At 44.8% G+C, this 143,175-nt stretch overlaps 4 protein-coding genes and 1 pseudogene across 8 annotated transcripts in view; 2 read left to right on the plus strand and 3 right to left on the minus strand.

The window, feature by feature from the left end:
• The window catches only part of UPP1 (uridine phosphorylase 1), a 22,014-nt gene extending 14,433 nt beyond the window's left edge, over positions 1-7,581 (minus strand). Inside the window, exons 1-2 of one of the 2 annotated variants that reach the window (XM_082632406.1) lie at positions 7,463-7,581; positions 5,999-6,386 (exon numbers count right to left, since the gene is read on the minus strand). The gene's annotated coding sequence lies outside the window, so the exon portion shown is untranslated. The remainder of the gene's footprint in view (positions 1-5,998; positions 6,387-7,462) is intronic. The other variant, XM_082632405.1, reaches the window with a different exon arrangement.
• A 6,962-nt stretch (positions 7,582-14,543) lies between these two features.
• Positions 14,544-27,819, minus strand: LOC309810663 (uncharacterized protein C7orf57 homolog). 2 transcript variants are annotated; one of them, XM_082632835.1, is made up of 7 exons: positions 27,712-27,819; positions 27,323-27,491; positions 20,052-20,237; positions 18,280-18,388; positions 17,628-17,784; positions 16,489-16,586; positions 14,544-14,978 (listed from the first exon to the last, which is right to left on the minus strand). In XM_082632835.1, the coding sequence occupies exons 2-7, from the start codon at positions 27,375-27,377 to the stop codon at positions 14,801-14,803; spliced, it is 783 nt and encodes a 260-aa protein (XP_082488961.1). In that variant the 5' UTR covers positions 27,378-27,491; positions 27,712-27,819; the 3' UTR covers positions 14,544-14,800. The 2 variants fall into 2 exon arrangements, with proteins under 2 accessions (XP_082488961.1, XP_082488960.1); XM_082632834.1 differs by having other exon boundaries at positions 14,544-15,026.
• A 21,500-nt stretch (positions 27,820-49,319) lies between these two features.
• Positions 49,320-72,684, plus strand: SUN3 (Sad1 and UNC84 domain containing 3; the record flags this gene model as incomplete). Its single annotated transcript, XM_082632594.1, has 7 exons — positions 49,320-49,360; positions 50,381-50,552; positions 51,852-51,936; positions 59,707-59,822; positions 60,888-61,055; positions 71,472-71,564; positions 72,565-72,684. The coding sequence occupies exons 1-7, from the start codon at positions 49,332-49,334 to the stop codon at positions 72,682-72,684; spliced, it is 783 nt and encodes a 260-aa protein (XP_082488720.1). The 5' UTR covers positions 49,320-49,331.
• Positions 72,685-78,263: 5,579 nt separating this feature from the next.
• Positions 78,264-109,910, plus strand: HUS1 (HUS1 checkpoint clamp component). Of its 2 annotated transcripts, XM_082632639.1 has the most exons (8): positions 78,265-78,463; positions 79,106-79,233; positions 79,340-79,516; positions 88,269-88,376; positions 89,373-89,447; positions 93,376-93,475; positions 108,235-108,354; positions 109,524-109,910. In XM_082632639.1, exons 1-8 carry the CDS (start codon positions 78,412-78,414, stop codon positions 109,604-109,606), a joined length of 843 nt encoding a protein of 280 aa, XP_082488765.1. In that variant the 5' UTR covers positions 78,265-78,411; the 3' UTR covers positions 109,607-109,910. The 2 variants fall into 2 exon arrangements, with proteins under 2 accessions (XP_082488766.1, XP_082488765.1); XM_082632640.1 differs by lacking the exons at positions 88,269-88,376; positions 89,373-89,447 and having other exon boundaries at positions 78,264-78,463.
• Positions 109,911-117,000: 7,090 nt separating this feature from the next.
• Positions 117,001-118,495, minus strand: LOC309810446 (katanin p60 ATPase-containing subunit A-like 1; annotated as a pseudogene). Its single transcript has one exon. The product of its transcript is annotated as a katanin p60 ATPase-containing subunit A-like 1 (transcript).
• Positions 118,496-143,175: the final 24,680 nt, after the last annotated feature.

Here is a 143,175-nt window from a genome sequence, read left to right on the forward strand (position 1 = left end):
GTCCACTGAGATGAAGCAGGGCTTGGGGTCACCTCCGCCTGCAATCCGTCCCCTCCTGGCTGCTGGCTCTTCCTCTGGGGGTAGGGGATGGGGAGCTCAGAAAGAGGAAGAGTTAGAGGCGCCTTCCCACAGGGCAGCAGCTGAATCAGAGGTGCACAGTGCACCCCAGAAGGTCCCCAACCCTTATTTTCCAGGAAAGGAAGCTCAGCCGCAGAGAAGACATCCTGTCTGGCCTTGCAGAGAAAGTGTTGCTCTCTAGGCCGGGTGGCTTCTCCTGCCCCTGAACCAGAGAACCCGTTTCCCCTGCCTCGGCCTTGCCCTCTGCTGCCCCAGACCTGGGCTCCTTCCTGAGTCGGCTCGGGGTCTGCTTGCCCTTGTCCTCCCAGTGCTGGAGGAGTGCTCCCCGCCAGGCTGCGACCCCGCCCTCCCCCCCACCCCCAAGGCAACTCCTCCTTAGGCCTGGGCCTGATCCTGCGGGCAGCAAGGCTTTACTGAACCAACTCTGTGCAGAGAAAACCGCAGACTTTTGCAATGTTCTAACTGGAAATTTCCCCACTAAATATCTTATGACACTTATAGGTGGAGTGAGCACACAGGCGGGTTCACCTGGGAGTCACGGTAAAATCACCAGAGCCACATTTTGCTCTCAGAAGGACCTGGGTGCGGAGGATCAACGATATGGCCACCACCACCCACCACCCACCCCCGCCCACTGAAACAGGTCAAAGGTGGGGAGGAGGTGGACCTCTCAATTTACTTCCCCTGAGACCAGTGAGAGCAGAAGGGGGAGCCCAAGGGACACTCTCCTCTCACTGGCAGGCTGGTTGCTCACCCAGACTCCCCCTTATTCCATTCCAGAGGCCACTAGCGAGGGGAGCGGGCCCCACTGTTGTGAAAGGAGACCCTGGTGATGATTAAGAAGGGAGCGCTAACCATGCAGGGGCACAGGGCGATGGTGGCGTCTCAGAAGAAATTTTCAAGTTAAAAGAAAAAGTGCATGAACTTGCAGGCAAACACATGGCACCAGTCATTCCTGTAAATGGGGAATGTTACCTCCATCAGCCACCACAGCAGCCCCCATGGTGTACCCCGAGGGGACTCAGGATGGAAAAAAGCAGGACACTGGCCCCAGGTAGTGAAGATGCACATCAAAGGACTGATTTCCATGAGCTCAGACTCTTGCATCTTACCATACACAGAAAAGCCCTGAAATCATTGAGATGCCTGCTTTTCCGATTAATAGTAATCTTTTAATTACATGTTTGTTTGTTTTTCAGCAAAACCCCCTCTACATCCTGGCTCCCCCCTTACCTCTTCAGAGCAGTCCCTCAGAGCTTTCTGAGAGGCTGTGGGCTGGGCTAGACCTCAGTAAGGCCACAGCATAGAACATACTTACCAAATTTTAGGTTGTGCATTTTTTTTCAGTCAACTAGCTGCATTATTTTTTCTAACCATCAAAGGAATCAGGAAACAGGCCCAGGGAATGCTGCAGTCCCTTTACCAACGAGGCCAAAGTTTGGTCCACTGGGGTTTAACATGGAGAGGAAGAGTCCCCCAGGGTCCACTGCAGTCTGTTCAACCCCGGGTCACAACTTAAGGCCTGGACAAACGCTCGTGGGGGGATGCCCCACCGTCTGCTCTGCACGCAGAGGCCCAGGGCGGGCACTGTCCAGCACTGCCCTTGTGCAGTGCAACTAGGCACGGTCCTTCATAGGTGAGCTCATTCAGAGAATGTAGGGAATGTTTCCGACAACCGCTTTTTCAATTGTTTTCCTGAATTAATGTTATCATGCACCTGGACCTGCTTCCTCCAACAGATAGTATGTATGTGCATTTCCTAAGGACACACACTTGACATCATACAGCGGACTTCCAGCCTGGACATCATCCCAGGTCGAAACGTGTGGAGCATCCACTTCGTTTCCTCCGTGGCTGAGAAAATCCAGCTTGCCAAACCCCATCATTGAATTAGCGCCACAGCGCTGTCCAACCAGGAAAGACTCAGCGTGGTTGGTGTGTCTGCCCTGCCTCAGCCCCTATGGCTGTGGATGGAGCTGCAACATCAGGGGGTATTCGGGCACTTGCCTGGTACTTGTAGTTCACCTTTTTAGTAACTTAATGCCTCTCTAATTAAGTATCATCTGTAAGATAGCAGGAAGTGCTAAGCATTGCACACGTTAGTCATCCAATGTGTAAAATCACCAACAGGTAGCTGTCCTGGCTCCTCAAGGTGTACTTATTCAGGTTAGAACCCGCACCCGCTGTGGTGTGTGTGATCTGAAGGGAGATGAGAAAGACCCAGGGCTCCGAGAAGCTGGAGTCCACTGCAGCAAACATGAGTGACCATGAGCTGCAATGCAGGTCGGCTGATGGAGAGCCCGGGAAAGGTGCGAACAGCGCCCGGAGGTCTATCTAGTTCAGCGTGAGGAATGTTTCTTAGTGGTCCCTGACTAGGAATAGCCAGGAAAAGATGCGGCATAGAGAGGACAGGACTAACGGTATTTACAACAAGGAGACGTGAAACCCCATGAGATGTGTGGAGGGCGCAGAACAAACAGCTCAGCCAGCTCAGCATGGGGAGATAGGATCGGGGCGCTGGTTAGGGGCCAGGTGCCCAGACAGCCGCGTGTCACCACCAACAACCGTCCTGGGGGTGACCGGGGGACTCGGAAAACCTGGAAGCAGGGAATGACGGTCAGAGGTTTGTATATTGGATCCACACGAAGGGCTCCAGAATAAGCCACTGTCACATAACAACTATTCTGAGCTAAAGACTTTGAGTTCCTGAAAGCCCGTACCTGCCTGAACCTAGAGACTTCCAGACATGTCACGACCCCTCCTAGGAAAAAACTCTTTTCTCTGAAAAAAACCCAAACAGATATTGTCCTATCTTATATCTCATCTCTTTTCCTAAGGGACCATTTGTCTCTCTGAAGTCCTCTGTGTTTCCCTAAGTGCCCTTTCTTTGCGGTACGCGGGCCTCTCACTGTTGTGGTCTCTCCCGCTGCGGAGCACAGGCTCCAGACGCGCAGGCTCAGCGGTCATGGCTCACGGGTCCAGCCGCTCCACAGCATGTGGGATCTTCCTGGACCGGGGCACGAACCCGCGTCCCTTGCATCGGCAGGCGGACTCTCAACCACTGCACCACCAGGGAAGCCCTCCCCACCCCCTTTTAAGATGGTATATAAGCCCCAAATTCCAACTACCTCCTGAAACCACATTTTCTCTGAACTCTCCCATACACACGTAAATAAAAATCTGTCTTTTCTCTTGCTAATCTGTCTTTCATCTTTTTAATCTGCAGTCCCCCAAGAACTGAATCTAAGAGGATAGAAGCTTTTCCTCCCTGCCGTTGGATTTGAGAGGCACACAGCGTGAGCAGAGATGCAATCAGAACAGGAAATTGTGGCACCTTCTGCATCCAGGAGGCGAATCCAAAGGGCTGGAAGGTGGTATCAGGGTGAGGCTGCCAGGGATGCCTGTGTCAAGTGGGAGGATAGGGAAAGAAGGCCACAGTGTGATGTTCCAAGCAAGGGGTGAGGTTGGACCTTTCATCAGAGGCACTGGGCTCCTGCACAAGGTGCCTGCAGCCATCACCTGAGGCAGAAATGCCGGGGGATACAGGGCCGGTAGGAACTAGGCGCCTGGGGCCGAGTCCAGTACTAGAGAAGCATGGACTTTCCACTCTGTCTTTCAGGGGGCAGCAGGGTCCCAGGTGAGCCCTGGTCCAGACACAGGGCTTCCAGGAGAGCTGACGGCTTTCCCACAGCCCAGCCGACCAGTGGCGGGAGACCCCGCTCCTGAGGACGCCGCCGACCTGGAGCTGTCTCAGCAAGCATTCCTTCTAACAAACACTGTCCCAAGGGCCGCGGGTGTCCTCAAGTTGTCTCCTCTCACCTTCCAGGACCCCATGTTCTCTAAACAGGAGGGTTTCACTAGATTCTGGCCGGGAGGTGCCACCTCCCAGAGAACTCTGATCCTGGCTCTGGGGTCTCAGGTTCCTCGACTGTTAGGGGACCCGATGGGCCCACTGCCTGGGGCGCTGAGCCAATAAACACACCAGGTGCTTCTGATTAAAGCAGGAGCCTTTACTGCTGGTAACAAGTAAGGAGACAGGGAGCTAGCCATCCAAGCACTGTCTCCCCAGCAGCAGGATGGGGACGCTTTAAGCCAAGGGCACATGCGTACTCATGAAAGGGCACACGTGACCTTCCGTGTAGATTGGAGTTCTGGACGCCCTTGCCCAGTGGACAACATGCTCCAACACACAGTGCATGTGCAAACATGGCGGCAATCCCACCCTTGGGGCAGAGACTTTAGCGTTAAGAAGAGGCAAAGGTCACTCTAGGTTGACAAAATCCAGGCACCTGATTGAGTAAGTCACGTGGGTCCCAGAGGTCAGCAGGTCAGCGTCACCATCCCTTAGGCACCAGTTAATCTGGTGGTTGGGCGCTTAAAGGGGTTTGGATCCTGCAAAACAGCTCAAGAATGTGCTTCAGGCCGATCTTTACCTTTGAAACAGAACTGGGAGTCTTTATGACTGATTTCTTGTCTTTGCTATGGTGACTTCTCTTGCCTGAGAACAGCTGGTGGTTCCTGAACTATCTGTTCTTTTTTAAATCATTAATTACGGAGAACTACTCTCTGTTTCCACCTGAGCCACAGGAGGCCATCGCTCACCTTCCGCCCAGCCACCACTGAAGGGAGCACAGTGCGAACGAAATTCGCACTCTAGCTCTCAACGTGGGCCTGTCGGCGCACGTTACAATTTCCCTGTTGCCTGCTCTACTTCCATGAGATGCGACATTATCTGGTTTGACCCCGCCCCTTCCTCACGTAAGACTGTCTCAGCAATACTACCTGTGCAGAGTCAAAACGCCCTCCAGTTGGCTTCGGTTTTCTTGTTTTGCTTTTGTTGTTGTTCTGTTTTATTTTAGTTTTAACCCACTAAACCAAATTCAGATAGGTGGGTTACTTTGGCATATAGCTAAGTGTGTAAACGTTTATAACTTTTTTTTTGGGGGGGGGGTACGCGGGCCTCTCACCATCGTGGCCACTCCCGCCGCGGAGCACAGGCTCCGGACGCGCAGGCTCAGCGGCCATGGCTCACGGGCCCAGCTGCTCCGCAGCATGTGGGATCCTCCCGGACCGGGGCACGAACCCGTGTCCCCTGCATCGGCAGGCGGACTCTCAACCACTGCGCCACCAGGGAAGCCCATAACATTTTTTTTTTTTAATGAATGTATTTCAAAAGTGAATCTGTGTGCGTGTATATGGGAGAAAGGGAGAGAGAGAAGGGGGCAGGGAGGAAGGGAAAGAAATGTTCAGGGTTTACCTTTAAGAAGTGGGAAAAGCTGGAAGTTTCACTTTCTGATATATGTTAGTTTTGGTTCTTTTTTTTTTTAACAGTGAGTTTGTATTAATGTTATGATTGACGAAAAAGTCCACTTGGACAAAAGCCGATGTAAAGAAAAACTACTTTGTCTGTTTCAACTGAAGTGTTACTTCAGTGCCCACCAGGGCTGAAAGTCCTAGAAAAGAATATAATTCATGCCTGATAAACCTGGGTGAATTAAGGAGTCTACTAGAGAGATAACTAGAATGTCAGTTTGGCCTCTGAAAAGGGAAAAAAGTCATGGAAGACTGGCTGAGAAGTGGGAGAGCGGAGCCCAGTGCTGAGAGCCTGGCAGAGTGAAAGCAGACAGGATGGGAGGGGTTGGCAGGGTGGGAAAGTCAGGTGGAGGCAATCTTTCTATTCAGGGAAATCGAAAGTCTTTTAAAAGCCAAGGTCACAGCCAACGAGTAGAACCAAAGGTCTCTTTGACCCGGAAAACAGAATAAGTGGGTAAAGATGGGCCAAAGTGAGGCCAGGCTAGTCAGGGCAAGGTGGCGGAGAGGCAGACGGAAGGACGCAAAGCAGCCCAGGGGAGTGCGGAGCGCAGGGTCGCCACGCCTGGAGCCGGCCTCGCAGGCCTTCCAGGAGATGGCCCGTTCTAACGTGGATTTCAGACGGGGTTTCTCTGCAATTCACCATCGGCGGGGAGCCGCCCAGGGCAGGGCTGACCTCTGGCGAGGAGGGCCAAAGACCGCCAGTCCTGGATGGGGGGGCGGTGGGGCAGGGAGGCTGCGGGCCGGTGACCTTGAGTCCCCGAGTCACGCCCCGACCCCGGAGCCGGCGAGGCTGCCCCAGGTGCCAGTCTTAAGAACAGCCTGCTGCGTACAAGAGCTGCAGATGGACCCGCTCCCCGGTGCAAATCGTATTTGTGTCAGATACTCTGTGATTGAAGTTTCTCTTTTGACCTGCCGGACACCTCGACGCCAGTATTTTACGCTGTGACACTTTGTTGTCTGTTGGCTCAAGGCGCTCACCTGAGTCTATTTGAACTCTGCAAGTACGGTAACACTCATTCTCCAAAACGTAATTTCCCCTGTCCCCCCACAAGAAGGGGACGTTCCAAGTGCTCCCGATTCCCTTCACGCTCAATTTGGACTGAGGAAGACCTGCCCAGCTCCGCCACGCGCGAATCGCCTCCGCCAGCTGTACCCAGCATCCAGACGGCGCCCTCCGCGCAGTCTTCCCCGCGCGCCCTCCGCGTACAGCCTCCCCGCGCGCCCTCCGCGCACATCCTCCCCGCGCCCCCTCCGCGCACAGCCTCCCCGCGCCCCCTCCACGCACAGCCTCCCCGCGCGCCTTCCCGGCACATCCTACCCGCGCGCCCTCCGCGCACAGCCTCCCCGCGCGTCCTCCGCGCACAGCCTCCACGCATATCCTCCCCGCGCGCCCTCCGCGCACAGCCTCCCCGCGACCCCTCCCCGCGCGCCCTCCCCTCACATCCTCCCCGCGCGCCCTCCCCGCACATCCTCCCCGCGCGCCCTCCGCGCACAGCCTCCCCGCACATCCTCCCCGCGCCCCCTCCCCGCGCGCCCTCCCGGCACATCCTCCCCGCGCCCCCTCCGCGCACAGCCTCTCCGCGCCCCCTCCGCGCACAGCCTCCCCGCGCCCCCTCCGCGCACAGCCTCCCCGCGCCCCCTCCGCGCACAGCCTCCCCGCGCGCCTTCCCGGCACATCCTCCCCGCGCGCCCTCCGCGCACAGCCTCCCCGCGCGCCCTCCGCGCACAGCCTCCCCGCACATCCTCCCCGCGCGCCCTCCGCGCAGCCTCCCCGCGCCCCCTCCCCGCGCCCCCTCCCCGCGCGCCCTCCCGGCACATCCTCCCCGCGCCCCCTCCGCGCACAGCCTCTCCGCGCCCCCTCCGCGCACAGCCTCCCCGCACATCCTCCCCGCGCGCCCTCCGCACACAGCCTCCCCGCGCCCCCTCCGCGCACAGCCTCCCCGCGCGCCCTCCCATCACCTCCTCCCCGCGCCCCCTCCCCGCGCGCCCTCCCCGCACATCCTCCCCGCGCCCCCTCCACGCACAGCCTCCCCGCAGATGGCCCCGCGTCCGCGAGCCCGAGTCGTCTCACCGGCAGGTCGGTGATCCCCGAAAGCAGGACGCCGGCCGCAGACACTTCGCGCGCAGGGATCGCCACGGGTTGCGTCCGACGCGTGCCAAGAGCTACCGGCGAGTGAGTGGAGTAGGGCTGCCCGGGGGTCCCCGCCCTCCCGCCAGCCCCTCCTCCCTTCCCGGGGCCCCTCCCCTCCCGGCGCCCCCGCCCCACCCACGCCTGGTTTCTTGTTCCGCAGCGGGCAGCGGCGGGTGACCAACAGGTTACTCTTGAAACCGGTTGCCCCGCCCATGACACCTCCCTGCGGCTTCCTCCCCGCCTGACAGCAGAGACCTGGGGGACAGAGGTGACTACCCGAGGTCACCGCTCATGCCAGAGCCCGGGTGTCCGCGGGGCCCACCCCGAGCGCGAGCCGGGGGGCCGGGGGAGAGTGGCAGAGAGGGTGAGGATGGGGAGCCCTGGGCCCCGGGGTAGGAGCGGGGCCGGGCAGACCAGCGCAGCCCGCTGGGTTTCTATTTGGGACCGTCCTGGTCCTGGGAGCACCCGGCACCCAGGAGGGCCCGGGAGGAAATGACTCATTCATTACCACCAGCTGAGGCGGCGGAACTGCCTCCGGGTCTCCTGCCAGCGCCGCCTGTCCCGTCACGTACCCGGGCGGGGGGGTGCGGGGAACCCTGTTCTTTGGGGCGGCGGATGGCACTGGCCTCCTACCCCTGGGGGATGAAGGCCTCCTTATCCTTCCTTTCCAACAGGCTGCACACGAGCCAGAAAACCAAATACCAAAGACTTACCTATTTGTTAAGTTACACCTGGTAAATGTGACACCTGGAAACAAGTTGTGTCCAGTCTTCTCTAAACCACACAGGTGAACCCAGCCCAGCCCCTGCCAGCTCCAGCGCGGCTCCCTCAGCTAGCAAAGCCAAGGACACCCCGCCGTCACCGCCCCAGGCCAGCCCAACCCACCAGAGAACTCCAAAGGCTTCTGCAGAACTGGTTGCCCTGCACCAAGTGGTGACACCCATTCAGTCGGGCTCACCCAAACCCCAGAGTGATTCCAAGGTCGGATTCTCCCAAAGCTGAGAGTATTTCAGAGATAGTGAGGCTTACTGCTGCTTCCCACTGGGCAAGTCCCTCTGCAGCCCAGGGCGGCCCTACTTCCTGGATGCCTCTCAGAGCCACGGTGGAAACCCTGAAGAAACCCATCAGGAGGCCATGAACCAACATCACGGGGCAGAGCCAGCATTTGATCCTTAATGAGACAGGATGGAGGAGAAAAGCACCCCTCCTGGCGCACGTGGGGGGGGTAAGGTACCTCCGTGTCACACAGGGTGTTCTCAGGCCGCCCACCCAAACATTCAGGAGTGCCCCCAGGCACCTGATGGATGCCGCCTGCTGACAGGCTGGCGCCCACTGGGCCTTCACCTGCAGGAGTGCTGCGGGCAGATGCACAGGAAAGGGCAGCTCCCCCACCCCCCAGTGTCCCCTCTGGGGACAGGGGCACATGAGGGCCCAGCGTTATCCACATGGCTCTGCCTGCAGGCCGTTTTCCACGAGCTTTCTGCCCCATTGCTTTCACTCTAAACCATTAACTGGTGCTGTCTGTAGTGAATTTTCCCTCATGTGAAATTACCCTGGTGCCCTTGGCCACGCTGCGTGCTGGCCGGTGACTTGCTGAACTCATCCCTCAGATGGGAACGATGCCCATTGCTGCAGGGGTCGACGAGGGTCAGATGAGATACAAAAGCCTGTTATGATTTTTTTTATGTATTTATTTTTGGCTGCGTTGGGTCTTCATTGCTGCCCGCGGGCTTTCTCTAGTTGCTGCAAGCCGGGGCAGCTCTTCATTGTGGTGCAGGGGCTTCTCATTGCGGTGGCTTCTCTTGTTGTGGAGCATGGGCTTTAGGCGCACAGCCTTCAGTAGTTGCGGCACATGGGCTCAGTAGTTGTGGCTCGCGGGCTGTAGAGTACAGTCTCAGTAGTTGTGGAGCACGGGCTTAGTTGCCCCGCGGCATGTGGGATCTTCCTGGACCAGGGCTTGAACCCTTGTCCTTTGCATTGTCAAGCAGATTCTTAACCACCGAGCCACCAGGAAGCTCCTCTGCTGCTTTTTAACGTACAATCTGGCCAATTTTTGAAGATGTTTCCTGGGCTCGAGTTAAGCCCTTTGTAGGGTGCGAAGTACCTCATTCTCTTCCATCATCATATCTGCTCTAATTCCTGACATTTCTTTCCATGCCGCCTTACCTGTTATGGCACTGCTCTGCATTCTCCTCCTTGAAGCTATTCTCTCTTGTCTTTCCTCTCTTCCACTAACTTCTACTTTGCTTTTCATAGAGCGTGACCTCTGGGCCCATTTCAGGCAGATCTCAGGCTCTGTACCAAATCAGTTAACAGAGGTTAGAATCCCAGCTTTCTCCAGGGATGCTGGCTTTCCTACGTGTATCTGGGACTCCCTTCATGGGCAAGCTGACCACCAAATTGAACATTAGATTTCTGAAAGCTGAGAGAATGATTGAGTACAGTGTCAGATATTGTGGCAGGAACCTTGTTGAAACTTAAAATAAGTTAAAATAAGATTAATCTTCATGACAGCCCTTGGATAGGAAGTATCTCCTTTTTATTTATGTATTTATGTATGTATTTAGTGGCTGCGCTACATGGCTTGTGGGATGGCCCGTTGGGGCTGGAATCCATACCCCCTGAATTGGAAGCGCAGAGTCTTAACCACTGGACTGCCAGGGAAGTCCCAGAGGTATCTCCTTTTGATAAAGGAGGAAACCAAGGCTCAGAGCTAAGCTCTGTGAGCTGGGCTGTGTTGAGCTGAGGTTGCCAGGTGCCTGTCAGAAAAACATCACGACACTGGAAGGGTGTGTGTGAGTGTGCATGCACGCACATACGTGTGAAAGTACTATTTCATTAAACACTTTTTTTGCTGGTTTTAACTGACAATTTATATTTAGTATGATCTAGCTATATTTTTGATCTTTTGGCAAAAGTGCTTTACTTCAGAACAATTAGATGGAATGTGCAAATCTTCTGTTTTCATAACATTTGTTTTCTATGACCAAGCAGAAAGTTAACGGCACGACTGGCCTTTTCAATAACAGACCCCAGGTGCCCTGCTTGGAGCCCCAGGACCTGGTCACAGGTCCCTGCCCCAAACCCCGTCCTCTCCCTAAAGCCACGGCTTTCTGCTACTCTAATATCCTCAAAATGGATCGAAGGGTCTTAAGCTACTGATAGCTGTTCCTGATGATTTTTTCTTGGGGGGAGCGGGTTGAGAATGAGGTAGGGATTGAAGTAGACGAAGGAAGGGGGAGGGGAGAAACCGGGGACAGTCGGCACCTTCCTCTAGAGCAGATTCTCCCTTCACCGCACGCGCCACTCACGGCCTCTGAGCTGTGTAGTTACCCGACCACACGCATCCATGCGTTCAATTCAGTATATCGTTTAAAGAATTAATTGAAAACGTTTAGAATTTACATGAGCAAATGCATAAGTTTATTCTGGGAAAGAAGCTAAAACATCTCTGAGCTTACTTGGCGCTCTGAAAATCTTCCAGCAGGATATTATTATTTTATGAGTGAATTAAATGTACAAAATATAAAACTACATTTTTATGCTAATTACTTACATATAAATAGTAATGAAATTTATAAACTGAGAGAATTGTCTGAGTAGTAAAACATTTTTGTTAAGACTACTAAATTAAATATTTAAATTAAACATATTTTACTTAATACAAAATAATAAATGTTCACTATTATGGATTTCAGTTTATGGCAAAAATATTTTCAAACATTTAAAACTAGCAAGTGCTACAATGTTTTCATACTAAATGTTTAAAATTTCAAGACATAATAAATTAATCTGTTTCTTAATATAAACTATTGCACAATATTCTGGAATTAAATACTTTTTTGTAACAGAAAAATTATTCCTACAAAGATTACAGGACCAAATAGTGAAAAAGCTTTTGGGTGAGTTATTTCCAGTTAAGTGTCTAAACCGTAGATTTCAACAGAAGTGGTGCCAGTAGAGGCTCACACGGCAGGTGGTGACGTCGGCCGAGGGTGGGAAGGAAGTGGCCCGTTCCGAGACCCTGGGGCTTCCCAGGCCAGCGAGGCGCAGCGGCGCAAAGGCCACGCGTCCGGCGTCCCAGAAGGATGCAAGAAACAAAACCCAACACTGGCACCATCTACGCAGCAGTGACGTCCAATCTGTTCTAAGATGGATCATTTCGTGAGAATCTATGTTAACAAACTGTAACAGGAGCCTTTTAACTATAGCTGTTACGTAGGTCCTAGCTGCACATCACAGCGGGGTTTATCTGCGCTCCGCGGGCGCTGAGGCGGATGGAGGTGCTACTGGACCTGCAGCGCAAAATAAAGATAAGACTTTAAGGGCAAAGAGACAAAAGCTGGCGCGTTTTATAAATTTAAAAATTGCACCTATTAATTTTAACTAAAAGAAAACGTGTACCTCTGCATCTATTTATAAGGATAGTTACTTAAATCTACACAAAAATCTACTGCACGGTCCTACCCGCAGCCACAAATCGCACGTCGGAAACATCAGCCTCCAACTTGCAGGCGGCTGGTGATCGCTGAGTCTTCAAGCCCGCACGTGCCGAGAAGGTTCTGCTGACACAGGAGGGCGGAGCTGAACGCGCAGTGGAGCGCGGCCTGGGCAGGGGAGCGGCTCAGCTCCACCGGGCTGTTGCGGCCCCAGGGGATGCTGCCCGGCCCCCACCGTGCACCCCGACACTGCACCCTGCGCACCTGCGTTAACGGTGCCACTCATCTAAAAGGCCAGCTAGCTATCTGGCGTGTCAGAAACACCTCGAGAGGCTGCAAAAATTGCAGTGAAAAAATGATAATCCTGGGACAGGTGGAGGGAAAACACACCAAAGCAGCCTTGATGAGGTCCAGACAGTTGCAGCGGCCGGCTCGGGGCGGGGTTCCGTGTAAGGAAAAGGCAAGCTCCGGTGGGCGATTGCTGTTCATCACGTTAAAAGCCAGGATGGACAAGAAGAGGAGGAGGAACGGGAGACAGAGGGTAGCGAGTGGCCGAGGTCAGCCCCAGCGCGCCGCGCGGCCGGATCTGAAGTTCTGGGGAGGGCGGTGCGGCACCCGGGCAGCGACACCTGGGCGACCCGGAGAATGCGCAGAGGCAGGTCTGCTCAGCCAAACGGTGATTCTTCCCGGTTACAGGGGCTTTACCAAGCCTACCTGGTCTTCCACTAATTTTGAACTGTTAAGAATTTCCTCTGAGATTAAGAGGGTCTTGCTGCTAATTTAAACACGTGGATTATATAGCACTGCAATGATTTATTTCCCAGCAGGAAGTGTATCACCTTAACGTCCAACGACAGTTCCTTGACCAGATCAGATATTTTGGTGGTGGTGAGGTAAATTCTATCTACTTAAGACCATGCAGAAAAACAATACTAAAACCCCTCAGAGACCCTGTGCAGGTGGGCCTTTGTGCCTGGGGCATCTGTGTTTTTTTCTTTTTTAACATCTTTATTGGAGTATAATTGCTTTACAATGGTGTGTTAGTTTCTGCTTTACAACAAAGTGAATCAGCCATACATATACAAATATCCGCATATCCTCTCCCTCTTGCGTCTCCCTCCCTCCCACCCTCCCTATCCCACCCCTCTAGGTGGTCACAAAGCACCGAGCTGATCTCCCTTTGCTATGTGGCTGCTTCCCGCTAACCATCTATTTTACATTTGGTAGTGTATATAGGGGCATCTGTATTTAGAGGCCTCTCCTGGCCTTTCACTTCTTTACCATTATTTAAACCCACATTTCTCACATAGTGTCTAATAAAATGTATGCTTCTGAAGTAAACTGGAATATGCTTTACCTTGTGTGATATGCATAAAAGAATAATTCTGTTGTAATAATGTAAGTGGTCCTTCTTTTGCTGTCCCCAAACTGTGTTTCTAGAAGTCTTTTTTTTCGTTTTCTTTTTCTTTTTTTTGGGGGGGCCCCTCTGCGCAGCATGCAGGATCTTAGTTCCCTGACCAGGGATGGAACTCGCGCCCCCTGCAATGGAAGCGCGGAGTCCTAACCACTGGACTGCCAGGGAAGTCCTAGAACTCTGACTTTTTAAAGACATAGATGTCACCAGCTTTTGTAGTTAGAACATGGGTAGTTTGGAGAGGGACCTCACAGCCTTCTGAGATGCATCATCTTCAGATTGAAGAACTATGTCCATCAATTGTTTTTGTGTCTGAGACACTTTCTATACTTGGATGCAGGTCAGTTTCTCTATAAATACTCACTTGGAGGAGAAGACGCTGTAATAAAGGACGAGTGCATTAGTTGTTCAATTTAATAAAAGGCGAATTTTAAAAGAATTACTCTCAATAATTCCTTAAAAATCAGTAAAAGTTTGTATGACTTAAAATGGCATCATGATGACAATGGAGAGAGAGTATCATTGACACTGGCCAGGCCAGCGTGGTGCCCACCGGACTGGAAGACGGGCAGAGCTCACGTTTACAAAACATCACATAAAACACTTGAGGTGCTTGAAGAGACACAACACAGCTCCTTCCTCCTTAATCAGAGAAATGAAGCCTCAGAGTGAAAGTAAGTTTCCTAAAGGCAAATGGTCAGTAAGTTCTAGAGCTACAGAAACTAAACATCATACTCGATAGACCTTAAGATGGACATGGCCCAAAATAAGACTAATTGTCCCTGTGACAGTGATTGTTAAAAATCAAACTAATAAACTGTTTTGAACAGCAAATTTCAGGGAAATGTCTAAGCTATTCAAAGTTTAATGACAGAGTTTAAGAAATGCTGATAATGGAACAAATTCAAGCTTGAACTGTGAGTTCTTTTCAAGAACTGGGGCTTTATCTGAAGCTGACTCAGAGAGGACCAAGCATTGCAGGGGTCAGAATCTTTTGGACACAGGAGACTAAAACTGATATTGTGTGTGTGGTACAACACATAAAGCATCAGAATTTTTTTTTACAACTTTATTGGAGTATAATTGCTTCACAATGGTGTATTAGTTTCTGCTTTATAACAAAGTGAATTAGTTATACATATACATATGTTCCCATATCCCTTCCCTCTTGCATCTCCCTCCCTCCCACCCCTCCAGGCAGTCACAAAGCACCGAGCTGATCTCCCTGTAAAGCATCAGAATTTTTGACAACTAAAAGAAAATGTAAAGCCACAGAAATAATGACTTTTGCTATTCATCTGAATAAAGAGGAAGGAAGCACAATATATATTATCCTCATGTGTAACTGTACCCTCAATAACTCTGTAGGTGTTTTATGCGGTGTTTAGATCACTCATTATGATGTAGGTAATGACACAAGGGGTCTCAGGGGCCGTGCACTTCACCTGGGCCTTCCTTGGCACCTTCCAGAGCCTCTGGGTCTGGGGGCGGCTCGGTGTCCCACGGAGACTGGGATGGAGACAAAGCAGAGGCCCTGGATGTCTGCGGGGTCCTCTTGTCTGGGTCTGCTTGCTGCTGTAACCACTCAGCGTTATATCCATTGCTAATAAGTTTGGAAAAGTTTGTGGGTGAACTGGTTTTTTGACCAGGCCTCAAAAAGAGAAAAATTAAGTACATAATTACAAAGGTGAAGGAGAATCCAGAAGCGTTCTCAGCGAACATACTGATGGTAAATTATATGCGTTACGCCCCTGAAGACACGACAGAGACGCTTCTCCCTCTCTCCCTCTATCTCTCTTTCTCAATCTCTCTCCACTTTGAAGCATAAGGAAGTAACCTCCAAGCATCCTTGTACACAGTGAGTGCATACTTAGTTCAGTTTCCAAAACCTTTCTTCAGAACAGCCAATGAGAAGAAGAAGAATTCCAGCATTTCCCAGGGATGCCTTCTTCTGAAAGAACCGCCCCTTCCCTGGGGAGGGATGAGTGACTCAGACTCTACCACTTTCAAACAAATTGTTCCTTTCTTAATTAGTTCTTCCCTGTGCACGTTAAAGATTAGCTGCTGCTTCTTTACACACTTCTGTCTTCTCTCTGTCATTTACATCTTTGCAGACCTTATCATAACCTCCATTAGGAGAGGCGGGGGAGATGGGATGTAAAACACGTGATATGCGTCACGTGACGCATATCACCTGTGCCCTCCCAGCCTCGGGTTTCTTACTTGTAAATCACTCTGTTGTCAAGAGTCTTCCTAATGGCTCTGGTGGGCTCTCTCTCTCTCTATATATATATATAGATAGACAGATAGATAGATAAGGAGATAGAGAGATAGGTAGATATAAAAATATAGATAGATATAGATAGATAGAAAGACATAGAGGTATACAGAGATAGATAGATAGATAGATAGTTAGATGGATGATAGATAGATATCATTTTTTTGCCCTCGCAGGCTGAGTGTGGTGCTTTCACGGCATTTGTCACACAATGTAACTGATGGATCGCTCCTCCCCGAGCCCCACTAGAGTAGAGGAGAAGAAATTGTAAGAAGTAGTCAGACAATTAATGCCATTAATTCTAGCACTGCAGTGGGATTCTGGGAAAGGGGAGAGAAACAGAAGGCCTCAGGGACCCCCTCTCCAGCTGGGCGGGTCATGAAGTGTCAGGGCGCCCGACAGAGGTTCCAGCTGAACACAGAGCCGAGGGCTCACTAGGCGCAGACACCGGGGTCCAGGCCTTGGGGACAGAGACTGTCAGCACTGAGTAGCACACACATGGGGCCCCAAGTTTATAGGGCGAGCTTGGGTGACACAGGATGACAAGAGGACAGAGCTCAGCTCAGCGCTCAGGGTGGGGGAGGGTGGGGTCCACAGGGGCCCGGCGGGGCATCCGGAGGGAAGGGAAAATGGAAGAGGAGGCCAGTAGACAGGGCCAGGCCATGGGAAGTTGTGCCATTGAAGTCACATCACCACAACCTGCTGCTGGGAAGCGAATACCGTTAGGCTGGCATCAGCATCGTGTACTGGAGTCATGGTTGTCACTGTGGTCCCTTGGACCAAAGACCAAACCCAAACCAAATCCAGACCACGCTGGTGCAGCCCGTGCACTTACATGGCGGGAAAGGACAGTTTGCTTCCTGCAGGGTCTTTGGGGCCAAGCGGGGTCCCGGCTTTGCTCGGATACATGGACTTGATGGCTGGTAGCCTCACCTGTACAGAGAAACACACAAAACCCTGACTTAGAAGTGTTTGCTCCCTGCACTTTCTCAGCCCCTGCACGGCTCTGTCAATGGTTTGGCGGCAGTACAGCGTCCAGCCTTGTATAGGGCACGGGCACCGTGACCCTGGTTAGCACCCGAAGCCTCTGTTTACTGCTGGGAAGCGTCGCCAGGAGCAGCCCGCTCACTGAACACGCCAACCCCCCAGAGCCAGGCTCAGGGCTGGGACCGGGTGTCTTGAGGACAGACAGCCGGGCTGCTGCACGCAGCTGACGCTGTGCACGGTGCTCAATTCTGTGAGCCCCGGAATAAACGTCCAGGGTTTCTCTTCCAAGCAGACACTGTGAAGCGGGCTGGGGTCAGGCAAGGAACCTGCCAGCCAGCGAGGCCGCTCCCCTGTTGTGCGGGGGGAGGGCGGCCAGCCTTGCTCATCGTCAGGACTCACTGCCGGTTTTAACGTGAATGTCACCAGTTCACCCACAGACCCCCACGTCCCAGGAGCCACGCCAGCCCCGTGAACCGAGACGCTGCCACCAGGAAGCCACTGACCCGAGATGGCCTCTACAGGGTGCCTTTGAAACAGAAATGCCTTGAAAGTGTGTTGCCCTGCAGTCGGTGCTCCTTCAAGGTCAAATACAAATACCCAGGGTTTGCACAGAAGAGAAGCAGCGTCTCCTCTTCCCTTCTTGTCCGTACAGAGTATTTCGGGGAATGTTAAACTCGTAAACAGAACGGGCTTGTTCAGAACCTGGTGAATGTCCTTTCTATCCGGGCAGATGAGAAGTGACGGCCAACTTTCCCGGAGACGAGCGTCAGCTCGTTAAAACTCGCTCAGTGAAAGGCAATCTTACCTCAAGGGGTGAATTCATAAGGACAAGAAGGAAGCTAATTTCCCGTGGCCTCTGGCCTTTGAGCAGATCGAATTTACAGTGCAGACCCCGGGGCCACGAGACACACCCTGCCGACAAGCACATCGCGGGGGCGTGCTCCGGGCGGCAAGCAAAGCCATGCCGTCTAGTGGGGCTCCAGTCACCTTTTTTTCCTCCGTTTCCAGTTCCTCGGCCTCTCTTTGCCAAACCGTCTTCATGTCGAAGTCGAAGGGCCCCCTTCTGTACTCGTAGTTGCCACTGGCGTGACCGGGGTGAGAGTCTTCATGAACCATGTAATCCGGTATGGACACAGCGGGGACCCTGCAGGAACGGACGGAAGGGCCCCGGCCCGCGGCTTAGGGCCACCTCCTGACCTCCCCTCCCTGCCTCCCCCCTTCCCCTTCCCCCGCCCCAGCACCCAGCTCTGACCTTCTCCGGTCCCCGCCCACCCACAGCCCCCTCATTTTCTGGGCTCCTGGTTCTGCTAGGATAAAGTCCAGGCCGGTAGCAGAGGGGGGGGAGGAGAGGGAGGGGAGGGGAGGAGGGGAGGGAGGGGAGGGAGAGGGAGGGGAGGGGAGAGGGAGGGGAGGGGAGGGGAGGAGAGGGGAGGGAGAGGGAGGGGCCCTCCGGGATGCAGTGCCAGGGAGAAGCTGGGCAACCAGCGGACCTCCAGCAAGGACGGGACGGAAGGGGGCGCCCAGCCTCCCGGAGACAGTGGGCTGCAGGGAGGCGGCGGGCGGAGAGGCCGGGCGCGGAGGTCAGAGGCTGGGGACGCAGGCCTGGGCGGGGCCGCAACGCGGGGGTCAGGATACTCACTGCCTCCGGTTGGCCGTCGGCGGCTGGCTGTGGTGGCCGTACCAGTCTGGCACGGAGTAGGCCACGGGGGAGCCCTTCCTGGTCCCGGAGGCAAAGTGCTTCAACAGATCTCGAGGCCAAAAAGACACGGCTGTAAGCGGCCTGCGCATTACCAGCGGGCAGGTCGAAGCGACCAGGGGACCGGCTCTCCTCCTGGGCCCCACTGGGCCGGGGGGCAGCACGCCGGGGTGTCCGCGGTCCTCACCCGCCAGTGCTCGTGCTGCCTGGTGCCCAGAGGACATCCCTCCTGCACCCCTGCCCCGCCGCCGGCCACCTCCTCCCTGTCTCTGGGGGGAGGGGAGGGGTCCTTGCTCCAGGGCGGTATCTGCGGGGACACAACTCCTCGGGCCCCCCGGGGGGCTGCGCCCTGGCTCCTCTCTCTGCCCAGGACAGTCTGTTCTCCACCCCCCACGCGGCAGTTCTGGGGTGAGCCGCCCCCTCCAGGTTTCCGGTGGGAAGCGGGGCACCGGCCCCTCTAAATCCTGGGGGCAGGGGGAGTGTTAACCGGTGCCCCGCTTGGAGCCAGGCTGAGAGGGTCAGAGACGCGCTCGGGCTCCAGTTCCCGATTCCCCCACTTGCTGCCAGGTCTTCGTCCCCTCCCCCGGCTTGAGGGCTTTTCCCAGGCAGGGGTCAGTCAGGCGGGGAAGCGGGCGCCACGGCCAGCATCGACTGTTCTTACTATTAGCGAGACGTGTTTAACTGTTTTCTTTTTCGAACTTTCCATTTTTAAATGTTTCAGACTTAGACAAAAGGTCCAAACAATGGTATGAATTGCCCTAAACCGTTCACCCAGACTCCTCAAATGTTGGGTTTCGTTTCCCATTCGCTTTATTGCTCTTCCTCTCTCTCCCCCTCCCCCAACCATTAGTACTGCCACTGTCATTGCTGTTTGGGGGACTGCTTGGGAGGCTTTCAGAGACAGTTATGACATAATCACAGTGTAGGGATCAAAATCAGGAAATCAGTGTGATGCAATCCTTTTATCCAGCTTACACGTCTTGTTCAGATTCTGCCAGCGGTCCCACTAATGTCCTTTTAACAGGTGGCTGGGGAGTGGGGAGGTGGCGCACCTTCTGTGCTTTACACGCAGTGAATCACATGGTCAGTTCCGGGCTTCTGACCATTAAAGCCAGGTACTGCCCTCTGCCATGTCGCCCACTCTCCCCGTGACAATCTCCACAGCAGGAACAGGGGTCAGAAAGAGAGAGAGAAAGGTCCGCGTTTCTCAGGCTCGTTCACCACAAAGGCCAGCCAGAAGGTGTGCTAGATAGATGTGACTCCTAACTTGACCAGCAACTTTAATTAGCACAGCTGAGCAGGCCTTTCTCAGTTACATCATGGATAAAAGTGTGATGTTCATCAACATCACCATGGCCACTCCTCCCTGGCCTCCATTACCAAGAAGATATTAATACACAGGATGAGGGACGGTGACACAGAGCAACAGGAACACAGATGCTTTACAGGCGACTGGGGAAGGGGTGGCCCTGAGCTGGGCGACTGCAGTTAGACAGGGAGGTGGGCACGGGAGTCACTGCAGGGGTGTCACTCAGAAGGAAAATCCCAATTCGGTGAACTCACAGCCTAGTGGGTCTTTCCCATAAACGGCAGCACGCCCGGACTTCCTACGGCCTTGGACAAAGCTCATACACTTCACATATTTTTACAGGGAAGACACAATGACCAGACGACCGTGTCACTCCCGCCACAAAGCACAAGCCTGCGGTGCTCACCGGGCTGGCCGCCTTGCTTCGATAGCTTCACGTACTCTGAGTCCGTTTCCTTCACCAAGTACCTTCGTTCCCCGGGCGTGTACCCACGGGGGGCTTCCCTCTGGTCACTGAGGCCTGGGATCTGGGACGCTGGCGGGGCATCCACAGCTTTCTCAGGCTGCTTCGCAGGAAGTTGGTAATACCAATCTAGGGAAGAGGAGGCCAAGGGTCAGGTCATTACTTAAGGAATCCAGGCTGGTTTGGTCCACTGCCCAGAAGACAACTACACCAGGGAGGGCGTCACACCCTCCCAGGACACCAGTAGAGGACATCAACATGGGGCACCGGCACAGGTGAAACTGCCCTCTTGTAAACACCTGTTACCTGAGGCATAACCCTGCCGGTCGTGCAGTTAACAGTCCCTAAAGGCCACGGGCAGCAGCCACAGTGCCCAGCAGATGACGAGCACCTTCTAGGAGGCCTGCTGGCCTGTCTTCTACTGGCTGCCCCTCTGTCCCAAAGCAGTGAGAGCAGAGCCCTTCCCTGGGGTTTTTAGCCTCCCAGTGAGGTATCCAAATCCCCTACGTGTGCAGCTGTCTCTCTCTTCTCCTTCAATCCTCCATGAATTGGGACTAAACTGCATTTCCGGGAGTACACATTCCTGAAAGATCGCAAAGCACTTAAAATGTGGGCAAGCCTCTGGACTATGTGACCAAATGTTAGCCAAGATTTGATCAACTTAGAACTTTATAAACACTGAGATATCATGATAAAAACTCTTACCAAAGTGGGCACAGAGGGATCATATCTCAACATAATAAAAGCTATTTATGACAAACCCACAGCCAGCATAATACTCAATGGTAAAAAGCTGAAAGCCTTCCCACTAAAATCTGGAGCAAGACAAGGATGCCCATTCTCACCACTTCTATTCAACATAGTATTAGAAGTCCTAGCCACAGCAATCAGACAAGAAAAAGAAGTTAAAAGTTTTCAAATTGGTAGGGAAGAGGTAAAATTGTCATTATATGCAGATGACATGATACTACATATAGAAAACCCTAAAGACTCCACACAAAAACTACTAGAACTGATAAATGAATTCAACCAGGTAGCAGGATACAAGATTACAGAAATCTGTTGCATTTCTTTACAGTAACAATGAAATATCAGAAAGGGAAAGTAAAAAAAAAAATCCCTTTTAAAATCACATCAAAAAGAAAAAAAAACAACCTAGGAATAAACCTGACCAAGGAGGCAAAAGACTTATATGCTGAGAACTATAAAACATTGATAAAGGAAACTGAAGATGATTCAAAGAAATGGAAAGATATCCCATGCTCTTGGGTTGGAAGAATTAATACAGTAAGTTCCCTACATACGAACCTTTAAGTTGCAAACTTTCAAAGATGTGAACATGCATCTGGTTCCAGCAAGGAACCAAAACCTGTGCCATCAACATCAGGCGTGAGTGAAATTGCAGCTCACCCTCCGTCTCCTATTGCTGTGGATCCTTCAGCTCTACCATCTCCCACCTCCTCTCCATCCTCCAGTCAGTAACTCTTCTTGCCTGTTCACTGGATGCCAGCCCCTGGATGCCAGCTGTTGTACTGTACTTTTCAAGGCACTGTACTGTATGATTAAAAATATTTTCTTTATTTTTTGTTTGTTTTTTATGTATTATTTGTGTGAGAAGTATTATAAACCTATTATAATACAGTACTATATAGCCGATTGTATTATTTGGTTACGTAGGCGAAATTTTTTTGACTTATGAACAAATTGGACTTACGAATGCACTCTCAGAATGGAACTTGTTTGTATGTAGGGGACTTACTGTATTGTTAAAATGGCCATACTACCCAAAGCAATCTACAGCTTTAACATGATGCCTATCAAATTACCCGTGACATTTTTCACAGAACTAGAACAAATAATCCTAAAATTTATATGGGACCACAAAAGACCCAGAATTGCCAAAGCAATCCTGAGGAAAAAGAAAAAGCTGGAGACATAACTGTTCCAGACTTCAGACAAAACTACAAAGCTACAGTAATCAAAACAGTGTGGTATCGGCACAAAAACAGACCTACAGATCAGTGGAACAGAATAAAGAGCCCAGAAATAAACCCAGACACCTAGGGTCAATTAATCTGTGACAAAGGAGGCAAGAATATACGATGAGGAAAAGACAGTCTCTTTAGCAAGTGGTGTTGGGAAAGTTGGACAGCCACATGTAAATCAATGAAATTAGAACACTCCCTCTCTCACACACAAAAATAAACTCAAAATGGCTTAAAGACTGAAATATAAGACATGACGCCATAAAACTTCTAGAAGAGAACATAGGCAAAACATTCTCTGACATAAATTGTAGCAACATTTTCTTAGGTCAGTCTCCCAAGGCAATAGAAATAAAAGCAAAAATAAACAAGCGGGACCTAATCAAACGTATAAGCTTTTGCATAGAAAAGGAAATCTAAGCAAAACGAAAAGACAACCTATGGACTGGGAGAAAATATTTGCAAACTATGTGATGGACAAGGGCTTAATGTCCAAAATATACAAACAGCTCGTACAACTCAATAACAAAAAACTAAACAATCCAATCAAAAAATGGGCAGAAAACCTAAATAAACATTTAGGTTTAATAAACATTTAGAAGACATACAGGTGGCCAATAGGCAAATGAAAAGATGCTCAACATCACTAATTATTAGAGAAGTGCAAATCAAAACTACAATGAGTTATCACCTCACAACAGTCAGAATAGCCATCATCAAAAAGTCTACAAATAATAAATGCTGGGACTGCCCTTATGGTGCAGTGGTTAAGAATCCACCTGCCAGTGCAGGGTACACGGGTTCGAGCCCTGGTCCAGGAAGATCCCACAACTAAGCCCATGTGCCACAACTATTGAGCCTGTGCTCTAGAGCCCGCAAGCCACAACTACTGAGCCCTCGTGCCACAACTACTGAAGCCGTGCTCCGCAACAAGAGAAGCCACTGCAATGAGAAGCCCGCGCACCACAACGAAGAGTAGCCTCTGCTCACTGCAACTAGAGAAAGCCCACACACAGCAACAAAGACCCAACACAGCCAAAAATTAATTAATTAATTAATTTTAAAAATAATAAATGCTGGAGAGGGTGTGGAGAAAAGGGAACCCATCTACACTGTTGGTGGGAATGTATATTGGTGTAGCCACTATGGAGAACACTATGGAGTTTCCTTAAAAGAATTAAAATAGAGCTACCATATGATCCTGCAATCCCACTCTTGGGCATGTATCCAGAAAAGATGAAAACTCTAATTCAAAAAGATACAGGCACCCCTATGTTCATAAGCAGCACTATTTACAATAGCCAGGACATGGAAGCAACCTAAATGTCCCCTGACAGATGAATGGATAAAGAAGATGTGCTACATATATACAATGGAATATTACTCAGCCATAAAAAAGAATGAAATAATGCCATTTGCAGCAACATGGATGGACCTAGAGATTATCATACTAAGTGAAGTAAGTCAGAGTCAGACAGAGAAAGACAAATTCCACATATATCACTTATATGTGGAATCTAAAAAAAATGATACAAATGAGCTTATTTACAAAACAGAAACAGACTCACAAACATAGAAAACAAACTTATGGTTACCAAAGAGGAAAGGTGGGTGGGAGGGATAAATTAGGAGGTTGAGATTCACATATGTACATTACTATAAATAAAACAGATAATCTATAATGACCTACTGTATAGCACAGGGAACTCTACTCAATATCTACCTATAATGGAAAAGAATATGAAAAAGAATAGATATATATGTATAAGTGAATCACTTTGCTGTACACCTGAAACGAACACAATATTGTGGATCAACTAGACTCCAATTGGAAAAACAAACAAACAAACACTGAGAAAGAAGTAAGGGCCTAACCGAACAGGTTTGCTAATTCGACAGGAGCAGAAAGATGCAGGGCTGCGTGCCGCCATCAGGGAGGCTTCATGGCAAACAGTGTCATCTGAACCCCACCCAGCTTTTCTTTTGCTTGAGGCCAAAGCGGGACATCCGAGTCGTCCTCAGACAGCAAAGGGGAGCAGCACTCAGGAGGGTGGCTGAACGGGGCGGGGCGGCGGGGCGGGGGGCTTTGTCCCGGGCTTCCTCATGCTGTGGGAAGCATCTCGGGCCGCAGATTGGCAGGGGTGGGCTGCGTGTGGCTTCCATGGAAACATCAAGTCTGGTCCCACAAGGGTGAAGTGTGGTGAGTGTAGATAAAGGTGTGGGATTTCTAGGGAAGAGGGTCTCGTGAAGCGGAGGGTGGGAGGACCAACAGGGGTGGTGAATGCAGGCCAGCTTACTCCCTGCCCTCCCTCCCCATCGATCTGAACCCCCCGCCCCACCCAGAGTGGCCACGGCGGGGGGGCGGTGAGCTGAACTGGCCTTGTCAGAGCCCTGAGGCCCCCTCAGTGGGCACCCAAGTCACAGCCCTGCAGGCTGCTTTGTGACCACCTGTGAGGGTCCCTGGCAGGAGCGAGAGCTGTGGGCAGAAGCCCAGGGACCTGTAGTGATCAGGCCCACTTATGGCTCCACAGAGAGAAGACCCTGGGACACTCGGGCTCTTGGTGTTCTGGTGACTCTTTGCATCAGAAACTGATTAACCACATGTCCAATATCACAGCTGATTGAAAACTTTGGACACAAAATCCAGGAGGGTGAAATAAGAAAGATGCCATTATCGTAGCTCAAGTAACTCTTGCATTTAAGAGCTTACTGGAACCAGCTGTCAAAAATGCATGGTGTTCAGGGAACTCCCTGGCAGTCCCGTGGTTAGGACTCTGAACTCTCATTGACGAGGGCCCAGGTTCAATCCCTGGTCGGGGAACTAAAATCCCACAAGCTGTGCGTCGTGGCCAAAAAAAAAAAAAAAAAAAGCATGGCGTTCAGGTTCTAACATAGGACTGGCTTCTGGCAGGTGTGATGGGTAATTTTACGTGTCGCCTTAGCTAGGCCAGAGTTCCCAGATGTTTAGTCTGGCATGTTACTGTGAAGGTGCTTTTTAGAGGAGATTAACAGTCAAATCAATGGACTCTGACTAAAGCAGATAAGTCTCCCTAACGTCGGTGGGCCTTATGCCATCAGTTCAAGGATTTAGGAGAAAAGACTGAGGTCTCCTGAGGAGGAAGGAATTCAGCCCCCAGACAGCCTTTGGACTCAGGACTGCAGCATCAGCCCTCCCCTAGGTCTCCGGCCTACAGATCTTGGACCTGCCTGCTACACAACTTGGTGAGTCAGTTCCTTAAAATAAATCAATCTTCCGGTCAATCTCCCTCCCTCTCTCTCTCTCTCTCTTTCTCTCCACACACACACACACACACACACACACACACACACACATATCGTTAGGCTACAGAGAACCCTGACTGGTACAGCAGGAGCACAGGAAAACGGTGCTGAATAGATCCCTTTACACAAGCACACATGGATCCCAGGAACAAGAAGTCACCATCCTCTGAAGCTAAAAGTTAGCCACCCAATCTGTACTTGGAACTAAAGCTAGTTCATTGCATAAAAATGAATGTTCATGGGAAATCTTTTAAATATCTAAAGAACAGTAATTAGATGAACAGTATAATGGAAAAACTATAGTTTTGAAAAGGAGAAACTCCCCCACCCTGCCCCGGAAAGCTTTAAAGAAGTGTGCCCAAGCTCACAGAGAATTAATTCAAGAGCTAGGAGGATGGGTAGGACCATCTTATCTGATTGTATTCAGCTCAAATATTTTCTTTTAGAGGGAAGGCATTCGGTTCCAGCTTTATTTTTCCTCTCTGTGTTTTGATTACTAATTAATCAACAGAGAACAGAGTAGCGTCTACTTCTCATTACTGGAAGCTTTGGGCGGGCACTGAGCTCTAAATTAGTTGGCTGTTTATCACTGCGTGCCCTGCTCAGAGAACCAGCACACGAGTCACTGTGAACCAACTGTCACCACACACACACACACACACACACACACACACACACACACACACACAGGGTTAAAGGAACGAGAATTGTCTTGTCCTCAAACATTATCAGTACTTGTATGGCACCAGATCACTTAAGTACCATGTAGATTTCTTTACGAGCTCCCTTGCCCCCTTGCATGCTTGCTTTATCCATAGGAGCCAGGCTCAGAGAGACCGCAAGGTGACTCAGCCCCACAGCTCTCTGGCGTCTGAGGGCACATCCCACGGGGCTCTGGAGCCCTGCCTTTGGGCCGCCGCGGCCTTGGAGAACAGGGCAGCCTCCTGAAACTCTGAGCCTCGGCTTCCTCACCTATAAACCAGGGCTAAGGACCCCTCAGCAGGTTGTTCTGAAGTTCAGTGTTAGTGTGACCGCGTTTAGCAAAGCACCTGGCAAGTGTTGCCGTCTCCTGCGCTGCTCACACGGGGAGGCCACACACTAAGGCACTGAGACGTCAGACCCAGGCTGAGAGCCCACCGTGGAGACGGGGACCCAGGCCTCCTGTCCCCTGCCCCATTCCCAGCACAGCCACGGACCCACCCACAGTGGCCACAGCAGAGCTCCAGGCAAGAAGCACGTTGAGACTGTGAAGAAGGCCACGCTTGGTCCCACTGCCCGCAGCCCCCCTGCCCGCCCTCACCCTGCCTTTCCCGGCAGAGCTCTGGGGCTCTCTTCTCCTCCCGCCTTCTCCAGCCCTTCTCGAGATGGGGCAGCGTAAAAACCAAGGCAAAACCAGCCTCCAGCACCCAGGTCTTCCTCCTTGCCTTCTGCCAGCTTCACAGTGAGAAGCCCACTGCCGTGGGAGCCTCCACCAGAGGCTTGTTTCCTGTGTCCCAGTGCTTAAAGCAGGAGACATAGCTACCCTGGTTGGGGTCTAAATTAGGAGCAAGAGATAGGTGATCAATGAAATACATGGGGATGCAGCTGAAAATGAAAGGGCCCAAGCCAACATACAGGGAGAGCCCTGTGAGACTTACACAGGGTTGCTGTTACAGAGAAATTTTCAGAGATGCTATCGCCCCCACAACTGAGAAGCTCCAACAGCAGTGGGTAGCCTGGCTTTCTTTTGTTGGATATAGGGGAAAAACTAACAAGCAAACTAACAAGCCTAGTTTCCCCCCATGCTGCCCTTTAAGCCTTGCTTCCACACCGGGGCATAGGGGCAGTGTGCAGCTTTCTCTGAGGGTACCCTGTGTTGTCCTGTCCCCTCCCGGCCGCCCCCGCTGGTGTGAGCCAGTCCAGCCAGCCGCAGAGCAAACGCGGGGTTCCTCTCCCCGGGCTACTCACCGCAGGGAGCATAGCGGCTCGCGGCGCCGTGCAGCTCCTTGCTCGTGCTCCTCATGCCGGGAGACACGCTGGACCGGCTGTTCTCTGTTCTCGGGGGAACCAGGAACCGACGCGGGGGTTGAGCTGCAGAGGCCGGGTCCCCGTTCCTGCTCTGTCTGTCCTCCTCCACCTGACAGGTATGCAGGCGTTACTACTCGGGACATGCGGTCAAGTCCAGGCAGGGTATACAGCAGGGGCACATCCACACGGGTATACAGCAGGGGCACACACACACACGCCGAGTAGACAGCAGGGGACAGCAGGTCCCGAGGTACCCCACCCCCGGCCCGGGTGACGGGTGGCCCCCTCCCTGCCCAGACCCCACTGGCCGTCTGACCCCGCTCGCTCACCTGCCGGCCTAGGGTCTGGGTGGTTGTCACCTGCAGCGTCCGAGGTCACTCTGTTCCAGCGGGCGGCTGGGATCAACCCCAAACTCCCAGCGCGGCGCGGAAACACAGCACCCGCGTCGCCGGGGCAACGGCCTGGGCCAACCGGCGGTCGCAGCGGAAGCAGCGGCAGCCAATCGGGGCAGTGTGAGGGGCCGCAGCTGGCCAATCAGCTCCAGGGGCAGAGCGCGGGCTCCTACTATCAACTGCCCGGCGCCAGTGCGTGGCCTAGGGGCTGGCCTGGGCGTGGCCGCGCTGCTGGCCAGGCGAGGCCTCAGGACGTGGCGGGGGCGTGACTGCGCTGCTGACAGGGACGTTGCCTCGGTGCTGGCCTGGGCGTGGCCGCGCTGAGGGCCGGGCGAGGCCTCAGGGCGTGTTGGGGGCGTGACTGCGCTGCTGACAGGGGCGTTGCCTCGGTGCTGGCCTGGGCGAGGCCGCGCTGATGGCGGGGCGAGGCATGGGGCGTGCTGGGGGTGAGGCCGGCCTCAGAGTTCTGGTGCGCCCTCGCCTCCCTGCTGTCCAAGAAATTCGACAGGGATTTTCTTGGAAATCTCTTATTCATTTAATGCATTAAAAAAAGAGGACAGGGCTTCCCTGGTGGCGCAGTGGTTAAGAAGCCATCTGCCAATGCAGGGGACACGGGTTCGAGCCCTGGTCCGGGAAGATCCCACATGCCGCGGAGCAACTAAGCCTGTGCGTCACAACTACTGAGCCTGCGCGCTAGAGCCCGCGAGCCACAACTACTGACGTCCGCATGCCTAGAGCCCGTGGTCCACAGCAAGAGAAGCCACTGCAATGAGAAGCCCATGCACCCCCAACGAAGAGTAGCCCTGCTCTCTGCAACTAGAGAAAGCCCACGCTGCAACTAGAAAAAGCCCATGCACAGCAACGAAAACCCAACGCAGCCAAAAATAAATATTAATTAATTAATTAATTTTAAAAAAGGACAAATAAGTACCTGGGAAAACTCAGCACACAGCCATTCCTGCCAATTGTGTATCAGTAGTAAAATTACCATGTAAACGCCTTCCACACGCTTTATTTTTTCAGTATTTCTGGTTTGGAAATTGAGAGATCCTTTAAAAAAAAAAGTCTTTGGCGGTGTTTCCTCGGAACAGTGTTCAGAGTCCCAACGCTTGACTTCAGTGCGAACTTTTGTCCCGCCTGGATTCGGTCTCTATTGTGAGTCGTGCTCCCCACTGTGCTCCGTGAGCCCAGAGGCCGCAGCAGGGGCCACGACGTGGTCATCCGGACAGAATGAGGGGGAGGACTAGCCGCCGGAGACCCTGTGGTTCCCACCACCCGGGCGGTAGAATGGAGCTAAGGTTTTCTTCTGCAGAAAAAAGAAAAATCAAGATGTCTTTAAAGGTGGTCATTTGGCAACTTTAATTAAACAAGGTGCTGCGTCTGCTACACAAGTAAAGCCCTAGACATCTAGCAGAAGACAGGTGATGTACGAATTGGGTAACGAGAGGATAACTCCTGTGATGGGAATGAACCCTAACTGAGGTTTATCCAGCCCTCATATAATATTTTCAGGATCCTCAGCTGGCCCAGTCTTGAAAGTAATCAAGACTTCATTTTTCAATGTCAAATGTTGTTCCACTGCAGGTAGAGGCACGTAGACTGTCACTAAGAATAATAGGGCTTCCTTTTGCATAAGTCACAGCATTGTTTGCCCGGGCGGTAGAATGGAGCTAAGGTTTTCTTCTGCAGAAAAAAGAAAAATCAAGATGTCTTTAAAGGTGGTCATTTGGCAACTTTAATTAAACAAGGTGCTGTGTCTGCTACACAAGTAAAGCCCTAGACATCTAGCAGAAGACAGGTGATGTACGAATTGGGTAACGAGAGGATAACTCCTGTGATGGGAATGAACCCTAACTGAGGTTTATCCAGCCCTCATATAATATTTTCAGGATCCTCAGCTGGCCCAGTCTTGAAAGTAATCAAGACTTCATTTTTCAATGTCAAATGTTGTTCCACTGCAGGTAGAGGCACGTAGACTGTCACTAAGAATAATAGGGCTTCCTTTTGCATAAGTCACAGCATTGTTTGCCCAGGGATTAGGGTTAGTGAGGGGATGGCGTCTGGGAACCAGGAGTAGGTTCTCACCAGACCTGCTGTAGCCTCCAGAACTGGGAGAAATACATTCCTGTTGTTTATAAGTCACCCAGTCTGTGGGCTCCCTCATGGACTAAGACAAAGGCTTTGTGTCATGTTTAGGATGGCGTCTGGGAACCAGGAGCAGGTTCTCACCAGACCTGCTGTAGCCTCCAGAACTGGGAGAAGTACATTCCTGTTGTTTATAAGTCACCCAGTCTGTGGGCTCCCTCATGGACTAAGACAAAGGCTTTGCATCATGTTTAGGATTTCAGGAGGAACTGGCTTTTAGAACTATGTTTGGATCATTCATCAGAACCAGAAGTTCCCGTATCTTTCACAGCTTTGAAACCCTTGCACCTGGAAACTAACAGTTAAGACTGCTTGGATAAGTGGTCCCGCACACCTTCTTTACTTGCCTTCCAAGACCTGGGACTCTGCTGTTTTCACTCTAACTCGCAAGCTAATCCTGCAAACTAGTCTTCATCGCTGGATCCTCCATTTCTTCCTGGCATCTATATTTTGGAGTGCCATAGACCTCAGTCTTTGGACATCTATCTCTGTGTGCTATCCATACTCACTGGTTATTCAATCTCCTCCAAACACCACACCCCCACCCCCGAGACGACTCCCAAATTTTTACTTCCAGCTGCAACACTCCCCAACTTTTGGCAGGGATGGCATATTTCTCTTGCTCCTTGCTTAGCTGGGAACAGCTAGTAACTGGGCTGGGAAGGTCCTGCAAAGAAAGGGTCTCAGAGGGCACAGCCAAGCAGGGCTGGGGAAGAGAGATGTTAATATAGATTATGGCCAATCAGAATTCCTTCTGAACCAAAGAAACTGTAATCTTAAATAAAATAATTGACAAATTATAAAAGCAGTGTTGAGTTTATTTGGGAATAGCAGAGGAATTGCAATCTGGGACAAACAAGATTGTCAACTGGAAAAAAAAAAGAAAAAGCACAACCTAAAAGCCGAAATTTATGTTTTATTCAGTGGACTTGCTGAGGACTTAAGCCAAGAAGACAGCCTCTCAGCTCGCTCAGAAGGACTGCTCCCCAAAAGGTAAGGGGGTGGCCAGAATATGTAGGAGTTTTTGCAACAAAGACCAGGTAGTCAGAACATCGAAAGATTACTGTTAACTAAAGAAAACCAGGTATCTCAGGTTAATGAATTTAGCGCTTTTGTATGTATGGGAGGATACAAGACTCTGGGCTCCCTGAACTCATTCCTTTGATGTTCACCTCAGCTGTCTAGGGCCAGTGTCCAGGTTTTCTCCGTTCTGGGTCCCCTCAGGGTACACAGTCCATGAGACTGCAGTGGCTGATGGCTTTTGAGGGCCACATGTCCTGTTTACTAACATGGCAGGACACATTCTTTGTCCACACTGTGGTGAACCATAGGCAAGTCCAAAGAGACAAAGGGAAGGTCAGTTTTTATTAGGTTTGGGGAGGAAATTGGGGAGGGTTGTTTTGAATAAAAGTTCATTAGAAAAGAACAAGAGTTCCAGGTTGTGGCAGTTTCTTGTTGGCTGCAAGTTGTGGTTAGTGCATTGTTCCTGGGGTGGGGAGGGATCTTCCTTCCCTTAAAATCAGGAGAAGAAATTCCCATGTTGAAGAATGCCCTCCTTGTGCCAGAAGAAAAGTAACATTCTTATTATCATGGATAAGAAGTTGAGACCAAGACGATTCTACACTAACAGACCTTATTACAGCAATTCTTACCTCCCTCTTTCCTCCCGGCATCTTCATGAGAGCTCCCCCTTCAGGAGCTTTCTGATTCCATTTAAAATGAGGTGTTCCTGGTCTGTTTTCACAGAAGAAAGGAAACCCAGTTGCATGTAGGAGGCTGAAACGTCTGTGTCACAACACTGCTTTTAAAAATATGTTGGGGGGCTTCCCTGGTGACGCAGTGGTTGAGAGTCCGCCTGCCGATGCAGGGGACACGGGTTCGTGCCCGGGTCTGGGAGGATCCCACATGCCGTGGAGCGGCTGGGCCCATGAGCCATGGCCGCTGAGCCTGTGCTCCGCAACGGGAGAGGCCACAACAGTGAGAGGCCCACGTACCGCAAAAAAAAAAAAAAAAAAAAAAAAAAAAAATATATATATATATATATATATATATATATGTATATATATATATATATATATGTTGGGGTCTTCTGAAAAATATCAGATTTGGGGTTGTGGTCTCAAGTACCTCCTTATTCCAAATTCATAACAACAATAGACAAAATACAAATAGAAAAAATTTAACAAGTCTGGAAGTCATGGGGTGCCAATAAACACGGAAGATCAGAGATGGGAGTGAAACTAGGAAACTCCCCACTCAAAATAAGTCTGCCATCCAAAACTCTAAGTCACTGAGGAAACAGGCCATGGAAAGATGGTGACTCATCAGGAAATGAATGATCTCCAGACAGATTTTGTTTTTAATCCAGTTGTTTGAAAAGGGTTTTAAAATGAGTATACACTTAAAGAAATAAGTATACACTTAAAGACATAAATGAAAGAATGATAATGATTTTAAAAATAAATTTCCAAGCAAAAGAAACAAAGCAAAAACAGCTCAACAAAACAACAACAAAAAGAGCAGAACCCAAGAGAATTTGGGTCTTAATCATGTGGGAAAAAGAAAGCTCAAACTCACTCATCAGAATGCAAAAGGAAACTATCCTGAGGTACAGTTTTTTTAAAAGCTATTCAACTGGCAAAGATAAAAAGGTTGATAAAACACCATGTTGGTGAATAGAAGCAAATCTCATAAATTCCTAGTGGAAACTTAACTGGTAGAGTCTCCGCAGAGGACAAAGGCAACATTTATCAAAATTACAAACACACAGAGACTTTGACCTAGCAGTTCTTCCTCTGGCTGTGCATTCTTGCAGATGTACTCATACACTCAGAATAACTTCAGCATGTGGTTATTTATTGAACACTGTTTTCAGTATAAAGATGATCATCAGGGTAAACTGTTCAGTGCACATTCATACAATGAAATCCTAGGCAGACATGAAAGAATGAGGAAGATCATCTCAAAGTGAGTCAGAAAAACTTCCAAGGTATATTTTTTCCTAGTATGAATTAATTTATTATACTTGGCAGATTTTAGAATACATTTTTAAAAGATTAAAGACTCTTTGGAAATTTCATAAACCATTTACTGAGAGAGAAAAGGTACTACCCTAAAATCAAAGCTATTATTTACGTTTCTTCTTTTTCATCACCACCACCACTATCACGGTCACCAAGATATATTTTTACGTGAAAAAAGCAAGATGCAGAGCATGGTTCCTAGCAAGCTACCATTTACTTTCAACAAAGTGAAGAGATGAATAAACAGATAGATGGAGAGAGATAGATACACACATATATACACACATAAATTTGTACATAAGTATATGTATTTTACATATATATTTGTACATGAATATCATATCTTTGAAAGAAAATAAAAGAAAATGGTCCCATGGATGCAAGGATGGTGGAGAACTGATAACTACAAGGCAGAAGTGGGTTAAATAAGGCAACACTTTGCCATGTATCGTTTTGTATCTTTTGAATTTGGGACCATTAGGTAAAAAATCAGGAATCTTGGGATTTCTTGGGATAGGTCTATACTTCACAGAGTTAAAAAGAAAATTAGTGGGACTTCCCTGGTGGTCCAGTGGTAAAGACTTTGCCTTCCAAGGCAGAGGGTGCAGGTTCAATCCCTGGTGCAGGAGCTAAGATCCCACGTGCCTCATGGCCAAAAAAACCAAAAAACATTTTAAAAAGTAGCAATATTGTAGCAAATTCAATAAAGACTAAAAATAGTCCACATCAAAAAAATTAAACAAACAAAAAAGAAAATCAGTGAATTCTATACTAGCATTTACAAATTTACCCTGAAATCAGCATAGCAAAGACAGAAAAACAAAAAAAGAGAAAAGAAATCAAAAACAAATATGAAGGGACAGTTGAGCGCTATGGAGAATAAAACAATAGGAAGTCACAAATGTCAGCAGGTGGGCCATCATAAGAAAAGAGCCACGGAGGAGGAGCTTCAAGATGGCGGAAGAGGGCTTCCCTGGTGGCTCAGTGGCTGAGAGTCCGCCTGCCGGTGCAGGGGACACGGGTTCGTGCCCCGGTCCGGGAAGATCCCACATGCCGTGGAGCGGCTGGGTCCGTGAGCCATGGCCGCTGAGCCTGCGCGTCCGGAGCCTGTGCTCCGCAACGGGAGAGGCCACAACAGTGAGAGGCCCGCGTACCGCAAAAAAAAAAAAAAAAAAAAAAAAGATGGCGGCAGCACCGTCAAACAGGGGCACCCCCTGCGCGGGGCTGGGCCATTGTGATGCGTCACAGAAGGTGATGCAACAGAAGAGCCCGAGGCATCTCAGGGTTGGTTCATTCGGTTTCCTCGTCGAAGGACAACCACCTGAGAAGTAAGAAGACAAAACCCAAACCAACCCAAAGCGCGTTAAAGCAGCAAAGAGACAGCGGACGGTATTCCATCTACCAGCAATTTGTTCCTCTTGAGGAAAATGAGTGGAAGACCCATGTCGAGGTGGGGTGCCAGGCTCTTCAGGGCTCCTTCTGAGGAGGCCAGCAGCGGCTCGAGCAGGAGCGCTGTGTTCGCCGAGCAGGAAGTCCCTGACGGCAGCGGGTACGTACGTGCAGGGGGATTCCGTAAGATCCGGTGGTATACGTGTCATGTGTCCTATGTGCTCTGTTCACCTGGAAAATAACCCTCCTTTATAGAGAAAGCCTCTGAAGATTTCTCTGAATCCGAATACTTTCTGTGACCTGCTGTCTTCTTTCTATGGCAGGGTTTTTAGGTTAATTACAGCAAGCGGGGGACAAGGGTTATAAAAGAGAAGACATTCTTTTTTAATGTCACTTTGGCAGCAGTGTGAAATTGTGTGATTGTAACCTTCAGTGTCTCGGGTCATTCGTCAGTGGCCTCTTGCCCGGTCTCTGCCGTGTGCAGGGTCCAGCGTGGAGCTTTACGACTGTGGACACAGAGGGCATTTGTTACATCCTTGGGTGAGAATTGACTACACAGGCTGTGAGTGGGTACACATTTGGAGCTAATACCTGTCTCCTCTAGTTAGAGCACGTGAGGAGATAGCAGAAAAGCTCCGGCCACTTGGGTGGCCCAAAGACCCAAGACCCTTCACCTGCCCCCTTGGCACTGCCTGCTGGGAAAACAAAACAAAGAGTAATGAAGTAACCGTCCCCATGGTAACAGCTAAGGTTTAATCAAAAAGGTTAGTTAACCTTTGGTTAATGGGGTATGTGGTAAGTTTCATTAAGCCAGTCCCTCGGGAGGGGTCCATGACCTTTGAGGAACTCTCTTTAGACAGTGGATCCCCCAGGTGACCAGTGAGATTTCAGGGGGTATGGTGGTTTTCAGAATGCACGTCCCTCCGGGGAAGAAGGCTGGGAAGACTTTCTTCTCTGTTGCTCTCAGCACATTCTCACCACCCTGGATGGACAATAGACATGATTGCTTTTTGTAGATAGATAAGCCACTTAAAGATTCTATATGGGGGGAATTAGGTGGCTCATTCTGTAGAGGAACAAAATTTGCCCCCCTCCCATAAAATCTGTCTTTTTGGCATGAGGGTTAATTTAGGCCGATTATTTTGAAGAAACAGAAGTCTCGGGTGGTTCTTTTTACCTCCCCCTTAGCTGCGTAAAGAACTGAGGTAAAGGGACTGTCCCTGGAACAGAGCTATCAGCAGGGAGGGATGTCTGCAAAGAACTGGGGCACGGGGTGGGGACCGGCAGGGCCCAGACATCAGAGTCCACTCTGTGTCCCACTGTCTCTGCTTTTATGTACCAGACACTTGCTTTTCCATCCCCATGTGAACTGCCTTCCTCCCCTCTGAAGTCCCAACCCTGACCTCCTCTTCTGCCTTTAACTGAAGATGGTATTTGAGGAGAGGGTCTCAGTCATCTGGGTGAGCGACTCCGTTTTCCTGGCCTCCCTCACACGTACCTGTTATATAACTTGTGTTTGCCTAATCTGTCTCAGGTCCATTTAATTCTTAGACCAGCCAGAGGAGCCTAGGAGGGGAGAGGAAAGTGTTTTCCTCCGGGACAGTCCTGCGTCTATACTCCCCGTGGGGTTTGAGCTGCTTCCGGAGCTGTCAGGTTACAAGCCCAATGGTCAGTACAGCTCAAGAGCAGATCCCTGAGGGAGTAAATCTGTCCATTGGGTCGACTAGCTCAAACGAATTCAGGAAATCTGTTTCCTGTCTCCTTCGTATCATGTTAAACAGCAGTGTTACTTTCTGTGGCCTGGGGTTTTAGGTTAATTACAGCAACTGGGGGACAAGGGTTATGAAAGAGAAGACATCCTCTTTTAAAGAATGCACTTCGGGGCTTCCCTGGTGGCGCAGTGGTTGAGTGTCCCCCTGCCGATGCAGGGGACAAGGGTTCGTGCCCCGGTCCGGGAAGATCCCACATGCCGCGGAGCGGCTGGGCCCGTGAGCCATGGCCGCTGAGCCTGCGCGTCCGGAGCCTGTGCTCTGCAATGGGAGAGGCCACAACAGTGAGAGGCCCGCGTACCGCAAAAAAAAAAAAAAGAATGCACTTCGGCAGCAGTGTGAAATTATGACAGTAAACTGTAGCCTCTCGGGTCATTCATTTGTCAGTGGTCTCTTGCCTGGCTTCTGTCGTGTGCAGGGTCCAGCACTATGAATGAAGCAGCTTCCAGCCTTGAGGTCCCTTGCTCAGCCGTTCTTCATTCGCCTGGAGCAGGGACTTCTGCCTTTCTGTTGATGGAAACTAACTCATAACAGGTCAAAACCCCAAACCCAAACTGCTCAAGGGACTTGCTGAAGCTCAGGCCCAGCAGTGTCATGGGGCGGGGCGGGCAGCGGGCCATTATCGCCAGACTGCGGGCACACGTCTGTCTCCAAGGGTCCGAGGGACCCAGTCCCCATTTGCGTGGCCTGAGGAGGCTGAGGGCCGGCTGGGTGCTGGGCACCTGGCTCCCTCAGTGATGATGGCTGGGCAAGTCTGGGGACCTGGCCCTGAGGGCACTGCCAGCTGAGATTCCTCAGCGGGGCCTGGGCACTGGCAGGGAGACCCAGACTGTGTTCTGGATGAGCGCTCCCCGGCAGGGTGACCGGCCCGCACAGGGACCCTCATCCCCTCAGCCATGGCCTGGACCTCGGAGGGCGAAAGTCGAGACTTGGGATAGGTCTATACTTGGGACCTGAACAAGTAAGATGTGGGGTGATGATGCCGCAAGGACGCATGGAGAAGGAATTTAATGCCGGTCTTTCTGTTTCTGTCTACGACCTTTAATAGCATTACACCTTTAGATAACAACTTGCAGGACAGAAGATAACATTGGTTTTGATGGAGGTTTACAAGAACATCATAACCTGATCTTCCCGGACAGCTGCGAGAACAAAGGCTCTGACACCAAGAAGCCTGCAGCAACCAACCACGCCCGTCCCTCACCTTTCCTATGAAAGGGCTTTGCTGAAAGGCTTCAGGGAGTTCGGGGGTTTTAAGGCGTGAGCCACCCGTCTCCTGAAATAAAACTTTCTCTGCTCCACACTCCAACGTTTCTGTTTTGTCTGCCCTCACTGTGCATCGGGCACACAGACTTGCGTTCAATAACAACGCCCCGTTTCCTAAGTTGTGACCCAGTGCTTCTCCTGCTACATCAAGGTGCCATCTGTAATTAATGAGTGATTCATCTTTACGTAGTTTTTCAGACGTTTTAAATAGAAATTTCAGTCTGCCGCCTTAGAGTACTTTGTCCCAAAGCTCCTAGCCTTCTGTCTTAACGTGATTAGCCTATTTTAGCCATTTTCTTTTTTTTTCTTTTTAAACAATCTTTAAAGTTGGATGTGAAAAGGTTATACCTGGGATCACATTGTAAAACTCTTTGGAAAAATCTACTGAGGCTGAATATGCACAGACCCTACCACCCAGCAGTTCCTCTCTTGGGAGTTCACCTAAATGAAATCCACACGGTGTGTTCATCAAGAGCCATGGACAAGAACGCTCACAGCAGCATCGTTTGTAAGACTGCAACGGTGGTGTGCATCACGGCCCCTAATGCCCACCAGCATTAGGATGGTACCCGTGTGTGTACTCACACAGTGGGGTACTCTGCAGTGATAAGAATGAAGGGTCTCCAGCCACGCAGCGTGAGGCTATGGGTGGCTTGCAGACATTCAGAGGAGCAGCCACACATATGTTCCGTTTACCATGCTTCCCAACCAGGAAGCCTACTCAGTGGGCACAGAGCCTGGGAGAGAGGTGCCCTTCAGGGTCAGGAAATGCAGGGTCTGATGGGGGCCCAGAGGGGCTGCTGACCAGCCGCCGTGCTCTTTCCTGGTTCTAGGTGAAGTTACACGGATACGTTCATTTTGTGAAGGTCCACTGAGCTGTGTGATGGTTTGCACTCTTTTCTGTATGTATGTTGTACTTCATTAAAAAGTGGGAAAAAAGGTTAGGATTGCTTTCAAGAATTTTACCAGATAGTTGCTCATTGTCGTAGTTCCTTAGCTTAATACCAAATTTCCACAAAATCAGACTCTGACTTTTCTTTTTTCTCTTTGGCTCACGCTACATTGCAGACCTCTAGGATAACCTCCTTTGTTTTCTTCTTTATAAGCATTTATAGGCATAAAAACATGCAACAGCATGACAGTAATGTGTGAAAGAGGGGTATGTATGTATGTGTGAATATGTATATACACCAGCCTGAATACTGTTTTCCCTCAATTTCACAGATAGTGGATTAGGAATTAAATTAACTCACATACTCAGCCTAGTCATGTTTCTTGACTTGGCTGTAGAGGTTAAAGTTCAAATTAAAGGTTAAGGGTGATGTGTTGTTAAATTCTTTTTGCTGTTATTTTTCTTCTTTTTAGGTTAACTCGACCACGGAAGCCTGTCACGAGTATGGTGTTTATACTGACTTTTCTTCTTCTAGGTGAGTCTTCCTAAATAATGATCCTTGAAGCCATTTCACAGGATGTGTGTGGTGAGAGACATCACAGTGGAATGAGTCACATTTGTAATAAATTCCACAGGAGCCTGGAAGTAACTGCACGCTCTTGAACCATTTTTTTTGTCTTTTATTTCTGATTGTAAAAGTAACATGGGCATCTTTGTGAAAACTTAGCAAGTACTTTATTTCTCTTAGAATCACAGTTTAAAATGAAAGAAGTTGCTTTGAAGTTAAGAATCCTTTATATTTTTATTGAGAACACATACAATTGACCTTTTCTAAATCTGGGTGACTCATCTTATGGGATTTTGACAACCAAAAACTCTGGCTTATCATGGGATTCTTGAAGAAATGATGGAACATGCCGTTTGCAGTTTTCTGACTGTAAATATCACCCATCACAAACCCTAGCACACCAGAAAACGGCTCTGTGGTATGCGGACAGCCTGAAGGGTAGGCTGCCCATGAAAGAGGTCCACGCAGTTTCACCACAAAATGCTGTTTTACATGGCAGTGGGGGCTATTTCGTTGGGACTGCATGCAGATACATGGACCGAGGGCTCTCTGAAGCCTGCACCAGACTTCCTTTAGCTGCATCTTAGTGCCCTGAGCACCCACCCCATCTCAGCAGACCTCTAGACTCTGCCTTGAATGTTCCAGTTCCTACCGAGAACTGCACGCTGCCTGGCTCTGCTGCTTCCAGCTGTCTGGTCTTCATCTCTGCTGATTTCAGACTGTGAACCTCAGGAGGCCGCACCCGCCCCCCCCGACCCCTCGCTGCTGCCTGCCCCTGACTTGTGGACCCTTTGTGATGAGATTTCCCACAGCTCTACCCTAGCGCCGTGTACAGTGATCCACGCCTGCTCTTCTTAGGCTCCACCTCCCTGCCTGTGTCAGGAACACACCACGTGAACCGTAGAATTATTTGTGCTCAGGATTTTCCTTGTTTTGGAAATGAATACCCTATATTCCTTTGATGTCTTTTAAGTTACAACTTCACAGTGCATGCAAACTTCTTCTTTGTCTTTCCCCACTGTAAGCTTGCCCACTTGCCCACAAAGGGGCCAAATCCATTTCAGACACCACTGATGTGTCAATGATTTCAGTGGAATTAAACTGGACTCAGATCCTTTTTTTTTTAATTTATTTTCCTCTGCATTGGGTCTTCGTTGCTGTGCGCGGGCTTTCTCTAGTTGCGGCAAGCTGGGGCTACTCTTTGTTGCGGCGCGCAGGCTTCTCATTGCAGTGGCTTCTCTTGTTGTGGAGCACAGGCTCTAGAGTGCAGACTCAGTAGTTGTGGCACACGGGCTCAGTAGTTGTGGTTCATGGACTCTAGAGTATAGGCTCAGTAGCTGTGGCACACTGGCTTAGGTGCTCCACGGCATGTGGGATCTTCCCGGACCAGGGCTGGAACCCGTGTCCCCTGCATTGGCAGGCAGATTCTTAACCACTGCGCCACTAGGGAAACCCCTCAGATCCTTTTTTTATCTACTTGGGTGAAATGCACATAATATAAAATAAACCATTTAGACGTGAACAATTTAGTGACATTGAGTGCATTCGCAATGTTGTACAACTACCACTTCTAATTCCAAAACATTTTCATCAACCCCAAAAGAAACCCCACACCCATTAGTCAGTCACTCCCCTATCCCCTGGCAACCACCAATCTGCTTTCTGTTTCTAAGGATTGACATGTTCTGAATGTGTCATATAAACGGAATCATACAATGTATGACCATTTTTGTCTGCCTTCTTTCACTAAGCATCATGTTTTTGAGGCTCATCCATGTTGTAGACGAATAAGTGCTTCATTCCTTCTTGTGGATGAATAATATTCCATTGTATCAATAGACCACAACTTGTTTATCCATTCAACTATGTATGGGCATCCAGTGCTTCCACCTTTGGCTGTTGTGAATAGTGCTGCTGTGAACATGTGTGTACATGTACTTGTTTGAATATGGTAAGTCCCCTACATACCAACCTTCACGTTGCGAACTTTCAAAGATGCGAACGTGCGTTCACATGTCCAGTCACGTAAGTTAGTTCACGTGTCTGGCGTACATTGTCACGTGCATGCATCCTCCACAAGTGGCTGTGCTTTTGTGTACTTTACTGTACAGGACTGTATAGAGTACAGTAGTACAGTACCTTTATTTCTTGCCTGTTCACTTGATGCCAGCCCCTGTATGCCAGCTTGTACTGTACTACTGTACTTTTCAAGGTACTGTGCTGTAGAATTTAAAATGTTTTCTTTATTTTTTGTGTTTGTTTGTTTTTTATGTATTATTTGTGTGAAAAGTATTATAAGTATTTGGACTTATGAACAAATTGGACTTATGAACTGGCTCTCAGAACAGAACTCGTTCACATGTAGTGGACTTACTGTACCTGTTTTCAGTTCTTTGTGTTATATTCCTACTAGTAAATTGCTAGCGAGGAATTGCCAAACTCTTTTCCAGAGAAGCTGCACCATTTCACTTTCCCACCAGCAATGTATGATGGTCCCCGCTTCCACACATCCTCACCAGCACTTGTTACTCTCCGTTTTGTAGGGTTGTAGCCATCCTGGTGGATGTGACGTGCTGTCTCATTGTGGCTTTGATTTGCATTTCCCTAATGATTGATATTGACTAATAGTGAACCACTTTTTATGTGCTTGTTTGACATTTATATATCTTCCTTGGAGAAAGTCTCTTCTAGTCCTTTGCCCATTTGATTGGGTTTTTGTCTTTTTGTAGTTGACTTGTAAGAGACCTTTATGTTAATATATTCTGAATATTAGACCCTTCTCAGATATATAATTTGCAGATGTTTTCTTTCATTCAGTAGGTTGCCCTTTCACTTTTTGAGTAATGTCCTTTGATGCACAAAATGTTTTAGTTTTAATGGTGTCATATCTAAGAACCCATTACTAAATTTTAGGTCGTGACAATTTACTTCTATGTCTTTTCTGAGAGTTGTTTGATTTTCACTCTTATATTTAGCTCACTGATCCATTTTGAGTTAATTTTTGTATATAGCCTGAGGTAGGGATCCAACTTCATTTTTTAGCAAGTGGACATCCAGTTGTCTCAGCATCATTTGTTGAAAAGACTATTTTCCCCATTGAATGGTCTTGTCACCCTTGTCAAAAAATTCAATCAGCCATAGATGTATGGGCTTATTTCTGGATTTGCAATTCTATCCCATTGGTCTATATGTCTGTCTTTATGCCTGGACCACATTGTTGGAATTTGACAGGGATTGCCTGGAATCTATAGACAGTTTCAGGTAGTATTGTCATCTTAACAATAGTAAGCATCCTGATCTATTTAGATCTTTAAAAAATACCTTTCAGCATTGGTTTATAGTTTTCAGTTTGGGTTGTAAAATGCATCTCCTGTAGGCAACATACAGTTGGATCATGTTTCTTTAATCCATTCTGGCAATCTTTATTTTGATTGGAGAGTTTAATCCATTTGCATGTAAAGTAATTACTGATAAGAAAATAATTCCGCCATTTTCCTTATTGTTTTCTCTGTCTTATACCTTGTTTGGTCCTCATTTTACTCATTATTGCCTTTTGTGTTGAATTGTTTTTCGGGTTTTTTTTTCTTGGCTTTGCCACACAGCATGTGGGATCTTCGTTCCCTGATCAGGGATCGAACCTGTGCCCCATGCAATGGAAGCACAGAGTCTACTGGACCACCAGGGAGGTCCCTGTAGTGTACTGTTTTGATCTCTTCTCATTTTGTGTATATTGTTTAGAAGTTTCTTGGTGACTACCACGGAGATTACAACTAACTCTCTGAATTCATAAAATACAGCTTGAATTGGTACCAACATAACGTCAACAGCATGTAAGTTCTCTGCTCCTATACAGCTCTGTCCCTCCCTCCTTTACGCTGTTGTTGTCAAAAATTACACTTTTATATGTTGTGTATCCATTAACCTAGATCTATAGTTATTTTGATGCATTTGTCTTTTTTTTTTTTTTTTTGCGGTACGCGGGCCTCTCACTGTTGTGGCCTCTCCCATTGCGGAGCACAGGCTCCAGACGCGCGGGCTCAGCGGCCATAGCTCACGGGCCCAGCCGCTCCACAGCATGTGGGATCTTCCCGGACCGGGGCACGAACCCATGTCCCCTGCGTCGGCAGGCAGACTCTCAACCACTGCGCCACCAGGGAAGCCCGCATTTGTCTTTTTAATCATGCAGAAATAAAAAGAGTTATAAAGCAAAAATACAATAATACTGGCTTTTATATTTACTTATTAAAACTTATAGTTACCTTTACTGGAGATATTGATTTTCCCCAGATGACATTGACTCTCTAGTGCCCTTTCACTTCAGCCTGAAGGAGTCCCTTTAGCATTTACTGTAGGGCAGGTATTCTGGCAATAATTTCTTCAGTTTTTTTTTTCTGGGAATGTCTTAATTTCCTCTTCATTTTGAAAGATAATGTGGGTGGATATAGAATTCTTGGTTGGCATGTTTGGGTTTTTTTTCCTTTCAGCATGTTAAATATGTCATCCCACCACCTTCTGGCTTCCATAGTTTCTGATAATATTCAGAGATCTGATAAAATTCTTATTAAGGATTCCTTGTACATGACAAGTAGTATTTCTCTTGCTGTTTTCAAGATTCTGTGTCTTTGGACTTGAGGACACAGTGGGGAAGGGGAAGCTGGGATGAAGTGAGAGAGTAGCAATGACATATATACACTACCAAGGGTGGGAGGGAGGCTCAAGAGGGAGGGGATATGGGGATATAGGTATACATATAGCTGATTTACTTTGTTGTACAGTAGAAACTAACACAACATTATAAAGCAATTATACTCCAATGAAGATGTAAAAAAAAAAAGATTCTCTGTCTTTGGCTTTTGACTGATTGATTATAGTGTGTCTTAGTATAAGTCTCCTTAAGTTTATCCTAGTTAGAGTTTGTTGAGCTTCTTGGATGTGTAGATTTATGCTTTTCATCAAATTGGGAAGTTTTCAGCTATTATTTCTTCAAATATTCTTTCTGCCCTTTGCTCTGTCTTCTTCTGGGACTCCCATAAGTGTACATTGATAAGTTTGATGCTGTTCTGCAGGTCTCTCAAACCCTGTGTACTTTCTTTATTCTTTCTCCTCCTCATTGATCATTTCAATTGTTCTATCTCTGAATTCATTGATTCTCTCTTTTGCCTACTCTCATCTGCTGTTGAGCCCTTTTAGTGAATTTTTTAATTTCAGTTATTGTACTTTTTGGCTCCAGAATTTGTATTTGGTTCCTTTTATAATTTTTCTATTGATATTCTCACTTTATTCATACTTCATTTCTTTGGTTTTCTTTAGTTCTTTGTCCATGGTTTCCTTTAGTTTTTGAGCATAATTAAGAGAGATGGTTTATAAAGTTTTTGTCTAGTTAGTCCAATGTTTGGGCTTCCTCAGAGATGTCATGGCTAGTTTATGTCTTGAAATCTTTCAACAGACATTGCAGCCTCCCAGAAAACTGTTCTAGCCCAAGGGAGTGGGTAGAAACAAAGGTCAGCCTCTGCACCAGCTAATCAGGGGAACACTAGGCAGGTCAAAACTCAGAGTCACACTAATTGAAGAACAATGTCTGTATTAGACCCCTGGCACAACATCTGCACCAGAAACATTGGCTGCCATCCGCACAGCCACTGCCACCATTCTGGGGAGTGGGAGATGTTAGGGCAGGTGAGCAATAATGCTGCACTGCTCTCTTTCCAAAACTAATCTGCTCTTTTCTTCAGTCCTCTGGTTGCTGTAAGTTTGCGATTAGATTTCAGAATTCCGATAAAGTTGGTCCTGTTAGTCTTTGCAAGCTTATGATTGTTTCAATGGAGGAACAATTTTTTGAGCCCCTTATGCTGCCATTGAAAATTATTGTCACCCAAGAATCTGATATAGCTTCCCTGCTTAGAGGAATTTCTATTAGTATATGTTGTCCACAAAAATGCAATTAACAATCAGGTTAAGAAGAAAAAAGAGGAATTTTATTCAAGCCAAACTGAGGATTATATCTCAGGAGACAGACTCTCAGTAGTTCTGAGGACTGTTCCACCTGTTAGAAGTCGAAGGCACATATACATTTTTGAGACAAAAGCTCATACGTCAAAATGACATGCTGATATTTTTATAAAGTTCACTCCTGTCTTTGAGGAGCTCTGGTTAATGTGTAATGCAGATGTACACTACATATTAGGGAGGAAGGGAGGAGGCCCAAATGGACACAGAGAAAGAACTTTAATTTTTTTTGTCCTGCCTGAAAATATAAATTTTGTTTCATCAATGTAAAATATCTTATAACTGTTTCCAGATAAACTATTTAATCAAAGTCAATCTTTTCCTTAACAGGATTTAGAAATCACATGAGGCTTAAAGAAAATGAGTTTCTTCACAAATCCAGACAATTTTATGCTGTAATTGCAGAATATGGTTCACAGCTTTACAATTACCAGGTGATGTTTTGTTAAATCACTTTGTATGTCACTCATTTAAAATCTAATACACTAGATTTGTGATTCATTACCCTTTCCTTCTTCCCTGTTTCTCCCTTTTGCAATGGGAATGTCTATCCTATGCTGCTATGTTTGAAAGCAGATAATGTGTTTGATTTCACAGCTTCATAGCTAGAGGGGAGTTTGCTTCAGGATGAATGGTACCTGGCGTCTCATCCATATCTGAATTGGATGATATTTAGTTGAGGCTTTGGACTTTAGACTTTTAAGTTGATGCTGGAATGAACAAAGACTTTTGAGCTGTTGGGATAAAATGGATGTATTTTGCATGCAAGAAGGACATTAATTTGGGGGGCCAGGGTTAGAATGTCATAGGCTGAATATTTATGACCCCCCAAATTCATATGTTGAAACCTAACCCCAGGTATTAGGAGGTGGGGCCTTTGAGAAGTGATTAAGTCATGAGGGTGGAACCCCCATGATTGGGATTAGTGCCTGTTATAAAAAAGATAGCCCAGGGACTTCCCTGGCAGTCCAGTGGTTAAGACTCCACAGTTAGTTCCACTGCAGGGTGTGCGGGTTTGATCCCTGGTCGGGAAACTAAGATCCTGCATGTCACATGGTGTGGCCAAAAAATAAAAATAAAAAAGAAAGAAGATACCCCAGAGGGCTCCCTGCCCTCTCTCTGCCATGTGAGGACACAGTGAGGAGACACTGTCTATGAACCAGGAAGTGGTTCTCACCAGATACCAAATCTGCTGGTGCCTTGATCTTGAACTTCTGTCTCCACAACTGTGAAAAATAAACTGTTATTTATAAGCCAACCAGTCTCTGGTATTCTGGAGCAGCCTGAACAAACTAAGCCAGCACCCCAAGGGAAGCTTCAGCACATGGAAAATGGCAACTAACACTTCAGTTAACCACTGCCTGGAGCTGTGGACAGAATGGCCTCCCATCTGTCCTGAAGCTAGTTAGAGCAAAAGGGACTTAGCTCGAGACCAGACACTGGTGTCCTCTCTCTGGTGCACCCCAGCACTCCAGATGTTACCTTGTCTATCCTATGCTTTGGCCTCTGAAGATGAGAGAAGGGAGGAAGGACAGGAGCTTTGGTCAAGTCAACCACTGCTCCACAGAAAGAAGCAACAGACCAATGAACTGCATCCAGTCAGTGACCTTGGACCTGCGTTGGTGCCCTCTTCCCTGGAAGTTATAAGGTTTAAAATTAGATAACTTGTGGCCGTTTTGTTATTAAAAAAAAAAAAGTACTGGCCACGTGAGGCATTTGTGAACACTTGTGTCCAATTTGTCACAGCTCGAAGTATTGGAGCCACATTCTAAGGCGTAAAGCTTTGGGTCTCAGTCGACATTACCTGTAAACACAAAACAGTGCTCACCTAGGCAGCGTACATACAAAAAGTGGAACAGTACAGAGAAGATCAGCACGGCCCCTGAGCAAGGATGACTAGCAGATTCATGAAGGCTTCCATATTTTTAAGAGTAAAATAGTTAACAATGACAAACAAGGCTGTGGCCCTGCCCACAGCTGTTTCTCTGCCTTTTCTACTCAGCCCTGTCATTTCTCAGGAGGCTGTTGATTCCACACCTGTCCAGTTGACTGCAGATGCCAACTGGTCCTCCTTCAGTGGGCATGTTTTGGGTCAGGCAGCAGGTATTTCATCAGGAGCTTTGTTGGAGTTGCTGTGCAGTCCTACTGAAGGCTCTGGACATCTGTCCTAACCTTCCATGGGGCTTTGTACACCTTCCCGGAAGGAAGCTCCAGAAAGGTTCTTAGGAGCCCCAGCACTATTCTTATCACAGGACCCTCGTGGAAAGGATGGATCACCAGCTGTACCCAAAGCAGCCTTTGCTGCATCTTTGAGGTTTTCTTTTTTCCCTGTGGATGGCAACCCATCTTTCACGTGTTATCTTCCTTTCCCAGTCCTTCTTTTCGCTTCACTTTCATTTCCTCACTTTTTTTTGGTCTGATGGCTTTTTTTTTTAATTTATTACTTTATTTATTTTTAGCTGTGTTGGGTCTTTGTTGCTGTGCACGGGCTCTCTCTAATTGCGGCAAGTGGGGGCTACTCTTCGGTCCAGTGTTCAGGCTTCTCATTGTGTTCACTTCTCTTGTTGTGGAGCACGGGCTCTAGAGCGCAGGCTCAGTAGTTGTGGCACACGGGCTTAGTAGTTATGGCTCATGGGCTCTAGAGTGTAGGCTCAGTAGCCGTGGCACACAGGCTTAGTTGCTCCGCGGCATGTGGGATCTTCCCGGACCAGGGCTGGAGCCCATGTCCCCTGCATTGGCAGGCAGATTCTTAACCACTGTGCCACCAGGGAAGCCCTGGTCTGATGGCTTTTTATACTATATTTGCTCCTGTAGTGGAAGCCACCTAAAATCCTTTTGGAAATGAGGCAAATAAAAATGCTTTTAAAAATCTGGAAAATGTTAGCTTTCAAAGAACTCTCAAATTCATTTATCAGCAAATTAATGAAGGCATATTTTCTGTACGTTCTTTTAAGGTTAGAACAGAAAAAAAATTAACAGAAGTGCAAAACACTGCCCCTACCGACAGGAAACCTATTCAAACAGAAACTGAAAAACTAGAAAGAAGAATTTCTCCCTACCAAAAATAAGCTCGCACATCCACATCCCCATCAAAAGAAAAATGTTGAGGAGAACCTATAAGAAATTAAATTGCCCACTAATGAGAACCTACCATTTAGCACAGGAAACTCTACTCAGTGCTCTGTGGTGACCTAAATGGGAAGGAAATCCAAAAGAGAGGGGATGTATGTATATGTATAATTTGATTCACTTTGCTGCACAGCAGAAACTAACATAACATTGTAAAACAACAATACTCCAATAAAATTTTTTTTTAATTAAATTGCTCAGCAGAAAAACAAAAGCGAGGTAATTGTTTACTGTGTGGCATGCTGTGTTCCATTCCACTCCATTGTCACACAACAGTGTGGATGAGATGTCCCTCCTGCCTTGCACCATTTTGGCAGAGCAAACTGATGGGAAGTCAGAGTCTTTGAAACAAAAAAGCAAACTTGTCCGCTGAGAAGGATGGGACATTATTTCCCAGATAACTCATGGATGGTCACTGCAGTGGGTTGAAAGTGACCCCCAAGAAGCTCTTTCATGGCCTGACCCCCAGAACCTGTGCATGGAACCTTTATTTGGAAAAAGAGTCTGTGCAGATGTAATTAGGGCTCCTGAGATGAAGTAATCCTGGATTTCCCAGATGGGCCCTAAACCCATTGACACGTGTCACACAGATAAGACACACACAGAGGAGAAGCACCTAGGGGAGAAAGGCGTGTGGGGACCGTGCAGCCACAGCGAGCCTGGGAGCCTCCAGAAGGTGCAAGAAGCAAGAAATGGAATCTCGAGCCTCAGAGGAAAGTGCGGCCCTGCTGACACCCTGATCTCGGACTTCTGGCCTCCAGGGCTGTAAGAGAATCCACTTCTGTCATTTTAAGCTGCTGGGTTTGCAGCAATTGGTGGGGGAGCCTAGAACCCACGAGGTACATGGAGCTTCGCACACAGAGGAGCTGGCGGAAGGAAGCTGGGTGAGCAGGGGCTGCAGCCTGGGAGCAGGCCCTCTGTCTGCTGTCCCGTGTGGACCTCCTCTGCCACGCCCTATGTGCATCCTAAACAGCAGCAACGTCGTCAGCCTGGCTGGGCACCCCTTGTTCAAACATGACCTGGTCCTGTTGAGACACCCTGCCGGCATTAGGTAAAGGCCTGCAATTTGTTTAATGGCATGCTAATGGAATCCAGCCATTGGCTTCCTTACAGAGAAAGGGGATGCCTGTCACTGTTTACAGGAACAAACCTCAGGTCTGGATGCTTCCGCATCTCCTCTAAAAATAACTATTTGCAGGAAGATGCAGGTGTCTTAGAGGCTCTGGGTCCCACTTGCCACACGTCTCTATCGAGGGTGGCAGTGTGATTTCCTTCCCCTTTACAAATAGGAAAAAATAACTCCACCTGAGTAGGCAGGATTTGGAATGATTTTGTTTTGTTTGTTTTGTTTTTTTCAGGCCAGGCTTCGAATGCCAAAAGAGCACCTGGAACTTTTAAAGTGAGTGAGATGTTCTCGTGTGTGTAACTTTCTGGTGTGGGTCCAAACACTGAAATGCTTTTGTAAAATTATAAAACTAATTTCTACTTCTGAGGATCATTCTTTGAGGAAATATACACTGAGAGGTGCTTTCAATATTATTTATTATTTTTTTAAAAAAGGAAACAACCAAGATGAGAAAAACAGGTCAAAGGTTAATCATGTGGAATGGAGGATTATGGAGCCATTAAAATAATTCTAAAACATATTCACTGATCTGGGAAGTGCAGTGGGACACAAAATTATTTTGTAACAATGTTTCTGCATGGAATAAAAACTGTTACAAGCTCACCAAAATTTAACAGTTTTTATTTCTTCAAAATTTTATATTGTTTCACAAATTGGGAGAAAATACTAGATAAGTGGTGCTTCCATTTTTTCAGCATAAAGAAATACCCATTGGCTTGACATTTTCTTATTCTTTCTAATAACTTTCAAACTGTACAAGTAGCAGAGCCCATACTTGGAAAGTAAAATCTTGCACCCTGGAGCTGGTGAAAGGCAGCTGCCCCCCACCTCCACCCCTGGCTGGATCCTCCAGCTCCCCGCTCGCCCGCCCGAGGCTGGTCCCCAGAGCCTCAGGGCTTGGTTGGGAATCTCCAGCTCCGTACCCCACTCAAAATACAAGGTGTTCCCCATCCTAAGGAGGTGAGAGGGGGCTTTAAGATCCACACTGTGAGATCACCCAGCTCAGGTCAGGGTGGCTGCACTCCCCAAGGGAGGGATGGGACGTGCCTACACAGAGCACACCCCAAGCCCTGGGATGCCCTCAGGACAGCTTCCCTGAAAGTCTTTGCTTTTCACATGTAGTGAGGGGCAATTCTTTAGACGAAGGGGCGTCTCCTGAGCACCCCTTACTTGGGGTTTCTCTCTTCTGCAACATAAAGCACCTCTTCGTTTTGCTGGCCCTGAAGCCCAGCCCTGGGAGGCGGCAGAGAGCCCACCGCTTCCTCCTTTCACAGTGAGGGTCTCCATTCACAGGAAGGAAAGCCAGACTTTGGAAAACAACTTCCGTGAAATTCTATTTTTAATTGAAGAAATAGATGTTCTGAAGGCCTTACTTAGAGATATACGGGATGGTCAGCACAGTTACAGCTGGACTGCAGACAGAGACCCCGCTGAAGGCTGGGACCACACTGAAGCTGTGGACGAGGTGATGTGGGCATTGGCAGGGAGGCGGGGCTCGTCCGACCTTCAGTTGTCACATCCACGGCTTACGTGAGTGGGGAATGGGGCGACAGCTGGGGTGTGGTCTGTGTCCTCTTGAAAATTCTTCCCCGGCAGTAGCTTACATTCACTAAAGCTTGCCCCTGGAAACACACTTTTTCATAATTGCTGTGTCACAGGGAAGATTTTGTATTGCAAGCAAACTGACTTCCCACCCAAATAAGTAACTGATTCTGCCTTATTTTGCAGTTAAAAAAACAAAAGAAGACAAACAAAAGCTCATTCAAAAATGACAGTCTCTGAAAGTCCATACATAAATACTTAAATAGTAAAATATTTTTATTCAGGGACCTAAAGCTCGTGTATTTGACCTACTTAGCACCAGGTCGGGCAACATTATGATGTAGACCAATGAGCTTGGTTTTGCCTCTTCTTCCCCCTTATTAGCACTAGCTTCTTTCCTTTCCTTAGGTTGTGCTTTTTGAAAGGCACAGAAAGCTGGCACTGACCACCACTGCCTCCAGGCCCCCACTGCCACGGCCCCGGGACAAAGTGCTTCCTCAGTTAGAACACAGACTGTTATGTTCTCTCAGGACACTTGCTTTTTTAGACTCAGAACATCCTCAAGAACCCAATATTAATTCAAATGATGAATAATTTCTAACACAAGCAATCATGTACTCTATGTAAACTTCCTTGATCCCCAAATACCTAAAGGGAGTTCCCTGGTGGTCCAGTGGTTAGGAATCTGCCTTCCACTGCAGGGGGCACAGGTTCGATCCTGGGTTGGGGGACTAAGATCCCACAAGCTGCAAAAAAAAAAAAAAAAAAAAAAAAAAAAAAAATATATATATATATATATATATATACACACACACATTTAACCAAATATTTACAGAACATTCAAGTCTTTATTACTAAGCAGAGACACCCGGCAGGTCACACGCATCCTCATTTGACTGTCCCACTGTGACAGCATGCTGGAGTGGTTGTCAGGCCTTCAGAAGGGGCTTGAGTCCAGCCTTGCTCTGTAGCCTTGGTGAACGGCCGAACATCGCAGGTTGCATAACTCAGCTGCCTGAGAAACACCGAGCCCACTGACCTGGGAAGGTGATATTAAGAATCTGTATGCAGTGCCGGGTTCTATCTGCAGCTTGGTCAATGTTCAGTGTTGTTATCATTTTGCAGATTAGGAAATTTGGGTCCAAATCAACAAAGTAAATTGTCAAAACTCAAGCAGCTGACAGAGATTGTTAACAGGAAACTCTTTTTAAAATTTGTACAGGAAATGTCAAACTTGGTAAATTATGTACTTAAAAAGTTGAGAGAAGATCAAGTCCAGATGGCCGATTACGCCCTTAAGTCAGCAGGTGAGTAAGGAAGTGACAGGCCAGTATAAAAAGTCGATGCTTCAAAAGCATCTATGTCCTCTGTGTTTCTTTATCTGGTGTTTATCTATCTGGTAACTGGAGAGGGAGGAAAAGCTAACAAACCTAGACAATAAAGAGGAGAATAGAAATGGTTGTAGGCGAGTGCAGACGTGTAGGTAGGAGCACCACAGAGGAAGTGCGCCTGCCACAGGGAGGCTGGGGACGCATCACAAACATTACAACATTTGATCCTCTATACACTAAAGCGACTACTAATGACTCATCTAAATGCATTATTAGTGATTAAGTGATAGTGTCTCAAGACTGTATATAATGTTCTTAGTATCTTCCAAAAATATATCCTTAAGTGCTTAGACTGTGAATCGTTAACCTTAATATTGCCTAGAAGCCCCTGCCTGTGGCAGTGTATGACCATGTGCTCAGTGAAGCATGGGGCAGGGGGGCGGCGCAGGAGGAAGAAAGGATTCAAGGGAAAGAGGGGGGAATACGAAGCACACAGAGGAGCGCTAATTTTTATCAAGTGACAAAAGCCAAACTAATATTGCAGAAATAAATTTGTGTCCTGCATGGAGCAGAGAACATTTGAACCAGCATGATTATTAGTCATGTGTGTGTGTGTTGAGAGACAGAACAAGAAGATAGACGTCTGACTTTGAATTCCTTGAAGCCTGAGAGGCATGAGCTTAAATAAGGTGGGACGGTAACTCACAGAATGCTTTTTTTGTTTGTTTGCTTGGGCATAAATTTATTTATTTATTTTTGGCTGCATTGGGTCTTCGTTGCTGTGCACAGGTTTTCTCTAGTTGCGGTGAGCGGGGTCTACTCTTCGTTGCGGTGTGCGGGCTTCTCATTGCGGTGGCTTCTCTTGTTGCGGAGCATGGGCTCTAGGTGCACGGGCTTCAGTAGTTGTGGCACGTGGGCTCAGTAGTTGTGGCTCATGGGCTGTAGAGCGCAGGCTCAGTAGTTATGGTGCATGAGCTTAGTTGTTCCACGGCATGTGGGATCCTCCTGGACCAGGGCTCAAATCTGTGGCCTCTGTGTTGGCAGGTGGATTCTTAACCACTGCACCACCAGGGAAGTCCAAGTCTTGGCATTCTGATACAGCCTTTTGATGTCTTCTTCCTATTCTGTTGAATATATTTACAACTTCCATTTGGAAAAACCATAATGACAAAGGTCTGTAGATACCCTGTGTAGAACAAGGAATAGCAGAAAACATTATGGCTTCTGAATAAATGTTAGCATGATGCACAGCCAGCTTCTGGTTAGGATGAGATGGAGAAAAGCCCAGGTCAGCCTTTCTTCCCTGCTGATGACATAAAACTAAAAGAGTTGGACAAAATATAAAAAGCAGCTACCTGAGTATGATGAAAAGTAAACAAAAGGAGGAAGATTGTGGAGGGAAGTAAAAGACTGGAAATGTGGCCCATGTGGGGGTGAGTTTACTGTTTTTCTTTTCTCTCAAAGCTTGAGCTGAGGCTTGAGCTGCAGTGACAGAGCCGCAAGGTGGTGACAGTGTGGTGGGTGACTAAAATTGTGAGAGAAACTGCACCGTTCTAGAAAGAACCAGAACAAGATAGTCCTGTCGGCCAGAGAGTGTAGGAGGAAGGCTTGTGAAGGCCGGACAGGAGAGCAGACGCCCTGACCTCATGTGTGTGGCCTGCTGCCGGCTTGCCTCGTAGCTTCTCTTTCATGGAGATGGACCCACGGCAGCACAGCAGCAGCTCTGAGATTTTTTTTTTTTTTTTTTTGCAGTACGCTGGCCTCTCACTGCTGTGGCCTCTCCCGTCGCAGAGCACAGGCTCCGGACGCGCAGGCCCAGCGGCCATGGCTCACGGGCCCAGCCGCTCCGTGGCATGTGGGATCCTCCTGGACCAGGGCACGAACCCGTGTCCCATGCATCGGCAGGCAGACTCTCAACCACTGTGCCACCAGGGAAGCCCCGCTCTGAGATTTTGACAAAGATTTAGCCACAGCTCGGGTCTTAGACTATCCACTGAGGGGCACATGGGCAGAACATGCCTATTGTAAAGGCTCTGAAAATGGAACTGAGATTGTTACCGCCTCCCATAGAAAAGGAGGGGCATTTATGGTCTGAACATTTCTAGTTGATTGTCTGATGAAACAAACAAAAGCACCCAGAGTCTCACAATATAATATTCAGTATGTCTAGGATACAGTTCAAAATTAGTCTACATACCAAGACCTAGGCAAATGTGATCAATTTGCAAGGGGAAAGAGAACCAGCAGATGCCAACCCACTCCATCAGGACACAGATGTTGGATTATCACAGAGAGACTCTGAAGGCAGGTAGTGTAACTAGGCTTCAAGTGGTAAAGGTAAGTACAGCTGAAATGAATGAAAAGATATGATCTCTCAGCCAAGACAGAGAAACTATAGAAAAGAACCAGATGAAAATTTGAGAAATGAAAAATACAACATCTGAAAAAAATTCATGATATGGGTTTAATAATAGGACAAGGACAAGAGAAAAGAATTAGTGAAACTGAAGATCAGTAGAAATTATCCAATCTGAAGAAGTGGGAGAAAATGGAAACAATTTTGAGAAAAATGCAAAAGCTTCAGAAACCTATGGGACATATATGAAAAGGTCTAACATTCTCATCCTTGTAGTCTCAGAGGCAGATAAGAGATAAATGCAGAAAAATAATTTATTTGAAGAAATAATAGCTGAAAACATCCCAAATTTTGTTAAAAATGTAAATTTATTAGAGTCAAGAAACTGAGGAAATCAGAAACAAGATAAAGTCAAGGAAAACTATATCCAGATATATCATAAATTTCACAAAACCAAAGATGAGGAAGTCTTGAAAGCAGCTAGAGGAACAAAACATACACATTAATGTGGGAGAATAATGATACAAATGACTGCAGATTTCTTATCAAAAACCAAGGAGACCAGAAGAGAAGGGAACTACACTGTAAAGCACTGAAATAAAGGAAATGCCAATTCAGATCCAGTAAAAATATCCTTTAAGAATGAGGGTGAGGGACTTCCCTGGTAGCGCAGTGGTTAAGACTCCATGCTCCTGATTCAGGGGGCCCAGTTTCAATCCCTGGTCAGGGAACTAGATCCCACATGCATGCTGCAACTAAGAGTTGACATGCCACAACTAAGGAGCCAGTGTGCCGCAACTAAGGAGCCCACCTGCCACAACCAAGACCCAGTGCAACCAAATTAAAAACAACAAAAAGAGGGCTTCCCTGGTGGCCCAGTGGTTGAGAGTCTGCCTGCCGATGCAGGGGACACGGGTTCGTGCCCCGGTCCGGGAAGATCTGACATGCCAGGGAGCGGCTAGGCCCGTGAGCCATGGCCGCTGAGCCTGCGCATCCGGAGCCTGTGCTCCGCAATGGGAGAGGCCACAACAGTGAGCGGCCTGCGTACTGCAAAAAACAAAACAAAACTAAACAAAAAAAACCAAAAAGGGAATGAGGGTGAAATGAAGTCATTCTTTGATGAAGGGAAACCAAGGGACTTCTTTGTCAACAGATCTGCTAAAGGAAGTTCATTAGGGCTAAGGGAAATGACACCAAAAGGAAACTTGGAACTTCAGGAAAGAAGAAAGAACAACAGATAAGACAAATATCTATAACTATGAGACAATTTTCTTAAGTTCTTTAAAATAGGTATGACTGTTGAAAAGAAAAATTATAACATTAGGTGATGGGGTTTTAATATATGTAGATGGACAACTCTTAAGGAAAGGTCAATGGGTGAAGTTAAAGGGACCTCTTGGTAAAATATTAACTCTAAATTGACTTTGAAAGTTAGTTATGTGTATTAAGATTGCCAGAGCAACCACTAAAAAAATACAGAGACAAAGTATGTACAGAGGGAGCACACCCCAACATAATAAAGCCATATATGACAAACCCAGAGCTAACATCATACTCAACAGTGAAAAGCTGAGTGCTTTCCTATAAGATCAGGATCTGGACACGGATGCCTACTCTCACCACTTTTGTTCAATGTAGTATTGGAAGTCCCAGCCACAGCAATCAGAGAAGAAAAAGAAGTAAAAGGCATCCAAATGGGAGAAAAAGAAATAAAACTGTCACTATTTGCAGATGACATGATACCATATACAGAGAACCATAAAGACTCTATCAAAAAACTATTACAACCAATAAATGAATTCAGTAAAGTTGCAGGATACAAAATTAATACATAAAAATCTGCTGCATTTCTATACACTGATAACAAATTATCAGAAATAGAAATAAAGAAAACAACTCCATTTACAATTGCACCAGAAAGAATAAAATGCCTAGGAATAAATTTAACTAAGGAGATGAAAGACCTATACTCTGTCCTAGTCAACACTGTACTAGAATTCCTAACAGTAAAGTAAGACAAGAATCAGAGAGAGAAGGGGAGGGAAGAGTGGGGGTGGGGAGGGGAAGAGAGGGAAAGAAGAAAAGCAAGCAAATTGGAAAGGAAGAAATAAAAATCTCTGTATTCACAGACACCATGATGATTTATGTAGAGAATCATCAAAAAATCTTCTAGAACTAATAAGTGAAGTTAGTAAGTTCAACTGTATATATATAATTTTTAGATGCTAGTAATAAGAAATTGGAAAAATAAATTTTAAAAACAGTATTATTCACAACAGCAGTGAAAAACATGAAGAACATGCTAAAAGCGAAAAAAAAAAACCCACTAATGAAAGAAATAACAGAAGACCTAAATAAGTGGACAGATCTGCCAAGTTTGTGTATTAGAAGCATCAATATTGGTAAGATGGCAATTCTTCCTAACCAGTCTATTGATTCAACACAATCCCAGTCAAAATCCCAGCATGATTGTTTGTAGAAATCTACAAGCTCTTTCTAAAATAGCCAAAACGGTTTTGAAAGGAAGAACAAATTTGGAGGACTCACACTGATTTGAAAGCCTACTATAAAGTTACAGTAATGAGAGAATGTGATGTTGATGAAATTAATGAAACAATAAAAAGTCCAGAAATAGTCCCACACTAATTAACTTTTGACAAAGGAGAAAAAGCCAGTTGATGGTGCTGGAAGAGTTGGACAATCATATGCAAAAATAAACCTTGACTCACAGCTCACACCTTACAAAAATTAACTCAGAATGTGTTAAATGTAAAAAGTATGATCTAAATATAAAGCTTAAAGCTATAAAACTTCTAGAAGAAAAAATAAGAGAAAGTTTTTGTGACTTTGAGTTGGGAAAAGATTTCTTAGACAAAATACCCAAAATGTGATCCGTTAAAAGAAAAGAATGGATAATTTGGACTTCATCTAAATTTAAAACTTCTGCTTGGAAAAAGCCATTGAAGAGAATGAAAAGACAAGTCACAGGCTGGGAGACAGGATTGCAAATCAAATACTTAACAAAGGACTTATATCCACAATTTATAAACACTCTCAAATTTCAATGGTAAGAAAACAGCCAATCCAATAAAAAGTGGACACACGATTTGAAAGCCACCTCATCAAAGAAGATATGTACATGTCAAAAAAGCACATGAAAAAATGCTCATCATTAGTATCCATTAGTGAAATGTAGATATATCCATTAGAACAGCAAACAAACAAACAAAACCTGACACGTGAAATGGCGGCAGCAATGGAAAGCAAGCAGAACTCTCACACGTGGCTGGTGAGAATGTAATGGTGGTACAGCCATTTTGGAAAACCATTTGCCAATTTCTTTCTTTTTTTTTTAATTGAAATATAGTTGATTTACAATGTTGCATTAGTTTCAGGTGTACAACACAGTCATTCAATATTTTTATAGCTTATACTCCATTTAAAGTCATTACATATAAAATATTGGTTATATTCCCAGTGCTGTGCATTATATCCTTGTATCTTATTTATTTTATACCTAGTAGTTTGCACATCTTAATCCCCTTCCCCTATCTTGCCCCTCCCCCCAGCCCTCTCCCCTTTGGTAACCACTAGTTTGCTCTTTTGTATCAATGAGTCTGTTTCTGTTTTGTTATATTCACTCACTTGTTTTATTATTTAGATTCCACATATAAGTGAAAACATACAATAATTGTCTTTCTCTGTCTGACTTACTTCACTAGGGTATGACATTTGACAATTTCTTATGAAGTTAAACATAACACATATGACCCAGCAATTCCACCTCTATGTATCAGTATTTACCTAAGAGAAGTTTAAACTTATGTTCACAATAAAACGCGTCTGAGAATGTCTACAGCAACTTTATTCATTGTCAGCAAAACTGGAAATAGATGAAGGAATAGCTAGTTGTGATGTATCCACACAGTGGAATGTTACTCAGCAATAAGAAGGAACACATTCATTATACCTGCCAGGAAGCTCAAATGTATCAGTTGTGCTAAGTGAAAGCAGCCATATTCAAAAGGCTACTACTGTGGTTGACTACAAAGAAACAGCAAGAGAGAAGGTCCAGAATAGGCAAATGTGGATAGCAAGTAGGTCAGTGATTGCCGAGGGATGGGGTGGGGTTCGGGGGAGTGGGGAGTGACCGCTGAGTGCAATAGGGTTTCTTTGGGGGCTGATTGAAAGTGTTCTAATGTTGATTGCGGTCATGGCTGTGCAACTCTGTGAATATGCTGAAAACCACTGAATTGTACACTTTAAATGAGTAAATTGGGTAGTATGTATATCTCAATAAAGCTGAGTAGAAACTTAAAAAATGAGAATGAGAAAAGTGAATTTGAATTACTTAAAAACCCTACCTGCCACAATTAGCGTTTTCTGAACTAGATTATGGCTGGGGTGGGGTCAGTCCTCACATCAGTATGTGGAAGTTTAATTCCCGTCCAACCAGTCAGTCCAGCAGGAAAATTCATTGACCGAGCAGACCATATCAGCACTCAAAAACAAGGTACCCACAGGGTTGCCAGGTAAAATAAAGGATGCTCAGTGAAATTTGAGTTTCAGGCAAACAGCAAACAATTTTTTAGTATATGTCCCAGATATTGTATGGGACGTAACTGTACTAAAAAATTATTCATCGTTTATGTAAAATTAAAATTTAACTGGGAATCTTGTGTTTCTGGTTGCTAAGTCCTGCAACCCTGGGTACATTCACTATTTCAAATCCTACCATCTTAGAAAAGGCACTGGTGATCTGATATTCATCACATATGCGTCTTTTTAATGTTGTATTGTGATATCCAGATGGAATTTAAGGAAGTAATTTGCATTTTCTTCATTTCTTATGTATCAGATACATTTTGCTTCTAAAATGAAGTAACCTGAAGGGATAATATTTGATGAGTATATTTTATATTTCTTTGATTAAAATGAAAGCTCAATAAATCTGCAGAATGGCTGTTATGAATACAACTTGTTAGTACATTTATGACATTGCTGGTCATTCTGCTTTTGTTTTTGAGTGAATTGGGCTTATTTATCACATGACTTGTTGAAGTATGGGGATCCATATGTCTCCTTAGCTAATAAACACAGTACACATAATATTTCCATGTCTAAATCAATTCCTCCAGATTTCAATTTTTTATTGTAATATCAGTTCCAGAAATTTTGTGAAACCACACAGAGCAAGAATGGTTTTCTCAAAGTGACAAAATTTCAGTGGTAGTGAAAGCTGAAAGTCATACTTTTCTTATCAGTTTCCTGGTATGAATTTTACCTTATTTGTATGTTGCCCAGTAATAGTTTCCCAACAACATTAAAATATAAATGGTGTTTTGAATTGTGTGATTTTTTTAATTTTAAAAATTATTCTATAATTTCAGGAGCCTCTGTTCTTGAAGCTGGGACCTCAGAAAGTTACAAAAATAATAAAGCAAAACTCTACTGGCATGGGATTGGGTTCTTAAATTATGAAATGCCTCCAGATATCATTCTCCAGGTACAAGCTAGATTTAAAATAACCTGTTTATATTTTAGGATTCTGTTCCTATCACTTATCAGGAAAAATGTTAATGTCTGAAGTGGAAACAACTCTGAACTTGTCAGGGAGACTGAAACTGTCCTCTTAGATTTTTACAGTCATAAAACTACGTGAAATATTTCCTTCTTATGGGCAATGAACTATGATTGATTAATTAATTAATTAATAATTATTTATTATTCTAAGATCAGTGAACTACAGTATGTACTTCTCAAATAAAACATACACATTCCGTGTTTTTTCTTTAAGTTGATTCTGTGGTCTTCCTTTTCCGCTGAAAACTTCAGTCACTCAACAAACACTTGTTGAAGATGCATGACCCCTAAGTGCAAGTACTCACTGTGCTATGTGCTGTTCAGGCCAACACATTTTTATAAAGTCCAATTATAATAGGAGAAATTTCCAAGCAAGATTTTCACTATCATTTCAGTTCAATTCAAAAGGCACTAGACACCAACTGACAGTACAGCTCTTCTTAACTATAACTACACACCTGAATTTATTTCCAGTTTAGGAATACCTTCAGGGGCAAATGTATAGATCTCACTGCAGAGTACAGTCTAGATCTAGAAAATGGTAGACATCATCTGTCTTCCTTACCATCAGTATAGCCAGCTTCGCTATCACCACCATTACCATCACCACTACCACCATCACCACCACCATCACCATCATCACCTGCCATCATTGTCCACAGTGACAGCCACCACCCTCTTCATTACCACCACCAGCACTGTCTTCACCAGTGCCTTCACCGCTCATACCAACTAGCTGCCTGTAGCGGCTTACAGTCTAGTTAGAGCAATAAAAAAAAAAATACTCGTGCAATAAAAGGCTCTGATTGACATCAGCACAACCAAAACTATGGGTATGATGGAAGCTTTCCTGTTTGATACATCCCACACAGTGCCTTCATATTATAGGCCTAAGTAAGTTCTTTGGTCAATAGTGATTAGCTGGCCAACATTGTAGGAGTAGATTTATATAAGCAGATAAAAGATTAATGCAGTGCTTTCTTTCCAGCCGGATGTCCACCCTGGGAAGTGCTGGGCCTTTCCAGGTTCCCAGGGTCATGCCCTAATCAAGCTTGCCAGGAAGATCATACCAACTGCTGTTACCATGGAGCACATCTCAGAGAAGGTGTCTCCCTCAGGAAACATCTCCAGCGCACCCAAGGAATTTTCTGTCTATGTGAGAAGCTGCCTAAATCTTCATTCAGAAGGGGTTATAGTAGGTGATTGGCTAGGAACTGGGAGCTAGGATATCATCTGAACTGTGTAGCTAATCATTTGTATCACTGTGAGAAAATCACTTACTTCCTGGATCTCTGTTTTGTCATCTACAAAGTAAGAGGGTTGGACCAGATGATTACTACTATTTAATTCTATTTTTTACTTTTATCAAAGTTATACATGTATAATTTAAAAAGAAACATTTCCATGTTTATAAGGAAACATGATTTTCCCTTGTCCCACTTCTCCCACCCCAATTTTTACTCTCTGGAAGCTGCCACTTGCAACAGTTTTAGCTGCTTATGTCATTAACTGCCTTCATTATTGCTTTTACTGTTGTTCCTTGATTTTTCAGTTTTGATTATTATCTACTGACTTCCTCTAATGGAAAATGGATATTAGTTCTCTTCCATGCCTCTCCCATTCTCCCAAAATGTTTATGTCTTAACTTAAAAAAAACCAAACAGGTTTATTGAGATACAATTCACACTCTGGCGATTCAGTCATGTAAAGTGTACACTTAGTAGCTTTTGGTATATTCACAGAGTTGTGTAACCATCAACATGATCAATTTTAGAATATTTTTACTATTGTCCAAAGAAAGCCTGCACCCCTTAGCTGTTACTTCCCATCCCCCATCTCACTCCCCCAGCCGCTGACAACCACTAATCTACTTTGTACCTGTAGGTTTCCCTATTTTGTATAAAATGGAATCATATAATACATGGTCTTTTGTTTTTTAAAATTTATTTGTTTATTTATTTTTGGCTGCTTTGGGTCTCCATTGCTGCGCGCAGGCTTTCTCTAGTTACAACGATTGGTGGCTTCTCTTTGTTGCAGGGTGTGGGCTCTAGGCATGCAGGCCTCAGTAGTTGTGGCTCGTGGGCTCTAGAGCGCAGGCTCAGTAGTTGTGGCACACAGGCCCAGTTGCTCCGTGGCATGTGGGATCTTCCCGGAGCAGGGCTCGAACCCGTGTCCCCTGAGCTGGCAGGAGGATTCCTAACCACTGCGCCACCAGGGAAGTCCTGGTCTTTTGTGAATGGCTTCTTTCACTCAGCATAATGTTTCCAAGGTTCATGTATGTTATAATGTGTCGGTACTTCATATTTTTAATTGCTGGATAATATTTTCTTATATGGATAGACCCCTTTTATTGATCCGTTCATAGTTGCTGGACATTTGAATGGTTCCCACCCATTTGACTATTATGAATAAAGCTGCTGTGAGGAGCTGTGTACAAGGTTTTCTGTGGACCTCAGTCTTCATTTCTCTTGGGTTTGTTCCGAACAGCCGAATTGCTAGATCACATGATGAATCTGTGTTTCATGTGTGAGACACTGCCAGACGGTTTATCTCAGTTACAATCCATAGCCAACATTTTCATTGTGACTCTGTGAACAATATTGTTTTAGTTGAGTCATACAATGCACTGGAATACTATTTTCTTTACATGAAAAGTTTGATGTTCTTGAGGATAATTGCCTCATTTTAATTTAATTTGCTTAGTTATCTATATTTTTATCATGAAGACATTCCCAGCCTCTTCTTCAGATGTGTAAATGTCCTCCCATTCTACCCATTCATGTCAGATACTTTTTTTTTTTTTTTTTTTTTCCGGTACGCAGTCCTCTCACTGTTGTGGCCTCTTCTGCTGCGGAGCACAGGCTCCGGACGCACAGGCTCAGCGGCCATGGCTCACGGGCCCAGCCGCTCTGCGGCATGTGGGATCTTCCCGGACCGGGGCACGAACCCGTGTTCCCTGCATCAGCAGGCGGGCTCTCAACCACTGTGCCACCAGGGAAGCCCATGTCAGATACTTTATAAATAATTTCTTTTTTACTTTTTAAAGACATCCTCCGGAGCACTGCTCATGTCCTCCAACCTGATTGCTGGCCAGGCCTAATGCACAACTGTTGTCAGGAGGTTTCATGTCCACATCCTGGGGATTTGACTTATCATCTATTTTTTTAAACATCTTTATTGGAGTATAATTGCTTTACAATGGTGTGTTAGTTTCTGCTTCATAACAAAGTGAATCAGTTATACATATGTCCCCATATCTCTTCCCTCTTGTGTCTCCCTCCTTCCCACCCTCCCTATCCCACCCTTCTAGGTGGTCACAAAGCACCGAGCTGATCTCCCTGTGCTATGAGACTGCTTCCCACTAGCTATCTATTTTACATTTGGTAGTGTATATATGTCCATGCCACTCTCTCATTTTGTCCCAGCTTACCCTTCCCCCTCCCCGTATCCTCAAGTCCATTCTCTAGTAGGTCTGTGTCTTTATTCCCGTCTTGCCCCTAGGTTCTTCATGACTATTTTTTTTTTAGATTCCATATATATGCGTTAGCATACAGTATTTGTTTTTCTCTTTCTGACTTACTTCACTCTGTATGACAGTCTCTAGGTCCATCCACCTCACTACAAATAACTCAATTTCGTTTCTTTTTATGGCTGAGTAATATTCCATTGTATTTATGTGCCACATCCTCTTTATCCATTCATCTGTGAATGGACACGTAGGTTGTTTCCATGTCCTGGCTATTGTAAATAGAGCTGCAATGAACATTGTGGTACATGACTCTTTTTGAATTATGGTTTTCTCGGGGTATATGCCCAGTAGTGGGATTGCTGGGTCATATGGTAGTTCTATTTTTAGTTTTTAAGGAACCTCCATACTGTTCTCCATACTGGCTGTATCAATTTACGTTCCCATCAACAGTGCAAGAGGGTTCCCTTTTCTCCACACCCTCTCCAGCATTTATTGTTTGTAGATTTTTTGATGATGGACATTCTGACTGGTGTGAGGTGATACCTCATTGTAGTTTTGTCTAATCTATTATTTTAAAAATCTTTTCTATCTTATTTTTCTTCTTTGTTTTCTGTTCCACCTTCTAGAATATTTTATCAATTTATATTTTAAACCCTATGCTAAATTTTTCATTTCTGCTGGCATGATTATTCTAAGACTCTTTTTCTATAAATACTCCTTTTTCTAGAGTCTATATGTTTTCCTATATTACTGGATGCAATTACAGTTTTGTTCCATATTTTTAGCTCCCTCACATCTTTACTCCCAAGTACCCCCTTTCCTATTTGTTAACAGGGGCTCCATGTTTCTTGTTAGTTGCTTTCCACATGTATCTGGTGGCTGGCTTTTCCTGCACACATGAGAGGCAAGTCAACAGTGAGCTTCACGGCTAGATGGTCTGGTTGGAGACCACAGAGTGTGGTATCCAGAAGTTTGAACCCGGGAATCCTGCAACTTTGTGCCCAGGGGGTTTCAGCTTGGCCTGTGTGCTGGGTGTGGAGGTGCACAGCCCACCATTCATGCATGCAGAGGTTATACCTCCACCTCTTATTTTTGCAGGGAGCTCCTGAGGTCAGCTGTCCTAGAGCTGGGGGGAAAAAGATAATCCTTTTCTGCACAAGGGCAGGGGTGATGACCAGGATCTAACTGCTTCTTAAAAAGACAGTTAGCCTACTCTCAGATGTGGGGACCGTGGTGATGACCAGGGTCTAACTGCTTCTTAAAGAGACAGCCAACTCTCAGATGTGGGGACCCCTCAGCCTCATGCTGGGCCCCATGGCACGGCCCCAGATCTGGCCCTTTCTGGGCCCTTGCAGTAAACATCAGCCCCAGCATGCTGCTGATTCCCCCTACAGCCAGGGTAGCGTGCGTTTTCTCCAGGCCACTACACCAGTCACCATTTGGCCATCTCCAGATGTTGTTCTCTCAGTGTCTGCTCCCATGTTTTCCTCAGCGGTTTATGCCTTACGTCAATCCCTTCGTGTTCCTATCCAGAGGAGGGCTCAGAGTTAAACAAGGGTGCTCAGCCTGACTTGTGTGTCATTCAAACTCCTTTAAATGCCATGGTCCTGGACTTATAAAACACAGAGACTACTGTCCTTTAATGCAAGCCTGATGCCATCCACAGTCAGTGTCTGCAGACACCGATAGTTGAGCTATGTTGGATTTGAGCAGATCAAACCCTGTCTCACAAAAGTGTGCACAGTTGCTCATTACAGAGGGATTTTATGGATGAATCCTTCAGGCAAGAATCCTTTAGTAAGAAAAATTACCTCTCATTGTTTTTCTCTAATATTAGTGAATTTATGAACCAAGTGAAATTAAAATAGAATGATAAAGAAGGTGGAAATAAAACTAGCATACCTCTCAACAGGCTAAAGGAAGTATATGAGACTTTATATCTATCTATCTATCTATCTATATATATATATATATATATATATATCTCAAATGTGAAATAGGTACATTGATATGTCAGTATATAGATGAATGTATATATTGTATATAATATATATAATTGAATATATTATATATAATTGAATATAATATATATTATAAATAATTGAATATGTAATATAGATTATATAAAATTGTGAGTGCATTATTTAGTCATGATGTATCCAATTCTTTTAATAAATTAATTTATAAATAGTTAAAATGTTGATATTACGATTTTCATTATATTGAATAAAATGACTGAACTCATGAAAACTTTATTTTGTTGTGTTACTATGATTCAAGTAACCTAACAATAAACTTTAGATTTACAAGGTAAATTAATTTCCAACAGTGAGCTCTCCTCTCAAAAATCTTCAATTTTAAAGGGTAGAGAGAAGCAAGAAGAACTACAATCCTGCAACCTGTGGAACAAGAACCACATTCACAGAAAAATAGAAAAGATGAAAAGGCAGAGGGCTATGTACCAGATGAAGGAACAAGATAAAACCCCAGAAAAACAACTAAATGAAGTGGAGGTAGGCAACCTTCCAGAAAAAGAATTCAGAATAATGATAGTGAAGATGATCCAGAACCTCGGAAAAAGAATGGAGGCAAAGATTGAGAAGATGCAAGAAATGTTTAACAAAGACCTAGAAGAATTAAAGAACAAACAGAGATGAATAATACAATAACTGAAATGAAAAATACACTAGAAGGAACCAATAGCAGAATAACTGAGGCAGAAGAATGGATAAGGGACCTGGAAGACAGAATGGTGGGTACACTGCTGTGGAACAGAATAAAGAAAAAAAGAATGAAAAGAAATGAAGACAGCCTAAGAGACCTCTGGGACAACATTAAGCACAACGACACTCGCATTATAGGGGTCCCAGAAGGAGAAGAGAGCAAGAAAGGACCAGAGAAGATATTTGAAGAGATTATAACCGAAAACTTCCCTAACATGGGAAAGGAAATAGCCAACCAAGTACAGGAAGCGCAGCGAGTCCCATACAGGATAAACTCAAGGATAAACACGCTGAGACACATAGTAATCAAACTGGCAAAAAATAAAGACAAAGAAAACTTATTGAAAGCAGCAAGGAAAAATGACAAATAACACACAAGCAAACTCCCATAAGGTTAAGAGCTGATTTCTCAGCAGAAACTCTACAAGCCAGAAGGGAGTGGCATGATATACTTAAAGTGATGAAAGGGAAGAACCTGCAAACAAGATTACTCTACCCGGCAAGGATCTCATTCAAATTCGATGGAGAAATCAAAATCTTTACAGACAAGCAAAAACTAAGAGAATTCAGCACCACCAAACCAGCTCTACAACAAATGCTAAAGGAACTTCTCTAAGTGGGAAACACAAGAGAAGAAAAGGACCTACAAAAACAAACCCAAAACAATTAAGAAAATGGTCACAGGAACATACATATCGATAATTACCTTAAACGTGAATGAATTAAATGATCCAACCAAAAGACACAGGCTTGCTGAATGGATACAAAAACAAGACCCAAATATATGCTGTCTACAAGAGACCCACTTCAGACCTAGGGACACATACAGACTGAAAGTGAGGGGATGGAAAAAGATATTCCATGCAAATGGAAATCAAAAGAAAGCTGGAGTAGCAATACTCATATCAGATAAAATAGACTTTAAAATAAAGAATGTTACAAGAGACAAGGAAGGACACTACATAATGATCAAGGTATTCATCCAAGAAGAAGATATGACAATTAAAAATATATATGCACCCAACATAGGAGCACCTCAATACATAAGGCAACTGCTAACAGCTAAAAAAGAGGAAATTGACAGTAACACAATCATAGTGGGGGACTTTTAACACCTCACTTACACCAATGGACAGATCATCCAAAATGAAAATAAATAAGGAAACAGAAGGTTTAAATGACACAATAGACCAGATAGATTTAATTTATATTTATAGGACATTCCATCCCAAAACAGCAGATCACACTTTCTTCTCAAGTGCACATGGAACATTCTCCAGGATAGATCACATCTTGGGTCACAAATCAAGCCTCAGTAAATTTAAGAAAATTGAAGTCATATCAAGCATCTTTTCTGTCCACAATGTTATGAGATTAGAAATGAATTACAGGGAAAAAAATGTAAAAAATACAAACACATGGAGGCTGAACAATACATTACTAAATAACCAAGAGATCACTGAAGAAATCAAAGAGGAAATAAAAAAATACCTAGAGACAAATGACAATGAAAACATGATGATCCAAAGCCTATGGGATGCAGCAAAAGCAGTTCTAAGAGGGAAGTTTATAGCTATACAAGCCGACCTCAAGAAACAAGAAAAATCTCAAACAATCTAACGTTACACCTAAAGGAACTAGAGAAAGAAGAACAAACAAAACCCAAAGTTAGCAGAAGGAAATAAATCATAAAAATCAAAGCAGAAATAAATGAAATAGAAACAAAGAAAACAATAGCAAAGATCAATAAAACTAAAAGCTGGTTCTTTGAGATGATAAACCATTAGCCAGACTCATCAAGAAAAAGAGGGAGAGGACCCAAGTCAATAAAATTATAAATGAAAAAGGGGAAGTTACAAATGACACCACAGAAACACAAAGCATCCTAAGAGACTACTACAAGCAACTCTATGCCAATAAAATGGACAACCTGTAAGAAATGGACAAATTCTTAGAAAGGTATAACCTTCCAAGCTGAACCAGGAAGAAGTAGAATATATGAACAGACCAATCACAAGTAATGAAATTGAAACTGTGATTGAAAATCTTCCAACAAACAGAAGTCCAGGACCAGATGGCTTCACAGGTGAATTCTATCAAACATTTAGAGAAGAGCTAACACCCATCCTTCTCAAACTCTTCCAAAAATTTGCAGAGGAAGTAACACTCCCAAACTCATTCTATGAAGCCACCATCACCCTGATACCAAAACCAGACAAAGATACTACAAAAAAAGAAAATTACAGACCAATAACACTGACGAATATAGATGCAAAAATTCTCAATAAAATACTAGTAAACAGAATCCAACAACATATTAAAAAGACCATACACCATGATCAAGTAGAATTTATCCCAGAGATGCAAGGATTCTTCAATATATGCAAATCAATGTGATACACCATATTAACAAACTGAAGAATAAAAACCATATGATCATCTCAACAGATGCAGAAAAAGCTTCTGACAAAATTCAACACCCATTTATGATAAAAACTCTCCAGAAAGTGGGCATAGAGGGAAGCTACTTCAACATAATAAAGGCCATATATGACAAACCCACAGCAAACATCATTCTCAATGGTGAAGAACTGAAATCATTTCCTCTAAGATCAGGAACAAGGCAAGGATGTCCCCTCTCACCAATATTATTCAACATAGTTTTGGTAGTCCTATCCATAGCAATCAGAGAAGAAAAAGAAATAAAAGGAATACAAATTGGAAAAGAAGAAGTAAAACTGTCACTGTTTGCAGATGACATGATACTATACATAGAGAATCCTAAAGATGCCACCAGAAAACTACTAGAGCTAATCAGTGAATTCGGTATTGCTGCAGGATACAAAATTAATGCACAGAAATCTCTTGCATTCCTATATACTAAGATGAAAAACCTGAAAGAGAAATTAAGGAAACTCTCCAATTTACCATTGCAACAAAAAGAATAAAATACCTAGGAATAAACCTACTTAAGGAGACAAAAAACCTGTATGCAGAAAACTATAAGACACTGGTGAAAGAAATTAAAGATGATACCAAGAGATGGAGAGATATACCATGTTCTTGGGTTGGAAGGATCAATATTGTGAAAATGACTATACTACCCAAAGAAATCTACAGATTCAATGCAATCCTTATCAAATTACCCATGGCATTTTTTACAGAACTGGAACAAAATATCTTAAAATTTGTATGGAGACACAAAAGACCCTGAATAGCCAAAGCAGTCTTGAAGGAAAAAAATGGAGCTGGAGGAATCAGACTCCCTGACTTCAGACTATACTACAAAGCTACAGTAATCCAGACAATATGGTACTGGCACAAAAACAGAAATATAGATCAATGGAACAGGATAGAAAGCCCAGAGATAAACCCACGCACCTATGGTCAACTAATCTATGACAAAAGAGGCAAGGATATACAATGGAGAAAAGACAGTCTTTCCAATAAATTGTGCTGGGAAAACTGAACAGCTACATGTAAAAGAATGAAATTAGAACACTCCCAGACACCATACACAAAAATAAACTCAAAATGTATTAGAGAGCTAAATGTAAGAGCAGACAACATAAAACTCTTAGAGGAAAACATGGGAAGAACACTTTTTTTTTTTTTTTTTTGGTATGTGGACCTCTCACTGTTGTGGCCTCTCCCATTGTGGAGCACAGGCTCCGGACGTGCAGGCTCAGTGGCCATGGCTCACGGGCCCAGCTGCTCTGCAGCATGTGGGATCCTCCCGGACGGGGGCACGAACCCGTGTCCCCTGCGTTGGCAGGCAGACTCTCAGCCACTGCACCACCAGGGAAGCCCGGAAGAACACTCTTTGAGGTAAATCACAGCAAGATATTTTTTGATCCACCTCCTAGAGTAATGGAAATAAAAACAGAAATAAACAAATGGGACCTAATGAAACTTCAAATCTTTTGCACAGCAAAAGAAACCATAAACAAGACAAAAAGACAATCCTCAGAATGGGAGAAAATATTTGCAAATGAATCATCGGACAAAGGATTAATCTCCAAAATATATAAACAGGTCATGTGGCTCAATATTAAAAAAAAAACACAACCCATTCCAAAAATGGGCAGAGGACCTAATAGACATTTCTCCAAAGAAGACATACAGATGGCCAGGAAGCACATGAAAAGCTGCTCAACATCACTAATTATTAGAGCAATGCAAATCAAAACTACAATGAGGTATCACCTCACACCAGTTAGAATGGGCAGCATCAGAAAATCTAGAAGCAACAAATGCTGGAGAAGGTGTGAAAAAAGGGAACCCTCTTGCACTGTTGGTGGGAATGTAAATTGATACAGCCACTATGGAGAACAGTATGGAGGTTTCTTAAAGAACTAAAAATAGAATTACTATATGACCCAGCAATCCCACTACTGGGCATATACCCTGAGAAAACCATAATTCAAAAAGACACATGCACCACAATGTTCATTGCAGCACTATTTACAATAGCCAGGTCATGGAATCAACCTAAATGCCCATTGACAGACGAATGGATAAAGAAGCTGTGGTACTTATATACAATGGAATATTACTCAGCCATAAAAAGGAACGAAATTGGGTCATTTGTAGAGATGTGGATGGATCTGGAGACTGTCATACAGAGTGAAGTATGTCAGAAAGAGAAAAACAAATATCGTATATTAACGCATTTATGTGGAACCTAGAAATGGTACAGATGAACCAGTTTGCCAAGCAGAAATTGAGACACAGAAGTAGAGGAAAAACATATGGACACCAAGCGGGGAAAGCGTTGGGGGGTGGGTGTGGTGGTGTGATGAATTGGGCAATTGGGATTGACATGTATACACTGATGTGTATTAAATGGATGACTAATAAGAAAAAAATATTTGTGGAAATATTAGTGGAAATAAATAAAGTTTAGAGAAAGAAGGTCAAAAGCACAAAGGAAATTGCATACACAAATCAACAAAAGCTTACTTTTTGGATGGAGCTATTTGTGTGATCAAAGTTTTGCAAACTGGTTAAGTTTCACGCATATTGGGTCAATATGGGGACTCATTTGGTTTTTATTTTATTCAAAGTATAGCAAATACATTTATGAGCCCAAAGTCAATGCTGGAATTTGCTCTGTCATCTCTCTTTCTCACCTCTCTGTTTATCTCTCTATCTGAATCTATTCAGCCCCTTGATTAGACTGTTTCTTGCCTAAGGGCTCCCCCACCAGAGTTAAACACCTTGTTTATAAGGCAGTACTGGCAGCTAGCATAGCGCTGTGCCCCGGGGGACACCCAGTGATGTCTAGAGAATAGTTGCTACTTGAACAGACACTTGCCTCCATTTACTGTAACTGAACACCCATTCATTACAACCTCTGTGTCTGTTGCTTTCTTTACAGGGCGTCTCAAAACAATGTGAAGGAGAAGAAATTTTCCTAGGTCAGTTTATATATAATAAAACAGGAACCACCGTTCAAACATTTGCGCTCCAGGTAAGAGACCCTTGGGAAAAGACGCCATCAGTGACGCCATCCCAGGGTGGGATTTGTGGGGATTGCTTGATGCAAAGTGGTGTGTGTGAGAGTAATTATGACAAAAGTGTGCAATAAGCAAGGCTTGTCTGAATTTCAATTCTTAGCTCCAATCATGTACATAAGTTTTAATACAAAAAATAGGCAAATGTAAAAGTTGTTTCTAAGCCAAATTCTTCATCATTTGCTATCACTTATATATATATATATATATATATATATATATATATATATATATTCTCTTTCTCATCCTTATCTTACTTATTAGATTCCCTTGATAAGATTAGGTGTGATAGTCACTATCATCTTCTTCCGTAAAAGGGATGGGGCTGATGATGGTACAAAATGATATGGTTGGGGGCAGAGAGGAACTCGGAGAGAATAAATATTTAATACCAGATAATATAAGTAACCCTTCTCACCCTAACTCAATGGGGAAAGAATACCAACTGGTAACTTAGAAACCCTTGAAAGTCATTAAGGCATATGAAATATATTTCATCATTTCTCATTAGTCACAGGAAGTAATGAAGAGATGTAGAAGGCATCTTAAACCATGTAAAAACAAGTGTGTTACTACAATTCTTGGCCAATGGTGAGAAAATCTAAGCTGAAAGCAGTATATGTGTCAGAAATGAATGTACTTGTAGAGTTTCACATTCAGTTGTATACCCACATCCCTCCCTGGGGCAGCCAACAAGGAGCACCACGGAGGCGGGACAAGGCAGTGAGAGGGCTCAGCGTATAGACCACCATGTTATCTCCCTCCCCTGTATTTGCCTTTTTATGAGCTCTTTACTTACAGTAGCTCATTACATCATCCATTAGACTGGTACTTGAAAGTACTTGACTTAAGAAGGAAAGACAGTGTTTTAATTTTTTATTACATCAGCATGACTCAGGGTCCTTTGAGAAGGTTTATTTTATAAGACATTAATTTCAATCTTTTCTGTATTTTCAGCATGAAGTTTCTGAATTCTTATTATGTATGAAACTTAAAATCCTTAGCAATTGGGGACACCCGAAGTATACTTGTTTATATAGATTCAGGGTTCATGGCACCCCAAGAGACGACACCTAGAAGAACTGGTGCAGAAGGCCATGACCACATGTCCAAAATATTCAAGTGATTCCCTTAGATTACACCACACCTATAGGAATCAAAAATCAGAAGTGAGAAAGAAACCTCCAAGTGGTTCCTACCTGCCAGTAAAAAGTGAAAGAATTTTACTAATAAAAAATATGAAAGTAAATTCAATCTCTCTGTGTTACTGTGCTTTTTTTTTTTAATTTTTAGCCACAGGGCACGTGGGATCTTGGTTCCCCAATCAGGGATCAAACCCACACCCCCTGCAGAGGAAACGCAGAGTCTTAACCACTGGACTGCCAGGGAAGTCCCATGTTAGTGTAGCTTCTGAGGATGAATCATGTTGTTGAAGCACTGAAAAATTAGCTTGCATTTAGAAGAAGATGGTATTTTTCAACAGTCTTTCACATAATAGCATCTTTGCCTTCATTTGTTATTCATCCATATCAGGAATGGATGTTTGCTATTACCACTGTTATTTAACACTGATCTGGATACACTGTCAGTGCAATTAGAGAAGCTAATAAAATTAGAGGCAAAAATTAGTGAGGAAATCTGACCATGACTAATTTGCAGATGACTTGATGAATTCCTTGAAATGCAATAAATTCGATTAAAAAATACATTAAACACAGATGGAGACAAAATTATCATATATAAATCAAAATCATTCATAAATGCAAACCACAACCAGTAAGAGGATATAATTTACAAAAGCCACAACAAAGATTTAAAAAAATCAAATGAAAGAATTAAACTGTATGAAAAGCCAATGAAAGAGAAGTGGATAATGAAAAACTGACTTCAATAAATGGAAAGACATAACTCATCTGTGGATACAAAAACTTCACTGTCAAGAAGTCAGTTCTCTCTAAATTGATCTACAAATTCAATTTGATCTCAATTAAAAGCCAGAAAAAAAATTACGGTATTTATGAGACAATTATGGAATATTAAGGAATTGTTTTTAAAAACAATATTTAGGTTATTACAGTATTATGATTTTGTTACAACAAAGAATTCTTATCACTTAGACTTATAATATATATTTTAAAATTTACAAATCAAATGATATACCTGGGATATGTTTCAACATAATATAGGAGGAAATGGGTGGGAGGATCAATGAAAAAGATTGGTCGTGAAATGATCATTGAAGTCAGGTGTTGGTCCAGAAGGTTTCACTTAATACTATTCTGTCTACATTTATATATGTTTGACATTTTCAGTTTTAGAAAGGTTTAAAAATATTAAAACACATATGCATAAGAAACCAAAGGGTTGTGTTTTCAACCAACTGACTCTAAAGTTTCCATGGAAATATAAACTTAGCGAGAAGCTAGGAAACCCCTGAAATAAAGACAATCAACAAAGGGAAATAGCTCTAAGACTGTTATACTGTGATTTACAGTAAGAAATATACATTTGTTTTTCTCCCCAGTTTATGGTGCAGAGCTCCTAAAACCCTTGGAATTTCCTGAGCATAAGAGTGATCAAGGTGTCTTTTGTTGTGTCAGTGAGGTGACTTTTGGGAAGGATGGGGGCTGGTTGCCAGGAGAACCAACCACTGATTAGAGGGTTGGAAATTTCAGTCTCAACCCTCGACATCTGGGGACAGGAGAGGAGCTGGATGCTGAATCAAATGCCAAAGGCCAGTGATTAAATCAAATCAATCACGCTTATGTAAGACACCTTCATAAAAATCCAAAAGGATGGGGTTTGGAGAGCTTCCGGTTTGGTGAACCCATGGAGATCAGGGAACAATGGCCAGCTCTGAGGCAGTGGGGAAGCTTTGAGCCCCTTCATCATGCCTCGCTCTATTCATCGCTTCCATTTGGCTGTTCCTGAGTTATATCCTTTTACAATAAACCAGTGAGTAAAATGTTTCTCTTGTAACTAGTAAGTAATGTAACTAGTAATGATGCTCTTGAGTTCTGTGAGTGGCTCTGGCAAAACATTCAAATCCAAGGAGGGGATCATGGTACCCCAATTTACAGCCAGTTGATCAGAAGCACAGGTGACATCTGGACTGTGACTGTCATCTGAATGGGGGGGGGCAGTCTTGTGGGACCGGTGGGGTCTGACGCTATCTCCAGGTAGGTAGTGTCAGACTTGAATCATAGGACACCCAGCTGGTCTTGGAGAATTTCTTGGGGTGGGGAAAAAAGCTCCACACATTGGAATTGGTGTCCCAGAATTATTAATCACATAGATATAAATAATTTAAACTGTGTGACACTGGAACATTGACAGACCAATGGAACAAACAAAAAATTCTGTTTCTGATATTCAGAAATAGATTAATATCTATGTCGGAACATAGTATATATGATAAAGGTGGCATCTCAAAAGGGATGGGAAAAAACAAATGGCTTGGAACAATTACCTCCTCATTAAGAAAAGAACATTGCATCCATACCTCTCAGTTTGAAACATGATGAATTCCCAATATGGGAAAAGATTTACAGGTGTAACAAAACCATAAAAAAACTTAAAAATATAACAAGAAAACTTGGAAAAACTCCCATATGGCATTGGATAGAGGAACACCTTTCTGAATATGACTCAGACTTCAGGAATCACAAAAGAAAAAAAAAAAGTTCTACTACATCAAAACGAAACACAGGAGCCACCCGACAAACGTCGGTCTTCCCCCTTGTGGGTGGAGGAGCCCCCTCCTCGGAGCCCCAGCCCCAAGCACTGTACCTGACACTTCTAACAGGCTCCACAGATGTCAATTTTTTAAATTATGAAATGTATTGAAGTATTTTTCTGTTAACATCTAAAAGATGAGAAGAGTCTTTGAAGAACTGTTTTAGTAAAACCCACCCTTAAACTAGTATAATTCTCGAAAGACATTCACTCATGCCACCTCTGCAGTATGCTTTCCCTCATTTTACAGTTTTCCCATGTAAAAGAAAAAAAAAGACAAATATTGCCCATCAGGACTGATGTAGAACCTCTGAGCTGTGCCAGTATCTTTCCCCTTGGGTAATTTTTCCAACAGTAACTGGTAACAACAGGACTGCAAATAGCCTCCCCCTGGGACTGTAGGGGGAAGCAGGCACCTGACAGACACTGGCAGATGCAGCTTTGGGTGACAGCTACTAAATGCATTATACTTAGCTAGGTGCAGTTTACCATCTCTGCAGCTATAAAAAGGTTAGTTCCTTACTTCCAACTCCACACCCTGACTGATGTTTTGTATGCTTCACTCATTGTGTTTCCGTTTTCAAGATGAGGGCATTTCCTTGCACAATAAACAAACATAATGAATAACATCAACACTGCTCCCCGGATCTTATAATCATATACATTAGAAGACTATGTATTAGCTAGACAGACAACAATATGACTACACATTGCATTAGAAAACTCAGTACCACACAGGCTTCTAGAGAGCTCTGGTGACCTCATTTCTTGCCTTCAAAACGTTTGGAAGAAATGTAGGGAAGTAGTGTCAATATATTTAATTATCAATACTGAAATTATTGAATTATTATTTTTTTCTAAGAAGCATGCAAAAAGTCCATTTTTATTGATTTATAATCATAATATCATATGGATTATGACCTTCATAAATAAAGATGGATCCAGGCTGGCATGCCTCTCTGAGAGATGGTATGGCACAGAGCAAACCACAGCAAAAAGGTCCAAAAGACTGAAGCAAGACACAGCCTCATTAGTGTAATGAAATTCAACTCAGTTCATTAAGTATGTACTGATTATCAACTAATACCTATAATTAGAGAGATATCAAAATATAAATTAGTTTACTTTGGTAAAATTGATCCAAATACATTTCTAGTCATTTCAAATGCTTTAAGCTTGCCCATTCTCCCTGTACCAAAGACTGTTATCTAGTTCCTGGACCACCAATCTTTGCTACTCTTTCAAGAATGGGAACCAAGTAACAATAGCACTTGAGTCCTAATGACAGGCTTAGCCTGAATTATTAATTTGCCAAACCTATTTAAGAAAACTGCAAGAAAACATAAGATTCCTATTATCTTTCAAGAAAAGATCATTGCAACTTAATTTTATATTTGTTGGGTCAAAATTCCCTATATTATTTGGGCCTTTGTGCAGAATGTATACTCACTTATCTTCTTAGGAAGTTTAAAAAAAATCTTTTTTTTGGTTAATATTGCCAAAGAGCTTTAATTTTTTTCCTCTCGAACAAAACAACTCATCATCCATCGTTAGACAATTTTCCCCACAACACCGAACACCACTGATGTTGTTATGACTAAACAAATCGGGTTTTTTATTTTATGGCAAAAAAATAAGTGATTTGAAGTAAATATCAATATACTATGAAACATTGTTTACAAAGCTTACTTAGTATTTAATCATATTCATGACCTCCATAGCAACCACCTCATTTAACGATTTATCTATTTTAAAATTAACTTGTGAAGTACTAAAAAGCATGTTTTGTTACTAAAAAATTTAAATGTGATATTAATCACGTTTGACTTGGAAAACACTTGTAACAATATAGATTGGAGTCTACCTTCATGTTATAGTCTTAAAATAGGCAGAACTGCTTGTAATTTTCATATTTTGCATTTTTAAAAGGATCTGTTATTACTGTTTCTTGATTCTATACACCAAGGTAAAAACAAGGTTGTAGGTTTCTATTTGCAAAGCACATTAAAAATAAGACATTCTTAACATGGACAATCTTGTCTCTGAAAAACCAAGTTGGAGACAATTGTTCTATTTCTCGTTTTGTTTTTCAAAATTCTACCACATCATTTATATCATTTGTGCTGAGAGATTTTTTTTAAAATAATTAATTAATTAATTTGTGGCTGCGTTGGGTCTTTCTTGCTGCACGGGGGCTTTTGGTGTGGTGCACACGGGCTTCTCACTGTGGTGGCTTCTCTTGTTGCGGAGCACCGGCTCTAGGCATGAGGGCTTCAGTAGTGTGGCACACGGGCTCAGTAGTTGCAGTGCAATGGGCTCCAGGTGCATGGGCTCAGTAGTTGTGGCTCACAGGCTCTAGAGCGCAGGCTCAGTAGTTGTGGCGCACGGGCTTAGTTGCTCTATGGCATGTGGGATCTTCCCGGACTAGGGCTCGAACCCATGGCCCCTGCATTGGCAGGCAGATTCTTAACCACTGCACCACCAGGGAAGCCCTGGGAAGCCCCTCTGCTGTGAGACTTTTTTTAACAGGCTCTGGTGAAGTTCATCTTGAGATATGACTACAAAATTGCCACTTAACATCAGTGTTCTTTAAACATCCTGTGTTTTGCACAGTTTAAAAGTTTAAATTTGAAACAATTTCACAGCATCATCCAACGTGGTCCTGCACCGCTGAGGTACTAGTGCGAACGTCTGAGCCGAGGGGGGTTCTAAAGCTCCCCTACCCCAGAGAGGTGTGTATTTAAGCGGTAACTCTACTCAATACTTTATAAGTAAGGGATTGATTTTATTTCTCATGTTGTAAAAGAGAATTGGAAATAGGGATAACGGAGCTCAAACTTCCAATCGTTAGAACCACTTCCGGTACCTGCGGGCGGAGGACGCGTCACTTCCGGCAGCGGTCGCGTCACTCCAGGGGCGCGACCCGAAAGCCCTCCTACCCTCCGCGGGCGGGCGTCCGGCCGAGCCAGGCGGAACCCAGGCCCGCGGTGGCGTTTCCGGCGGGCAGCGTAAGGCTGGGGTCCCTGGAGTCGGCCGCCTACGGGCGCCCCGCACGGGCTGCGTTCCGCCATGAAGTTTCGGGCTAAGCTCGTGGATGCAGCCTGTCTGAACAACTTCACGCGTGAGTGGGGGCCGCGTCGGCCCCGGGCGGCGGGGCGGAGGGCCGACGGCCCCGGGCGGCTGGGAGGAGGGCAGAGGGGAGGGCGGGAGGCCCTGAAGGGGCAGTGCAAGCGGCCGGGGCCCCGCGAGGAGGATGGGGGCGCGCTGGGCTGGCGGGCCGCTGGAGGATGAGGCGGGCGCAGGTGCCGAGGGTTGTCCCTGCAGCTTGAGTCCTATCTCGTGTCTTTTCTTAACCCGGCCGCTGGCGGCACAGACACCTTTATCTGGCGCAGACCGCCCTTCACATCCCAGCCCCGTTGGTTCCCCCGCCCCCTGCGGCGCCTGGCCCTGCCCCGATCCCTGCAGCACCCGGCGGTCCCGAGTGGACGTGGGAGAGATGAAGGCGGCCAGTAGGCGCCAGTTCACTTCCGAATCTCGGTTTCCTTATTCCAGCCCTGATGGCTGGTGATGTGAACCGCGCAGGGTTGTTGGGAGGCTGGCGTGACCTCAGCGGCATTAGAGGCTTCCCGGTGGGTACCAGCGTAAACGTGATTTTCGCACCGGCAAGCTCGTCGGGCCGAACTGGGAGTTCTGCGAGCTAAGTTAGCGTCTGGGATACTTGGCGTGCTTCTTAGTAATTCCTTACTCGAATCCTTCGCTGTAGGAGTTAGTAACATGATAGCCAAGCTTGCCAAAACCTGCACTCTGCGTATCAGCCCGGATAAGTTGAACTTCGTCCTCTCTGACAAGGTGGCCAATGGAGGGGTGAGCATGTGGTGTGAACTGGAGCAGGTGAGCGGAGGCTCTCAGAGGCCTGCAAACCGCCCCCACCCCCGCCCCCGCCCGCCACGGATGCCGCCGGAAAGAGCACAGATGTCCCCCCTTTTTCTTCCCTTAGGAGAACTTCTTCAGCGAATTTCAAATGGAAGGTGTCTCCGCAGAAAACAATGCGATTTATTTAGAGCTAACATCGGAAAATTTATCTCGAGCCTTGAAAACTGCCCAGAATGCCCGAACCTTGAAAATCAAGCTGACTAATAAACACTTTCCTTGCCTCACAGTTTCTATAGAGCTGGTGAGTATGACGGGAGAGTTTCTGAAACTTCCCAGAGGATTCAAAAGTAGTTATAAGCCTAGGCTTTCTAACAGTATGTGGAAAGCTAATTGGTTTTATTAAAATGAAAGATCTGCACATCAGTATTTGTTTTCCCTTGGAGTCAGGTCCTCCTCATGTTTAAATAGCCTTGTGATCCCATAATATTCAACGACGATACTGCTTTTCCTATGAAATAGCACTTCTGCATCGTTCTTCTCTATCTGCGTATCCCAGCATCTCCATTTCTTTTACTGGTTTTGTCACCTAGTCTAGAAACCATGGTTTCTCTCCGTTTTCACTTTTGAAGCATTTGTGTGTCCCTCCCTTCTCCCACACCTCTGCTGCTGACACCTTTCAAATGACCTCTGGTTCTCGAGGAATACATCTTTCTTCCACGCTACTACCAGATGAATCCAATGCGCAGCTGTCTTCAGGACACATGTACCCCACAGGCTGTCACTGCTCACAGAATGAAGTTCACATTTCCAACTTACTGTCCGAAGCCCTTGACGTGTGGCCCAGCCCATTGTAGAGCCAACTTGCAAACACCTGCCCTCAGAGTGGTTCCCCAGGTGTGTCCCATTCTTTCCCAACTCCCAGGCTTTGGTGATGCTGGGTCTTCTCCTTGGAGTCTCTCCTCTTACTCTTTGAAGCCTTAACTTCCTTTAGCGTCAGTGCTGCCTCCCTGGCCTTCCCTCATCCTGGCACCTCTCCTCCTTATGTGATTTGTGGACTTTATTTTTCGGGTGAGTGTTGTATTCAGTTTAATGCTCTTTATGGAAGAGGATTTCTCAACTTTTTTTCAGTTGAAGTATAGTTGATTTACAATGTTGTGTTCATTTCTGCCATACAGCAGAGTGACTCAGTTATACATATGTATGCATTCTTTTTTTTAATATTCTTTTCCATTATGGTTTATCTCAGGGTATTGAATATGGTTCCCTGTGCTATACAGTAGGACCTTGTTGTTTATCCATTCTGTATGTAATAGTTTGCATCTGCTAACCCCAAACTCCCAGTCCATCCCTACCCCACCCACTCTGCCCCTTGGCAACCACAAGCCTGTTCTCTATGTCTGTGAGTCTGTTTCTGTTGCGAAGGTAGGTTCATTTGTGTTATGTTTTAGATTCCACATATAAGTGATACCATATGGTATTTGTCCTCCTCTTTCTGACTTCAGTCACTTACTATGATCATCTCTAGGTCCATCCATGCTGCTGCAATGGCATGATTTCATTCTTTTTTTATGGCCGAGTATTATAACATTGTATGTTTGTATGTACGACACGTTCTTTATCCGTTCATCTGTCGATGGACATTTAGGTTGTTTCCATGTCCTGGCTATTGTGAATAGTGCTGCTATGAACATATGGGTGCATGCATCTTTTTGGATTATAGTTTTGTCTGGGTATATGTCCGGGGGTGGGATTGCTGGGTCATATGGTAATTCTATTTTTAGTATTGTGAGGAACCTCCATACTGTTCTCCATAGTGGCTGCACCAACTTACATCCCCACCAACAGTAGAGGAGGGTTCCCTTTTCTCCCCACCCTCTCCAGCATTTGTTATTTGTAGATTTTTTAATGATGGCCATTCTGACTGGTATGAGGTGGTACCTCATTGTAGTATATTTTGAAAATTGATCCCTTGTCCATCACATCATTTGCCTATATTTTATCCTATTCTGTGGGTTGTCTTTTTGTTTTGTTTATGGTCTCCTTTGCTGTGCAAAAGCTTGTAAGTTTGATTAGGTCCCATTTGTTTGTTTTGTTTCTATTTCTATTGCCTTGGGAGACTGACCTAAGAAAATGTTGCTACGATTTATGTCGGAGAATGTTTTGCATATGCTCTTTCCTAGGAGTTTTATGGTGTCATGTCTTACATTTAAGTCTTTAAGCCATTTGGGATTTATTTTTGTGTATGCCGTGAGGGTGTGTTCTAACTTCATTGATTTACATGCAGCTGTCCAAGTTTCCCAGCACCACTTGCTGAAGGAGCTGCCTTTTTCCCGTGGTATATTTTTGCCTCCTTTGTCGCAAAGATTGATTGACTGTAGGTGTGTGGATTTATTTCTGGGCTCTCTATTCTGTTCCATTGATCCATATGGCTGTTTTTTTGTGTCAGTGCCATGCTGTTTTGATTACTGTAGCTTTGTAGTATTGTCTGCAGTCTGGGAGGGTTATGCCTCCTGCTTCGTTCTTCCTCAGGATTGATTTGGCAATTCTGGGTCTTTTTTGGTTCCATATGAATTTTAGGGTTATTTATTATAGTTCTGTGAAAAATGTCATGGGTAATTTGATAGGGATTGCATTGAATCTGTAGATTGCTTTGCTTAGTATGGCCATTTTAACAATATTAATTCTTCCAATCCAAGAGCATGAGATATCTTTCCATTTCTTTGAATCATCTTTAATTACCTTTATTAATGTTTTATAGTTCTCAGCATGTAAGTCTTTCACCTCCTTGGTCAGGTTTATTCCTAAGTATTTTATTGTATTTTTCTTTGATGCGATTTTAAAAGGGATTTTTTTTTCTTTTTTACTTTTTCTGATATTTCATGGTTAGTATATAGAAATGCAACAAATTTCTGTATGTTAATCTTGTATCCTGCTACCTTGCTGAATTCATTTATCAGTTCTAGTAGTTTTTGTGTCAAGTCTTTAGGATTTTCTATGTGTAGCATCATGTCATCTACATATGATGACAGTTTTGCCTTTTCCCTTCCAATTTGGATGTCTTTTATTTCTTTTTCTTGTTTGATTGCTGTGGCTAACACTTCCAGTAATATGTTGAATAGAAGTGGTGAGAGTGGGCATCCTTGTATTTATCCAGATTTTAGTGGATAGGCTTTCAGCTTTTCGCAGTTATTATATTGGCTATGGGTGTGTCATAAATAGCTTTTGTTATGTTGAGGTATGTTCCCTCTATACCCACTTTGGTAAGAGTTTTTATTATGAATGGATGTTGAATTTTGTCAAATGCTTTTTCTGCATCCATTGAGATGATCATGTGGTTTTTGTCTTTTCTTTTGTTGTTTTTTTAATTTTTTAAATTCTTTAAATTTTTTTATTTTTTGGCTGTGCTGCGTGGCATGTGGTACTTAGTTCCCTGACCAGGATCAAACCCATGCCCCTACAGTGGAAGCACGGAGTCTTAACCACTTGACCACCAGGGAAGTCCCAGTCTTTTCTTTTGTTGATGAGGTGAATAACATCAGTTTGCGTATGTTGAACCATCCTTGTTAACTTGGGATGAATCCCACTTGGTCATGGTGTCTGATTTTTTTACATGTTGTTGGATTTGGTTTGCTAATATTTTTTTTATTTTTATTTTTTCGGTTTACTAATATTTTGTTGAGAATTTTTGCATCTATGTTCAACAAAGATATTGGCCTGTAAATTTCATTTTTGCTGGTATCTTGGTCTGGTTTTGGTATTGGGTGGATGGTGGCTTAATAGAATGTCTTTGGGAATGTTCCCTCCTCTTCAATCTTTTGGAAGAGTTTGAGAAGAATCTGTAAAAGTTCTTCTTTGTATGTTTGGTAGAATTTGCCTGTGAAGCCATCTGGTCCTTGACTTTTGTTTGTAGGGAATTTTTTTTTTATTACAGATTTTATTTCACTTCTAGTGATCAGTCTGTTCAAATTATCGATTTCTTTTTCTTTTTTTTCTTTTTTTCGCAGTACGCGGGCCTCTCACTGTTGTGGCCTCTCCTGTTGCGGAGCACAGGCTCTGGACGTGCAGGCTCAGCGGCCATGGCTCACGGGCCCAGCTGCTCCGCGGCATGTGGGATCTTCCCGGACCGGGGCACGAACCCATGTCCCCTGCATCAGTAGGCGGACTCTCAACCACTGCGCCACCAGGGAAGCACTCAATTTCTTCTTGATTCAACTTTTGGTGGGCTGTATGTTTCCCGAAACTTGTCCATTTCCTCTAGGTTGTCCAATTTGTTCAAATATAATTGTTCATAGCAGTCTCTTATGGTTTTTTTCTGCAGTATTAGTTGATAGTTCTCCTTTTTCATTTCTTATTTTGTTTGGTTTCTCTCTCTTTTCTTCTTGGTGATCCTGGCCAGACATTTGTCAATTTTGTTTACCCTTTCAAAGAGCCAGCTCTTGGCTTTATTGATTTTTTCTATTTTTTTAATCTCTATTTTATTTATTTCCCCTGTGATCTTTATTATTTCCTTCCTTCTGCTGACTCTAGGTGGTATTCTTTTTTTGATTCTTTTAGGCAGTATGTTAGGTTGTTTGTTTGAGATTTTTCTTGTTTTTTGAGGAAGGCCTGTATTGCTATGAACTTCCAAGAACTGCTTTTGCTGCATCCTTAGATTTTGTATGTTGTGTTTTCATTGTCATTTGTCTCAAGGTATTTTTAAATTTCATTCTTGATTTCCTTCTTGAACCATTGGTTTCGTAGTAGCATGTTGTTTAGTCTCCATGTAATTGTTTTTTCTCATTTCTTTTGCTGTGGTTGATTTCTATTTTCATGCCACTGTGGTCAGAAAAGATGCTTGAAATAATGTCTATACTCTTAAATTTGTTGAGGTTTGTTTTGTGCCCTAGTATGTGGTCAGTCCTAAAGAATGTTCCATGTGCACTTGAAAAGAATGTGTAGTCTTTTTTTTTTTTAATGTAATGTCCCCAAAACAACAATTAAGTCTAACTGTTCTGTTGTATCATTTAGGATCTCTGTTGCCTTATTGATTTTCTGTCTCAAAGAGCTGTCCACTGATGCAAGTCGGGTGTTAAAGTCTCATACTCTTATTGTATTGTCAATTTCTTCCTTTATGTTTGTTAGTATTTGTTTTATGTATTTGGGTGCTCTGATATTAGTTGCATATACGTTGACGAGTATAAAATCCTCCTCTTGATCCTTTTATCATTATATACTGTCCTTATTTATCCTTCTTTATGGCCTTTGTTTTAAAGTCTGTTTTGTCTGATATGAGTAGTGTGACTGCCACTTTCTTGTCAATTCCGTTTCCATGAAATATCTTTTTCCATTCCCTCACTTTCAATTTTTGTGTTTCTTTTGCCCTGAAGTGGGTCTCTAGTGGTTTTTTTTTTGGCCACACCATGCCGTGCTGTGTGCGGGATCTTAGTTCCTAACCAGGGATCGAACCTGTGCCCTCTGTAGTGGAAGCACAGAGCCTTAACCACTGGACTGCTAGGGAAGTCCCTGAAGTGGGTCTCTTGTAGGCAGCATATTGCAGGCTCTTCTTTTTTATCCAGTCTGCCACTCTGTCTTTTGATTGGAGCATTTAGTCCATTGACATTTGAGGAAATTATTGATAAATATGTATTTATTGCCATTTTAAACCTAGTTTTCCAATTGATTTTGTGTTTCTTCTTTGTTCCTTTATTTCTCTTCTTGTTTTTCTTTTTGTGGTTTGATTCCTTTTATTTTATGCTTGTGTTCTGTTCTTTTTGGTTTTTGTGAATCTATCGTATGTTGTTGATTTGTGGTTACCCTGTTTTTCAAGTATGTTAACCCCTTTCTATATCTACTTTCTTTAGACTGATAGTCATTGTAGGCTCAAACACATTTAAAAAAAAATCTACATTTTCTAATTCTCCTCCCCTACGTTTTATGATTTGGATGTGCTCTTTTACATCTTCATGTTTATTCTTTTGTAGTTTGTTGTGGTTATCATCGCTTTCACAAATAGATTAAAAAATTTTTTTTCTTTTTAATTTGTATATTGGCTTAAACGATTTACTTTCCATTTGTTATTCCCACTTTCCTATAGCTTGTTGCTTCTTTTCTATTTAGAGAAGACCTTTCAATATTTCTTTTAGAATAGGTTTAGTATCACTGTATTCTTTTAGATTTCGCTTGTCTGAGAAATTTTTTCTCCTCCTATTCTAAATGATAATCTTGCTGGGTAGAGTATTCTAGGTTGCAGATTTTTTTTCCCTTTCAAGACTTTGGCTATATTTTGCCACTCCCTTCTGGCCTGCAGCATTTCCATAGTGAAATCAGCTGATAGCCTTATGGGGGTTTAACTCCTTGTTTTTCTCTTGCTGTCTTTAGAATCCTCTCTTTAACTTCTGCCATTTTTTTTGTTTTGTTTTTTTTTGCGGTCTGCGGGCCTCTCACTGTTGTGGCCTCTCCTGTTGAGGAGCACAGGCTCCAGACGAGCAGGCTCAGTGGCCATGGCTCATGGGCCTAGCTGCTCCGCAGCATGTGGGATCCTTCTGGACCGGGGCACAAACCCGTGTCCCCTGAATCGGCAGGTAGACTCTCAACCACTGCGCCACCAGGGAAACCCAACTTTTGCCATTTTAATTGTGTCTTGGTGTACGTCTGTTTGGGTTCACCTTACTTGGGACCCTCTGTGCTTCCTGTACCTGGATATATATTTCCTTCATTAGGTGTGGGAAGCTTTCAGCCATAATTTCTTCAAAACATTTTCAATCCACTTTTCTCTTTCTTCTCCTTCTGGAATCCGTATTATGCATTGATTGGCCTGCTTTATATTATCCCATAGATCTCTTATCTTGCTTTCATTTTTTTTTCTTTTGGCTTTCTGTCTGCTGTTCTGATTGAGTGATTTCCATTATTCTGTCTTCCAGCTCACTTATTCGTTCTTCTATGTTATTCATTCTGTTATTTGTTGTCTTGAGCTCAGCTTTCATCTTGGCAAATTAATTTTGTAATTTTTCTTGGCTCCTCCTTGTTGTCTCTAGTTCCTTTTTACAGTACTCTGCAGTTCTGTCCAAAGCTTTTCTTAATACCTTCCCTATTGTCATTACCACCTTTTTGAACTTCTTCTCTGTTGGACTGAAGAAGTCTGTGTCACTGTTTGTTCCTTCAGGGAATTCTCTCTTGGTGTTTTAACTGGGAGCGGTTCCTCCGCTTCTTCATGTTACTTATATTTCTCTTTCTCTGAGTTTACGAGAAACAGTTACCAACTGTGGTCTTAGAAGGCTTTTATATGCAGGAGCATCCCTGTGTAGCTTGTGTAGGTTTAATATTTTTGGTGTGAGGGCTGCTTTTAGCATGGATGCCTTTTGCCTCTCCTCAGCAGGTGTTGGCCACTATCCCCTGGAAAGGGGGTGTGCACATGCGGCGGCTTTTGCATGTTCCTGGAGCCGCAACAGTGAGGGCAGCTGGGGCCCCCTCCTGGAGCTCTCAGCAGTGGCGGCGGCTGGCACCTGCCCACCCAGAGCCCACAGCAGCAGCTCGTGTGTCTTCCCAGAGCCTGCAGCGGCTTGCACGTGCTCCTGGAGCCTGCGATGGCAGTGGCAGCTGGTGCCCACTCCCGACACGCTCAGCGGCAGTGGTGGCTCATGCCCGCCCCAGGGGCTCATATAGGTGGTGTTGTGTTGCCTGAAAGTGCGCGTGCACGTGGAAGGAAGCTCCTGTGGCAGCCCGCCCCTCCGTTCACACGTCCTCCAACAGTGGCACGTTGCCTCTCTGGCGGGCCCAGGTATGCCCTTGGTCATGGCCACACCACACTCCAGCCCCTTCAGGCAGCCCACCCCAGTCCTCTCCCCGGGTCTGAGCTCCAAAGCCTGCGCTTCAGCACCCAGCCCCCACCCGCCCCGGTGGACATGTGTCTCAGGCTGGGCAGTGCAGGGTGGTGGCATCTCCCGTCTGTGCAGGTCTCTCTCCATTCTGCCTTCTGTAAACTGGTTGCTGGATTCTCCTCCAGGGTTCTATAGCTCCCCGTCTGTCCAGGCTGATCTCCCTGCCTGTGAGGGGACATCCAGGGTGGGGGCACCTTTCCTCTTTCACAGCTCCCTCCCTGGGGTGCAGGCCCCATCCCAATTCCCCTCTCTGTTTTGTTCTTTTTTCTTTTGTCCTACCCAGTTGTGTGGAGGTTTTCTCGCCCTTTCTGAAGCCTGAGGTGTTCTGCGAGGTCTCAGTAGGTGTCCTGTGAGCACCGTTCCGCGTGTGGATGTAGTTGTGATGCATCTGTGGGGGGTGGTGAGCCGGCGTGCTGCTCCTCCACCGTCTTAATCACTCTCTTCCTCAACCTTCCTTCCTTTTTCTCAGCTCTTTGCAGTCAGGCCATTCTCAGAGCTAATCTGTATTTCACCTCACAGTGTAAGTGTGGTGTGGTTCTAAAGTTACTTAGGGAAAAGTAAGAGAGTAACATAGCATGCTCTTCTTTCTTAAAGTGTGGAATATTTTGGTCTGTGGAGTCTCAGAGGAGCCCCTGCACATAGACAGGTCGAGTTGTATCCTTCCAGCAGCACACGAGTGTCCTGTGCACACAGAGCGGTCTCTTGGTCCCTTCTGCGTAGCAGGTCAGCTTGTGCTTCACGACGTTACACATGCTCTTCTCCCTGCCTGGGAGAACGCTGTCCTCCTCGTCTCTGTTTTCCCACGACTGGCAGCTCGTCCTTGTTCTGGTCCTGTCTGAAACGTCACCTCTTGGAGAAGCTTTTCCTGACTTCCCACTCTGAGACCCTCCTCACACGCTCACCTGGTCGCTGTTTTGCTTTCTTCAAATCTGTAGTGATTATACGTAGTGCACCCAGCTTGTATAGTTTGTGTTTCCTTCCTTACCCACCTGTACCTCTGGAACAGAGGGAGCCTTATCTTATTCACCACACTCCCCAGCTCCTAACAGGACCCCATGCTGGATAGACACACCATCAATATTTGTTGAGTTGAGAACATTCCACTTAGATTTGGTATCAACTTTTTTAGTCTCTCAGTTCTTTTTTTTTTTTAAGTGTTGACGTGATACAAATAATTTTTAATTTTCCTATTGGCAGTTATCCGTGTCAAGCAGTAGTCGTGTTGTGACACATGACATCCCTGTAAAGGTTATTCCTCAAAAACTGTGGAAGGACTTGCAAGAACCGACGGTCCCAGACGCTGACGTGAGTGATGCCCGGCGTCTTGTCACTCACCACGTATTACATGGTGTGATTTGAATTCTCTGACTTAAGATAAAGTCTTGCCGTAGGTTTTATTTGAAAGTTGTGTAGTGCCTGAAAAGAGATATTCATTTTTAAAGGACACTCCAGGAAAAAAAAAAATTGCAGTATTTGTCTTTAGTTGTTTACATAAAACATCCTAAAGTAGCGTTTTACATAATAGGAATGCCACGTTCTTTACAGTTAGGAGAGAGAAAGTCTTGCCCAATAATAACACTTAAGTAAAACTAAGGTAGTATTTTGGAGGACCGTCGCATTTATCAGGAGTAACGGTCCTAGGCACCAGCTTGGGTTTCACAGAACGTGGCTTTTTCCTTTGTCTCGTAAGGAGTGATGCCCAGGATGTGTGGGAGAGCCTGCTTTAGTTCTCCTGACAGGCGTCCCAGGGCCACTGGAAATAAAGGTGATGCCCAGGGGTCAAACTCTTGCTCACGATTTATTGAAGAAGAGACCGTGAAAATACAGCGAATGGAATATTTACTTGGCTTTTACTAGAAGACATCTTTGCTGGGAAAAAGCCAGCATCGTACCAAGTACTGCTGTAACCCAGTCTGGGCACTGCTGCAGAGACTGGCCCCCAGTGTTTCTGCACAGAGTAGGAGGTGGACCTTGAGCCTGGGTCTGAACCCCTGGAGGACGGCCTCCACCGGTGCTGAGTCTTAGTCCCCTGGGGCATGTGCAGGGCATCTTGGCTGGAGGGCTGCAGTCTTGGAACCAGGGAATGCCTACAGGGACATGGTCACTGATGCCACCAGAGGCAGGCATGAGTGAGTGAAGTTGTAAAATTGTTTTTCTTTTATTTTAAGAAGGCAACTTAAAAACAAGATTCCAGAGCTTTTAAGCGTACGCACATTGCAAACAGGTAATGAGCACCTGTCAGTACTTGACTGTGTTATGTTAATGTTTTAGTACTTCGGATGTTTCTCATGTGCTTTATAGGTCAGTATTTATTTACCCGTCTTGAAGACGATGAAGAGCATCGTGGAGAAGATGAGAAACATCAGCAATCACCTTGTAAGTCCTGACTTCTTGGGAAAGAGCTCCCAGCGTGTGGTTTCGGCTGCGTGTTCTGGGAGCAGCCTCGTGTGATGGAGGCTTGGGGCCCCGCCGTTCACCATGTGCCGTCTGCGTGGGGCCTCCCTCACGCCCCGGCCCTGGGGGCCTGGCTGGTTGTTGAGAGCTTGCTCTGGGTTCTCTCAACCCTCCTCCCTCGCATTTGCCCTAGTCCGTCATATCTATACTAATAGTACGTTGAGGATATATTCAGCGGTTCTGGCTTTCTTTCCGTATGTCTGGACAGCATATTACATGTTTTATCTGATAATGTACATATCTTCTTATGATCACTGATGCTGGCCTCTCTACCTGCCAGATGTCTCCGTGAGCCCAGGACAGAGATCCCCCAGGACACACCCCTCTTCCTGTAGGCAGCTCTTAGGTCAGGTCGAGGGTCATGTTTACTTCCCTGTTTACTTCTGTGAAGGTTTTCTGCCAATGTCATGAAACGCTGTATGTGACAGTGACAGTGTTGGGGGATTGTGTGGGTCATTCTCCTTCCCTCCCGGGGTTCTCCTGAGTTCTTAACTCACCCCCAAAACTCATTCGATTGTGTCCCTGGATGTTTCATAATAGAAACCCCTGTCCACCTGGTGAGACCTTTGCTCTTCGGTGTCCGCCCCCTCCCTGCAGGACCCCTCTAGACCCTTGTCCATCCCCACAGCACTGGTTCTTCCCAGGCCCCGTCTCTGCCGTTCACACTTGGCTGCTTCTCTCCCGTTGTCCCCTGGAAAGCACTGAGCCCTTCTCACTGCTCATCAGAATTCGCAGCCCTTCTCCCACCACACTGGCTGTGAGCCCCTCCTCTGCCGAGCTGCTCTGCTCAGCACTGCCTCAGTTACCTGCTAGCACCCGGGAACCCCTCCTGAAGGGGCAGCTTCCTGAAAAGGGAGATTGTCGTAACCGTCTCGGCGTGACAGCCACCCACCGTGGGGTTGCCAGTCAGCACGCGGGTAATAGGTGTTTGTGCACGGACCTGGAATGAAACGTAGCTTCAGGAGATCTTTGGAATTACAAAAGTTTCCTGAAGCCTAGAAAACGTTGATGGGCTGTTTTATCGCCACAGGTGTGCTCGCTTGAGAGTAATTTTCTTTCGTGACTTAATCTTTATAGATTTCACTTTAATTTACGATGGCTTCGGATGAAGCAGCGTGTCCTGGGCAGACATGGGTGTTCTGCTGTTCCTGCCTTGATGTTGATCCAGTTGTCAGGCTGGGAGCTTCCTCTGAGGATACCCTGGGGACCTCCAGGGTATCGAGAGGTTCGAGAGGCCCAGGAGAGAACAGGCAGGGCGAGTAAGTCAAGGATCCGATTGTTTGTTCTTTTGGTCCAAGGGAAATGAGTCAGCAAAGTCACTTAGATAAAATCATCAGAGGTGTTTTTTCTCTTCCCTGGAGTGTTTAAACGTGAGAATTTTGTGGAAGCGGCTACTTCACTGTGACATACTAAGTGAAAAGGTATCAAGCATATGGAAAGTTGGAGTAGTCAAATGCATAACAAGATCTACTTGAGTAACCAGAATTCTGTGTCTGAAGATTACAGGCAAGAGAACTAAGGAAAATGAGTAGGACTTAACACATTAAAAATATCCCTATCCCGTCAGACGCCCCAGCGGCCCTTGTTGAGACTCCATCCTTACCTTACTTCCTTTAATGAGAGACGTGGCCAGTGGGGGTGGGTTGCGTGTGCGACTCAGGTAGGAGCAGAAGAAACAGGCATGGACTGACAGGAGTCTCCGCCAGGTTTTAAGGCATTGGCATCCCCTCCGACCAAATGCCAGTTCTGGTTCAGGAGGTCTGCGGTGGGATCGGGCTGAGTTTCTGACGAGCGCGCAGGGATGCTGTTGCTGTGGTAGACATGTGGGTCGGCGGTGTTCGGTGGTCGGAGCAGTGCTCTGTTGCTTACACCTCGCACGTTGTCTCAGCCTCACAGGAGCCGAGTCCTTGCAGCCACCCTGGGCCCCCCGCTGAGCGGTGCGCCCCGGACGGCAATGGCAGCGTAACGGTCACAGGGGCTCTGTGACTTTTTGTGAATCGAGATCATTTATGTTAGGTTCCCAGTGCGTTCAGCCACTGTTCCGTAAATGGTAGGTAATCATCATTTGGGGAATCTCCGAAAGAGGTAAGACCTTGTCCAGGTCCCTGAGAAGCAGAGTATGTTGATGTGGCTAATACTCTGGCCATCGCTCACAAAATAAACACGGCGACCAGTGTTCAGGGAGCCGCTCGTGAACTCCCTTGGCAAGTTCTGTGTGAACGCTGCCCCACACCAGGCACCGGGTGTGGTCAGAGGTGTGGAGCTCCTGTTTGATCACTCAGGCGGTGGGGATGTGAAGAAAGTTTCGAGAGTGTTTGAAGTCTGGAGTGAATCTAGAACCTTGCAAGCTGCCTTCTGGAGTAAATCTGTATTTATATAAAACCTGTTTTTCAAAAGCGGGGAGAATTTACAGGTAGATACTGAGTGTGTGCTTACTCAAAGGAGACTGGCCTGTGTTATGTGTTAGCTTTAGAGTCCCGGTAAGCACAAGGATTGTTTTACATATTTTATTTCAGTCAAGTATTGTGTCCGGATAAGAGAGCGGGCTTAGAAACGTCACCGTGTGTTTCTGGGTAGTGAAAGAATAATGAATTCTTCCCATTCAGAGGTACGTTTACTAGATGATGCAGCAGGGAAATGTAGAGGCTGTTTTCTATGTAACGTCAAAGCCTTGGAAATGAGAGCTCACTCAAGTTAAAAACATTTTTTGATTTTGTTACTAGGATGGAAACTATTCAGAGTTCACTAATTTTAAGGAACAAGAATGAGGTCTACTAAGTGGTGACGCTCCGAAGTAAATCTGTGTGAGATTTAGCTGCAGCTGAGCCCTGCGGAGCAGGCCGTGCTCCACACGCCCATGGTCTCTGCCCCTCTTGCTGCGCCTCTGGGATGGCTTCTCGGTGAGACGACCACCATCACCTGCGGGGGCTCGGTGGCCATCCTGCATTGTTGGTTGAGCAAAAGGCTGACTTGCACACTGCTGCACGGGCTTTCCGAAGACCTGCCAGGCTTTAGAGATGGCCAGATACCGATGGTAAAAGGCGAAATGCAGCGTGCCCTGGGCAGATGACCCAAATCTTGGTACCTGTATAGTATCATGGTACCTGTCTCTTTCTCTGAACTTCATTTCTAGATTCTGTCCAGTTTAGAGACCCTGTTGGTTGGTGGAGGGCAGAGCTTGAAAGGAAAGGGCCCCTCTGATCTTGGGAGAAGTTCCAGGCACTGTTGGGGTGGGGAGAGGTGTGGCCAGTAGGGGCCATGGCAGTTGGTCACCAAGCCCAGCTGTCCTCTGAGTGTGGAAAGCACAGCGGCCATGGGGCCCCGCGGCTTGTTGGAGTCCTGGACACCTGACAGCATCTCCGGGCCTTTCTGAATTTGGAAATCTCACTTCCCAATGTCTGAGTGTATTTTTCAGGTAGATGGTTATGCTCTCCTGATGTTCTGAAGGCTTTCTCATTACGTGGAATTGGCAGTTGTAATAGATGGTTTGGTCCGTTTAGAAAGATAAGGCAGGTGGTGAGCTTCTAACCTCACGTTCTCTTCCGGTTCTCCTCCCTCTGTTTTGCAGGAGTCGCACAGTGTCTGTGTTGTCAGAGCTGCTAGCAGGGACCCCAACCCCACCTGTTCTCAGGTCTTCCCACGGCGCTCTGCACGCGGCGGGGCTGCTCTCCAGGGATTTCTGAGTCCCTGGCTCTCCGGCCTTGTCTTCTTGCTGATGCCATACGGAGCTTGGTGCTGTCAGGAGTGCCCTGGGTTTTGGGGGGCTACATTGTCACCTGGTTTGTTGGAAGCTGATGTCTTTTTTTTTCCTTTTTCCTTTTCTTAACACTGTAAAATACTCAATTTTCAGATTATTGAAGCAAACCTAAATGGAGAATTGAACTTGAAAATAGAAACCGAACTAGTATGTGTTACGACTCATTTTAAAGATCTTGGAAATCCTCCATTAGGTAAGTTTCCTGCTGGGTTATGTTTTGCTTTTGATAAATTGTTTCAGATGACATACCATACCGAGGTCTCTAGATGGAAAATGGTTGAACATTGAGGGCCTGTGTTTCATGCTCGGGAAGGGAACAAATAATGGAGCTGGATCACTTGTTACTGCGCTTTGGTGGGCAGGTGAGCCTCCTGGGCATGAGGAGCTGTGCCTCCACCAGTGGCTGAAGGGTGAGCCATGGGGCTCCCTCATTCCTCATCCATAAAACCTGGGCTTGGGCTCAGTCTCCAAGAGCCCTTCCAGCTCTTCACGTCCTGTGCCTTCTCCCAAAGATTGTACTTTCTTATGCGAGGTGGAGTCAGAAATGTAGATGACACTCATTTTCTCCTACATTTTTGTGTGTGTATTAAAAATAAAAAGTTTTTCTTTCATTTTTTTTACATATTTATGGGAGTATAATTGATTTACAATGGTGTGTTAGTTTCTGCCTTATAACAGAGTGAATCAGTTATACATATACATCTGTTCCCATATCTCTTCCCTCTTGCATCTCCCTCCCTCCCACCCTCCCTATCCCACCCATCTAGGTGGTCACAAAGCACCGAGCTGATCTCCCTGTGCTATGCGGCTGCTTCCCACTAGCTATCTATTTTACATTTGGTAGTGTATATATGTCCATGCCACTCTCTTGCTTTGTCACAGCTTACCCTTCCCCCTCCCCATATCCTCAAGTCCATTCTCTAGTAGGTCTGCGTCTTTATTCCTTTCTTACCCCTAGCTTCTTCATGACGTTTTGTTTTTCCTTAGATTCCATATTTATATGTATTAGCATACGGTATTTGTCTTTCTCTTTCTGACATACTGAACTCTGTGTGACAGACTCTAGGTCCATCCACCTCACTACAAATAACTCAATTTCGTCTCTTTTTATGGCTGAGTAATATTCCATTGTATATATGTGCCACATCTTCTTTATCCATTCATCCGATGATGGACACTTAGGTTGTTTCCATCTCCTGGCTATTGTAAATAGAGCTGCAGTGAACATTTTGGTACATGACTCTTTTTGAATTATGGTTTTCTCAGGGTCTATACCCAGTACTGGGATTGCTGGGTCATATGGTAGTTCTATTTGTAGTTTTTTAAAGAACCTCCATACTGTTCTCCATAGTGGCTGTACCAATTCACATTCCCACCAGCAGTGCAAGAGGGTTCCTTTTTCTCCACACCCTCTCCAGCATTTATTGTTTCTAGATTTTTTGATGATGGCCATTCCGACTGGTGTGAGGTGATATCTCATTGTAGTTTTGATTTACATTTCTCTAATGATTAATGATGTTGAGCATCCTTTCATGTGTTTGTTGGCAGTCTGTATACCTTCTTTGGAAAAATGTCTATTTAGGTCTTCTGCCCATTTTTGGATTGGGTTGTTTGTTTTTTTGTTATTGAGCTGCATGAGCTGCTTGTAAATTTTGGAGCTTAATCCTTTGTCAGTTGCTTCATTTGCAAATATTTTCTCCCATTCTGAGGGTTGTCTTTTGGTCTTGTTTATGGTTTCCTTTGCTGTGCAAAAGCTTTTAAGTTTCATTAGGTCCCATGTGTTTTTTGTTTTTATTTCCATTTCTCTAGGAGGTGGGTCAGAAAGGATCTTGCTGTGATTTATGTCATAGAGTGTTCTGCCTATGTTTTCCTCTAAGAGTTTGATAGTTTCTGGCCTTACATTTAGGTCTTTAATCCATTTTGAGCTTATTTTTGTGTATGGTGTTAGGGAATGATCAAATCTCATACTTTTACATGTCCCTGTCCCGTTTTCCCAGCACCACTTATTGAAGAGGCTGTCCTTTCTCCACTGTACATTCCTGCCTCCTTTATCAAAGATAAGTTGACCATATGTGCGTGGGTTTATCTCTGGGTTTTCTATCCTGTTCCATGGATCTATCTTTCTGTTTTTGTGCCAGTACCACACTGTCTTGATTACTGTAGCTTTGTAGTATAGTCTGAAGTCAGGGAGCCTAATTCCTCCAGCTCCGTTTTTCATTCTCAGGATTGCTTTGGCTATTCGGGGTCTTTTATTTTTCCAAATAAATTTTGAAATTTTTTGTTCTAGTTCTGTGAAAAATGCCAGTGGTAGTTTGATAGGGATTGCATTGAATCTGTAGATTGCTTTGGGTAGTAGAGTCATTTTCACAATATTGATTCTTCCAATCCAGGAGCATGGTATATCTCTCCATTTATTTGTATCATCTTTAATTTCTTTCATCAGTGTCTTATAATTTTCTGCATACAGGTCTTTTGTCTCCTTAGGTAGGTTTATTCCTAGATATTTTATTCTTTTTGTTGCAATGGTAAATGGGAGTGATTTCTTGATTTCATTTTCAGATTTTTCATCATTAGTGTACAGGAATGCCAGAGATTTCTGTGCATTAATTTTGTATCCTGCAACTTTACCAAATTCATTGATTAGCTCTAGTAGTTTTCTGGTAGCGTCTTTAGGATTCTCTATGTATAGTATCATGTCATCTGCAAACAGTGGCAGCTTTACTTCTTCTTTTCCAATTTGAATTCCTTTTATTTCCTTTTCTTCTCTGATTGCTGTGGCTAAAACTTCCAAAACTAGGTTGAATAAGAGTGGTGAGAGTGGGCAACCTTGTCTTGTTCCTGATCTTAGTGGAAATGCTTTCAGTTTTTCACCATTGAGGACAATGTTGATTGTGGGTTTGTCATATATGGCCTTTATTATGTTGAGGAAAGTTCCCTCTATGCCTACTTTCTGCAGGGTTTTTATCATAAATGGGTGTTGAATTTTGTCCAAAGCTTTCTCTGCATCTATTGAGATGATCATATGGTTTTTCTCCTTCAATTTGTTAATATGGTGTATCACGTTGATTGATTTGCATATATTGAAGAATCCTTGCATTCCTGGAATAAACCCCACTTGATCATGGTGTATGATCCTTTTAATGTGCTGTTGGATTCTGTTTGCTAGTATTTTGTTGAGGATTTTTGCATCTATGTTCATCAGTGATATTGGCCTGTAGTTTTCTTTCTTTGTGACATCCTTGCCTGGTTTTGGTATCAAGGTGATGGTGGCCTCGTAGAATGAGTTTGGGAGTGTTCCTCCCTCTGCTATATGTTGGAAGGGTTTGAGAAGGATAGGTGTTAGCTCTTCTCTAAATGTTTGATAGAATTCGCCTGTGAAGCCATCTGGTTCTGGGATTTTGTTTGTTGGAAGATTTTTAATCACAATTTCAATTTCAGTGCTTGTGATCGGTTTGTTCATATTTTCTATTTCTTCCTGATTCAGTCTTGGCAGGTTGTGCATTTCTAAGAATTTGTCGATTTCTTCCAGGTTGTCCATTTTATTGGCATAGAGTTGCTTGTAGTAATCTCTCATGATCTTTTGTATTTCTGCAGTGTCAGTTACTTCTCCTTTTTCATTTCGAATTCTATTGATTTGAGTCTTCTTCCTTTTTTTCTTGATGAGTCTGGCTAATGGTTTATCAATTTTGTTTATCTTCTCAAAGAACCAGCTTTTAGTTTTATTGATCTTTGCTATCGTTTCCTTCATTTCTTTTTCATTTATGTCTGATCTTATCTTTATGATTTCTTTCCTTCTGCTAACTTTGGGGGCGTTTTTGTTCTTCTTTCTCTAATTGCTTTAGGTGCAAGTTTAGGTTGTTTATTCGAGATGTTTCCTGTTTCTTAAGGTAGGATTGTATTGCTGTAAACCACCGTGTTAAAACTGCTTTTGCTGCCTTCCGTAGGTTTTCGTTCGTCCTTTCTCCATTGTCATTTGTTTCTAGGTATTTTTTGATTTCCTCTTTGATTTCTTCAGTGATCACTTCGTTATTAAGTAGTGTATTGTTTAGCCTCCGTGTGTTTGTATTTTTTAAAGATCTTTTCCTGTAATTGATATCTAGTCTCATAGTGTTGTGGTCGGAAGAGATACTTGATACAATTTCAATTTTCTTAAATTTACCAAGGCTTGATTTGTCACCCAAGATATGATCTATCCTGGAGAATGTTCCATGAGCACTTGAGAAAAATGTGTATTCTGTTGTTTTTGGATGGAATGTCCTATAAATATCAGTTAAGTCCATTTTGTTTAATGTATCATTTAAAGCTTGTTTCCTTGTTTATTTTCATTTTGGATGATCTGTCCATTGGTGAAAGTGGGGTGTTAAAGTCCCCTACTATGATTGTGTTACTGTCGATTTCCCCTTTATGGCTGTTAGTATTTGCCTTATGTATTGAGGTGCTCCTATGTTGGGTGCATAAATATTTAAAATTGTTATATCTTCTTGTATTGATCCCTTGATCATTATGTAGTGTCCTTCTTTGTGTCTTCTAATAGTCTTTATTTTAAAGTCTATTTTGTCTGATATGAGAATTGCTACTGCAGCTTTCTTTTGATTTCCATTTGTGTGGAGTATCTTTTTCCATCCCCTCACTTTCAGTCTGTATGTGTTTCTAGGTCTGTAGTGGGTCTCTTGTAGACAGCATATACATGGGTCTTGTTTTTGTATCCATTCAGCCAGTCTGTGTCTTGGTGGGAGCATTTAATCCTTTTACATTTAAGGTAATTATTGATATGTCTGTTCCTATTCCCATTTTTTAAATTGTTTTGGGTTTGTTATTCTAGGTCTTTTCCTTCTCTTGTGTTTCTTGCCTAGAGAAGATCCTTTAACATTTGTTATAAAGCTGGTTTGGTGGTGCTGAACTCTCTCAGCTTTTGCTTGTCTGTAAAGGTTTTAATTTCTCCATCAAATCTGAGTGAGATCCTTGCTGCGTGGAATGATCTTGGTTGTAGGTTTTTCTCCTTTATCACTTTAAATATGTCCTGCCAGTCCCTTCTGGCTTACAGAGTTTCTGCTGAAAGATCAGCTGTTAACCTTATGGAGATTCCCTTGTGTGTTATTTGTTGTTTTTCCCTTGCTGCTTTTAATATGTTTTCTTTGTATTTAATTTTTTTTTTATATTTATTTATTTATTCATTTATTTATGGCTGTGTTGGCTCTTCGTTTCTGTGCGAGGGCTTTCTCTAGTTGTGGCAAGCGGGGGACACTCCTCATCGCGGTGCACGGGCCTCTCGTTGCGGAGCACAGGCTCCAGACGCGCAGGCTCAGTATTTGTGGCTCACGGGGCTAGTTGCTCAGCGGCATGTGGGATCTTCCCAGACCAGGGCTCGAACCCCTGTCCCCTGCATTGGCAGGCAGACTCTCAACCACTACGCCACCAGGGAAGCCCCTGTATTTAATTTTTGACAGTTTGATTAATAAGTGTCTTGGCGTGTTTCCTCTTGGATTTATCCTGTATTGGACTCTTTGTGCTTCCTGGACTTGAGTAACTATTTCCTTTCCCATATTAGGGAAGTTTTCAGCTAAAATCTCTTCAAATATTTTCTCAGTCCCTTTCTTTTTCTCTTCTTCTTCTGGAACCCCTATAATTCGAATGTTGGCACGTTTAATGTTGTCTCAGAAGTCTCTGAGACTGTCCTTAGTTCTTTTCATTCTTTTTTCTTTATTCTGCTCTGCAGTAGTTATTTCCACTATTTTATCTTCCACGTCACTCATCTGTTCTTTTGCCTCAGTTATTCTGCTATTGAACCCTTCTAGAGTATTTTTAATTTCATTTATTGTGTTCATCATTGCTTGTTTCCTCTTTAGTTCTTCTAGGTCCTTGTTAAATGTTTCTTGCATTTTCTCTATTCTGTTTCCAAGATTTTGGATCATCTTTACTATCACTATTCTGAATTCTTTTTCAGGTAGACTGCCTATTTCCTCTTTATTTGTTAGGTCTCGTGGGTTTTTACCTTGCTCCTTCATCTACTGTGTGTTTTTCTGTCTTCTCATTTTGCTTATCTTACTGTGTTTGGGGGTCGCCTTTTTGCAGGCTGCAGGTTCGTAGTTCCCGTTGGTTTTGGTTCTGTCCTCTGTGTCTGAAGTTGGTTCAGTGGGTTGTGTAGGCTTCGTGGTGTAGGGGACTAGTTCCTGTGTTCTGGTGGATGAGGCTGGATCTTGTCTTTCTGGTGGGCAGGTCCACGTCTGGTGGTGTGTTTTGGGGTGTCTGTGGACTTATTATGATTTTAGGCAGCCTCTCTGCTAATGGGTGGGGTTGTGTTCCTGTCTTGCTAGTTGTTTGGCATAGGGTGTCCAGCACTGTAGCTTGCTGGTCGTTGAGTGAAGCTGGGTGCTGGTGTTGAGATGGAGATCTCTGGGAGATTTTCGCCATTTGATATTACGTGGAGCTGGGAGATCTTTTGTGGACCAGTGTGCTGAAGTTGGCTCTCCCACCTCAGAGGCACAGCACTGGTGCCTGGCTGGAGCACCAAGAACCTTTCATTCATACGGTTCAGAATAAAAGGGAGAAAAAGTAGAAAGAAAGAAAGAAGGAAGGAAGGAAGGAAGGGTGGAAGGGTATAAAAGAAAATAAAGTAAGATAAAATAATATAAAGTTATTAAAATAAAAAATTATTATTAAGAAAAAAAATTTTTTTTAAGTAAAAAACAAAACAAAACAAAAAACCCCACACGGATAGTACCCTAGGACAAATGGTGAAAACAAAGCTATACGGAGAAAATCTCACACAGAAGCATACGCATACACACTCACAAAAAGAGGAAAAGGGGAAAAAATAATAAATCTTGCTCTCAAAGTCCACCTCCTCAATTTGGGATGATTCATTGTCTATTCGGATGATTCATTGTCTATTCAGGTATTCCACAGATGCAGGGTACATCAAGTTGATTGTGGAGCTTTAATCCGCTGCTCCTGAGGCTGCTGGGAGAGATTCCCCTTTCTCTTCTTTGTTCGCACAGCTCCCAGGGCTCAGCTTTGGATTTGGCCCCACCTCTGCGTGTAGGTTGCTGGAGGGTGTCTGTTCTTCGCTCAGACAGGACTGGATTAAAGGAGCAGCTGATTCAGGGGCTCTGGCTCACTCAGACCAGGGGGAGGGAGGGGTACGGATGCGTGGCAAGCCTGCGGCGGCACAGGCCAGCAAGACGTTTCACCAGCCTGAGGTGCGCCGTGCGTTCTTCCGGGGATGTTGTCCCTGGATCCCGGGACACTGGCAGTGGCGAGCTGCACAGGCTCCCCGGGATGGGAGGTGTGGATAGTGACCTGTGCTCGCACACAGGCTTCTTGGTGGTGGCGGCAGCAGCAGCCTTAGCGTCTCATGCCCATCTCTGGGGTCTGCGCTTTTAGCCACGGTTCGCGCCCGTCTGTGGAGCTCCTTTAAGCAGCACTCTGAATCCCCTCCTCGCGCACCAGGAAACAAAGAGGGAAGAAAAAGTCTCTTGCCTCTTCGGCAGGTCCAGACTTTTCCCTGGACTCCCTCCCGGTTAGCCGTGGTGCACTAACCCCATGCAGGCTGTGTTCATGCTGGCAACCCCAGTCCTCTCCCTGTCACGTTATTTATAATAGCAAATCACCTGCTAGTGTTGGAGGGTCTCCTGCAGAGGCGAGGGGTGGCTGTGGCTCACCGTGGGGACAAGGACACTGAGAGGAGAAGTTCTGGGAAGTACTCCGTGGCGTGAGCCCTCTCATTTTTCTTTCTTTTTTTTTTTTTTTTTTTTTGCGGTACGCAAGCCTCTCAGTGTTGTGGCCTCTCCCGTTGCAGAGCACAGGCTCCGGACGCGGAGGCTCAGCAGCCATGTCTCACTGGCCCAGCCGCTCCGCGGCATGTGGGATCTTCCCAGACCGGGGCACGAACCTGTATCCCCTGCATCGGCAGGCGGATTCTCAACCACTGCGCCACCAGGGAAGCCCTCATTTTTCTTTTAATTGTTGGAATATAGTTGCCTTACAATGTTGTGTTAGTTTCAGGTGTAAGGCAGAGTGATTCAGTAATACTTATATATATATATATATATATATATACACACATATATATGTATATGTGTATGTGTGTGTATGTACATATATATATATATATATATATATATATTATTTTTCTGATTCTTTTCCCATATAGGTTACTACAGAGTACTGAGTGTAGTTTCCTGTGCTATACAGTAGGTCCTTGTCGTTTATTTTATATATACTGGTTTATACACATTAATCCCAAACTCCTGGTTTATCCCTCCCCTACACCTGTTCCCTTTGGTAACCATAAGTTTGTTTTCTAAGTCTGTGAATTTGTTTCTGTTTGGTAAATAAGTTCATTTGTATCATTTTTTTAGATTCTGCATGTAAAGATATCATATGATGTTTGTCTTTCTCTGTCTGACTTACTTCACTTAGTATGATAATGTGTGTTTCCATCCATGTTGCTGCAGATGGTAGTATTTCATTCCTTTTTATGGCTGAGTAATTTTACTTTGTATGTATGTACCACTCCTTTATCCATCCCTCTGTCTATGAATATTCAGATTGCTTCCGTGTCTAGGCTGTTGTAAATAGTGCTGGAATGGACATTGGGGTGCATGTATCTTTTCGAATTACGGTTTTGTCCAGATATACCCCCAGGAGTGGGATTGCTAGATCATATGGTGGCTCTATTTTTAGTTTTTTAAGGAACCTCCATACTGTTCTTCATAGTGGCTGCACCACTATGGTAATATACATTCCCACCAACAGTGTAGGAGGTTTCCCTTTTCTCCACACCCTCTCCAGCATTTAATTGTTTGTAGACTTTTCTGACTGGTGTGAGGTGATACCTCATTGTAGTTTTGATTTGCATTTTTCTAGTAGTTAACAATGTTAAGTATCTTTTCATGTGCTTTTTGGCCGTCTGTATGTTATCTTTGGAGAAATGTCTTTTTAGATCATCTGCCCATTTTTTTAAAAAATTAATTTTTGGCCGTGTTGGGTCTTTATTGCTGTGTGTGGGCTTTCTCTAGTTGCAGCGAGTGGGGGCTACTCTTTGTGGCAGTACGTGGGCTTTGCATTGCAGTGGCTTCTCTTGTTGCAGAGCACAAGGCTCTAGGGAGCGCAGGCTTCAGTAGTTGTGGCACACAGGCTCTGTACTTGTGGCTCGTGGGCTGTAGAGCGCAGGCTCAGTTGTGGCGCACAGGGTTAGTTGCTCTGGGGAATGTGAGATCTTCCTGGACCAGGGCTCGAACCCTCATCCCCTGCGCTGGCAGGTGGATTCCTGACCACTGCCCCACCAGGGAAGTCCCTTCTGCCCATTTTTTGATTGAATTGTTTGGTTTTTTGAGACTGAGATGCTTGAGCTGTTTGCTTATTTTGGAGATTAGTCTCTTGTCGGTTGTATCGTTTGCAAATATTTTCTCCTATTTTTGGGTTTTCTTTTCATTTTCTTGATGGATTCCTTTGCTGTGCAAAAGCTTTTAAGTTTAATTATTTGTTTATTTTTGATTCATTGCTCGAGGAGGTTAGCTCCACAAAGATATTGCTGCGATTTATGTCAAAGAGTGTTCTGCCTATGTTTTTCTCTAAGAATTTTATAGTGTCTGGTCTTACATTTAGGTGTTTAATACATTTTGAGTTTATTTTGGTGTATTGTGTTAGAGAATGTCCTAATTTCACTCTTTTACATGTGGTTGTCCAGTTTTCCCAGCAGCACTTATTGAAGAGACTGTTTTTTCTCCATTGTATATTCTGGGATTCTTTATAAAAGATTAATTAACCACAGGTACGTGGGTTTATTTCTGGCCTTTTCATCCTCTTCCATTGATCTGTATTTCTGTTTTTGTGCCAGTGCCATACTGTTTTGATGACCGTAGCTTTGTACTATAATCTGAAGTCAGAGAGCCTGATTCCTCCAGGTCCATTTTTCTTTCTCAAGATTGCTTTGGCTATTTGGGGTCTTATTTGTTCCCATCCAAATTTTAAAATGTTTTGTTCTAGTTCTGTTAAAAATGTCATTGGTAATTTGATGGGGATTGCATTGAATCTGTAGATGGCCTTAGGTGGTATAGTCATTTTGATTCTTCCAATCCAGGAGCATGGTATATTTTTCCATCTGTTTGTGTCATCTCTGATTTCTTTCATAAATGTCTTATAGTTTTTGGAGTGCAGGTCTTTGCCTCCTTAGGTAGGTTTATTCCTAGGTATTTTATTCTTTTTGATGCAGTGGTAAATGGGATTGTTCCCTTAATTTCTCTTTCTGATCTTTCGTTGTTAATGTGTAGAAATGCAACAGATTTCTGTGTATTAATCTTGTGTCCTGCAACTTTACTGAATTCATTGATGAGCTCTAGTAGTTTTCTGGTAGCATCTTTAGGATTTTCTATGTGTAGAATCATGTCATATGCGAACAGTGACAGTTTTACTTTTTTTCCAATTTGGATTCCTTTTATTTCTTTTTCTTCTCTGATTGTTCTGGCTAGGTCTTCCAAAACTATGTTGGAAAAACGTGGTGGAAGTGGACATCCTTATCTTGTTCCTGATCTTAGAGGAAATGCTGTCAGCTTTTCACCGTTGACTATGATGTTAGCTGTGGGTTTGTCATATATGGCCTTTATTATGTTAAGGTAGGTTTCCTCTGTGCCCACTTTCTGGAGAGTTTTTATCATAAATGGTGTTGAATTTTGTCAGAAGCTTTTTCTGCATCTGTTGATGCATGTTGGGATAATCATATGTTTTTTGTTATTGTTATTAATGTGGTGTATCACACTGATTGACTTGCAGATATTGAAAATTCTTTGCATCCCTGGGATAAATCCCACTTGATCATAGTGTATGATCCTTTTAATGTGTTGTTGGATTCTTTTTGCTAGTATTTTGTTGAGTATTTTTGTGTCTATGTTCATCAGTGATATTGGCCTGTAATTTTCTTTTTTTGTGGTATCTTTGGTTTTGGCATCAAGGTAATGGTGGCCTCATAGAATGAGCTTGGGAGTGTTCCTTCCTTTGCAAATTTTTGGAAGAGTTTCAGAAGAATAGGTGTTAACTCTCCTCTCTATGCTTGATAGAACACACCTGTGGTCTTGGACTTTTGTTTGTTGGAAGATTTTTAATCACAGTTTCAATTTTAGTACTCGTGATTATTCTGTTCATATTTTCTATTTCTTCCTGGTTCAGTCTTGGGAGATTGTACCTTTCTAAGAATTTTTCCATTTCTTCTAGGTTGTCCATTTTATTGGCATATAGTTGCTTGTAGTAGTCTCTTATGATCCTTTGGTGTCTGTTGTAACTTCTTTTCCATTTCTAGTATTATTGATTTGGATCCTCTCCCTTTTTTTCTTGATGAGTCTGGCTAAAGTTTTATCAATTTTGTTTATCTTTTCAAAGAACCAGCTTTTAGTTTCATTGATCTTTTCTACTTCCTTCATCTATAGTTCATTTATTTGTGCTGTGATCTTTATGATTTCTTTCCTTCTAGTAACTTTGGGTTTTGTTTGTTCTTTCTCTATTTGCTTGTTTTCATATCCATTCAGCCAGTCTATGTCTTTTACTTGGAGCATTTAATCCACTTCCATTCAAGGTAATTACCAGTATGTATGTTCTTATTGCCATTTTGTTAATTGTTTTGTATTTGTTTTTGTAGGTCTTTTTTCTTACCTTCCTCTTTTGTTCTCATGTGATTTGATGACCGCCCTTAGTGTTGTGTTTGGATTCCTTTTTCTTTTTCGTGTGTATATGTATCGTAGATTTTTGGTTTGCGGTTCCCGTGATGTTTTTATATGGCAGGCTATATATATACAAAACTGTATTCTTGTCTTCTCACGATTGCTGGTTTTCATGTTATATTTGTGTGTGGATGATTTCCTACTTTTACTGTATGCTTGCCTTTACCAGCGAGCTTTACCATTTCTCATTTTCTTATTTCTAGTTGTGGCCTTTTCTTTTTCTCCTAGAGAACTTCATTTAGCATTTGTTGTAAAGCTGGTTTGGTGATGCTGAATTCTTTTAGCTTTTGCTTGTCTGTAAAGCTTTTGATTTCTCCATTGAATCTGAATGAGAGCCTTGCTGGGTATTCTTGGTTATAGGTTTTCCCTTTCATCACTTGAAGTATATTGTGCCACTCCCTTCTGGCCTGCAGAGTTGCTGGTGAGAAATAAACTGATAACCTTATGGGGATTCCCTTGTATGTTATTTGTTGCTTTTCCCCTGTTGCTTTTAATATTTTTTTCTTTGTCTTTTATTTCTGTCAATTTGATTACCATGTGTCTCGGCAGGTTCCTCCTTGGGTTTGTCTTGTATGGGACTCTGTGCTTCCTGGACTTGGGTGACTGTTTCCTTTTCCAGGTCAGGGAAGTTTTCAGCTATTATCTCTTCAAGTACTTTCTCAGGCCCTTTCTCTCTCTCTTCTCCTTCTGGGACCCTTATAATGGGAATGTTGGTGTTTTTAACGTTGTCCCAGAGGTCTCTTAAACTGTCCTCATTTCTTTTCATTCTTTTTACTTTGTTCTCTTGTGCAGCAGTGATTTCCCACCATTCTGTCTCCCAGTTCACTTATCTGTTCTTCTGCCTCATTTATTCAGCTATTGATTCCTTCTAGTGTATTTTTCATTTCAGTTATTGAATTGTTCCACTTTGTTCTTTATATCTTTTAGCTGTTTGTTAAACATTTCTTGTCTCTCCTCGGTCTGTGCCACCATTCTTTTTCAGAGATCTTGAAACATCTTTACTGTCATTACTCTGATTTCTTTTTCAGGTAGATTGTCTATCTCCACTTCACGTAGTTGTTCTTCTGGGGTTTTATCTGGGGTTTTATCATCTGGCACATTTTCCTCTGCTGTCCCATTTTGTCTAACTTTTTGTGTTTGTGATCCCACAGGCTGCAGGATTGTAGTTCCTCTTGCTTCTGATTTCTGCCCCCTGGTGGGTGAAGCTGGTCTAGAGGCTTGTGCAGGTTTCCTGGTGGGAGGGATTGGTGCCTGCCCACTATCAGGTGGAGCTGGGTCTTGTCCATCTGGTGCTCAGGGACTTGTGGAGGGGTGTGTTTTGCGGTGCTGTTGACTTAAGATGACTAGGCAGCCTGTCTGCTGATGGGCAGGGCCGTTCCCCCATCCTGTTGCTTGTTTGTGCTGAGGTGTCCCAGCACTGGAGCCTACTGGCTGTTGGGTGGGGCCAGGTCTTGGTGTCAAGATGGCTGCCTCCAGGAGAGCTCACGCCAATGAGTACTTGGTGTTACCTCTGCCACCAGTGTCCTTTTCTCCACAAAAGTGAGCCACAGCCGCCCCCACTTCCTCGGGAGACCCTCCAAGACCAGCGGGTAGGTCTGGCCCAGGCTGATATGAAGTCACTGCATTTTTCCCTGGGTCATGGTGTGCATGAGACTTTGTGTGCACCCTTCCAGGATGGTGTCTCTGTTTCCCCAGTCCTGTGGAGCTTTTGCACTCAAGCCCTGCTGGCCTTCAAAGCCAGGTGCTCTAGGGGCTCCTCCTCCCGATGCTGGGCCCCCAGGCTGGGGAGCCTCATGTGGGGCTCAGAATTCTCCCTCCTCTGGGAGAACCTCTGCAATAATAGTTATTTTCCAGTTTGTGTGTCACCCACCCAGCTGGTGTAGGATTTGATTGTATTGTGAATGTGCCCCTCCTACCATCTCCTTGCATCTTTTTCTTTGTCTTTGGATGTAGAATATCATTTTGGTAGGTTCTATTCTTTTTCTGTTGATGGTTTTTCAGCAGTTAGTTGTGATTTTGGTGTTTTCGTGAGAGGAGGTAAGGAGGTGAGCTCAAGTCCTACTCCACTATCTTGTCTCCAACCCCACCCACTTTTCCTACTTTACTCTCTTTGGTACTTACAGAATTATATTAGCAAATATTAGCTTTTCACGCATCATCACATTTCTTGTCTCATACAAGGTGCTAAGGGACTAGGAATCAGTTCAGGAAGCAGTGGATGAGGGGGTGGTTGAGCGGATTGGCTCAGGAATCAGAGTCCTGTGCTGTGGAGCTCATGGTGGCGGAAGCTCCAGCAGGGAGCGAGGCAGAGGCCCTGGGGACGGTGCTCGCTCTGTGAAGGCCGTTTTAGTCACTCATGTGTTCCAAAGTAGATCTAATAAGGCTCCTGCCACTTTTAGAATTAAAATTCGTTACTACAAGTTTGCTTATTAGAGACACGTTGCAGCTTACCATTGCGAGGGAATTTTACTGTATGGTGACGGGCATGCTTCTGGAGCAAAGTAAAATCCATGTGAATGAAGCTTTGACAACAGTTGTATGAAATGACTTATTTTGATGTTCCTCATTTTGTTTATTTCAGTAAGTAACAAAGAGGGTCTTTGATACCTTCCCAGAGATGAAAGGATGTTTTCTTCCCATTCATTCCACTTTATAATGAGAGACCTTGCTTTAGGTGTATATGGTCTTTTTTCTTTTCGGGGTTTTTTTTTTGGCCATGCCATGAGGTATGCGGGATCTTAGTTCCCTGACCAGGGATTGAACATGGGTCCTCAGCAGTGAAAATGCAGAGTCCTAATCACTGGACCACCCGGGAAGTCCTGTATATATTTCTAAGAGAAACTGTTTTCTTTGACCTTAAGGAGGAGATTGGGTCATATTTCAGGTCCCTATAATCAAAGATTCCCTGTTCATTAGCGTAGTATTTTTGTGGGGCTGTGAGTCTTGTGGGATCTTAGTTCCCTGACCAGGGATTGAACCCTGGCCCTCAGCAGTGAAAGCACAGAGTCCTAACCACTGGACCGCCAGGGAATTCCTGTAGCATAGCATCTTAAAAGAGTCAGTACTTAATAAATGTTTGCTTAGTGAGTGATTGCATTTATATCATGCAGTATTTCTCTAGGCTGCTAAAGTGCGTGGTCATGTAAATCATTTATTTACATAAACAGTCATCGTACAGTCTCTGGGTTCCCTGTTCCGCTTGAACATAATTGTATCTTAAAATATTCTGTCATTTTAGCTTCTGAAAATGCTTCTCAAGATGGAAACTCAGAACAAATGGCTGAAGTGCACATAGACATTAGGAAGCTCCTACAGTTCCTTGCTGGACAACAAGTAAATCCTACAAAGGCCACATGCAGTAAGTTTGCATTTTGATTCGTTTTTCACACTTCAAGTACTTTAATCATCTGTAGTCTTAGGCGTTGTGTGCAGTTTCGTAAATGCAGGGAACAGCTTGGTCACTGGTGGACTCCAGTTTTCTGGGGTAGTCGGGTATTTGGATTTTCCTGGCCGATGGGTCTGGGCTGCTTTGCCTGGTGTCACGTGTGAGTCTGCACCTGGAGAGAAGCTGCATATGGGCAGGGGCGTCCAGCCCAGTCTTGCTGTGTTCCTCTAACCTTACGTATGTGGAGTCTTTGATACCGCTGGGCTTGGATTTAAGTTTCCATCTCAAAGCATTTCTTTCCTTCCTGTGTCTGAGCCTGACTTATTGCAGTAGTCCGGTGTCTTGTCATCTGTGCTTCCTCTTGACTCCTGACTTTTAACACTGGTTGGCTCCACTGCCCGCCTCTGGGGAGCTCTCCCTGCCGCCCTCAGTCTCCACCGCCACCTCCGTGTGTCCAGCACGTCTCCTGAAGTGTCCTTCTGCTGGTCCCCTGTGTCCCTTCCCAACCTCCCATTCTCTTGGGACTGGTCTCTCAGCAGCCTGGGCATGTGCTCTTTGTTTGCCTTTCCCCTGCTGCCTGGCTTGTTCTAGCTTCAGCCAGCTTTCCTCAGGTGTGGCCTTCCCCATGGCTCCCGCTGCAGCTCCTGCCCTTGGTGGTGTGGCCCTGGCAGCTGGGCTGCTTTCATGATGTGGCCACTCCTCTTCCTTTTGTCTGGCTTCTCTTTTTGGTCTTGGGCCCCATGCCTTGGTGCTCACCTTAGGCTGCATGGTGCCTGCCCTTGCAGGCTGCCTCCCGCTCTCTAACAAGGCCCTGCATGCTTGGCTCTTCTCAGCACACTCAGGGCACTTGCTGATGGGAAGCTCCTTTTTTCCTGGAAGGATGGTGACTTGGGTACATGTGGCTTCTGGGAAGTCTGCCCTGCGGGTTTTTCCTTGGAGACCTTGGCCTGTTCCTTGGCAGCAGGTGAGCCGGCCTGGGCCAGGCCCCTGGTTTGGCATCGGCTGGGACAGTGGAGACCAGTCACCTTGGGAGGGCCTGGGTGCTCCAGGAGAGGCTTGGGGGAGAATCTGCTTCAGTGTTCAGGGTTGAAAGTATGTGTGCGGAATGGGTCTCTACGGTAATGGATTTCTTCTCTGCCTAGATATTGTGAAGAACAAGATTGTTCATTTTGACCTGCTCCATGAAGACGTCTCCCTGCAGTATTTCATCCCAGCATTGTCGTAACCCCACCTACGGGATCGGGGAGCTCAGGGACCTTGGTCTGGACCTGAAGAGGCCGTAGGGCGTTGTGTTCTAAGTCATTTGTCTCTGTCCCCACAGCAGTGAAATCCTATGTATTTTTACTTTTTTTCCCTTTTATAATATTTTAACTAGAAATTGAATTAATGAATTAATGAAACACAGTTGGATAAACATTTCTTCATATTATTTCTTTATTCTGTCTGCTTTGTTTTGCCTTTAAGACGTTGAAAATGAAAGTTAATATTTATTCAGATTTTAAACTTTCTTATTAAAGTTGTAAAAATCCTCCTGTGTTTCGAATTAGTGTAGTAATCAAAATTGGCAAAGATAATGTTTGCTGAGCCTGGCACTTTTCCCCAAGGCACTGTCTCCAGCTCAGCATATCACTGTGGGAACAGGCCTGGGGCACTTAAGTTTCCGTGTGCTCGGAGCTCAAGAAGGTGAGGACGGCCCTCCTGCCGCCTCTGTCCCACAGAGCGGACCCCGCAGAGCGTCTTGGGGTCGGGCTGCAGCGCGTGCGGCCTTGTCATGACGCCCACATGGAGACTGGAGTTGGCCCCTGTGGTGCTGTGAGGTGGTCCAGCTGCCCCAGCTCCCAGTGTCTCCCTGAGGCCGGTGTGGTCCCAGTTGTCATCTCACAGCTCTTTCTTCCACAGTGCATTGGGTCTGCCATTCTGGAAAGGGGAGAAGCAAACGAGACTTCGGTCAGGGTCAGTAGTCAGTGAGGACCCACATTTCTGTTTGGACGTCACAGCTGGTGCAGGTCCTGGCAGGCCTGCATTCTCCTCCTCCCAAAGGCATCCTGCATCATAATTGCTTTCATGATTGAGTTGCACTTGTCCTGTGTGGGTGGACATCATAAGCGCTATTTCAGCATCACACTGCAGAACTGAGAAATGAGGCAGTTGCTTAGGATAAGAGGAAGAAATGGAACATCAGCGAAATTGAAGAATTATTTTATGTCTTTTTCCTATTGTTTGGTAAAAACCAATGTATTTGAATGACCCTTCCAATGCTTACTAATGTTAGTTCCAATGGGATGTAATATTTTGTTAAGCTAACACTTTAAAATCAGAATCAGGATATTATTTGAATTTTGAAGCCTCTCTCCTGTCTGTGGCTTATAGCAAATTAATTCCAGCTGCAGTGATAAAGTTTAAAACTCATTATGTACAATGAAGCAACACCTGAAAATAGTTTTATAAAACGTAGATTTCTGTTAAAATGTGGTAGTGGGGCTTCCCTGGTGGCGCAGTGGTTGAGAGTCCGCCTGCTGATGCAGGGGACACGGGTTCGTGCCCCAGTCCAGGAAGATCCCACATGCTGTGGAGCGGCTGGGCCCGTGAGCCATGGCCGCTGAGCCTGCGCGTCCGGAGCCTGTGCTCCGCAACGGGAGAGGCCACAACAGTGAGAGGCCTGCGTACCGCAAAAAAAAAAAAAAAAAAAATGTGGTAGCGACTCACCAATCTGCAAAACTAGCTATTTCTGATTGTTTAAATGATGATTTCTAACGTATAATGAAGATAATCTAGGGCTCTTTAGTGTAAGTTAATAGTAATAACGGAGCACATCTCCTCATCTGCATTACACAACATGCCTTCAAGTTTTGTCTCTCAAGAGTTTAACATGCATCCTTTGGCCTCCCACTGTCCGGGATCAGATATCACGGTGGTCCTGAGGAGGATGCGTGGGCAGGACCTGTCGCGATCATAGCAGTACGGACCCTGAGGAGCTCGAGCTACCTGCCCTGCACCACACCGCTGGTGGTAGGGATGGGATTCGAACACGGGGATTCTGATTTCCCTTTCCCTCGCTTCTGCTACGTGACCAGAATAGAGAATAATACGTTTCAGAGTTAACAGTAACCAACCATTTTGGGAATCTGGAAAGAACGTCTTAGTTTATTTTTTGTTTTTAAACATCTTTATTGGAGTCTAGTTGCTTTACATTGTTGTGTTAGTTTCTGCTTTATAACAAAGTGAATCAGCTATACATATACATATATCCCTATATCCCATCCCTCTTGCGTCTCCCTCCCACCCTCCCTATCCCACCCCTCTAGGTGGTCACAAAGCACGGATCTGATCTCCCTGTGCTATGCGGCTGCTTCCCACTAGCTATCTGTTTTACGTTTGGTAGTGTATATATGTCCATGCCACTCTCTCACTTTCTCACAGCTTACCCTTCCCCCTTCCCCATGTCCTCAAGTCCATGCTCTAGTAGGTGTGTGTCTTTATTCCAATCTTGCCCCTAGGTTCTTCATGACCTTTTTTTTTCTTTTTTTTCTTAGGTTCCATATATATGTGTTAGCATACGGTATTTGTTTTTCTCTTTCTGACTTACTTCACTCTGTTTGACAGACTCTAGGTCCATCCACCTCACTATAGATAACTCAATTTTGTTTCTTTTTATGGCTGAGTAATATTCCATTGTATATATGTGCCACATCTTCTTTATCCATTCATCTGTCGATGGACACTTAGGTTGCCTCCATGTCCTGGGTATTGTAAATAAAGCTTCAATGAACATTGTGGTACATGACTCTTTTTTTTTTTTTTTTTAAACAATTTTTTTTAAAATTTTATTTATTTATTTATGGCTGTGTTGGGTCTTCGTTTCTGTATGAGGGCTTCCTCTAGTTGCGGCAAGCGGGGGCCACTCCTCATCACGGTGCGCGGGCCTCTCATTATCGCGGCCTCTCCTGTTGCGGAGCACAGGCTCCAGACGCGCAGGCTCAGTAATTGTGGCTCACGGGGCCAGCCGCTCCGCGGCATGCGGGATCCTCCCAGACCAGGGCCCGAACCCATGTCCCCTGCATTGGCAGGCAGATTCCCAACCACTGCACCACCAGGGAAGCCCGACATGACTCTTTTTGAATTATGGTTTTCTCAGGGTATATGCCCAGTAGTAGGATTGCTGGGTCGTATGGTAGTTCTATTTTTAGATTTTTAAGGAGCCTCTGTACTATTCTCCATAGTGGCTGTACCAATTTACATTCCCACCAACAGTGCAAGAGGGTTCCCTTTTCTCCAACCCTCTCCAGCATTTATTGTTTCTAGATTTTTTGATGATGGCCATTCTGACTGGTGTGAGGTGATACCTCATTGTAGTTTTGATTTGCATTTCTCTAATGATTAGTGATGTTGAGCATCCTTTCATGTGTTTGTTGGCAATCTGTATATCTTCTTTGGAGAAATGTCCATTTAGGTCAGCTGCCCATTTTTGGATTGTGTTTTTTTTTGATATTGAGCTGCATGAGCTGTTTGTATATTTTGGAGATTAATCCTTTGTCAGTTGCTTCATTTGCAAATATTTTCTTCCATTTTGAGGGTTGTCTATTTGTCTTGTTTATGGTTTCCTTTGTTGGGCAAAAGCTTTTAAGTTTCATTAGGTCCCATTTGTTTATTTTTGCTTTTATTTCCATTTCTCTAGGAGGTAGGTCAAAAAGGATCTTGCTGTGATTTATGTCATATAGTGAAGAATGTCTTAGTTTTAAATCTGCTATGATAAAGTAAGTTTACATGAATTTTTAAAATGTCGTAAAACCAGGTATAATTTATCTCAGCTCTGCATAATGTTCATTTAGGGAGACCTGATTTGGACGGTTTTATGGACGGCTCAGGTTTTATCTGCATGGATGTGGCCGAAGGGGCCCTTCCTTGGAGTGGCGAAGCCGGGTCTCCTACTGACTGTCAGCAAGTCTGGCAGCTCAGTGTCTGCCTCGGCCGCTGCTCCCGCAGAGCTGCTGAGTAGGGGTGGCCCTTCCTCCCATGGGGGAGGTAGCAGACGTGGCGACCTGGGGAGACAACGGTGCTGCTGTACTGAACAAGTATCCCAGGGCAGAATTTCGCTAGGTCAGGAAGTAGCAGTTTAGTCTGTTTAGAGGAAAGAATATAATTTGAGAAATTAACTTATTTCAAGACTGACATCTCCAGATGTTGAGGTCTCTTTTTAAACTGCTCTCTGGTTTTAGAGACATGCTTTGGTTGGCTGTGATTGTGGAAGGAGCTGCCGTGTGGAGGGCTGACCTGGGTGGTCCTGCTCAGGCCCATGTTGCTTTGGGAACATGTCTGGGCTAAGTTTGGGGGCCATCCTGTACTGGGTCCGGGATGTCTAAGAATCCAAGCACCTCTCCCTCCTCCCTGCGGGGACCACCTGCCCACCGTGATCCCCAGGGCCTGGTGGAGGTGGCCTGGAACGTGGCCTCAGCACCAGTCCTGGGCTGGAATTCTGGCTCTGACCCAGGAGCGGGAGGTGTTTGATGGCTTCGTGTCCTTGGCGGATGCTGTCCAATGAGCAGAGCATCGTTTTGAAGAGATGTGGTTGTGTCCCTTTACGTGGATTCTAGTGGGGGTTCGAAAGGAAGCTTGGGCATTTCTGTGTTTTTACAGCTTCTTCTCAGTGCAGGGGGTAAGAACCACCTGTTGTGAGGTGATCAGAGAGATACGTCGTCTCCTCAGACACTGCTATGGGAGTGTGACTTGATAGCGCTTTTTTTGGAGTCCAGTTTGGCATTTACCATATATGGAAAGCCTTAAAATGGTATGTACCATTTGATTAAATGCTCATTAAATACTCCTTATAGGAATTTACATACATATTCAAAGGTGTTTTTTATACTCTTACACTGAAAAAAACATGAAATAGGGGATTGGTTAAACAGTCTCTATTTCATACTCGGAAAGTAATGTTACAGGGACTTAACTGGTGGTCAGGTGGTTAAGACTCTGCACGTCCAATGCTGGGGACATAGGCTTGATCCATGGTCGGGAACTAAGATCCCACATGCCACGCAGTGTGACCAAAAAAATAAAAGTAATGTTAAAGAAGAAAATATACTGATATGGCAAAATGTTTATGACTTAAAGTTACAAAAGCAGACCAGGCATTAGTGTGTACCATCTGACCCAGTTTGAAGAATAATAATGTACATGTATATGTATGAGAAAAAGATTGGGAAGATAGGCACCAGTATTTAAACTTGGTTATTTCTGGATGTTTTATTTCAATTTTTGTAAATTAAGTATTTTCTAAAACCTTTATAATCTGCTTTGTGACAAAAACATTTTTAGGGACTGAGTAATAATATTTATTATTTGAATGCAGTGCATAATCAACTGGCAGTTACAGTTTCCTGAATATTGGACTTTAGACTTAATTTTCACGGCACGTCCTTATTCACAGGTAGAAAACTAAACTTTTGTTTGTCATGTTGAAATTACCACGGGTTTGAAATACTGAGTCTGGATCAATACGGTAAGATCGCATCACAGAATAATTTCTTATCGTGGGCCCATCACGCAGGAGGCTGAGTCAGTGTATGTAAGAAAGTCTTTGTAAGACAGTTCAAGTTCCAGGCCAGGGGATGTGGGGAGACAGTCTCCTGATGACATGAAAGAAGACCCCAGGGATAGCAGGGGAATAGGAGCCACCCTGCTGAGAGCCGGGCCTCTCCGTTGTCGCTGTCCCCGGAGCGAGCCGTGTTCTGACCATGCTCAGCAGAGAGGGAGCCCTGTAGCCACAGCCCGGACCTGGGGGAGACACCGGCCCTTCTCGGCATCCTCATCCTGGGCTTACTAGAGAACAGCCTCTGGAGCAGTGACTGACGCGCTCCCCCCGGTGGCATGTAGAGGAAGTGCAGCTCTCGGCACTTTTCTAAACTGGGGGTCTGGTCAGAACAAGAGAAACAGGACTGTTCCTGTCAGTCTGCTGCTGCCCAGCCCTGTGTTTTAAAAGGCTTCAACATTTAGGCGCTTGGAAAGCACCTAGGAGCCTTCCTTAGGGAGGGAAACCTTCCATAAGGCGAGGAACCCCAGGTCAGACTTTCTGGGTGGAAGAGAAGCCAAGGAGCAGACAGTGACGCCCCGACTGGGCCTGGGGCTCCCTCGTGAGCTGTGCTGTCTTCTGTTCCTTCCTCCCTGCTTGAGTAAATCCGGCAGAGGGGCAGGAGGGGGCGGGGTGCAGGGCCTCACGCACCCTGACCCCAGGGGGCCGAGCCCCTTCTGTGCAGGCTTCCGCAGCAGCCGTACCTCAGGGCTTCACCGTTTCTGCAGCAAGCACACCTCCCAAATCAAGAACGTCATGCTCAATGCCGCAGGCCGACGTCCCTTCACACCGGGCGCGTCCAAAGTGACCCGGAAACCGATGGCTCGATTTCAGCTCCGGTCACCTGCCGGGGACTGTGGCCTCATCCTGGGTCTGCACAACAAACGCAGTGTTTGACTTGCATCACGTGGTTCGATTGATTTAAATGCGAAGGTTTCTAGAGATGATTTTATTCATATTTTATGATATTAGTTACATCAAATAATGTATTTGGTGTGGCTTTAGATGTGGGTTTGGTTTTTCTAATTCCTTAAGTTGTAAAGTTAAGTGTTAATTTGATATCTTTTTTTTTGTTTTTTAATGTAGGCATTTAAAGCTATACATTTCCCTCAGCACTGCTTTTTCTGCATCCCCTAAGTTTTGGTACGTAGTGTTTTCATTGTCGTTCATTTCCAAGTATTTTCTAGTTTCTCTTTACTCACCCCCCCCTTTTTTTTTAGAATACGAAAGCATTTATTTAGCATACCAAAGGCAAATTCAGGAAAAAACAGTGTTGAAGCTGAGAAAAATAAAAGGTTTGTCCATTGAGCATATTGAAAGAAAAGTGAAAACAAACTCAGAAGCCTTAGAATGAAGAAGAGCATCTTATGCAAACACGATATTCTTCCCACCCTTCCAATATGAAATATTGCCAGCGAAAAATGCTAAAGACCAGAGAAAGCTACCCGGCAAAATGATTCAGAAACCACAAAGCATGAGGCTATTCCCCCATAAAGCTCAGTAAATGATTAAATAGCTAATCGAAGGAATGGTGAGGGAAGGAAGGTAAAAATTACATGATAGACTGTAAGCGTTGATTCTAAAGGTGTAACTAGCGGATTCATTAGTTAATCCAGAACCATCGTTCTTAACAAATCATGGATCAGACACCAACCCGGTTTTCATGTTAAAAGTCAACAGATATAGGTCCCTCGTGTTTAGAGCAAAGAATAGAAAAAAATACCCGAAACCAACAAATGCCAGTGAGAAACAGAGGTTCTTCTAAATCTTCTGTAAACAAGTTTCTGCAGTAGCACACTGGTCGCTTCCTTCAGGCCTTGATGCTCTGGTTTGGGTGTGCAATTGTAATGCATGGGTATGTGGATATGAGGCTCTCTGTGTAAGCTTTTCTTATTAGCTTTATGGTTATATTCTTTGTGGTTTAAAATGTTTCCCCTTTAAGAGAAAATCTCTCCAAGGAAAAGTTCCAAACCTGCTTTTTTTTTAAAAAAATGCTGGAATTTCTTCGCATTTTATAAACAAATATACCAGAAATGAAAGCTGACAGAAATTCAAGCAGGTCCAAATTCAACCATCCACTTTTCATACTTCTCCAAATTCTGCAGCAGAGACAGATGTAGCAATTTTCTTAAGAGCCAATTCAAAATCTCCTTTGGTAACAGGCATCTGAAGTTCCTGTTTAGAAAGGGCAGAGATCTCTTCTGGACTTCGGCCATTAATTCACCATCTCGTTGCCATTAAAGAGGCGGCCCTGCAAACCTTAGTTATATCAGCACCAGAATAGCCCTCAGTCTTCTCTGCTGTATCTTCCAGTTAAATATCAGGATCCAGTCAACCTCACGAAGATTGATTTTCAGAAGCTCAGTTCTTCCTTTTGCTGTTGGGAGAGGTATATATATATATCCTTTTTCCTAATCTCCTTCGCAAAGCTTCATCAGTGTCCCATGGGAACATAGTAGCAGCCAATACCATAACCGTTTTGGAAGGACTGCCGTTCACTAAAGCTCCTGCAACTCCATCCATCTGAATGAGTAGCTCAGACGTGACTGCAGATTGCCTCGTGTTCATCAGAGGTTCCTGTTCGACTGCGGATGGAATCTGTCTCATCAGTGAAGACCGTGGTGGGGACATACAATCTAGCCATTTCAAACAACAGACAGACTAGCTTCTCAGGCCCCGCTGTGGATTTAGAGGTCGGTGTGGAGCAGGGCGCTGTTGAAGGGTGTTGTGTCACATGCAGTGGTGCAGCTGCAGCCAGCGTGGTCTTGCCAGTGCCTGGGGGACCGACCGTCAGCACACCCTTCCATGGCCTTCTGGTCCTTTGAAAAAGTCAGGCATCCACACGGGAAGAACAGCAGCTTCCCTTAGCAGCCTCTTTGCTTCTTCCATATCTGCTGTGTCATCCCACAGGGTTCCTGCTAGGATTCCTGGAGATGATGTCTCGCCGAGGACTTCCACCAGATCCTTGTCATATGCAGCACCGTCGAATTTTGGAATTTCACCATCACTTGCACCATCTGGCATATTTTTCCTTCCCTTGTCATCTCTCCCTCTTGTCTACAATCCTGGCCCCTACTTGTAGAGGGTTTTCCACTCTTTGATACAGGATGTGCTCGGCCTGCAGCTCCCTGGGCTCCTCCTCCTGGCGTTTTTTTGCTCAGAGGTCTTCTCGATTGGGACGCCTTATCTGAGGTGGAGCTCTGTGTTCTGCACGTACAGGGGGCGGCCAAGCAGCAGGATCTCTAAATGGTTCATCTTGACAGGACACAGGGAAATCTGGGGCCTGTCGATTTTAAAACTTTCCAAGGTGCTGACAATACTTTCAACTTGTTCATATTCTTCCAGGAATTCCTGTTGGACCTGCTGCCATTGGCCTTTGACAGCTGGGTCTCCGATTGACTAGCAGTGTCTCTGAATATGCTGTTACCACCCCTAGTAATATACCACTGATGAGTCATAATTTCCGAGAAGTGCATAGTCTCTTCCTTTCTTTGCATTGTCACAAATCTCACCCAAATTCATCTTTCAGAGACCTAGGTGCCACAGGTCAGCCGCCCACTTTGCTGTGGTCCAGGTGGGGTGGGAGTCTAGTTTCTCTTGATTTGTCCTCTGACCTGGTTGTTCTAGAGTGTGTTGGATAATTTCTGTATATTTGTGAATTTTCCATTTTTCCTTCTGCTAATGAATTCTAACTTCATCTGTTGCATTCAGAGAGGATACTTTCTATGATATTTATCTTTTAAAATCCATTGAGACTTAATTCATGGCGTAAGATGTGGACTGTCTTGGGGAGTGTCCCGTGTCCTCTTGAACAGTGTGAGTTCTGTTGTTGAGTAGAGTGTTCCCCTGTATAGTTGGTCTAGTGGATTTATTCTATTAAGTCCTCTATTCCCTCACCTATATTCTGTCTGGTTTTCTGTCCATTATTGAAAGTTGGGTGTAGAAATCTCCAACCATTATTGTAGAACTATCCTTCAGTTCTGTCATTTTTTGCTTTGCGTATTTTGAGTGTTTGTGATTAGTTACATAAATGTTTATAATTGTTATATGTTCCTGCTGTGTGAGCCATTTATTAATATAATGCTTTTATTTTGCTCTTTTAAACCTTTTTGAGTTAAAATCATTTTGTCTGATATCAGTACCGTTACTCCTGCTCTCTTTTGCTTTTGATTTGCATTGATTGTCTTTTTCCATTCTTTAATTTTCAGCCAATTTTGTGTCTTTTGATCTGAAGTGAGTCTCTTGTAGACAGCATATAGTTAAATCATGTTTTTAAATCTATTAGTTAAAGTACATTTACAGTAATCACTGATATGGAGGGACTTCTGTCATTTTGCTGTTTGTTTTCTATATGCCTGTTAGCTTTTTTGTCTCACATTTCCTGAATTACTATCTTCTGTGTTTAGTTGCTTTTTTCTTTTTCTTTTTTTTGTGGTTACCATTATGAGGATACATTTTACATCCAGATTAACCATTTTAATTGCTGCATAGTATTCAGATAGGTAAACACTATACTCATGATTGTCATTCAGATATTTTTAGTTAATGAAATTTACTTTTCTCTCTTTCTTTTTCTTTTTTCTTTTGTCCTACCCAGTTGCGTGGAGGTTTTCTTGCCCTTTCTGAAGCCTGAGGTCTTCTGCCAGGTCTCAGTAGATATTTTGTGAGAGCCGTTCCACGTGTGGATGTAGTTTTGATGTATTTATGGGAGGTGGTGAGCTCCACATCCTACTCCTCGGCCACCTTGATCGTTCTCCAGTAAAATTGTTTTTTGGCTGCGCTGGGTCTTCGTTGCAGCACATGGGGGCTTCTCTCTTGTTGTGGTGTGCAGGCTCTAGAGCACACAGGCTCAGTAGTTGCAGCATGCTGACTTCTCTAGTTGTGGTGCTCGGGCTTAGTTGCCCCATGGCATGTGGGATCTTAGCTCCCCGACCAAGGATCGAACCAGGGTCCCCTGCATTGGAAGGCGGATTATCGACCACTGGACCACAAGGGAAGTCCCATAAAATTTACTTTTTTAGAGCAGTTTTAGATTTACATAGAAATTGAATGGAAAGCACAGAGGGTTCCCATGTTATTCCCTTCTGCACTCCAGCTTCTGTGCTATTAATATCTTGTATTAGTGTGGTACATTTGTTATGGTCAGTAAACTAATACAGAAACATTATTATTTAAAATCTGAAGTTTACATTAGGGTTCACTCTTTGCATTGTACATTGTATGGGTTTTGACAAATCTATGGTGACATGATATCTGTCTGCCACTACAGTATCAAACAGAGTAGTTTCACTGTCTGCAAATACCTTTCCTGTGCACCACCTGTTCAACCCTTCCTTCCCCTGGACCTCTGGTCACCACTAATCTTTTTAGTGTCTCCATAGCTTTCCCTTTTCCAGAATGCCATATAGTTAGAATCTCATGCAGCCATTTCAGATGGGCTTCTCTGACTTACTAATATGCATTTAAGGTTCCTCCATGTATTTTCATGACTTGACAGCTCATTTACTTTTATCAGTAAATAATATTATAAATAATAATATTTGTCTCTGATTCACTTATCATCAGGGAACAAAAAATGACTAATGCGTCACTCCAGCAATGTCCTTACCAGTAATATTCAAACCGAAAATAAAATTGCTTCACGTGCTCTGTCAGACAGTGTGTCAGCAGTTCCTCTCCCTTTTTACCGAGAAAAAGGTGTGAAAAGACCCGTGAGAGCTGCCAGCTTACAAGGGGATGAGGTAGCCAAGAGGAACTCCTATGCCATGTGTCTGTGGAGTAGCCACGCAACATAGAACGTTCCTTTTTAACCCAAAAAGACTAACCAAAACTAAAAAGGAACGTGTTAAAAAGAGAAAGTTCATTTTGATAAGTGCCCACATCTCTCAGGATCTGCAGCTGTGAGATACCTGGAACGTACAGGGAACCAGGTGTTTGCTGGTGGTTGCTAACAGCCTCCTTACTGCATCAAGAGAGCATGTCTCACCATGGCCGTCTCAGGGGCAGGGTTGGGACAAAGGGAACACGGGGCCTGTTTTGCTCTTCCTCAGCTGCGCGCAGTGACCTCAGTGGCATCTTGCGAGAGGATGCCTCTCAGGGCTGCAAGGCACACACAGAACGGCAGAGGAGGGCTCGTCTACATCGTTCATTGCATGGAATTGTGACGGCAAACAGCTGGATTTTCTTGAACACTTTGTACATAGTTTGCGTGCGCTTATGTTTTGGGTCCCTGAGTGTGTGCTTTTCATATGTTGGTAAGTGGAAACTCATCTCAAAAATGGCTCAGTTCCTTCATCAGCATGTTCAAACAGCCTGCAAGGAGCAGAACAAGAGCTGACGGAGGGAAGGGGGGGTGGTTGAGAGGGGAGGATTCACATTTTCACGACAGGAATGTCACCAACACAGTGGGAGGGAACCATAATCCCTTTCCTACAACTGTCCCTACACAGAGCAGTAAGAGGCAGGTAAAGGGAGAGGAAGGTGGGGTAGGTTATGAATTAATCTGGTAAGTCCCAGGAGTAAACAGTCAACCAGTTTCAAGGAGGTGAGGTGACTTCACACTGTCCCCGCTCTTTTCTGAATAATTTTACAGCCCTGCACGAGCGGGAGCCGCTGTCACCGCAAACCAGGGCAGCTGTGGGAAGGCCGTGTGCAGCCAGCTTCCTGTCGGCCCCTCGCCAAGGCCAGGGTCATGAGCCCTTCCCCCACGGAGCACTCAGCTCTGTCCTCCCAGGTGGCTGGCGGGAGACCCAGGTAAGATTCTGGATGGCAGCTGCTTCTCATCCCAGACAGTCCTGTTTAACAGAAACTTACCATGAAAGTCTTCAAGACTTAAAAATATAACTTTCTTTTTTTTTTTTTTTTTTTTTCTTTTTTGGCCTCCCTGTGAGGCATGTGGGATCTTAGTTCCCCGGCCAGGGATCGAACCCGTGCCCCCTGCAGTGGAAGAGCAAAGTCTTTACCACTGGACCACCAGGGAAGTCCCTTCCTGTTTTTTTTAAATTTAATTTTTATTTTATATTGGAATATAGTTGATTTACAATGTTGTGTTAGTTTCTGCTGTACAGCCTAGTAATTCAGTTATACATATACACGTATCTCTTCTTTTACCGATTCTTTTCTCATGTAGGTTATTACAGAGTATTGAGTGGAGTTCCCTGTGCTGTATACTAGGTCCTTGTTGATTGTCTATTTTATATATAGTCATATGTTAAACCCCAACTCCTGATTTATCCCTCCCCACCATTTCCCTTTTGAAACCATGAGTTTTTTTTCGAAGTCTGTGAGTCTTTCTGTTCTGTAAATAAACTCTTTTGTATCTTTCTTTTTTTAGATTCCGCATATAAGGATATCATATGATATCTGTCTTTGTCTGTCTGGCTTACCTAGTATGATAATCTCTGGGTCCATCCATGTTGCTGCAAATGGCATTATTTCATTCGTTTTTATGGCTGAGTAATATTCCATTGTATATGTGTACCATAAAAATATAAGTTTCTAATTGTGTAGTTTTGATATAAGGAAAGCAGTAGGAGATGTTTTAAGCATCTCTCAGATCGTAATGCCAAGATAGCCCTGTCTTCAAGAGGCCAACCCTTGGCCTCTTGTACAAAGTAGGGTAAGTCCATGACAACATGAAGGACAGGTTGTATGTAGCATTATCTTCACTCCCACAGAATTCTCTCACTGTGCATTACCCAAAATAAGTTACAGAACATAAAGAAAGAAAAACTTTTTTGAGAGAGAGAATTTTGCAGATCAGAGGAAAAACTAAAATTTTTGCGTCTTATTACAGATAAGCTGCAGCCCTCGTCTATCCTTATGGGTATTTCATGAGCACTTTGATGATACATACTTTCATTTCAGAAAGGTGCTTAAAAAAAACCAAAACAAAACCTCAACAAAACAAAAACCCAGAAACAATTTTTAATCAGATGAAAATAATAACACACCAGTGAGTCATTTTGGGGATAAGGAAGGAGAGGGTGGTAACTGGAAGTTCCAATATTCAACTGGATTTTAGAAATAAAGCAATTTATGTAATAGATTTCTGAATGGATGAAAATGACTGTAGGACATAAGGTAAACAAAGAGGACACCTAAACAAATGGGGTCAAGTAGATACAACAAAGCGAAGTCCAAACTTGTGTGTGAGTTCCCTCCTCCCTCCATCCCTGCTGTGTCTGAACTTTATCTCCTACAGTGCACAGAAGATGCGATAAATAACGACACGAGGGAACTACAGATCAACACAAGAAATCCGCTCCTTAACGATCCCACACCCCACCCCCCACTTTCCTCCTCTGTTCACACTGTTTCCACACGTCTTGGCATGTCTGAGTCTGGAGCATCCTTCTAGATGCACTACTTCTGCAAACAACGCAGGAACGCAACAAGCATGATCCCATGTGGTCTGTGAAGGCCCTTTTCCCTTTAGAGTTTTAAAAGCCATGAAAAATACAAGTCACGTAGCCTATGGGAGTGAACACTTAGGACGTACACACCTCAGGAGAGTAACCAGAGCAGTGGTCACGTTGTACAGGTGCCCCAAGAGCAGAGACTCCGTGGGATCAGAAATGTGCTTTTTCCTTTGATGTCCAAGAGTAGGTCAGATCCTCTCTGAGGGATCAGCCTTCAGCAAAATTCCCAAGATTACCAATACAGATGAGAGATGACTCCTATGTAGCTTGCGCTTAAACTTTTCAGCTAGCTTTCTTTCACCCTGAAAACCGGAATTCTTAGCCCAATTTTTGCAAGTGTTGAGGGACCAAAATGGATCAGATTATTTTCCAGCCTCTCCTATTTCTATCAAGAATCCCTGCCTTCTCTCAACCAATGTCCCAGCTACAAAACCAGCTCTTGACTTTAACATCCCTGCAAGTCACTGTACTACCTTAAGAGGCTGGGAGAATACAAAGAAGTGAGAAGAGAAAAGAGCAGGTGCTTTCCAGCCACACTGTGGTGCTGCCAATTTGCAGAGCTGAAGGGCCCCGTCCAGGTGACGAGCGCTGGGTTAAGGTGAAGGTCAGTCACCTGGACAGCTTCTTTCATTCTCCACGTTTGGCTTTCCCATCACGGCCACCTGCAGCCGCCTTCGCCAGCCTGCCTCTAGCTGTGCCGGCCTCTCCGGTGAGCAGTGTGTCTTCCGGGAGAGTCGCACCCGTGGCCCTGCTGGCTGGCACCCCTGCCACGTGAATGCTGCCATGGCATTTCTAAGCATGTACTCTGAACACTGGTGTCTTAAGATGCTCAAATGAAAAGCTGCTCGGACCTGGAAAAGTCCAGACTTTCCTCTTCAGATTCACAATGGACATTTGTACTTTCTGAATCAGCCTGACCTGGGACCTATGTATCACATGGATTTATTAATATTCAAGCATCTTATGTTCTACAGAACATTATCTGGAAAGCTTTGAGTTTGTGCACCTGAAAGCTTAATTAGGGCCTGTGTTCTAGGTGACCCCAACAGGTGGGTGAAGCCACCTTTCTGCCTCAGTTGGTCTCCCTCGGCCTGGAACTGATTTCCTCCACTCTGACTTCCTGGGAAAAAAGAGTGCTGTTTCCGGGATGTCCCTGGTGGCCCAGTGGCTACGACTCCAAGCTTCCAATGCGGGGCGCGTGGGTTTGATCCCTGGTTGGGGAACTAGAATCCCACATGCCATGCAGTGGGGACAAAAAAAAATTAAAAAAAAAAAAGTGCCGTTTCCATCACACTCACAGCCTCGTGCTCGCTGCTGAGATGCAGAGCCAGCTGCAGTTCTCCGGCCAGGCCTCTGATCTGCCCTGCCCCTCCTTGCTCAGCTGACTTCCACCCATCCTGTGAGACCCTCAGTGATCCCTTCTGCCAGGAAGCCTCACCTTCCTTCCACTGCCCACCAGCCTGGCCCCTCCCCTGGGGCTGGCTCCATCTCTCCTCTGTACTCGTCAGCACCATTCAGCAAATAAAGGCAAAGAGGTATTTCTTGATCACTTGCGTGGTACTGGGCACTCCAGGGTGCTGAATAGATTTCCAAGTAGTGTGTTTGCTCCTTGAGGACAAACACTGCATCCTACTCATTTTTCTCACTCCGGCACCAGGCGAGCACATGGTAGCTACCTGTATTTGACCAGTACTTACTTATACATATTACATACACATCCAGCTGCTAACAACCTTTCAGGAATCAAAATATTAACGACTTGGATAGGTTAATTTGTACATGAATTTTAAAAGTTTGGGGTAGTGAAAGGGGTTCTTGAGTCTAATAGGTGAATTTTAAATACGCGAGAGACGTCACCCTGAAGACGTCACTCCACGTTTGCTCACTAGCTCATGAGACTTTGACACGAGGCACCAGAGTAGCACAGAGGCCTCACTGCTAGCCAGCCCCCTCCTGTTGGTCAGGCTCCTCCTAAGGCTATGACTGCAGGGGGCCCACTTGGTGCCCAAGGCCTGCAAGGCCCTGTCCCTCGGCTGAACAGGCTCCCACTCACCTTCTGTGTGCCCAGGACTCTGGGGAGCTTCACTTTCTCCTACATTTTGGGGTAGAATTTACTCTCAGTATTGTGTCCTTTTCGTGCAGAGAGGACGTGGGGGACTGCAGACACGTTAATTCAGGGGCTCTGGAGAGTGAAGTGGTTGTTTGTCTCATCTCTCCTGACTGAATTGGGCACTTAAAAGACACCATCACCATGGACTTCCCTTAGTGGCACAGTGGTTAAGAATCCGCCTGCCAACGTAGGGGACACGGGTTTGAGCCCTGGTCTGGGAAGATTCCACATGCCGCGGAGCAACTAAGCCCGTGCACTGCAACTACTGAGCCTGCACTCTAGAGCCCACAAGCTACATCTACTGAGCTCATGTGCCACGACTACTGAAGCCCATGCGCCTAGAGCCCATGCTCTGCAACAAGAGAAGCCACCACAACTAGAGAAAGCCTGTGCACAGCAACGAAGATCCAATGCAGCCAAAAATAAATAATAAATTGAGAGAAAAAATTTTAAAACAAGACAGACACCGTCACCAGCCTCCAAAGGATGCCGAAACCAGGACTCCACAGACCTGAGTCCGGGGGGGCTGGAGAGCACAAGGTCAGGACACAGTTCTCCTCTTCCAGGCTCCCCACCTCTCCACAGCCTCCTGAACCTCCTGCAGCACCCGTTTCTGGTCTGCTAAGTGAGCATTTGCAGCTAAAGGGAATTGAAATGGTAACGAGAGTCTCTTGGCCAAGAGTAGATGCCATTGTTATTTGATAGCGTTAATACGCTTGTCAAACCTGCTCAAGGAAGTGACAAACATGAATGGGGACCAGTCACATCAAGAATCACCTTCCGGGCTTCCCTGGTGGCGCAGTGGTTGAGAGTCTGCCTGCTGATGCAGGGGACACGGGTTCGTGCCCCAGTCCGGGAAGATCCCACATGCCGTGGAGCGGCTGGGCCCGTGAGCCATGGCCGCTGAGCCTGCGCGTCCAGAGCCTGTGCTCTGCAACGGGAGAGGCCACAACAGTGAGAGGCCCGCGTACCGCAAAAAAAAAAAAAAAAAAAAAAGAATCACCTCCCATGATCCAGCGTTAACAGCAACCCAGAAAATAAGCAACCTGTTATTTTTTTTTCTGTTACAAATCTTTTCAATTTATTATTTTGTTAAAGGCTAGCGTTTTAAAAACCCTATCTTAGGATCCATTCTTGTGCATTCTTTTCCTGGAGTTAGTCCCCAAATCCATTTGGATTGTCATTCCTGTCATAATTTATAGGTCAGTATCACACTAGGACAGCTGATGGTGGGGACCTGGGGCCGTCCATCCATAATGTCCTAGGCATGTCCCAGATCTGGCAGCCAAGTATCCCGCTGGTCAGCATCTGGATGGTGGTCATGGTCTCATGTTTCCTAGAGTTTCTGTCCCCAGCCAGGATCATTCTGAAAATAGCCAATGAAGTTCAAGACCAATGCGCTCATTCTAAGCCACTGGCTCAGTTCTGCAGAAAGAGAGAGAGCTAGTCACCTCACCTGAAAGGTGGCTCATTCTCATGCTGCCATATCCTTATTTTTAGGGTGAATCACCTGTTACTCTAGGTGTGATGTATCTGAATGCTGTATAGGTGCAGTGCCCCCTCCCTCTGGATGCAGAGGGTACTGCGGCCGTCCGCACCCCCAGCGCCCTGCCGCCACACCGCGTGTGCTCCGTGCACTCTCCCACCAGCGGCTGTCTGCTTCTGGCCAATCCCCCTCCCCGTGTTGCGTGTCTCCTTGGAGCTCAGGCCTTCTTGCTCTCCATGTAAAGTGTAGGGAGCACAGACCCTGGGCTGAGGCGTAGGTGGGTGAGGACCGCAGCCCTGCGGGTCAGCTGAAGGCAGAGGCTCCGTGGAGATGGGCCAGCCCACCACCTCGGGTCTCTTGCAGCCCAGGATCAGAGAGTTGGCCATCACTTCACCGTAATCCTGGCCAGTCAAGTTCTGGATCTGGCCTCACCCTAGCCTGGGATTAACAGTATGGAGTCTCCGCAAGAAATTATAGACAGAGCTGCCATATTCTCTAGTAATTCCACTTCCTGTTATATAACCAAGTCAAAGCAAACAAAATATCAACAAGATATCTGTACTCAGACGTTTATGACAGCATTACTCATCATGGCCAAGATAGGAAAACAATACAGGGCTTCATAAATGGATAAAGTGGCAGTTAAATATATATATTTTTAGAATATTATCCAGTCATGAGAAGGAAGGAAATTCTGCCATTTGCAACAACATGGATGGACCTTGAAGGCATTATGCTCAGAGAGATAAGCCAGACATAGAAAGAGAGATGCTATATGATACCACTTATATGTGTAATGTAGGAAAGCTGAAATAAAAATTCCACACTTACATGTGGAATCTAAAAAAAAACAAAACAGAACAAACAAAAAACCTCATAGAAAGAAAGAGTAGAATGGTGTTTAGCAGGGGATGGATGGTGGGGAAAATGCTGAGATGCTGGTGAAAAAGTACAAACTTCCATATATATTGAGAATATGTATAAGTTCTAGGGAATCCAACGTACAGCATGGTGATTCTAGCTTGGGTGGTTCCTAATCCTTGGGATTAACAGAACAAAGAAATGCAAGAAGCTAAAAGTAATAGTACCTTGCTCATTTTATGCATACGCATTTATGTGGTATAATTAAATAGCTTACAACTCAAGTCAGAAATAGTATGTGATAATGGTAGAGACAAAAATATCTGTAAAAATTAATCTATTGAAAATAACTTCATCTGTATCTGTGTATGCATTCCATGACAACTTCTTAATCTAGAATACATACCCTGTAGACAAGATTAAAATTTTTTCTCTAGGATTGTTTGAAATTTTGATAACCTCATAACTAATTATTTTATTCTCAGTCTTAATGTTCTGTAATTTCAATGTTCCACAACCCCTTATACTTCAAAAGTAAAATTCAAAAGAACACGCTTATAAATATAGAAAGGAAGAAGCAAAAGGAAGAAAAATTCCAGAGATTAGGCTTGCGGCCACAGTAAATATTGAATAAGATTAAATTTAATAAACTTTTTGTTAAATATAGGGATTTATTTAGTTACATTTCTAGTTCTGAATATCTGCATTTTACATCTCAACTTTTTTCTCAAATAAGAACAAGGAAAGAATTCAACGGAGAAAGTTCCCATGATAAATTAAAGGGGGCATTAGCTCCACTGAAGAGTCTGTCAACCACCTGTAGACCCGCTCCAACTTTCTCTCTCAGCTGAGCAGCTTCTCAACTATACACAGAAAGCAAACCGAACCTTAATGAGCTGTCTGGGGAAGATGTTGGGTCATTAAGCCTAGTGCTCGCCCAGCAGCCCTCATCAGCTGAGCTCAAACCCTTGAGAATTCAAAGGCAAGACCTCCTTGGAGTTAAAGAAAAAAAGGCAAAAAGTGGTTTCCACATCAAAGGAGTAACTAATAATCACAGAACACATTTTCTAGAGCAAGACCTTCCCAAACCTGGCTGATCAAAACCCCTATTTCCAGAGTCCAACCTCAGACATAGCCAATCGAACTTTCCAAAAGATGAGCCCAAATTAGAATTTTAGGAAGCTCTGCGGTAGCATAGTAATGTGGCAGAGAGGAGCTGCAGACCCAGCTGGGTCTATTTGGAACCTGAAGATCACCTCCTACTGTAGTAAATGTCGTTGCATTTGTAATAGAAAACTAGAAAGAAAGGCCTTCTCCACTGCGTCCCGTGACCCTCCTCAGGACACATCTGTCCTCCTCCACCTCCACGTGTCCAGACGTCCTCTTCCCTGTCCACCTTCAGGAAATATATAGACAACATATAGCCAATATTTACTACAAAATGAGGCCACTTTCAGATTCAGATTCCATTAATGCCAATCCCTAACCTCAATTATGTTTTGACTTTGCATCGGATGCTGTTTTCAAGGATGCCTTATTCTCATGCCCCTGATGGGATCAGTAAGACCTTCAATACAGCCCACCTGGTACCTTGAGAAGATTGACCTTCGAAAACAACGGTGAGGACACCCAGGCGCCTTACCCCTATCCACAGGCTCACATGTGGTCTCTCCATCAGGAAACTCCAACACATTTCTGAGCTGCAGCCACAGCCCATCCCTTCAGTCTCTGATCAAAACTGACCTCCTCCCAGGAGGCCGCTCCAAGTGAACTGGTGATGCCAGGGTTTTCACATGGAATATCGTGGGAAAATTCTTGCTTTTAAAGTTCTCCTTTCAGGGCAGTATTTAAGCTACATCTTCAGGTCCTCACTGTTCACGCAGATTTCTCTGGCGACTGAGACAGGCTGGGACCTGGGACCCTTTGCTGCAGTGCTTGCACCTGGACACACCTCTCCTTGAGCAGCAAAATACAAAGAAACTATACGGGACTAAAAATAACTGCATGCATGCAGTTAGGGCAAATTCCATTCAAAAGATACAAAGGGACCAAAAAATCCAACTTAAACTTTTGAAGAGCTCAGAGCAAAAGCAGGGGGTCCGGAGCAAAAGCAGGGCACTGCAGGGCACTGTGCATGACCCCTGCACTCAACACCACCAAAGGGTGGGCAAAACACTTAAGCCACTCCTCTGGGCTGACCCCTGGACACACCCCTACCCTCACCCCATATAAGGAACCAGCTTGCCCCCCTCAGCGAGCGAGCAAGCAAGGGAACCCATTGTTTGTTCTTGCCCATCCCCCACCCCCCGACTGTAGCAGGGGCCCCAATACAGCCTGGCCTGTACTTGTCTGGCCTCTGATCCATTTCTATTGATTAAGGAGGCCAAGAACCCTGGTCAGTAACAATACGAATCCCACTCTTCCTAGGCTGTCCTCCATCTTTGAATCCCCGGTATTTACTTACAAGGTTCCCCAACATCTTTTTCAAACATCGTTAAAAACGTCCAAGAGGGGACTTCCCTGGTGGCACAGTGGTTAAGAAGCCATCTGCCAATGCAGGGGACACGGGTTCGAGCCCTGGTTCGGGAAGTTCCCACGTGCCACAGAGCAACCAAGCACGTGAGCCACAACTACTCAGCCTGCACTGTAGATCCCTCGAGCCACAACTACTGAGCCTGTACTTTAGAGCCCGGGTGCCACAACTGCTGAGGCCTCCACGCCTAGAGGCTGTGCTCCACAACAAGAGAAACAACTGGAATGAGAAGCCAGCGCACCACAACAAAGAGTAGTCCCCGCTCAATGCAACTAGAGAAAGCCCGTGCACAGCAACCAAGACCCAATGGAGCCAATAAATAAATTAATTAATTTTAAAAAAGTGAAAGATTCCTTTTTTTTTACAACTTTATTGGAGTATAATTGCTTAACAATGGTGTGTTAGTTTCTGCTTTATAAGAAAGAGAATCAATTATACATATACATCTGTTCCCATATCCCCTCCCTCTTGCGTCTCCCTCCCACCCTCCCTATCCCACCCCTCCAGGTGGTCACAAAGCACCGAGCTGATCTCCCTGTGCTATGCAGCTGCTTCCCACTAGCTATCTATTTCATGTTTGGTAGTGTATATGTGTCCATGCCACTCTCTCACTTTGTCACAGCTTACTCTTCCCCCTCCCCATATCCTCAAGTCCATTCTCTAGTAGGTCTGTGTCTTTATTCCTGTCTTACCCCTAGGTTCTTCATGACATTTTTTTTCTTCATATATTCCATATATATGTGTTAGCATACGGTATTTGTCTCTCTCTTTCTGACTTACTTCACTCTGTATGACAGACTCTAGGTCTATCCACCTCATTACAAATAGCTCAATTTCGTATCTTTTTATGGCTGAGTAATATTCCATTGTATATATGTGCCACATCTTCTTTATCCATTCATCCGATGATGGACACTTAGGTTGTTTCCATCTCCGGGCTATTGTAAATAGGGCTGCTATGAACATTTTGGTACATGACTCTTTTTGAATTATGGTTTTCTCAGGGTATATGCCTAGTAGTGGGATTGCTGGGTCATATGGTAGTTCTATTTGTAGTTTTTTAAGGAACCTCCATACCGTTCTCCATAGCGGCTGTACCAATTCACATTCCCACCAGCAGTGCAAGAGTGTTCCCTTTTTTCCACACCCTCTCCAGCATTTATTGTTTCTAGATTTTTTGATGATGGCCATTCTGACTGGTGTGAGATGATATCTCATCGTGGTTTTGATTTGCATTTCTCTAATGAGTAAAGATGTTGAGCATCCTTTCATGTGTTTGTTGGCAGTCTGTATATCTTCTTTGGAGAAATGTCTATTTAGGTCTTCTGCCCATTTTTGGATTGGGTTGTTTGTTTTTTTGTTATTGAGCTGCATGAGCTGCTTATAAATTTTGGAGATTAATCCTTTGTCAGTTGCTTCATTTGCAAATATTTTCTCCCATACTGAGGGTTGTCTTTTGGTTTTGTTCATGGTTTCCTTTGCTGTGCAAAAGCTTTTAAGTTTCATTAGGTCCCATGGGTTTATTTTTGTCTTTATTTCCATTTCTCTAGGAGGTGGGTCCAAAAGGATCTTGCTGTGATTTATGTCATAGAGTGTTCTGCCTATGTTTTCCTCTAAGAGTTTGATAGTGTCTGGCCTTACATTTAGGTCTTTAATCCATTTTGAGCTTATTTTTGTGTATGGTGTTAGGGAGTGATCTAATCTCATACTTTTACATGTCCCTATCCAGTTTCCCCAGCACCACTTATTGAAGAGACTGTCCTTTCTCCACTGTACATTCCTGCCTCCTTTATCAAAGATAAGGTGACCATATGTCCGTGCGTTTAACTCTGGGCTTTCTATCCTGTTCCATTGATCTATCTTTCTGTTTTTGTGCCAGTACCATACTGTCTTGATTACTGTAGCTTTGTAGTATAGTCTGAAGTCTGGGAGCCTGATTCCTCCAGCTCCATTTTTCGTTCTCAAGGTTGCTTTGGCTATTCGGGGTCTTTTGTGTTTCCATACAAATTGTGAAATTTTTTGTTCTAGTTCTGTGAAAAATGCCAGTGGTAGTTTGATAGGGATTGCATTGAATCTGTAGATTGCTTTGGGTAGTAGAGTCATTTTCACAATGTTGATTCTTCCAATCCAAGAACATGGTACATCTCTCCATCTATTTGTATCATCTTTAATTTCTTTCATCAGTGTCTTATAATTTTCTGCATACAGGTCTTTTGTCTCCTTAGGTAGGTTTATTCCTAGATATTTTATTCTTTTGGTTGCAATGGTAAATGGGAGTGTTTCCTTGATTTCGCTTTCAGATTTTTCATCATTAGTATATAGGAATGCCAGAGATTTCTGTGCATTAATTTTGTATCCTGCAACTTTACCAAATTCATTGATTAACTCTAGTAGTTTTCTGGTAGCATCTTTAGGATTCTCTATGTATAGTATCATGTCATCTGCAAACAGTGACAGCTTTACTTCTTCTTTTCCAATTTGGATTCCTTTTATTTCCTTTTCTTCTCTGATTGCTGTGGCTAAAACTTCCAAAACTATGTTGAATAAGAGTGGTGAGAGTGGGCAACCTTGTCTTGTTCCTGATCTTAGTGGAAATGGTTTCAGTTTTTCACCATTGAGGACGATGCTGGCTGTGGGTTTGTCATATATGGCCTTTATTATGTTGAGGAAAGTTCCCTCTATGCCTACTTTCTGCAGGGTTTTTATCATAAATGGGTGTTGAATTTTGTCGAAAGCTTTCTCTGCATCTATTGAGATGATCATATGGTTTTTCTCCTTCAATTTGTTAATATGGTGTATCACGTTGATTGATTTGCGTATATTGAAGAATCCTTGCATTCCTGGAATAAACCCCACTTGATCATGGTGTATGATCCTTTTAATGTGCTGTTGGATTCTGTTTGCTAGTATTTTGTTGAGGATTTTTGCATCTATGTTCATCAGTGATATTGGCCTGTAGTTTTCTTTCTTTGTGACATCCTTGTCTGGTATCAAGGTGATGGTGGCCTCGTAGAATGAGTTTGGGAGTGTTCCTCCCTCTGCTATATTTTGGAAGAGTTTCAGAAGGATAGGTGTTAGCTCTTCTCTAAATGCTTGATAGAATTCGCCTGTGAAGCCATGTGGTCCTGTACTTTTGTTTGTTGGAAGATTTTTTATCACAGTTTCAATTTCAGTGCTTGTGATTGGTCTATTCATATTTTCTATTTCTTTCTGGTTCAGTCTCGGCAGGTTGTGCATTTCTAAGAATTTGTCCATTTCTTCCAGGTTGTCCATTTTATTGGCATAGAGTTGCTTATAGTAATCTCTCATGATCTTTTGTATTTCTGCAGTGTCAGTTGTTACTTCTCCTTTTTCATTTCGAATTCTATTGATTTGAGTCTTCTTCCTTTTTTTCTTGATGAGTCTGGCTAATGGTTTATCAATTTTGTTTATCTTCTCAAAGAACCAGCTTTTAGTTTTATTGATCTTTGCTATCGTTTCCTTCATTTCTTTTTCATTTATTTCTGATCTGATTTTTATGATTTCTTTCCTTCTGCTAACTTTGGGATGTTTTTGTTCTTCTTTCTCTAATTGCTTTAGGTGCAAGGTTAGGTTGTTTATTCGAGATGTTTCCTGTTTCTTAAGGTGGGATTGTATTGCTATATACTTCCCTCTTAGAACTGCTTTTGCTGCATCCCATAGGATTTGGGTCGTCGTGTCTACATTGTCATTTGTTTCTAGGTATTTTTTAATTTCCTCTTTGATTTCTTCAGTGATCACTTCGTTATTAAGTAGTGTATTGTTTAGCCTCCATGTGTTTGTATTTTTTAAAGATCTTTTCCTGTAATTGATATCTAGTCTCATAGCATTGTGGTCGGAAAAGATACTTGATACAATTTCAATTTTCTTAAATTTACCAAGGCTTGATTTGTGACCCAAGATATGATCTATCCTGGAGAATGTTCCATGAGCACTTGAGAAAAATGTGTATTCTGTTGTTTTTGGATGGAATGTCCTATAAATATCAATTAAGTCCATCTTGTTTAATGTATCATTTAAAGCTTGTGTTTCCTTATTTATTTTCATTTTGGATGATCTGTCCATTGGTGAAAGTGGGGTGTTAAAGTCCCCTACTATGATTGTGTTACTGTCGATTTCTCCTTTTATGGCTGTTAGTATTTGCCTTATGTATTGAGGTGCTCCTATGTTTGGTGCATAAATATTTACAATTGTTATATCTTCTTCTTGGATCAATCACTTGATCATTAAGTAGTGTCCTTCTTTGTCTCTTCTAGTAGTCTTTATTTTAAAGTCTATTTTGTCTGATATGAGAATTGCTACTCCAGCTTTCTTTTGGTTTCCATTTGCATGGAATATCTTTTTCCATCCCCTTACTTTCAGTTTGTATGTGTCTCTAGGTCTGAAGTGGGTCTCTTGTAGACAGCATATATATGGGTCTTGTTTTTGTATCCATTCAGCCAGTCTGTGTCTTTTGGTGGGAGCATTTAGTCCATTTACATTTAAGGTAATTATCGATATGTATGTTCCTATTCCCATTTTCTTAATTGTTTTGGGTTCGTTATTGTAGGTCTTTTCCCTCTGTTGTGTTTCTTGCATAGAGAAGTTCCTTTAGCATTTGTTGTAAAGCTGGTTTGGTGGTGCTGAACTCTCTCAGCTTTTGCTTGTCTGTAAACGTTTTAATTTCTCCATCAAATCTGAATGAGATCCTTGCTGGGTAGAGTAATCTTTGTTGCAGTTTTTTCTCCTTCATCAGTTTAAATATGTTCTGCCAGTCGCTTCTGGCTTGCAGAGTTTCTGCTGAAAGATCAGCTGTTAACCTTATGGGGATTCCCTTGTTTGTTATTTGTTGTTTTTCCCTTGCTGCTTTTAATATGTATTCTTTGTATTTAATTTTTGACAGTTTGATTAATATGTGTCTTGGCATATTTCTCCTTGGATTTACCCTGTATGGAACTCTCTGTGCCTCTTGGACTTGATTAACTATTTCCTTTCCCATATTAGGGAAGTTTTCAACTATAATCTCTTCAAATATTTTCTCAGTCCCTTTCTTTTTCTCTTCTTCTTCTGGAACCCCTATAATTCGAATGTTGGTGCATTTAATGTTGTCCCAGAGGTCTTTGAGTCTGTCCTCAGTTCTTTTCATTCTTTTTTCTTTCTTCTGCTCTGCAGCAGTTATTTCCACTATTTTATCTTCCACGTCACTTATCCGTTCTTCTGCCTCAGTTATTCTGCTATTGATCCCATCTAGAGTATTTTTAATTTCATTTAGTGTGTTGTTCATCATTGCTTGTTTCATCTTTAGTTCTTCTAGGTCCTCGTTAACTGTTTCTTGCATTTTGTCTATTCTATTTCCAAGATTTTGGATCACCTTTACTATCATTATTCTGAATTCTTTTTCAGGTAGACTGCCTATTTCCTCTTCATTTGTTAGGTCTGGTGGGTTTTTATCTTGCTCCTTCATCTGCTGTGCGTTTTTCTGTCTTCTCATTTTGCTTATCTTACTGTGTTTGGGGTCTCCTTTTTGCAGGCTGCAGGTTCGTAGTTCCCATTGTTTTTGGTGTCTGTCCCCAGTGGCTAAGCTTGGTTCAGTGGGTTGTGTAGGCTTCGTGGTGTAGGGGACTAGTGCCTGTGTTCTGGTGGATGTGGCTGGATCTTGTCTTTCTGGTGGGCAGGTCCACGTCTGGTGGTGTGTTTTGGGGTGTCTGTGGACTTTTTATGATTTTAGGCAGCCTCTCTGCTAATGTGTGGCGTTGTGTTCCTGTCTTGCTAGTTGTTTGGCACAGGGTGTCCAGCACTGTAGCTTGCTGGTCATTGAGTGAAGCTGGGTGCTGGTGTTGAGATGGAGATCTCTGGAAGATTTTCGCCATTTGATATTATGTGGAACTGGGAGGTCTCTTGTGGATCCGTGTCCTGAAGTTGGCTCTCCCACCTCAGAGGCACAGCACTGACTCCTGGCTGCAGCACCAAGAACCTTTCATCCACACGGCTCCTCAGTTTGGGATGATTCGTTGTCTATTCAGGTATTCCACAGATGCAGGTACATCAAGTTGATTGTGGAGCTTTAATCCGCTGCTCCTGAGGCTGCTGGGAGAGATTCCCCTTTCTCTTCTTTGTTCGCACAGCTCCCGGGGCTCAGCTTTGGATTCGGCCCCGCCTCTGCATGTAGGTCGCCGAAGGACGTCTCTTCTTCGCTCTGACAGGACGGGGTTAAAGGAGCCGCTGATTCGGGGGCTCTGGCTCCCTCAGGCCGCGGGGGAGGGAGGGGCACGGAGGTGGGCTGAGCCTGCGGCGGCGGAGGCCGGCGTGACGTTGCACCAGCCTGAGGCGCGCCGTGGGTTCTCCCGGGTAAGTTGTCCCTGGATCCCGGGACCCTGGCAGTGGCGGGCTGCCCAGGCTCCCCGGGAGGGGCGGTGTGGACAGTGACCTGCGCTCGCACACAGGACTCTTGGTGGCGGCAGCAGCAGCCTTAGCGTCCCACGCCCGTCTCTGGGGTCCGCGCTGTTAGTCGCGGCTCGCGCCCGTCTCTGGAGCTCCTTTAAGCAGCGCTCTGAATCCCCTCTCCTCGCGCACCAGGAAACAAAGAGGGAAGAAAAAGTCTCCTGTCTCTTCGGCAGATCCAGACTGTTTCCCGGACTCCCTCCCAGCCAGCCGTGGCGCACTAACCCCTTCAGGCTGTGTTCACGCCGCCAGCGCACTCTGACTGAAGCCCGAGCCTCAGCTCCCAGCCCCGCCGGCCCCGGCGGCCGAGCAGACAAGCCTCTCGGGCTGGTGAGTGCCGGTCGGCACCGATCCTCTGTGCGGGAATCTCTCCGCTTTGCCCTCCGTACCCCTGTGGCTGCGGTCTCCTCCGCGGCTCCGAAGCTTCCCCCTCCGCCACCCGCAGTCTCCGCCCGCGAAGGGGCTCCTAGTGTGTGGAAACCTTTTCTCCTTCACGGCTCCCTCCCACTGGTGCAGGTCCTGTCCCTATCCTTTTGTCTCTGTTTATTCTTTTTTCTTTTGCCCTACCCAGGTACGTGGGGAGTTTCTTGCCTTTTGGGGGGGTCTGAGGTCTTCTGTCAGTGTTCAGTAGGTGTTCTGTAGGAGTTGTTCCACGTGTAGATGAATTTCTGATGTACCTGTGGGGAGGAAGGTGATCTCTGCATCTTACTCTTCCGCCATCTTCCCCGGAAGTTCAGTCCAAGATTCTTTACAGCACATTCACCTGACCTGGAAGTCACAGTTACTTTGTTAAAGAAATACTCATTACCCAACCACGTTTAATAAATGTGCTGGGGCCATTAACCAAGAACATGGGTAAAGTTACAATCTGTTTCCAGTGGAAGTTTTTCCTTCTCTCACGGAGGCAGAGTAGCATGGGGAAAAGCGACTGACCCGAGTGTCAGGAGACAGATTTCTGGCTCTGCCCAAAGTATTTCGGCCGCAGGTAAGTCCCTCCCCCTTCCTGAGCTCGAGCGACCTCATCTGTCAGCTCTTTCCACTCCCAACTCCCATCCTCACTCACCTTCAGATGCATCACCCGGCACAGAGCCAGCCTGAGATCCGTGCGCTGCTTTGCCTTTGCCACACCCAGTGCTGGGGCAGAACCAACATTAACCCACCGCCCTGCACCTCCGCCGGCCTCCACATGCACTCCATCCCTCCCGACAGCCTTCAAAAGCCCAATTCCGGGGCATCCAAATGAACCGTTTCCACACCATTTTCAAACATCTGGCCTCTCACACCCCTACTCACACAATGCAGAGGTGGACGTCTCCTAATGCACAGTGAACACAGAAGCCACCAGCACTCCCTCACCTTCCCGTGAGCCACCTGGAAAGCCCACCTGCGCTGCATCCCCTTCCCGCGGCTGTTTTCAAACACAGGTGTTCCTGTCTGTATCCCAGGCCAACCCCGATCTGAGCTACACATGCCCTCTCTCTGCTTTCCAGGACCACAGGCTAGCCATCAGTTCTCCTTCTCTATGGGACCCCTCCCATCAGCATCTGCACAGGCTCTAAACACTCCCAAGCTTTTTTTGAAAAAAAGGTACTTCTCCTTCCCCACTCATAACCCACCTGACACAAAGCTGCTGGCTCTCATCACACACCTGCGCTGACCCCTCCCATCTCCCCAGCTCACCTGGGCCCTCCGTCCAGCCTCAGCCTGCAGAGACCCGGCCGTTGCCCCCCGCATCCCACCCAGACTGCTCTCAACATCTGCAAGGATATTGACGGTAACTTTGGCCGATTCAGTGACTACTTTCCAGTCTTGCCCTTCCTTGACCTCTTAGCAACATGTTACATCACTTAGTACTCCATCTGTCTGTTTTTTTAATCTTTTTTTCCGCTCCACCTCTGACTGCTCTTTACCTGCCCCGTGCAGCTTTCCCCCTGCCCGTTGCACACATGTTCATCTGTACATCAGGCCCTGCTTGATTCTCACCCTGCAGGCACTTTTCAATACATAACGGCTTCAGGGATCATCTAGGCTTCAGGAATCATCTACAAGATGAAGATTCCTCCATCTTTCTACCCCTAGGCTCTGTCCCCTGACCCCTAGACACAAATAACCAGTTACTTTTGTGTATCTTTCAGGAGATTATCCCCAAATTCCATAAGACCTAAACTGAACTAACTGTTCTCCCAATCTGTTCCTCCTGTACTTCACACAATAAACAACACCACCCTCTCCCCTGTCACCCAAGCCATAAATCTGGGCACATACCCTCCTTATTCCTGCCCTCTCCCTCGCCTTTATACCATCAGCCAAATCCCTGAGGCTAGTCATCTGGACCTTCCAAGGCAGAGCTTCTCAGAGTGTGGTCCCGGACCACCTGCAGCAGCATCACCTGGGAACCCAGCTCAGACCTCCTGACTCACAGACTCTGGGGCAGGCCTAGCACTTGTGCTCACAAGTCCTCCCTGTGATTCAACACTTGCTCACATTGGGAGAACCACTGATCTACCTACCGGTAGAACTGCCCCTTCTTCATCCCCAGCGCCACGTCCATAGCTAAGGGCAGCACCTCCGCTCCCCTGGATTCCCGTGTCATCTTCCTCAGAATTTTCCAGCCTCCAAGTCAGACCCACAGAACACCCCTCGATCCAGAATCCACAGCACCTGGAATACCCTCACCTCTGCCTAAACCCTCCAGTGGTTCCCCACCACTCCCGGGATTGAGTTCCAATTCCTAAACCCGTCTTCCAGAAGCCTCCATCAAGGGCTCTGGGTACCATCCAGAGTCTTCTCTGCAGATGCCCCCCGCCCCCACCCCTCACACTGGACACTGGTCCAGCCACAGTGACCACTCGGAACTCAAGTCTTCTGTCCCCCCATTGCATCTGCCCACCTGGCAGCCCCTTGGACAGTGAGGGGCACAGCACAGGGAGAGGAGCTGCATTTTTCATGAAAAAAAGTAACTATTATGTGACTGGCTGGTGACCACACATGGTTAGAGACGGAAAGGAAAGTCATACTGACACAATACATTTACATTTTACGTTTCACCTAAGTATAGACCAGGGCCAGCAACCTGCAGCTGCTGCCTGTTTGTAAATGAAGTCTCATTAGGAAATAACAGCCAGGCTTATTCACTGCACGTTGTCCGTGGAGGCTCTCCCAGCAGCAGAGCTGGGTACTGTGACAGAGGCTGTAAACCCCCCCATCTAGACAATAAAGTAATACAAAGGAAATAAATCTTCTTCCATGTTTCCAAAGTCTAGGAAAATTCTGGTGGAAAAGCCCTCTAAGCTTCTGGTTGGCTGGTGTCCTCTGGGTCCAAGGACCCTTCAGGTTCTGCACTCCTCCTGGCTCTTGAGATGGGAGAAGGAGGCCACCGAAATGTGAGTCACATCCACACAACTAACTACTAGTCAGTGCATATCCAGCAGAAAGACAAGAAAATCACGACAGAAAAGTTGGCTGCTGAGTCACCCATTTTAGTAAAAGTCCATCACATAAATTCTAAATAAATTCTGCATCACCCACACTGTTTGCCAAATGGGTGATGAAAAGCATCGGTTGTGAAAACCAAAACAGGTATCTGAAATAGCATGATCCTTAAATGAGGAAAAACAAACCACAGAGAAGTATGTCATTAACTTAAAAAGTATGACTGCCACAAATGAATTTTTAAAAGTTGATTTTTCTAAACCTTTCAACCTTAAAAGTCGATTTTTCAATGAACTTCATGGCTGGGGATTATTCTGAAATCCATAAAAGTCCTGGGAGCATTTCCTCTGAGCTCCGAACACTGTGGTGAGGGGAAAGCAATCAGTAGCATGACTACTTATCCAACAATATTCTCCAACTGAACATAACTGGGGGGTGGGGAGATCACCTGTTTGCCTTCTAAGACAGAATACACAAAAAGTAGCACATGTTAGAAATTTAATAAACCACAAACCAGGTCAAAGAAATAAAATAATCTCAAAATATATGTGCTTCAATTCATATGCATAAAAGTTTGTATACTGATCACTACATACAACCATAAAATGATAGAGTCCAGCCCAGAGAAATAACTTTCAAACTATGTATTAAAATCCTTCTCCTTCACGACTACAAACTTGGGGGATGTAACCTGACCCACCATACAATCAAGCCTGTGGTAAAGAGAGGTTACTAACAAACTATTTAAAAACCATTATAGTGTACAGCTAGCAAAGAGAGAAATCAAGGCAGAACTCCTTGACACAATCCACTTATCATATTCTTTAGGAAATCTATTTTTTTAATAAAAATAAAACTGGATGAAAAACAATCTCTTAAAGAAAACTACGAATAGTAAGCAGGTTTCTTCCTGTTTATATTTATTGACTGTTCCCTTCAATAATTTTATCCTACAAGAATTATCCGGCCAAGAAAATCAAACGTATTCCATGTGGTAGAGTCCTTGAGAGAGAAGAACAGTGTTGGGTATAAACCAGGCTCTAACCCCTTGGGTTCCTCTGTCTTAGGAATTCTGAGTAAAGCAGAGGTTCTTGTAGACAGTGGTACTTTCATTCGTTCAGGCCACATTATCTACAAAGAATGCTGGACACACACACAACAGAGCTAGCGAAAGTGACCATGAGAGGATTTCAGCCTGAAATGGAACTGGGGGAGGGGATGGAGACTCTCAGGCACATGCCCCCAAGCGACAAACTGAGTAACTGAGAGACTGATTTCCCCTAAGTGCCTGGTGTACAGAAGATGGAAACCTGTCTCCTGACCAGTGAACACCTGCCAAGAGTCCCTCCCCATCCTCAAGCCAATGAACTCACTGCCTGGACTCTGGCTGGACAGCCCATCTTTTCACTGCTTGCCCATAAACAGAGCCACTCCAAACCCTTAACTGACTTCCTGAATTGCAATTCCTCTGCTACTCCTCAATAAACTGAATTTGTGGCCATTTGAGCTTGCTTCAGCTTACCTCTTTATTTAGGTTGACACTATAAGTATGTAAGTGATGTGCCATTATTTGCATGTGACACTTTCCCAGGGAAGTATGTGGTCACTATGAAGTGACCATGAACCCAACAGCAAGTGGGCTTGATGACCTCAGCTTCACAAACTGGCAGGCGTCTGACCCACAGAGTTTCCTACTCTCTCTCTCCAGAAAGCTGTGGGGAGGGAGGGCTGCGGGGAAGAAGGTGGGAATTACACCACTAAAATCAAGAGTAGCAAGTAGATTAGGAAAGAAGAATGACAATAAGCTCGGAAACAGAGATCCAGTAGAGAGTGGGTTCCAAAGCCACGTAATTCCTGAGCAAATCCACACTCCATCCATCCTCCACCTTCCTTCCCTCCAAGTTCATGAGATTATGAAATGTAGAAAACGCCTGATCATTCAAACAATCCACTTAATAGATCCTCCGGTTCTTCCTTTCCTCAGTCACCAGGGCTTTCCTTCCAGCCTCCTCCATGAAATCAAGGTATATTCACCGAATGGCTATGCTGGGTTCTGTGAGAGAAACTTGAAAGATAATAAAAACAGTACTCACTAGTATTTACTGGACACTTATTATGTGCCAGGTACTGTGCTAAATGCTTTATCAATTAGTCTCATTTAATGTTCAAGATTGTCCCCAGAGGTAGGTACTATTTTTTAAAAAATAAATTTATTTACTTATTTATATTATTGGCTGTGTTCGTTCTTTGCTGCTATGTGCGGGCTTTCTCTAGTTGCGGCGAGTGGGGGCTACTCTTCGTTGCTGTGCACGGGCTTCTCATTGCAGTGGCTTCCCTTGTTGCGGAGCACAGTCTCTAGGCACTTGGGCTTCAGTAGTTGTGGCATGCAGGCTCAGTAGTTGTGGCATGTGGGCTCAGTAGTTGTGGTGCACGGGTCTAGCTGCTCTGTGTCCTGTGGGATCTTCCTGGACCAGGGCTCGAACCTGTGTCCTCTGCATTGGCAGGCGGATTCTTAACCACTGCACCACCAGGGAAGCCCCTTTTTATCATTTTTTATTTTTAAAATTTTTCTTCTCCATTTTTTCGTTTTTTCCCATATTTTTCTTCCTGCTTCCTCTTTTCCTTTGTTCTTTGTCTCATTTAAAAATAGTTTTAGTTAGTATTGCTAGTATTAGTACTGTTAGCATAGTTAGTAGTGTTGGTAGAGTGATCAGAATTAGTACAGTTAATAGTTTATTAACATAGTTGGTATAGTTTTCGTTAGCACTGTTAGTATAGTTAGTATAGTTAGCATTGTTAGAATAGTCAACACAGTTAGTTAGCATAGTTAGCATTGCCAGTTAGTGCTGTCAGTCAGTGTAGTTAACAGGTCACCATGATGCAGAGCCTCATGGCCATCTCTGCTGACAAGAAGGCTTGTTTTGACAACTACGAGATCCTCCACAC

This window comes from Mesoplodon mirus (genome assembly GCF_964341445.2).
Source record: "Mesoplodon mirus genome assembly, chromosome: 9".
NCBI classification, from domain to species: Eukaryota; Metazoa; Chordata; class Mammalia; order Artiodactyla; family Ziphiidae; genus Mesoplodon; species Mesoplodon mirus.

Excerpts from the sequence above, each read along its gene's own strand:
- LOC309810663 (XM_082632834.1), bottom strand. The coding sequence starts at position 27,377 with ATGAGGAGCACGAGCAAGGAGCTGCACGGCGCCGCGAGCCGCTATGCT. Across the intron at positions 20,238-27,322 it reads GAGCCGCTATGCTCCCTGCG|ATTGGTATTACCAACTTCCT; the intron begins GTGAGTAGCCCG and ends CCTCTTCCCTAG. Across the intron at positions 18,389-20,051 it reads GAAGCAAGGCGGCCAGCCCG|ATCTGTTGAAGCACTTTGCC; the intron begins GTGAGCACCGCA and ends TTTGGCCTCGAG.
- HUS1 (XM_082632639.1), top strand. The coding sequence starts at position 78,412 with ATGAAGTTTCGGGCTAAGCTCGTGGATGCAGCCTGTCTGAACAACTTC. Across the intron at positions 78,464-79,105 it reads CTGTCTGAACAACTTCACGC|GAGTTAGTAACATGATAGCC; the intron begins GTGAGTGGGGGC and ends CCTTCGCTGTAG. Across the intron at positions 79,234-79,339 it reads TGTGGTGTGAACTGGAGCAG|GAGAACTTCTTCAGCGAATT; the intron begins GTGAGCGGAGGC and ends TTCTTCCCTTAG.